Below are 138,946 nucleotides of genomic sequence, written 5' to 3'. Positions count from 1 at the left end.
GGAGACTTTGTCCTTCCTCGCTGTTGCAGATCGATCACTCCCACCATCACCTTCGCCATCTGAGCACCTTCTTGGGCTACCTATGGCAAAATGACCATCATTTTGTGATTCATCCTTTCCCATGAGGTCCCTACGTATTGATGTAAGCTTATCAGGATTCAATATTCTCATAGTTGAAGATGAGACAGATTCTATAGGTGGATTTGGTTTTCTCAGAGCCAGAGATTTTGGAGGAGCTTGAAGTTGCAGCCACACTGCGAGCAAAGCAACACAAAAGAACAAAGAGAGAGAGAGACTCAGAGATAGGCTTAAGAGTTAAGATGTTCACCGCTCTCCACCTCAAGGCTCTCGAAGCCCATAATCCTGCCGAAGCAAAACTTTTTTTTTTAATGAAATGTTACCAAAAAAACAAAAAAAAAGGGTTAACGGGTGAAACAGGTTGAAACGGGTGACCTGTTAGTTTAACGGGTTGGGTTCGAGTGTCCTGTTACCTTAACGGGTTGGGTTCGGGTGGCCCGTTAAATTAATGGGTCAAGTTGAACCCGACCCATTTATAGGTCTAATACAACCCTTAAGACGTGGTGTTTATCCTAAGTGAAATTACAATTATTAATCACAAAAAGCCAGCATCAATTTCAGAGAACCTTCCAACCAAAATTGCATCAATTTACTTTTCTAAATATCCTAATGGTGATTAGGCATTAAGACAATTAGATAGTTTAAAACAATAATCAATAATTCAAAGTATGCATGCAATCAATCATACAACAACAACAACAACAAAGCCTTTTCCCACTAAGTGGGGTCGGCTATATGAATCCTAGAACGCCATTGCGCTCGGTTTTGTGTCATGTCCTCCGTTAGATCCAAGTACTCTAAGTCTTTTCTTAGAGTCTCTTCCAAAGTTTTCCTAGGTCTTCCTCTACCCCTTTGGCCCTGAACCTCTGTCCCGTAGTCACATCTTCGAACCGGAGCGTCAGTCGGCCTTCTTTGCACATGTCCAAATCATCGGAGCCGATTTTCTCTCATCTTTCCTACAATTTCGGCTACTCCTACTTTACCTCGGATATCCTCATTCCCAATCTTATCATTTCTCGTGTGCCCACACATCCCACGAAGCATCCTCATCTCCGCTACACCCATTTTGTGTACGTGTTGATGCTTCACCGCCCAACATTCTGTGCCATACAACATCGCTGGCCTTATTGCCGTCCTATAAAATTTTCCCTTGAGCTTCAGTGGCCTACGACGGTCACACAACACGCCGGATGCACTCTTACACTTCATCCATCCAGCTCGTATTCTATGGTTGAGATCTCCATCTAATTCTCCGTTCTCTTGCAAGATAGATCCTAGGTAGCGAAAACGGTCGCTTTTTGTGATCTTCGCTAGATTGCTCCGGTCATTAGTGTGGATAAGTATATAAATGGATAGAGATAGGAAAGCAAACACAAGATGTACGTGGTTCACCCAGATTGGCTACGTCCACGGAATAGAAGAGTTCTCATTAATTGTGAAGGGTTTACACAAGTACATAGGTTCAAGCTCTCCTTTAGTGAGTACAAGTGAATGATTTAGTACAAATGACATTAGGAAATATTGTGGGAGAATGATCTCGTAATCACGAAACTTCTAAGTATCGGAGTGTGGTGTCGTCTTGACTTGCCTTATCTGTCTCATAGGTAGATGTGGCATCTTCTCTGGAAGTACTCTTCCTCCATCCAGGGGTGGTATCTTTAACTGGTGGAGATGCACAAGGTAATGTATCAATTTCACTTGAAGCTTACTTGTAGTCTCAGGCTTGGTCAAGCGCGATACAAACCATGTAGTAGGAGTCCCCCAAGTCGCCGAGCTAGGGGGTCTGCTGAAAGAGGTGACAGACAAGGTAAGCAATCAGAGCTCCGACTGATTGTTCACCTTCTCCCCATCTTGCAGCAGCATGAAGGATAAAGAGAAGAAAAATGAGAAGAGATGATATGAGATACTTTTGCTTTTGAAGAAGTAACTTTCCACAGGCTTATTCTTGAACTGAGCTGGAGGGTTTTCTGGTTTCCTCCAGAGTATAAGGCCGACTGAAGAATTTGAGGGTCAAAACAAGTCCATCAAATCTAGAGTACGTTCCACCCTGCTGATATGGGATACTTTTGCTTTTGACAGAGTAATGGGTGTATCGGCACGTGTGCTGTTACGCTTGTCTCCACATGCTTCCTTGTATCCTTCGCACTTGCCCTATCTGTTCCTCAAGCAGATGCGGAATCTTCCCTGGAAACATAAGATGTTGAAGATGAGTACTCGAGAGCAATGCCAGGTAAGTAATCAGGTAAGGGGTTCCAGGCAGTCAGTTCCTGGCTGGAAGCTTGATCCAAGTGCTGACTGATTGCTCTCTTTCTCCTTGTCTTGCAGGTAAAAACAAGGCCAAAGGAAAAGACATGGAAAAAGCATGATATGGGATACTCTTGCTTTTAACCCTGATGATATGAGATATTCTTGCTCTAGTATAGCTTGTTTGCAGAGGTATTATCGGGGGGAAAGAAAGCTGAATATTTCGAAAGGCTTCGTTGGGAGTGCCCTCTCAGATATGATGAAAGGTTGAGCATTTTTGCAGGTCTGCCTGTCCGTTGGGGATGGAGGTCGACATATATAGGAGTCTCCCTAACAACAAGTAGTAATGCTATTCCTTTACCCTGCTTGGTCATAGCACGGTAGTGGGAGCTGCCAGTTTCACATGTTTTAACTCTGTCAGAGCACTTTGAAAAAGTGGTCTGTGGTATCTGGCTCTCGAGATTCGGAGAACGATGCCTTTTCGATTTTTGAGAAAGCAATCATGCTGGGGGTCTGGCTCTCGAGATTCGTAGAGCAGTGTCTCTTCGATTTTTGAGGAAGTAATCATGTTGGGAGTCTGGCTCTCGAGATTCGGAGGGCGGTGCCTCTTCGATTTTGGAGCAAGCAATCCTGTTGGGAGTGTTGTCTCGAATGTGAGTAAAGGTTGGGCATGTTTGCTAGTCTACCTTGCCACGAAGCACAAAGGTTGACACACAGAGACTTTCCAATTATCCAGCAATGGTACTGTTCCTTTACCCTCTCTTCGCTTTTGAGAAAGTAGTCATGTTGGGAGTCTGGCTCTCGAGATTCGGAGGACGGTGCCTCTTCGATTTTGGAGCAAGCAATCTTGTTGGGAGTGTTTTCTCGAAAGTGAGCAAAGGTTGGGCATGTTTGCTAGTCTACCTTGCCACGAAGCACAGAGGTTGACACACAGGGACTTTCCAATTATCCAGCAGTGGTACTGTTCCTTTACCCTTGTGGGTAATAATATGGTAGCTAGACCTTCAAAATTTATGTGTCTAAACTTTGTTAGTGCTGTTTCTTTGCTATTCTTTTACCTTTCTTGGTCAGAGCGATGTAGTGGGAGCTGCAAGCTTCACGTGCTCAACTTTGGCAGAGAACTTTGGCAAAGTTATCTGTGGTACCCATGAGCTATTGTTGCGTGTGGGAAGTGGGTGATTGAACAGTAAGATTCATGTGCTTTCTACTTCACCAGAAGTCTTCGACAGAATGCCCATAATTTCTGCAAAGCTGAGTGTGCGTGTGACAGGTGCTGACAAGGCTAGAAAAGTAGGTGCCTCTTCGATTTCTGAGATCGGCCCTCGTGGTCTCTGAGCAGCCCAGCTTTTGAGAAAGCGAGCGCCTCTTCGATTGATTCGGAGAACGATGCCTCATCGATTTTTGAGAAAGCAATCATGCTGGGGGTCTGGCTCTCGAGGATTCGGGGAGCAGTGTCTCTTCGATTTTTGAGAAAGTAATCACGTTGGGAGTCTGGCTCTCGAGATTCGGAGGGCGGTGCCTCTTCGATTTTGGAGCAAGCAATCTTGTTGGAAGTGTTTTCTCGAATGTGAGTAAAGGTTGGGCATGTTTGCTAGTCTACCTTGCCACGAAGCACAGAGGTTGACACACAGGGACTTTCCAATTATCCAGCAATGGTACTGTTCCTTTACCCTCTCTTCGATTTTTAAGAAAGTAGTCATGTTGGGAGTCTGGCTCTCGAGATTCGGAGGACGGTGCCTCTTCGATTTTGGAGCAAGCAATCTTATTGGGAGTGTTTTCTCGAATGTGAGTAAAGGTTGGGCATGTTTGCTAGTCTACCTTGCCACGAAGCACAGAGGTTGACACACAGGGACTTTCCAATTATCCAGCAATAGTACTGTTCCTTTACCCTTGTGGGTAATAATATGGTAGCTAGACCTTCAAAATTTATGGGTCTAAACTTTGTTAGTGCTGTTTCTTTGCTATTCTTTTACCCTTCTTGGTCAGAGCGATGTAGTGGGAGCTGCAAGCTTCACGTGCTCAACTTTGGCAGAGAACTTTGGCAAAGTTATCTGTGGTACCCATGAGCTATTGTTGCGTGTGGGAAGTGGGTGATTGAACAGTAAGATTCATGTGTTTTCTACTTCCCCAGAAGTCTTCGACAGAATGCCCATAATTTCTGCAAAGCTGAGTGTGCGTGTGACGGGTGCTGACAAGGCTGGAAAAGTAGGTGCCTCTTCGATTTCTGAGATCGGCCCTCGTGGTCTCTGGGGAGCCCAGCTTTTGAGAAAGCGAGCGCCTCTTCGATTTCTGAGATCGGCCTTCGTGGTCTTTGAGAAGCCCAACTTTTGAGAAAGCAAACGCCTCTTCGATTTCTGAGATCAACCCTCGTGATCTCTAAGCAGCCCAGCTTTTGAGAAAGCAAACGCCTCTTCGATTTCTGAGCAGGCGCCTCTTCGATTTCCGAAGCTCCGTCGAGTGCAGATTTTTATAGAGGCTGACATTAAGTTCCAAAGCACACTTGAATCTCCACCAGTAGAAGCTTCATTCTTGCACTTCTAAGATCTTGATTTGTCCGACCTCTTCTCTCTTCAACACCTTTGAAAATGTCTGGCCCCTCCGACCGTCGTTTTGACTTGAACCTTGTTGAAGAGGCAGCCCCGCCTTCTCCAGACAACATATGGCGCCCATCCTTCGTCTCCCCTACTGGTCCTCTTACCGTTGGGGATTCCGTGATGAAGAATGATATGACCGCTGCGGTGGTGGCCAGGAACCTTCTCACTCCCAAAGATAACAGACTACTTTCCAAACGGTCTGATGAGTTAGCTGTTAAGGATTCGTTGGCTCTCAGTGTTCAGTGTGCAGGTTCTGTGTCTAATATGGCCCAACGCCTATTTGCTCGAACCCGCCAAGTTGAATCCTTGGCGGCTGAAGTGATGAGTCTCAAACAGGAGATTAGAGGGCTCAAGCATGAGAATAAACAGTTGCACCGGCTCGCACATGACTATGCTACAAACATGAAGAGGAAGCTTGACCAGATGAAGGAAACTGATGGTCAGGTTTTACTTGATCATCAGAGATTTGTGGGTTTGTTCCAAAGGCATTTATTGCCTTCGTCTTCTGGGGCTGTACCGCGTAATGAAGCTCCGAATGATCAACCTCTGATGCCTCCTCCTTCTAGGGTTCTGTCCAGTACTGAGGCTCCAAATGATCCCCTCCGGTGCCTTCTCTTTCTGGGGCTCTACCGACTGCTGAGACTTCTCCTAAGCAACCTTTGTGAAGGCTCCGTCTTGTGTGTTTATTTTGACTCATGTATATGTACATATTTGTAGCTGATCGGGGATATCAATAAATAAGCTTTCCTTCATTTCAACGTATTGTGTTAAATACACCAAAGCCTTCTTCGCTAAGTTCTTTGAATTTTCTTTTGTTGAAGCTTGTATGTTGAAGCTTTCTGAGTGGAGCATGTAGGTTGGGGTAGTGTTCCCTTAATTTCCCGAGTGAGGAAAACTTCTCGATTGGAGACTTGGAAAATCCAAGTCACTGAGTGGGATCGGCTATATGAATCTTAGAACGCCATTGTGCTCGATCCTGTGTCATGTCCTCCGTTAGATCCAAGTACTCTAAGTCTTTTCTTAGAGTCTCTTCCAAAGTTTTCCTAGGTCTTCCTCTACCCCTTCGGCCCTGAACCTCTGTCCCATAGTCGCATCTTCTAATCGGAGCGTCAGTAGGCCTTCTTTGCACATGTCCAAACCACCGTAACCGATTTTCTCTCATCTTTCCTTCAATTTCGGCTACTCCTACTTTACCCCGGATATCCTCATTCCTAATCTTATCCTTTCTCGTGTGCCCACACATCCAACGAAGCATCCTCATCTCCGCTACACCCATTTTGTGTACGTGTTGATGTTTCACCGCCCAACATTCTGTGCCATACAGGCTTCGCCCTAAAAATACAAATTAGTTACGCATATTCATAATTGAAATCATAGAGAATATTATTAGAATGAATAAGAATGAAAACACCTTGAAGTAGAAAATCTGAAAGCCTTTAAAACCCTAGCAATTACTCTATGTCTCCAAAGTTCATAAAAGAAAGTGTTCTATAAAACTGAGAACGGCAAAGCAATATATCCTGCTATGCCATTGCACAATCCCTAAAACCCAATCTTTTATTCCAACTAGGAAACTGAATAATAATAAAATATCTTAGAAAATAAAGTCCTAATTAAGCTAAAAGAATCTGCCAAGTAACTGTCTAGCCATGTTTTAGCCTCAAATATCCTCCAAATCCCATCCATATTAGCTTGTTTTGAAGATTGGGACGTTCTGAACACATCTCTAGAAGGCCATGAATTCATCCGATGTCATCTTGGGCTCCAAAAACACAATTCAAGCACAAAACATCAATATTCCAACACCTCGCACTACTCCTTTATTTTATTGCCATAAAATAACCGTTTAATGGAAAAATGTGATATTCTAACACGATCAAGCTAACTAACTCATGAATGTTCTTCAACTAGAATTACTCCAAAATTCGTCCATCATTAAATATACAATTCAAAGTATCAAAATTCTTTCAAAATATTAACCAAAATATACTAAGAATAAGGCTAAATATATAATATAAAATCTACTCATCAAGTGATACCGTAATATCTTGGAGGTCCACAAATACAACTTGGTTATGTCTTTACTATGCCACACATGAGAGATATGGTTAAGAGTTATTGTTGAGCTTATTCGAAGCACTTGCAGTTTTTCATCCATCATCAAGTCTTTGTGACGATCTGTGAAGACAGTATTGTTGTATCGACCTAGATCAAGACATGATACATCAACAAAGTCAACATCAAGTTTATTATGCCCTTCTCATTACCAAAGCATCAAAATATTCAAGTCAAGAAAATCTGATCCCAAAAGAACCTTGCTGACATTTTCATGAAGTCATTGCTGATGTCAACCTTCCATAAGCTTGTTCGAAGAATTGATATGTGTAACTATCTCATTTGCAACTCTAGTAGTTCTCAGAGGGAGTTTTGTCCAACTCAAGGGGTATCCTAAAGTATACTCACTTGACCTTAATGTATTATTTTTCACTTAGATCATGAGCATTTTTCCATTATGTTTTTGCTTACTTGGATGAAGTGTAAGAGTGCATCCGGCATGTTGTGTGACCGTCGTAGGCCACTGAAGCTCAAGGGAAAATTTTATAGGACGGCAATAAGGCCGCGATGTTGTATGGCACAGAATGTTGGGCGGTGAAGCATCAACACGTACACAAAATAGGTGTAGCGGAGATGAGGATGCTTCGTGGGATGTATGGGCACACGAGAAAGGATAAGATTGGGAATGAGGATATCCGAGGTAAAGTAGGAGTAGCCAAAATTGAAGGAAATATAAGAGAAAATCGGTTCCGATGGTTTGGACATGTGCAAAGAAGGCCTACTGACGCTCCGGTTCGAAAATGTGACTACGGGACAGAGGTTTAGGGCCGAAGGGGTAGAGGAAGACCTAGGAAAACTTTGGAAGAGACCCTAGGAAAAGACTTGAGTACTTGGATCTAACGGAGGACATGACACAAAACCGAGCGCAATGGCGTTCTAGGATTCATATAGCCGACCCCACTTAGTGGGAAAAGGCTTTGTTGTTGTTGTTGTTGTTGTTGTTGTTTTTGCTTACTTGACGAGGTGTTGACAAGGCACCCACATCAGAATGGTCATACCTTTGTGTGTGTGTTTTTACTACTTACATCTTAAAAATCTTAAGTATTGACATGTTGCATTAACTCATCTTTTCTCCTTATACTATGGGTTTATCACATTAGGTTTTACCATGGGCAGATTTTGATGAGACATACTCTTATATGCAATCCCCAATAGAGACTCGTGTTTACTACTTGTTCTTATTAGACGAGACGACTTCATCAACTGCTTCTACATCATCCATGAAGATCTGATGTGACAACTACTTAGGTATTTATACACTTAAGAGGAGTGTCGTGATATTAATTATATCAACACAAGGCAAGATGGTGGTCGTTTACGACCCATTTACTCGACGAGCGAACGTCAAAGTCCACAGCCTATTGGCTTACGACATTGGAGCCATCATATGCACAAATTGTCCCATGATTGCCTCTGCATGAAAGAAGCTCGCCCCTAAGGTGAAGGGTGATGATAGAGATAAGGTGAAGGGTGATGACAAAGATAACGATAAGTGTATTTTTTTTTAAATTTATTATTTATACTAATTTTACTTATTTAGTGTATTTTTTAAACTAACTTTTTTTTTTGTCTATTTCAAGTTAACTTCGAGATCGACATGGAAGAGTCGGCTATGCTTGGGTACATAAACCGGGTGAGGGCTGATCGGTTCAAGGAGTGGAGTTCAAAGCTGCATAAGTACTACAAGACTTATGCATCTCGTGTTGAAGCTTTGACAAATCCACTCCCAAAACTTGTGGAAATGATAGACGAGTGGCACTAGCTCTGCTGTTACTTTCATAGCCCGATATTTCAAGTAAGTTTTTTAAATTTCATTTCAATTTTCTATTTCTTCAATATAATTAATTAAATTTTTTTATTCACAACGTAGATACCGATGCTAAATAACACTCCTCATGCCCTTCTCCATCCCGCTCTGCCGCACACTCTCTCTCCTTTTAGTAAAATAGGCCACAACAATAATTAATTTTTTTAATTTTAATTTTTTATTATCCACATGGACAAATTTGGCCTCCATGTTGGTAAAAACGTGGGCTCAGAATTTGCCACATCAATTTAACAAATAATGGGTAAATTACATAAAACTACCTCAACTATTGAGTCATTAACAGTTTCGTACCTCGTCTTTAAAAAGTTTCAATTTCATACCTCATCTACGAATTTGTTGCAATGTCATACCTTCTATCAGTTTGTCTATTAATCCTCTGTTAAATGCTGACGTCGCTAAAGCGGGACTCACTCTTTATTAAAAAAATTAATTAAATATTAAAAAATTAATGAATTTTTTAATTCTCAAAAAAAATATTGGAGGACCCACCAGTCCACCCGTGTCCCCCCTTTTCTTTTTCTTCTTCTTCCCCATCCACCCGTATCCCCCTCCCACCCCCAACCTGCCTTCACCACCCATTCCCTCACCCTTTCTTCCCCTGCCCCCTTATCCCACCCAAAACCCAGATCCTTTCCCTGCAACCCCCAACCCCTTCCCCACCCACACCAACATCTTTCCCTCCCAGACCCACCACCTCCTTCTTTTCTTCTTCTTCTTCTTTTGTTCTTCCCCATCCACCCGTGTCCTCTATCCCTAACCCTCCTTCACTACCCCATCGTCGCCCTCTCTTCCTCCATCTTTACCTCCCTCCATCTTACCTATGGATCCCCTTTCCCTTCATCGATCTGGACCCAGACGCATGAAATGGCAACGTTGACCCGAACCCAGACCGGGTGTTTGTCGGGTTGGGCGTGTTCAAGAGCGGCGACTCGGCGAAGCGGGCAAGGTTTACTGTGCAGGCGGTCACGCACTCTCAGGACCCGGATATGCTAACAGAGGTGAGCTGCAGGTTGAAAGAGGCGATGGTGGGGTTTAAGGGAGTGTTTGGATGGATTAGTGGGTTTAAGGGACTTTTTGGGTGGATTGTTGATGTGGTGTTCCTCGTCGGCGTGGATATGGGGAAGAGAAGGCGGCGGTGGCGTGGTGAAGGAATGTTGGGGGTGGGAGGGGGGCACGGGTGGATGAGGAAGAAGAAGAAGAAGAAGGGGGGGACACCGGTGGACGGGTGGGTCCTTTTTTTTTTAGAATTAAAAAAATTAATTAATTTTTTAATAAAGAGTGGGTCCCGCTTCAAACCACGTCAGCATTTAACAAAGAATTAACAGACAAACTGACGGAATGTATGATATTACAATAAATTCGTAGATGAGGTATGACATTGAAACTTTTTTAAAACGAGGTACGAAACTGTTAATGACCTAATAGTTAAGGTAGTTTTGTGTAATTTACCCAATATTTTAATGTAAGTATAGAAACTAAATATTGTTTGAAAATGAGGTATGGCATTTTGCATCCGAACTTAAAAAGACAAAATTTTATTAGTGCACATAGTTAATTTCATCAATCATGATATACATTGACGTATACCAATATTTTATTAAGTTGAAACTAAATCTGATATGTTGTTACCCAGGAATTGTAATAAGATTGGTATTACTCCATTTCTTTATTATGTTCTGAGGATACCACTGCATGAGTGGATTTTTCACATTAAAATAGAAAATTGGAGGGTCAAAAGCTTAGTGACGCTGCCCAATGTCATTTCAGCCGCAATGACGGCTTTTGTCTACATTTTCCGGTTTTCCTCGACGGCTTTTGGCTTAAAAGTTTTAAATTCTTTTTTACTCCCTTTCTCAATTCTTCACTTTTAAATTTCATGTGAGTAGCATATAGTCTAATATCTTAAGTTTTCACACATGCGTTTAGAGCTGTTTGATTTTAAGCTAGTACTTATATGTTATGGATAATTACTTTTAATCATTTAAATTCAGAACAGAGTAGTTAAGGAGAAATATTATATTCATTAAAACTATTCAACACATCTCAAAATGTTTGACGAAAACACAAAAAGCTTGATGATACGATATATAATTATTTTCCGGTAAGGCTAATGGCAAATCATTTTTCTACGATTTATTCTACTACTCAGGACATACACAAACCTTCATCATTTTCCAGACTCCCAGTGATTTTTTCTCTCCATTTCGAGAGTAATAAACTAGAAAGTCCTCACTTGCATATGTTTTTACCGAATATCAAAGTAGTAGAAATTCTAGATGAAAAGTCAGTTGGATAAGGGGAAATTTTTTTCATGCATGTGGCATTAAATGCCACGAGCCTTGAATGATCTGGATTGAGCTGGATTATTTCATTTGGTTCCGTGAATTCAGGTCATCTAAACTCAAAACCTCTAATGGCTATGTAGCACCGAATTGACCTCTAAATGATCTTTGTCTTTCATTACTGTAACAACCCGTCCCTAATTTTACGATTTTATAAATCTAAAAATGTAAACTCACGAGAATACCCTAGAGGCAAGGGTATTGATTTTCGTTGATCGCTAGTTAATGACGCGTATGAACTATTACCTTACCGTATTTCAAAAGTACTTGGCGGTGTGAATGCGTAGACGCATGCAAAAATTTAATTCGGAACTACGACAGAGGTTTAACGGAACTTTAAATTTTAAAGTACGTTGGTAAGGGTTGTTATTTATTATTCTATTCATTTCTTATAGTTATTGTTATTTTTATTATTTGAGGTGGTTAGAAAAATGAAGAGGGAGGAGGAAAGGGAGAAGCTGCCTGATGGCAGCGAAGGAGAGGGGAAGAAGAGATCACAGAAGGGACCAAGAGAGAAATGGAGGAATGAGGAAATGAGAGAAAGAGAGAAAGAACCAATTAGACAGGAGGGAATGGAGGGAAAGGAGGGAGGAAAAGAGGAAGGGGATCGCCCAGACCCCTCGTGACACACCCCAACCCTGATATTCCCCGAATATTAGGATAGACACGTGGTGGCCAACACCCGAGGGTGACGAAAGACATTAATTGATACAAAAGCTAAGAATAAGAAGTAAATAAGGGTTATGAATTTAAATACAATGAGTTAATAATTTAAGAACGTGTTCAGAGCCTACAACTAACTAGAGCTCTAAAAGAATTAATATAAAATTGAATAAATAAGAGGATGTGGGTCCTACACCGAGAGGACTCGAATATGCCAATGCGAAAGCGTTGACATCGGGATCGTATGCCTCGATTCTAAATCCTGAAAGGGGGCGCAAAACAAGGGTGAGTGGACCAAGTTTATATACATACATAATACAAAAACAGTTATACACATACTAACCCCCAAGGTTTTAATAATGAAAACTACTAGTGTAATAAATGATAGGTTTCTCTAAAAACCCTAGCATGCCATAAACATCTCAAAAGACATATCGCGGAAACCAATGCATCAATAGTCTCACAGGTCGTCTCGTAATCGCGGTATGCTGCCAGTAAGATCACTGAATAATAATATTCCTAGCCCAATGCCTGCACCTAAGTCTTTGTGCCCGTAGCCAAAGATAACTCCCTCCTAGCCCAATGCATGTCTCCATGTCCCTCAGCCTTTCGCTAGGGATTATTTCTCCCAGCCTAACTGCTAATACCAGATCCTCGCCCTAGGCGGCATAGTGTTCACTAGGTATGCACAAATAGTTACGCCTCTAAAAAATAACCACTTCATAGTATAAAGTCATACATCGTCTATACTATAAAGAGGGGTTTCAAAAACATGTTCTAGCATCCTATCGTCATCCATTAGATAGTCTACCAGTTCATGGTTTTTATAGAAAATACTATATATTAAAATATAGCTCAAAATAGGCCAACAATTAATTCCTCACAAAAAACACGAGACGAAAATCAACATATTCAATAAACATGCTTAACATAAAATCAAATCATAAACTCGTAAGGCATGTTATTCATTTATGCAAGTTAAACTATAAAATCATGTAATTTTAGAAGGGGTCCACTCACAGTACTTAGCCGCCAAAACTGCGCCACTAGCGAAGACGGAAACGTCACAATAATTGCCCCTAAGCACATAAATAGCACATTTAGTCAAACTCTACTCAAACGATTTAATTTGGGAAAACGGACATCGGAAACAGATTCAGGACGTCAAAATTAGTCTAGGAGGGGTCTCAGACGAAAACTAAAGGTCAACCCGAAAGTCAAAGTCAATAGTCAACTATCAATGTTGACCAGGTCAAAGGTCAACTGGGTCAACGGGTCAGTCAATTGGGTCAGACTAGGTCAACGAGTTTAGGGCTTGGATCCGGATTAGGGCTTAGGTCCAAAAGCCCAAAAGGTTTAGCGATTAGGCTTAAAGCCCTTATCAGAAAATGGCCCATGGGGCCCTATTTGATTTAAAACAAATTAAATAAAAGAAAATGGGTTTTGGGTTGGGCCAACTGCCAGAGGCTCTAAAGAATATGGTCCGAAGGCCTTTTGAGCTTTAAATCAATTAAAATCAAAATAAAAAGGGAACGGGTTGGATTATTGGAATGGTTCACAACGGGCCTAAAGCCCGTAGGTTTTGAAAATGGCATGAAGGCCTGATCTCGTCGGGAATGAACATCGGAGCTTCTACAACTCCGATCGAATGAAAACGAGGATCCTAGACTCCGATCTAAGTACCAAACGAAAGCACAAGGTGAGATGAGAAGTTTACTACCTTTGGTTCGCCGTAGAATGGTCGGAGGTGAGCGAAAAATCCTTTGATACCCACAGTTTAGCCAGAAATGTGTGTTCCTTCCCCCAAGTCAATTTCGTTCTAAAAACTTGTAATTTAACGAGATAAACTTAATAAATCTCATCTAAACTTCACACTAGAACGAAAAGAAAGGTAAAATCAAACTTACCAAACCGGAAAATCGAAGGAATCTCGCTAGAGAGTTCTGGGGTTTGTTGCCCTTATAGCCAAGGGAAAGAGAGAGTGAGAGAGAGACAATGTTTTATGATGATGATGGGTTTCCTCGAGCAGGTATGCAGTTGGGTGTGTGTGTGTGGTCACGGGGATGAGATTTAAGAGATGAAGGATTCGAGAGAGAGGAAAATGAGTGTGCAGAGAAAGAAAAAAGAAAGAAGGGGTTACAGGGTAGGAGATAGAGAAAGAACATGAGGGTTGATAAGGTGCTGCCACGTGGAAACTCAATTGGGTAAAGAAATATGGACTAAATTGATAATTTCATAAACATTTTGGGGAACAACGAAATTATACATATATTTTGGGGTTGGGGTGTTACACCTCAACCTACACCAAACCTTTCAACCCGGTTATATTTCAGGCCAAATTATGTCATTTTTCAGGTGAAATTCACCCATCCAATACTTTTAAATTACTCCATAACCTTCCCTCTTCTTTTTCCACCTGAAATTATAATGAAATTGGTTGTATTTGGGGGGGGGGGAATCTCGATGGGAACCATTGGTGCCGTAAGGACTCTCGGCCGAAATCCATGGAACCTGAAATGATTCCCTACAATTGACACCACCAATAGACTTCCCTTGAGGTCTAGACAAAGCCCAAACAAGCTTGGGGGTGGCGGAGCACCGGAGGTGATGGATCGAAGTCACCCAAATCAAGGGTTTCTAGTGGGTTTTAGCAAAATTGGGGCTTTTCCAGGCCAAATTGGACTTGGTCGCAAGTATGAAAGTTGCTCTACTCACTGAGATCTTCATTTTTGTGAAGTTTGAGAATTTTTAGAAATGGTTGAATTTTCCGGCGAGTCAGGGCTGCCGACCGCCACCCACGGCGACGCGTGGCCAGCGGATTGAAGATGTCGTTCTAAGTCATTTTAGATGCCTAAGTTCATAGTTGATATCCATATGATGTGAATGGATTATTCTGAACCTAGTTTGATTAAGGTATATCACTTGATTATTATATGAATTGACGATCCGACCGTTGGATCGTTACTAAACTTTAATACGTGATAACACATAATATTTGAAGATTATAGGAATTGATGGATCGGGAATCCAACTTGCAGATTTTCCCGAATTGGATTTACAAGTTCATAAAATAAACGTTAACCGCCACCTTGTTTTGGCAATTAACGAAGATCTAACCGTTGGATCACAGTGAAATTTTAGGATAATGTTTTAGAAGTATAATGTGGATCTTTGGAAGTTTTTGATCGGAAAGCTGAAGAGCGGATCTTCTGGATCGAGTTACGTAGAGTTATGGACCCTACCTTCGATCTTTGACCGACGGTTGACTTTTGATCAATTGGTATTAAATCATTCTAAAACGTCTTTAGGGATGTGTTTTATGTAAGTTACATGATCTATGGATAAGGATTCTGAGATGTGGTTTGAAAATTGTCCTAGGCACCATTCGTCCGGGACGCCTCGATGTACATGCTAGGAAAATGGTAGGGCGGACTCTAGGTGAGTGGATCTTTTCCTTTTTATCGTGTGTATATATATATATATATATATATATATCCTATGGGATTTAATTTGTTCAGAAGAAAACAATTGACAAGTCTCATGTTCTTTACTAAGAGCATAAGTTTTTTCAACTGTTTTAACATGATGTTCACTCCTGAGAGGCTACTAACCATTTCTTTTTGTAAATATTTTTACTTGAGACTTTGGGGATATTCCATTCTCTAAAATCTATACTATCATCAGTTTGAAAATCAAGTTTTTGTTCTTCATTAATTATGTCTGGAATATTGCCTAAACTAGATCTAGAGCTAGTGCTGGCCATTGAATTAGATCTAAATAATCTACTCATAAAATCACAAATCAAACAAGCAAAATACAGAAAACTTAATCTGATTCACCTTCCTCTTGCGCTAGCTAAACCCTTTCCCCGCTCATGCGATCCGCTCATGCCTATCCTGGGTCTTATTGTTTGGAACACGTCTTACTGTTTGGTTGGGGATTTAAACAAACGACTATGAGGACTGACATATAAGATAAACCGTGAATTGAAAGCTTGAATTGGAACTTACTTTGCATATTATGAAGATGCTAATGCAATTACCACTCACTTGGCTCTGATACCAAATGACAGAAGCCAAATAAATATATGGATATGAGAAGCTCAAGATATTTGATGAGAATCAAGTCAGGATTTATAGGGAATCGGAACTCAAATGAATCACTTATAATTACATAAATAATTAAAATCAAATTGAAAATAGGTGTAATGTTCATTATAAAGTAATGAATTAAAACTAATGATGCAGATATTTATTTGCAAATAATTTTATTTAAATTGGAAACCAACTTACAATTTCATCTACTGACGATTGATAAAGAAAACGATGGAGCGCGCAGGCATCCTTGATTGAAAATTAAAATACAAGTGTTTGATAGTTTTGGTGAATGGAGAATGGAGATGAACTATGACTTCTGTTCTTTTTAGAATTCGCAGAGAGTCTCAGCTTGTTCGACGAATGTCCTCTCCTTCTGTGAATTCGCCCCTCTTTTGTAGAGAGAGGGATGATAATTGAGATCCGGGAATCCCGCTCTGCATGTGCTGTATGCTGGAAAGGTGCCAAAGGCTGATGAAATTGTTGGACCACTGTAGAATCACGTTTCTTCTTTTCTTAAATGAAATGATGGCTACTGCTGATGAATAGTGAAAAAGTGATTTTACTATTCATGAATAGTAAAATGTCTGGAATGATTGTTGATGACTGCTACTGCTTTTGATGTCTTATTCTGATAATTATTACATGGTAAAACTGTTTATTCACATGCTGATTACAAATCAAATGGGTCCTGGTAATCCTGAAAATCTGCCCATAGGGTCTTCTGGCTGGCTGGATTGGTATGATGTTGTGATGAAGCATCTGATGAATTTGAACTTGAATCTTCGTCTTCATATTCACTATCTAGTAAAGCTGCTTTTGCTATAAGTTTATCTGCCATTTTCAATAATTGTGAGGATTTCCCTTTCTTCTTCGAACTTGAAGTTTTTGATGATTTGGATTTTCCTTTGAGATATGATGAAGGACTAATGTTTGATAGTGATTGGGTATTTTCTAGGATTTCTGGCAATGCCTGTGTCGATGTTGTTGGTGGAGATATCTTTGGAACATGTGTAATTGGAAATTCTGATGAGACTAAACTGACAATTTTTCCATAGTCGAATTTATCCCACCACTTGACCCATCTGGCTCTATAAATTTCACCAATTTCATACTCATAATTCCATTTAAAAATCCAAAGGACTTTATATCTAGCCATAAATAATGAAAGAAGGGTAATTCTATCATTGAAACGGCTTTTGTCAAAATGCTTCTGGAAACCAGATGAAAGGAATTCCATGAGTTCTTTGGGTAGTAGGCTGGCAGTTGGGCCGTGAGCTAACCACCAGTTTGGAAACCAAGCTGGAAAGTTCATCCTGAAACTTTTATCAAATGTAACAAACCACGAATGACTAAAGTCAGATGTTTGGTGAAGAAATATGTTGTTCCAGGCTTGGATGTAGTCAAAATAAATGTATTTGTTGTTTGGGATGAGTTCATGTTTGGTGTGAAGTTGTTTGGTATGATAGAGGGGGAGTCCCCAATCTTGTTCGGTAAGAAATTTGCCAATATGGAGTGAGTGGTAAAGAAGTTTAATTGGATGGGTGGTGCTGTAAATGAGTTTAATGGAAACTCCTTCGGTCTCACTGAGAATGGCTTGGTAATATTGGAGGGTTTTGAAAGCTTCAGTTGGGACATAGTGGAAATTGGGGGGCAAGATGGCTTTAACTATTTTGTCTGGCGATTGCCTTTTGTTAATGTGATTTGGAATGCAGAAAAGTTGTTCCATAGGATGTTTCTTAACATATGGGAATGTTTTAGCAAAGCTCGGTGTTCTTGGGGTTGAATGTGATGGCATTGATGAATATGGGTCATATGGGCTGGCTAATGCCGTTTGGTAATTTGGTCGAAATTGGCCAACGGTTGATTTGAAGGAGATCCTAAGGGAACAAATCTGTTGGTAATGGCTAGTGCCGATGATGATGAATCAGGAATAGATTCCTGTTTTACTGGTGGTGGAGGTGGAAGAGTGGCTGGAAGCCTCCTCTGACTATTGCTGTTTTTCCCTGACATTCTTCCCCTACAGAAATTCTCTAGTTAAAAAAATCTGGAATGCAGTTATGGCTGCCTTTAATGTATTCAATGTCAAAATAAAAAATGCTTAATATGGCTTGCCATCGTGCAAAAATCTGTTTTGATGCAATGTTTTGAACATCTTTTTGTAAAACATGTTTTGCAGATTTGCAATCGACACGAACTAAAATTTTTTTATTTAATAAATTATCTTGAAATTTACTAATGCATAATACAATAGATAGTATCTCTTTCTTTATAGTACTATAATTAGTTTGTGCCAGATTCCAAACTCCTGAATGGAAACGAACAATTTGTTCAGAAGACTCAGAAGAAGTTTTTTGTTTAAGGATACCTCCATAACCTGCATCAGATGCATCAGTTTCAACTATTTTAAAAGAGTTGGGAGTTGGAATGCCAAGACAGGGCAATGTCTTAACATGAGTTTTAATCTGTTTAACAATGGAAGTATGAATGGTAGACCACGCTGGAGGATTATCTTTAAGATGATCAAACAATGGTTTACACTGTTGACGAAGATGAGGATAAAATTCTGAAACGTAATTTAATGATCCAAGGAATCTTTGAAGTTGGGTTTTATCAGTGATCTAATCTGGAAATTTATCAGCAAATTGAATAACTCGATCTATTGGTTGGATGGTAGACTGATGGATGTTATAACCTAAAAATCTAACATTAGTCTGAAACAGTTTAATCTTAGAGGCTGATACAACTAATCCATTGGACTTAATAATTCTAGCAAACAAATGCAAATGTTTCCAATGTTCGTCTATTGACTTTGAATATATAAGCACATCATCAATATAAACAATCGAAAAATGGCTACATTGATTAAAAATTTCATTCATAATATTTTGAAATTCACTTGGTGCATTCTTTAAACCGAAAGGCTTTACATTCCATTCATAATGTCCAAAATGAGTTACAAAAGTTGTTTTGTATTTATCATTTTCATGAATTTGAATTTGTCGAAAGCCTGATTTCATATCAAAGTTTGAAAAAATAACTGCTTGAGAAAGTCTCTTTATCAAATCTCTTTTGTTGGGAATTGGATACCAAATCCATTCCAAAACTTCATTCAATGGTTTATGGTTAATAACTAATCTGGGAGTTCCTCTTTCTAATTCTGCGTTTTTCTGAACATAAAATGCAGGACATGACCAAGGTGACTTGCTCTTACGGATAATTCCTTTATTAAGAAGTTCTTGGATTTCTGTTTTACAGAATTTCATGACTTCTTGACTCATTTGGATAGGTCTAGCCTTAGTAGATATCTTAGATTCATTAAACTCTTTTATATAAGGAAGTTTAACTATGTGTTGTTTACGGTGCCAAAAAGCATTGGGGATATCAGAACAGATTTCATTAATAAGTTTCTTTTGAAATTTGTCAATTGTTTCTAACAAAGTTTTATTTGTTAGCTGTTCTTTAATTCTTTTGTGATTGATTTCTTCTTTTAAGAAATTAATGTGTTGTGACTTATTAGTGATAATACTAATAGTTTTTTAAATACTATTTTTTTGTAAATGTCTTAATTTTTTGAGATCTGTTTCCAGACATAACTCAAATATGACCTTTTGTTCTAAGACTCTGGTGGTAATCCTATTGTGATGTACCTTAAAAGGATATATAAGTGTTAAAAATGGGAGACCTAAAATAACTGGGTCAAAAATATTTTTTATTAGAACAAATGGGGTTTTGAAACAAACATCATTTTGGCAAACATGTGCTTTTGGTATTTCATATTTCAAATGCATTAGTGACTGGTTTGCAGCACTAAGTATTTATGTAGACTTATGAAAATATTTAGTAGGTATTAACCATTTTTGAATACAATTCAAGTCTGCACCTGAATCGATTAAAGCTATGGTTTCTAAATGAAAATCTTCAATTATTATTTTAATTTTAGAATACCATTTTTGAATTCTTATTTTGTCTAAAAGACTTAAGACTAAATTCTCTATGAATTGAGAACATGTATCTGAACTGGAGGAAGAACTGGCAAGTTCTTCATCATGAGGATTTACAAACAAATGTGTTTGAACCTTACTAAGTTGTGTTCGAACTTCTATATTTTCGGATTTTATAAGCCTAATTTCTTCTTTGATTTTATTAATTTCCTGCTGGAGATCTTTGATAGTAATTTCTTTTTTAGTCTTATTAAATCTTTCTAAGGTTGTGCTAAGAGAGATTTTGGGAGTAGAATGAATTTGGCTAGTGCCTGGTTCGTCTGAGGAAACTAATTTCTTTAGTTTTTTGAGATAAAAAGATTTAAGTTCTGGGTCATCGACTTTACTTATTAGTTCAAGTAGAAAATCTTCTTGTTCTTCTTGTTTATTAAGGACTGAGATTTTGTTATTGCAACAAGAATCTACACATCCTACCTTGATATTTGGAGATGAGCTATTGCTCAATGAATTATTACTGGAAGAGGATAATTCCAAATCATCTTCTGATTGACTATGGTCTGTATCTTTTAATTCCAAAACTTGGATTAATTGAAGTTTTTCTTCCTCAGAGATCTTCAACTGGTTGATAGTTTTCTTTACTCTACATTTGTTGGCATAATGACCAAATTTGCCACACTTGTAACATTTGCCCTTTTAGGTTTGGTCTTTTGGAAATTTCTTGGAAGGTTTCTTCTCCCATTTTGAATGTTTAGGTTTTTCATAAAAATCATTTATTTGAAAATCCTTATTTTATTTCTGTTGTATTTAGAATATCTTTTGGAATATTTTGTTGGATACCTATTGTAGATATCTGTCCTTTTCTTTTTGTTGGAAGGAGAAATAGGGGGTAATCCGTATTGTTCACAGAACGTTCCTAATTCATACTTAGCGATGGATTTATCTTTATTAACTTGTTTTGAAATTTTCATATCGATACACATTTTCAAGCCTTCTTTCTGGATAATATTAATTATATTTTCATAAGTAAGGGTATGATATGGTATGATTCCTTCTTCGTTTACTAAAACATTTCGGATTTTATGTGCAAAAAGATTTGGTAATCCATTTATAAATTTTTCTTTCCAAAATGGTTGATTACTGTCTTCTCTGACCATGACTCTAGACATCAATACATCTTTGTACCATCTAAAGTCGCTTAGAGTTGGACATCTCAGATTGCTGAGTTGATCATGAATCCTAGAGGTGACATTACTAGGTGTTCCTATGAAGTGTTCTATGATTGTGAAAAGAAGTGTGTTAATTGCGTCAGGGACGCCTTGTCCAATATGTTCATAAAAAATTGGTATTCCTTCTTCATCTTTTTTAACAGCATTTAAAATTTCATTTCTGGATTGTTCAGTGAGATGTTTCTCCCACCATGAATGAAGCATTCCAGTGAATCCAGTGACCAAAAGGTCGACGATTTGGGAGTGGCTGAGATTATGATTGGTAATATAACTATTAGCAACCATGGACATATGTTAGAGCTTATTAAGAAGCTCTTGTTCTGACAAACCATCTATATTCCATTCATAGAGTTTATCAGAAGAGACTGAGAATTGGTTTTGAATGTTTCTTTCTTCAAATTGAATATCAGGAGGGGTTGGTCTGGGATACCAGTTTTTTGTAAGAGATGTAGGATTGATGCGTCGATTTTTAATTCTTTTGAGTTCAAGGTTCTGAAAAGCTTGTTCAACTTTTCGAATGGAATATATACCAGTGTCTGGTTCAGAGGATGGAAGTGATGATTCTGATTGAGATTCATCAGGATGATTTATGGTTTGGATAGTTTTTTCTTTCTTTAATTCAAGTAATAATTGATCAATTTTTTGACTTGTGGAGGTTGAGGATGATTTCAAGACCACTGCCTTTGAAGGGGATTCTGAGAAATGTACTAAAGGTTTTTCTTTGATTTTTGAGATAGAAAGGTTATCAATCTTTGTCTCAATTTTATCTAATTGTTTACCAATTGTATGAAGACTCTGGGAAATGTACTAAAGACGTTTTAGAATGATTTGATACCAATTGATCAAAAATCAACCGTCGGTTAAGGATCGAAGGCAGGGTTCATAACTCTACGTAACTTGATCCAGAAGATCCGCTTTTCAGCTTTCCGATCAGAAACTTCCAAAGATCCACATTATACTTCTAAAACATTATCCTAAAATTTCACTATTATCCTAATATATATATATATATGTATATATGTATATATTGGTAAATGCTATGACATGGTTGAGTATTAGATTGCATCATGGCATATCAATGTATACTACCTATAAGTAATTACTGTGAATGCTTTGAAGTGCAAAGAGGAACGCAAGATATATATATATATATATATATATATATATATGTATATATTGGTAAATGCTATGACATGGTTGAGTATTAGATTGCATCATGGCATATCAATATGTATACTACCTGTAAGTAATTACTATGAATGCTTTGAAGTGCGAAGAGGAACGCAGGACGCACAGGTAAATTCAGATGAGTTTATAGTGTTACTTGAAATGATCGAGTTATGGCATGACTATATTTATGCTTTAGGCAACTCCAACCTTGTCGTACAGGTTGTAATGATAGGCAACTTCGACCTTGTCGTACAGGTTGTAGTGATAGGCAACTCTGACACTATCGTACAAGTTGCCCATAAGTCGCACATGTTATAATTGATGCAGTTAAAGCTCATAAACCTGCACCCAGATGTTAGTGCTCCCGCCCGTGGCCAGGGCACAGTCCTTCATGTGATGTTCACCTTACGCTCACCTTGGATCCAAGGTAGATGCACAGTCCTATCATATAGACCATTACTGGTGGTTCCGACTCTAGGTGACCCGCGATTATTCGCACAGTCTTCACGTGATCGTAGCACTTAAGCGTGCTTATTTATACCCAGTCTTGTCGTACAAACCACTAGAAGTGGTTTCGACTCGTGTGCAGGGATATGTGATGAGCTATGGGTTCAACCGTACAGGCCACAATAGGTGGATTCAGCTGAGATATTACTTGGATATTAATTGATGAGATATGGATAAGTCGTATAGGTCACTATAGATGACTTCGACTTATGAGCTAGCATTGATTAATGAGATATGGATAAGTCGTACACGTCATTATAGGTAACTCTGACTTATGAGCTAGCATTGATTGATGAGATATGGATAAGTTGTATAGGTCACTATAGGTGACTTCAACTTAGGAGCTAGCATCGATTGATGAGATATGGATAAGTAGTACAGTTCACTATAGGTGACTCTGACGTATGTACTAACATTGATTGATGAAATATGGTTGCAGTCATACAAGTCACCATAGGTGACTCCTACTGGCGTGCTAGTATGGGGTATTAAGCACATGATTATTTATATTGCTAATGAGATGATGTGTCGTGGTATACTTCTGGATTTACTATTAGTATTCTTTTGATTTCATACTTATATGTAGTATGATTTTTTGGAAACTATACAGGTTTTACGGCGAGGGGTTACTACCTTTTATAATTGAAATGATTTTGGAAATCTTTGTGTTGCTCACTCACACTTTCTATTTTTGCACCCCCCAGGTTCTAGTAGCAAAGTTTCGTATCGACGAGGACTTGTGACACTCCCCAGTTCAGGTGGCTCCTTATGATGGTGTAATTATTATCTTACCTCACTATACTTTTCTTATGCTCTATATCATGTGTGAAATGGCTCCAAAACCGTTCACCATACACTCGTGTATATAGGCACTTTTAGGTTTAGATTTATTCACATTTTACACATTATCACACTTTATGGCTTTGTCACCTTCCAGGTGTCGGCCAACACAGCTCGATTTGGAGTCCTAGTGGACATTCCGGGTCGGGATGTGTCAGTTTGGTATCAGAGCATAAATTGGGCAGTATTGCATTCATCACACGCGTGATGCAAGTATTCTTAGTTCTCAAGTCTATCATTATTCTTTCGCCGTTAGTATTAATTCTTTTGAGATTGGAAATTTCATCTAGTTTTGATTTCTTGGTAGTATCTGGTAGAATATCACCTATTAGAATTCATGCGAAGTCTATTTTTGTCAAGACTCTAGAACTGTCTTGCGCGACGATTGTTCTAAAGTGGTAGCAATTGACAGAAGAACATTTTGGGGAAATTACTTTTGGTCCCTGGTAGTTTTAATAATTTGTGATGTTACTTTTCGATTATCAAGAAACCTTATTAGTTCATTCTTAAATTCGACCTTTCTACTTCTTGGTTTGAGGCAATAACGGAATTGTTTAGTATTCCAGCGTAATTCATCTTTTTATTTTTATTTTATTTTTGAAATTGTTCAACTCTTTGATATTTTAGTCTGTGTCAGTTATGGTTGTACTCTCAGTTTTACCTCATGCTGTTAAAAGTAATTGGGTTGATTTTGAATCACTAGTATATTCCTTATGTTATTTAGGATGTTGATTAACTGTCCAAGAGGACCGTTTAGACATTGACATTACATAATTAATCCAGATACCTTGTACTCTAGATCTCTTGATCTTATCTTGACGCTCAAATTCTTGGGTGTTCTGTTAGCCTTATCGACATGATTTCACTCTTGGTTAGTGAGGAATTCATAATATATCAATTTGGCGGGCGCGTGCGCTAGTGATCAAAACCCCATGAGAGAGCAGCAACCTTTCTAGACAAGTGCAACAGTTATTTATTGGTTTTATGAAAGAGAGATTTGGGCTTACGAATCTGTTGAGCCTTTTTGGGTATGTTGGTCATTTCAGTTTCCCGAAAGTAACACAATAGGGCCTATGAAAGCGGCGTTTTGTGTGTCAATTATTTTTGAGGACTTGTGGGCGGGGTGTCTTTTGGGGAGTAAAGGGTTCAACCACAAAACGTACCATCTATTATATAGCATTATTATACCTACAAAGAGAATGAAGGTTTGAGCTTGAAAGCATGAAAGAGGAATAATTACATTCCAACCGCGACGGAATGTCATTTTCTCCTTGGCACAAACGTTCTAACTTGATTTCTGCTTTATGTGTGTGTGTGTGTGTGTGTGTGTGTGTGTGTGTATCTTATACTCCTATCTTTGAGTGTAGTACAACAATGATTTTAAATTTTGGGGACGAAATTCTTTAAGGTGGGTGGATTGTGACAACCCATCCCTAATTTTACAATTTTATAAATCTAAAAATGTGAATTCGCGAGAATACCCTAGAGGCGAGGGTATTGATTTTCATTGATCGCTAGTTCATGACGCGTATGAACTATTACCTTCCTGTATTTCAAAAGTACTTGGCGGTGCGAATGTGTAGACGCATGCAAAAATTTAATTCAGAACTACGAACAGAGGTTTAACAGAACTTTAAATTTGAAAGTACGTTGGTAAGGGTTGTTATTTATTATTATATTCATTTCTTATAGTTATTGTTATTTGAGGTGGTTAGAAAAATGAAGAGGGAGGAAGAAATGGAAAGGATGCCTAATGGCAGTGAAAGAGAGGGGAAGAAGAGAGCATAGAAGGGACCGGGAGAGAAGTGGAGGAATGAGGAGAGGAGAGAGAGAGAAATAACCAATCAGACATGAGGGAAATGAGGGAAAGGAAAGAGGAAAAGAGGAAAGGGATCAGCCAGACCCCCTCAACCCACGCCAAACCTTTCGACCCGATACTATTTCTGGCCAAATTATGTCATTTTTCAGGTGAAATTCACCCATCCAATACCTATAAATTACTCCATAACCTTTCCTCTTTTTTTTTTCCACCTGAAATTATAATGAAATTGGTTGTATTTTTGGGGGGGGGGGAATCTCGACGGGAACCATGGGTGCCGTAAGGACTCTCGGCCGAAATCCACCAAACTTGAAACGATTCCCTCCAATTGACACCACCAATAGACTTCCCTTAAGGTCTAGAACAAAGCCTAAAAACCTTGGAGGCGGCGAAGCACTAGAGGTGACGAATTGAAGTCACCCAAATCTAAGGTTTTCAGCGGGTTTTAGCAAAATTGGGGCTTTTCCAGGCTAAATTGGACTTGGTCGCAGGTATGAAAGTTGCTCTACTAACTGAGATCTTCATTTTGTGAAGTTTGAGAATTTTTAGAAATAGTTGAATTTTCTGGGGAATCGGGGCGGCCGACTGCCACCCGCGGCGGCGCGTGGCCAGCGGATTGAAGATGTCGTTCTAAGTCATTTTAGATGCCTGAGTTCATAGTTGATATCAATATGATGTGAATGGATTATTCTGAACCTAGTTTGATTAAGGTATATCACTTGATTATTATATGAATCGACGATCCGACCGTTGGATCCTTACTAAACTTTAATATGTGATAACACATAATATTTGAAGAGTATAGGAATTGACAGATCGGGAATCCAACTTGCGGATTTTCCCGAATTGGATTTGTAAGTTCATAAAATAAACGTTAACCGCCACCTTGTTTTGGCAACTGACAGAGATCCAACTGTTGGATCATAGTGAAATTTTAGGATAATGTTTTAGAAGTATAATGCAGATCTTTGGAAGTTTCTGATCGAAAATCTGAAGAGCGGATCTTCCGGATCAAGTTATGTAGAGTTATGGACCTTACCGTCGATCCTTGACCGACGGTTGAGTTTTAATCAATTGGTATCAAATCATTCTAAAACGTCTTTAGGGATGTGTTTTACGTAAGTTACATGATCTATGGATAAGGATTCTGAGATGTGGTTTGAAAATTGTCCAAGGCACCGTTCGTCAGGGACGCCTCGATGTACATGCTAGGAAAATGGTAGGGCGGACTCCAGGTGAGTGGATCTTTTCTTTTTTATTGTATAGATAAATATATACATGATGGATAATTTCAAAGATACTCTTAAATTGAATTAAGTAATTTGTGCCATGTCATATATATGTATATGTTCTAAAGTACCACGAGATGGTTGAGTTTAGATTATGTCATGGTATATCCATATGCATGTTACCTACAAATAATTATTGTGAACTACGATTGGCTTGATCCTTGTTTAGGGTACGTAGGTAGTCTAACGAGACGTTAGATGCGACCATACAATAAATGAGATTAAATAATCAAGACAAAAGCCTTGTTTGGGGAATTGAGCAATGTGATGGAATTTGGTGAAAAAGTGAGATGTAACCTTATGACTTTGGTGGTTAAATGTTGGTCAAAAATCAATGTGTGAGGAATTGAGAGATTGAAGTAAAGAATCATCAGTAATGATAGTTAATTAAACTAATATTTAGTTGGACTTGTTCCTGATAATTATTCCCGAAATAAATAGTTCGGGAGTGGGGCGTTACAGATTATGCATATTTCGCCATGTTATATATATGTGTGTGTGTGTGTGTATATATATATACATATATATATATATGTAGTTGGTAAATGTTATTACATGGTTGAGTATTAGATTGCATCATGGCATATCAATATGTATACTACCTGTAAGTAATTACTGTGAATGCTTTGAAGTGCGAAGAGGAACGCAAGACGCACAGGTAAATTCAGGTGAGTTTATGGTGTTACTGGAAATGATCGAGTTATGGCATGACTATATTTATGCTTTAGGCAACTCCGACCTTGTCGTACAGGTTGCAATGATAGGCAACTCCGACACTATCGTACAGGTTGCCTATGAGTCGTACATGTTATAATAGATGCAGTTAGAGCTCATAAACCTACACCCCGGTGTTAGTGCTCCCGCTTATGGCCAGGGCACAGTCCTTCACGTGATGTTCACCTCTCGCACCTTACGCTCACCTTGGATCCATGGTAGGTGCACAGTCTTGTCGTACAGACCACTACAGGTGGTTCCGACTCATAGGTGACCCGCGATTATTCGCACAGTTTTCACGTGATCGTTGCACTTGAGCGTACTTATTTACACCCAGACTTATCGTACAAACCACTAGAAGTGGTTCCGACTCGTGTGCAGGGATATGTGATAAGCTATAGGTTCAGCCGTACAAGCCACAAAAGGCGGATCCGGTTGACATATTACTTGGATATTGATTGATGAGATATGTATAAGTCGTAAAGTCACTATAGGTGACTCTGACTTATGAGCTACCATTGATTGATGAGATATGGATAAGTCGTACAGGTCATTATAGGTGACTCCGACTTATGAGCTAGCATTGATTGATGAGCTAGCATTGATTGATGAGATATGGATAAGTCGTACAGGTCACTATAGGTGACTCCGAATTATGAGCTAGCATTGATTGATGAGATATGGATAAGTCATACAGGTCACTATAGGTGACTCTGACTTATGATCTAGCATTGATTGATAAGGAATGGATAAGTTGTACAGGTCACTATAGGTGACTCCGACTTATGAGCTAGCATTGATTGATAAGATATGGATAAGTCGTACAGGTCACTATAGGTGACTCCAACTTATGAGCTAGCATTGATTGATGAGATATGGATGAGTCGTACAGTTCACTATAGGTGACTCCGACTTATGTACTGGCATTGATTGATGAAATATGGTTGTAATCGTACAGGTCACCATAGGTGACTCCGACTGGCGTGCTAGTATGGGTTATTAAACACATGATTATTTATATTGCTAATGAGATGTTGTGTCGTGGTATACTTCTGGATTTACTATTAGTATACTTTTGATTTCATACTTATACGTAGTATGATTTTCTGGAAACTATACAGGTTTTATGGCGAGGGGTTACTACCTTTGATAATTGAAATGATTTTGGAAATCTTTATGTTGCTCACTCATACTTTCCATTTTTGCACCCTTCTAGGTTCTAGTAGCAAAGTTTCGTATTGACGAGGACTTGTGACACTCCCCCGTTTAGGTGGCTCCTTATGATGGTATAATTAATATCTTACCTCACTGTACTTTTCTTATGCTCTATATCACGTGTGAAATGGGTCCAAAACCGTTCACCACGCACTCGTGTATGTATGCACTTTTAGGTTTAAATTTATTCACATTTTACACGTTATCACACTTTATAGCTTCATCACCTTCTAGGTGTCAGCCAGCACAGCTCGATTCAGAGTCCTAGTGGACATTCCGAGTCGGGGTGTGTCAGTTACGCTCGTTTTGACTTCTAATATATATTATTATATATATATATATATATATGCAATTTAACTATATTGTCCCTTAAAGTGGGTTAATCAATTTCCAACTTCCTATACAAGAGGATTATCCACTCTTTGGTGTTTAGACTCTTTAACCAACCCATTCACCGAAAGAAAAAGACTCATTAACCAACCAATATATATAATATCTTAATATTGCAAATTATAGCGGTTTGGTCTGCTGGGAAAACTTGTACAAGCGAACAACTTTTGAAAGGCCCATTGTTTTGCTTGTCATTTGCAGGATGCTTGTAAGTGATGGAAATTCAAAGGTTTTCTCTCTTTACCACGTAATATCATTGTAAATTGTAATAGTTAGATCAGCAAGTTTGTAGCAGTTAAGCTTGACTAAGCTTTTTGGATAGTTTTTATAACGACTTGTCCCGGATTTTACGAAAGACGGAACATCAAGGGTAATTTTGTAATTTCATGTTTGGGAGATATTAGTATTTTTGCCTTTAATGGACCTTGTTTTGTGAGCCACTAAGGGCCCACATGCTCCCTTATCTCCTGGCAAGACTACGATACCCTAACCCCATCTTCCCCACCTATTTCCGTATCTAGAAACGAAGGGATGGACCTCAAGCTCGTTGGTCTCTCTCCCTCTGCACAGTGAGGCACTGTTTATCGTCTCCCCTGACGAGTCATGGTAAGATAGCGTCGCTCTTGACAAAGGGTAAGGTTTTAAACTATTCAAATTGTCTTTCCCTCGTCTTTTGTTGAAGACTAACTCATTCATGCGTGTTTTGGATGTCAAAGCATCGCAGAAACTGCTCAGGGAGACTTCCACAGATTTAAGTGAAAACCCAAGGCTTCCAAGCCATTTTTCGGCCACGGCTTGCCACGTGATAAGTATAATATTCTTCCTTGTTCCTTGGGCTTCAATTTGGTATATTGAATGACTAGTTTTAGTCGAGTTTTGGGGATGAATAGAGCTCTCCAAGCTCCGCCTTTCTTCTTCGTGGAAACCGGCCGACCCATGGCCTGAAATCTGGTCAACCCGACCTGACTACCCTGGACCCAGATTTGAACAAAATCTGACTCGAATCCGACCCAATGGAATATTCTTCAAAATATTCTTAGAATATTCTCTAAATATCTTCCTTGTGCTGACTTTTATGAAATTTGTCCGGGACCATTTTTAGGGTAATTCGATGCCCTGATTCCAAATCAGAACTCCGTTATCCCAAATTCAATTGTTTTAGTAGGGTTTTAATTATTTGGTCCCTTTATGTGCTTAGGTGCATTTATTAGTGGCGATTTTGTCCTCCCTTGTTCAAACAGCCCTTCGGCGACGAAGTATCTGCGACTGGACCCCTTCCAAAATGCATGATTTAATTATTAAAAATGTGTACATGAAAAGCATGATTTTATGACTATGTTTTATGAAACGTTTAATGAGTTACTGGATTTACGCTTTATGAAATATTGTGCTTTATTGAATTTACATTACTGAGATATTTATGAATATGATTTATTATATGATGTTTAAGCTATTGAGCTCCGATGAGATATATTTTGGAAAGATTATGTTTATGATTTTTTGTGCTTACTTAGTGGATATTCATTTATATATGCCTTCGAGCGGCGATGTAAGGCCTCGGGCAGAAGATTTATATATGCCTTCGGGTTGGCGATGTAGGGCCTTCGGGCGATTGTGATACCACTACTAAGCACACTATATACGATATATGTTTTATGAAGGTTTTATGGCATGCTAGAGTTTTCAAAAAACCTATTACTTATTAGCTATATGAGTTTTTTCTAAAATTGGGGGTTAGTACGTTTGAAGAGTAATTGTTTTAGTATTACTATATATATACTTGGTCGATTCATGCTTTGTTTTGCGCCCCCTTCAGGACTTAGTATCGAGGCATACAATCCCGGAGTTAGGGCATTCTCGCATTAGTATCTTCGAGTCCTCTCGGTGTAAGACCCATTCCTTTGTTCATACATTTTCATAATATTCCTTTTACAATATTCTTGATTAGTTATATGCTCTGAACACGTTCCCACATTTGCATATTTATTATAGTTAAGTTTACGTATTTTATTTTACATTCGTTCTTTCTTCATATTTTTTACATGCACGTTAATATGGCTTCATCACCCTCATGTGTCAACCAGCACGTGTCTACCCTAGTGTTTGGAAGATATTGGGGTCGTGCGTGTCAATTTGGTATCAGGGCCTAATTAATTCAGAGCATGCTTAAGATCTTCTTTTACTGTAGTAGTGTGTCGACCTTGGCATATTTGGATGTCATGACTTCTTGATTTGGTGCCTTTCGGCACAGTTGTGCAAATCGTTTTCTGTTTGAATTGTCACATTCTATTTAAAGTACAAAAATTTGTGTCGAGATTGTGCCTCATTGATGACGAAATTTAATGATGGACGACATTTAACAACGGACTGATACTTTACGACATGCATTCCCTAGGAATGGCAGGCAGAGTCGAATTTACATTGAAGTGACGTAAAATGGAAAAATCTCAGTGAAAGGAAGTCTGGTTAAGACCAGTTGAAGATCTGAAATGAGGATGATACTCTACAACTTGCATTCCCTAAGAATGGCAGGCAGAGTCATATGTTTATGGAGATTGCTCGAAACATCTGAAGTTCGTGTGGAGAAAGTGAGTAAGCACTAGTTGTATACGAAGTTTAGCAAGTGTCAGTTTGGTTGGACCAAATCAATGTCCTCGAGCTTGTTGTTTCCGCTGAGGGAATTTGTTGGGATCCTTAGAAGATTTCTCGATGATTGCATATCCTAACAAGTGGATGAATGCTCCATCGACTTTCATGAACCTAATTGATCGGTTATTCCAACCATATTCTGATGGGTTTGTGATTTTTTTATCAATAACCTTCTTGTCTATTCTAACAACGAGGTCAAGTTCACTAATCATCGACAGTCAGCTTTACACCAAATTCTTCAAACGTTGATTTTGTTTAGATTAGATATTTTTCTTGGGAGACTCTATTGTAGCAGACGTTATTCTTATCAATTTCCAAAAAGGTTGCGATTGTTGAAAATTGAAAATCCTTACAAGGTGTTGTGAAATACAAAATATATTTGGTCTTGTCAATTTCTACCAGCAGTTCTTAACCGGTTCTTTGAGCATAGCCTTATTTCCTTTTAGGCTAAGAGACAAGTCGATTTTGTTTGAGATGTTGAAAGTGAATGAAGTTTTTGACAACTGAAGTATTGTCTCACCTGATCATTGTTCTTACACTTTTCGATGACATCGATAAATTTCAAATTCTACAGTGATTTTTTATTAAATGTTTGGATGCACGCTGATGCAGCACGACTGAGTAATGCGTGTGCCTCTTGATGGTTGGAACCGCATGAAATGAACCATCCTATCTACGACCTTGAGCCAATGGTTACCATTTTACTTGAAAACCTAATGACATCTTTTCCTTGTAGAAATTTATGTGAGACGAAAGTTGGGAACATAACTTTTTGGAGTTTGGAACATTGTCTTACTCATGCTCCTGTCTATGCTTTTCTTGATGTTGGTGGTGAGTTTTAAGTCTCTTGTTTTGCATCCTTGTCACTTTTAGGGTTGTTTTCTGATGTAGCATAGGAATGTCATCGCCTATACTCCCAGACATCTCAAACCTCACGAAAAGAATTATACTGTTCATGACTTAGAGCTGGTAACAATTTCTCTTGCTATAAAATTTGGTTACGTTTTCTCTACAGCAATAAGTGTTTTACCTTTTATAACCAAAGAAATTGTAGTGTGTTTTTACACAGAAGGAGTTAAGTTTGAGACATAAGAGATGGATGGAACTCATCGATGATTTTGATTGCACTTTTGAGTATCATCTTGGTCAGGCAAATGTCGTAATTGATGCTCTTAGTCAGAAATCCCATGGATAGCTTACATGCATTCAAGCTATCCATGTCCCAATATTGTTTTCTCTTCAAGGAATTGGCCTTACGTTGGTGCCCGATCTACGATGAGTATTGGCGGCTCACTTCTAAGTCAAACTTGTGTCGGTAGATTTCGGGTAAGAATCTCTGCGAGTTTGATCAATAATGTGCGAGTTTGAAGGAGCAAGTGTCAGATGACATGAGATGGGATTTAAAAGTCTGACAAGTTGGAACTTTGTTGATAAGAAACAAATTGTTTTTGCCTAAGGGTAATGAAGTTGTGAAAAAGGAAAATTTTTTATCAAGCTCACATTTCAGCGTATGCCATACATGTTGGCAGTACGAAATTGTACCACTATTTTTGTCCATTTTATTACTGGTATTGTACAAATGGGATATCGCTGAATATGTGAGGAAACGTCTAATTTACTGGTAAATGGAAGTGGAGAGATGGAGGTCTCGAGCTTATCTCAATTTCTTTATATTCTGGTTTGGCGGTGGGAAGAAATTTCCATGGTTGTCTTTTTTAAGTTGTCGAAGACCCACTGAGGATGCGAATGGAAACGGGTGAATGCCACCATAGATTTATTGTACAAACCACCTTGTATACGTGTAAACTGATGATGTTTCAGTATTTTTTTTCGATCAACTCACTCAGCATATTATCTACCAATCCGTGAAGACTATACTTTTGACCGCTTGGCATAATTCTTCATTCTAGACTTCGTTCGACTGACGTCTTAATTAACATCGATTTCAACCGTAATCCCACATTCACCTCCTGGTATTAGAAGGCATTCTAGTCAACTTTGGGTTCATGTTTACCCTACAACACTTCATATCATTTCTAAAGCAGATAAACTGTTCATGAAAACCACTTAGGTTCGAAAGTTTTAGCTGAAACCATCAGTTATTCAATCACCCACTAACACCATATCGAGCGAATCATTACCACTGGTGATTGAATATCCCTAAGATTATCATTGTAACAAGTTGTTGTGAATATCGGAATGGGAAAAAATCTAAGTTTCCACTTATTAGATTACTTTAGACTACCAATCGAGTCGAGTCCGCGCTCAACCATCTCGACTTGCCACCACAGAATCAAGTTAGGTACTCACACGTGTTCTTGCATCAAGTTACGCATTCAATCCAGTTATTTTATACTCTAGATTTGATGGACTTGATTTGACCCTTAAATTCTTGGTTGTTCTTTTAGCCTTCTCGACATAGCCTTTTGCTAAATCCAAGAGAAATTTTCGATGAATCAGCTCACTTAGGCTTTGTGAATCACATTGTTAGGTTATACGGTGTGCCGTCACTATTGTACCTCATTAGGATGCACGTTTCACTTCCAAGTCTTATGAAGTGGCCATAGGTACTTAGTTGTTATTCAGTACCACATTTCATTTTCAGACTATTGGCCAGTCTGAACAAACTATCCAGACCTTGGAAGACGTGTTGTGTTCATCCATTCTGTGGTTTAAACATGATTAGAAATTGCACCGATCTCTATTGAGTTGTTTACAACTATAGTTATTATTTTCGGTTTGGGTATGGCATTATTTAAGACATGGTAAGAGAGATTTTACAGGCAACACTTGTTAGACAGAAGAATATTGCGAACTGGTATTCGAATGATCAAAATTTCAATATGGGAAACTATATGCTTTAGATGATGTCGCCTTGGAGTTTGGACAAAATGGTAATTTTGCACCTCGAGATTTACTACTTGTTTATCGAGACAACAATGAATTGTCGATATTGCGAGCTGCAAACTGTAATATCGATGGCTTATTCGTTGGGTTCGTTAAGCAAGTGAGTAGGTAGACTCATCTACGGTAGTAGTTACTAATTAATTATTGTTTGGGCTCGACCCAAAGACACACACACCTATTTTCAGAGTACGTGACATTACAAATGCTTGGGCGAGACCCATTTTCATTTTCAGTTTTAAATTCAATACAAGTTTTTGGCTTCTATGTTAATACATATCTATTTTGACGTTATCTTACTATACGTACATATTTTTGACCTTACGATATTATATATTTTCGACTGTATTTTGTTATATACAGATATGATACTACTATTATATTGTTCGGAAGAAAGTATGAGCTTGGAGGTATAAAAGAGGAATCATTGCAATCTGATCGCAATGGAGTGGCATTCTCTTTTATGCAACTGCTTTGACTTGTTTTCTTCTTTATATATATTCTTCTTCCTATCTTCTAGCATTTATGTATAGCAAGTTATTTCAAATTTCGAAGACGAAATTTTCTTAACGGGGGTAGATTGTAACGATCCGTCTCGGATTTTACGAAACAAGGAACGTCAAGGGTAATTTTGTAATTTCATGTTTGGGAGATATTTTTATTTTTGTCTTTAATGGACCTTGTTTGTGAACCATTAGGGGCACACATGCTCCCTTGTCTCCCGACCCTCTCTCTCATTTCCCTCTCTTTTCTTTCTTTCCCTGGACCCTTTCTTTTCTCTAACTCCCTCATCTCTCTCATCTTTCCTTCTCTGGTTACTCTCTAGCTACAAATTTCTCCATCTTGCTTTGAGTTCACTCATAGTCCCTCTTTCAAACTCTGTCACATCTCTCGTCCCTCTCATTCTTCTGAAAGTGGAGACACCAAGCTACCCTAACTACACCAACAAGACTATGATACCCCAACCCCATCTTCCCTACCTATTCCCGTATCCAGAAACGAAGGGACGAGCCTCGAGCCCGCTGGTCTCTCTCCCTCTGCACAGTGAGGCACTCTTCATCGTCTTCCTCGACGAATCACGGTGAGATATTGTTGTTCCCAATGAAGGGTAAGGTTCTAAACCATTCGAATCGTCTTTCCCTCGTCTTTTATTGAAGACTTACTCATTCGTGCATGTTTTGGGCATCAAAGCATCGTAGAAACTGCTCATGGAGGCTTCCTCAGATTCTAGGGATAACCCAAGCATTCTATGCCATTTTTCGGCCAACTCCGGCCATGGCTGGCCACATGATAGATATAATATTTTTCCTTGTACCTTAGGCTTCAATTTGGTATATTGAATGACTAGTTTTAGTCAAGTTTTGGGGATGAACGGAGCTCTCCAAGCTCTGGCTTTCTTCTTCATGGAAGTCGGCCGACCGATGGCTTGAAATCGGGTCGACCCGACTAGACTACCCTGGACCCAGATTCGAACCAGATCTGGCCTAGATCCAACCCGATCCGGACCTGATGGAATATTCTTCAAAATATTCTTAGAATATTCTCTGGATTATTCTTAGAATATTTCTGGAATATTCTCTGGAAAATTCATGGAATATTCCTTGCATTGACTTTTATAAAATTTGTCTAGGACCCATCTTAGGGTAATTCGACACCCTAATTCCAAATTCGTGCTCTGTTTTTCCAAATTCAATTGTTTTAGTAGGGTTTTACTTATTTGATCCCTTTATGTGCTTATGTGCGTTTATTAGTGGCGATTCCATCCTCCCTTGTTCGAACAGCTCTTTGGCGATGGAGTATCTGTGAGTGGACCCCTTCCAAAATACATGATTTAATTACTAGAAATGCATACATTAAAAGCATGATTTTATGACTATGTTTTATGAAACGTTTCACGAGTTATCGGATTTACACTTTATGAAATATCATGCTTTATCGAATTTACGTTACTGAGATATTTATGAATATGATTTATGATTTAATGTTTGAGCTATTGAGCTCCGATGAGATATATTTTGGAAAGATTATGTTTATGATTTTATGTGCTTACTTAGTGGATATTCATTTATATATGCCTTTGGGCGGGCGATGTGGGGCCTTCGGGTGGAAGATTGATATATGCCTTTGGGCGGGCGATGTAGGGCCTTCAGGCGAAAGATTTATATATGCCTTCAGGCGGGCGATGTAGGGCCTTCAGGCAGAAGATTTATATATGCCTTCGGGCGGGCGATGTAAGGCCTTCAAGCGATTGTTACACCACTACTAAGCACACTATATACGATATATGTTTTATGAAGGTTTTATGGCATGCTAGGGTTTTCGGAAAATCTATTACTTAATAGCTATATGAGTTTGTCTAAAATTGGGGGTTAGTACGTTTGAAGAGTAATTGTTTTAGTATTACTATATATAAACTTGGTCCACTCATGCTTTGTTTTGCGCCCCCTTTAGGACTTAGAATCGAGGCGTATAATCCCGACATCAGGGCACTCCCGCATTTGTATCTTCGAGTCCTCTCGGTGAAGGACCCATTCATTTGTTTGTACCTTTTCATAATATTCCTTCTACATTATTCTTGATTAGTTGTATGCTCTGAACACGTTCCCACATTTGCATATTCATTATAGTTAAGTTTACGTGTTTTATTTTACGTTCGTTCTTTCTTCATATTTTTTACATGCATGTTAATATGGATTCGTGACCCTTGGGTGTCGGCCAGCACATACCTACCCTGATGTTTAGAGGATATTGTAGTTGGGTGTGTCAATTTTTACCTTTCAACACCCTTTAGCTAGTTGTCACCATCTGATAATAGCATTTCATGTAACTTGGAGGTGTCAATCCTATTATTTGGAGGTGGCATCACCCTTATCTATAAACTTAGTTGGCAAGAGAGTTGAGCGCTCACAGGAGCTTGACGTAGACAGCATGCTCTCATAAGTTCACTATAATTATTTAATTATTTGTTGGCGGGTTTCTTTGTATGTGTTGTTCGGAAAAAATGAGGATTCAATGATTATTTGCTCCCCGGAACATATGCATGAATGGTGGCACAACCCATGCAAGCCATCCTTTTAGTCGCAATTCTTAGACAATATGTGGCAAATCCTCCTCCTAACCATTTAATTTACTTCAACCATGAGTTTTAACTGGGGTTTTGAGTGGCTCGTGGGAAAGAAAAAAAAATATGGGAGAGAGAGAGAGAGAGAGTGTGTGTTAGTTGAGATTGCATGCAAAGAAGTGCACATAGAGAGTGATAAAAATACAGGAAAGAGAGGAAAATATATGAGAGATTTTTAAGTGTGACCGGTATACAATATGGCACATCATGTGTCACTATACAAATGATGGAATATATGTGCTAAAAAGTTAATAACTTAAAAAATAAAATTTTCCACAACTTCTATTAAAACACGTGGTGTACCATTTGTGTTCCCGTCACAATGAAAATTTTCTTGAAATAAAGGATGTGATATCAATGTGTGGGACCAATGTGTGGGACCAATGAGTGGTTTATATAGTATGTTCTAAAACTTTTTATTTTTCGATGACTTGAAAATTTGGGATTTTTTTTCTTTTTACAAATATATCTCTATCTCAAGTCAAGCATGGTTGATTTCGTGTATTGTTTTGATGAGAACATATACATTATGTGTGTAACTTTTGTGCTTATTCACAGAACATGAGAACTTTCATTAGTGTTGTATTATTCTGAGGGATAAATGTAAACTGCACACAAGGAATATTAGCGGTCACGTGGGAAATTACATTTGTCACAGCCCGTCCCGAAATAAATTTTTCGATGGTGTGATTTGTCTAGAATACCCTTGGATGTTGAGTCTCCATGGCTAGTTGTATCCGAAAAGTAGCAAAAGAGGTATTAGGAGAGTCAAAGGGCTTTGCCCCACACCAAAAGGAATCTTGGTGGTGGAATGAGGAGGTACAAACAAAGGTGAAGGCTAAGAAGGAATGTTGTAAAGCCTTATACAAGGAGAGGACCGATGAAAATGGTGAAAGGTATAGAAAAGCGAAGCAAGAGGCGAAGAAAGCTGTCAGAGAAGCTAAGTTAGCGGCTTACGACGATATGTATAAACGACTAGATACCAAAGAAGGAGAGTTGGATATCTATAAACTAGCTAGAGCAAGGGAAAAGAAGACAAGGGACCTAAACCAAGTGAGGTGCATCAAGGATGAGGATGGAAAGGTTCTTGCTACAGAGAACGCGGTTAAAGACAGATGGAGAGGTTATTTTCATAATCTTTTCAATGAAGGACATGAAAGGAGTGCTTCTTTAGGGGAGTTGAGTAACTCAGAAGAGTGTAGAAACTACTCTTTTTATCGTCGAATCCGGAAGGAAGAAGTGGTTGTAGCTTTGAAGAAGATGAAGCATAGAAAAGCAGTAGGCCCAGACGATATACCAATCGAAGTGTGGAAAGTTTTGGGAGAGACAGGTATAACATGGCTCACTGACCTTTTCAATAGGATTTTGAAAACGAAGAAGATGCCAAATGAGTGGCGAACGAGCACTTTGGTGCCTATCTACAAGAATAAGGGCGACGTACAAAATTGCATGAACTATAGGGGTATTAAGCTAATGAGTCATACAATGAAGCTCTGGGAGAGAGTCATCGAGCATAGATTGAGGCAAGAGACACGGGTTTCGGACAACCAATTCGGGTTCATGCCAGGGCGCTCAACCATGGAGGCAATCTATCTCTTACGAAGATTGATAGAAAGATATAGAGATGGGAAAAAGGATTTACACATGGTCTTTATAGATTTGGAAAAAGCGTATGATAGGGTCCCAAGAGACATTCTTTGGAGGATTTTAGAGAAGAAAGGAGTACGAGTAGCATATATCCAAGCTATAAAGGATATGTATGAAGGAGCAAAGACTGCCGTAAGAACTCATGAAGGACAAACCGAAAGCTTTCCCATAACTGTAGGATTACATCAAGGCTCATCCTTAAGTCCTTACCTTTTTGCGTTGGTAATGGATGAGTTAACAGGACATATTCAAGATGATATTCCTTGGTGTATGCTTTTCGCAGACGATATAGTGTTGATAGATGAAACTCAGGAAGGGGTAAATGCAAAGCTTAACCTTTGGAGAGAAGTGTTGGAATCTAAAGGTCTTCGCCTAAGCCGATCAAAGACAGAATATATGGAGTGCAAGTTCAGTGCAAATGGAGGCCAAAACGAGTTAGGGGTGAGGATCGGAGATCAAGAAATACCAAAGAGCGACCGTTTTCGTTACCTAGGATCTATCTTGCAAAAGAACGGAGAATTAGATGGAGATCTCAACCATAGAATACAAGCTGGATGGATGAAGTGGAAGAGTGCATCTGGCGTGTTGTGTGACCGCCGTATGCCACTGAAGCTCAAGGGAAAATTTTATAGGACGGCAATAAGGCCGGCGATGCTGTATGGCACAGAATGTTGGGCGGTGAAGCATCAACACGTACACAAAATGGGTGTAGCGGAGATGAGGATGCTTCGTTGGATGTGTGGGCACACGAGAAAGGATAAGATTAGGAATGAGGATATCCGGGGTAAAGTAGGAGTAGCCGAAATTGAAGGAAAGATGAGAGAAAATCGGTTACGGTGGTTTGGACATGTGCAAAGAAGGCCTACTGACGCTCCGATTAGAAGATGCGACTATGGGACAGAGGTTCAGGGCCGAAGGGGTAGAGGAAGACCTAGGAAAACTTTGGAAGAAACTCTAAGAAAAGACTTAGAGTACTTGGATCTAACGAAGGACATGACACAGGACCGAGCACAATGGCGTTCTAAGATTCATATAGCCGATCCCACTCAGTGACTTGGATTTTCGAAGTCTCCAACCGAGAAGTTTTCCTCACTCGGAAAATTAAGGGAACACTACCCCAACCTACATGCTCCACTCAGAAAGCTTCAACATACAAGCTTCAACAAAAGAAAATTCAAAGAACTTAGCGAAGAAGGCTTTGGTGTATTTAACACAATACGTTGAAATGAAGAAAAGCTTATTTATTGATATCCCCGATAAGCTACAAATATGTACATATACATGAGTCAAAATAAACAAACAAGATGGAGCCTTCACAAAGGTTGCTTAGGAGAAGTCTCAGCAGTCGGTAGAGCCTCAGAAAGAGAAGGCATCGGAGGGGGATCATTCGGAGCCTCAGTACTGGACAGAACCCTAGAAGGAGGAGGCATCAGAGGTTGATCATTTGGAGCTTCATTACGCGTTACAGCCCCAGAAGACGAAGGCAATAAATGCCTTTGGAACAAACCCACAAATCTCTGATGATCAAGTAAAACCTGACCATCAGTTTCCTTCATCTGGTCAAGCTTCCTCTTCATGTTTGTAGCATAGTCATGTGCGAGCCGGTGCAACTGTTTATTCTCATGCTTGAGCCCTCTAATCTCCTGTTTGAGACTCATCACTTCGGCCGCCAATGATTCAACTTGGCGGGTTCGAGCAAATAGGCGTTGGGCCATATTAGACACAGAACCTGCACACTGAACACTGAGAGCCAGCGAATCCTTAACAGCTAACTCATCAGACCGTTTGGAAAGTAGTCTGTTATCTTTGGGAGTGAGAAGGTTCCTGGCCACCACCGCAGCGGTCATATCATTCTTCATCACGGAATCCCCAACGGTAAGAGGACCAGTAGGGGAGACGAAGGATGGGCGCCATATGTTGTCGGGAGAAGGCGGGGCTGCCTCTTCAACAAGGTTCAAGTCAAAACGACGGTCGGAGGGGCCAGACATTTTCAAAGGTGTTGAAGAGAGAAGAGGTCGGACAAATCAAAATCTTAGAAGTGCAAGAATGGAGCTTCTACTGGTGGAGATTCAAGTGTGCTTTGGAACTTAATGCTAGCCCCTATAAAAAGCTGCACTCGACGGAGCTTCAGACATCGAAGAGGCGCCTGCTCAGAAATCGAAGAGGCGTTTGCTTTCTCAAAAGCTGGGCTGCTTAGAGACCACGAGGGTTGATCGCATAAATCGAAGAGGTGTTTGCTTTCTCAAAAGTTGGGCTGCTCAAAGACCACGAAAGTCGATCTCAGAAATCGAAGAGGCGCTCGCTTTCTCAAAAGCTGGGCTCCTCAGAGACCACGAGGGCTGATCTCAGAAATCGAAGAGGCACCTACTTTTCCAGCCTTGTCAGCACCTGTCACACGCACACTCAGCTTTGCGGAAATTATGGGTATTCTGTCGAAGACTTCTGGGGAAGTAGAAAACACATGAATCTTACTGTCCAATCACCCACTTCCCACACGCAACAATAGCTCATGGGTACCACAGATAACTTTGCCAAAGTTCTCTGCCAAAGTTGAGCACGTGAAGCTTGCAGCTCCCACTACATCGCTCTGACCAAGAAGGATAAAAGAATAGCAAAGAAACAGCACTAACAAAGTTTAGACCCATAAATTTTGAAGGTCTAGCTACCATATTATTACCCACAAGGGTAAAGGAACAGTACCACTGCTGGATAATTGGAAAGTCCCTGTGTGTCAACCTCTGTGCCTCGTGGCAAGGTAGACTAGCAAACATGCCCAACCTTTACTCACATTCGAGAAAACACTCCCAATAAGATTGCTTGCTCCAAAATCGATGAGGCACCGTCCTCCGAATCTCGAGACCCAGACTCCCAACATGACTACTTTCTCAAAAATCGAAGAGAGGGTAAAGGAACAGTACCATTGCTGGATAATTGGAAAGTCCCTGTGTGTCAACCTCTGTGCTTCGTGGCAAGGTAGACTAGCAAACATGCCCAACCTTTACTCACATTCGAGAAAACACTCCCAACAAGATTGCTTGCTCCAAAATCGAAGAGGCACCGCCCTCCGAATCTCGAGAGCCAGACTCCCAACATGATTACTTTCTAAAAAATCGAAGAGACACTGCTCCCCGAATCTCAAGAGCCAGACCCCCAACATGATTGCTTTCTCAAAAATCGAAGAGGCATCGTTCTCCGAATCAATCGAAGAGGCGCTCGCTTTCTCAAAAGCTGGGCTGCTCAGAGACCACGAGGGCCGATCTCAGAAATCGAAGAGGCACCTACTTTTCTAGCCTTGTCAGCACCTGTCACACGCACACTCAGCTTTGCGGAAATTATGGGCATTCTGTCGAAGACTTCTGGTGAAGTAGAAAGCACATGAATCTTACTGTTCAATCACCCACTTCCCACACGCAACAATAGCTCATGGGTACCACAGATAACTTTGCCAAAGTCTCTGCCAAAGTTGAGCACGTGAAGCTTGCAGCTCCCACTACATCGCTCTGACCAAGAAAGGTAAAAGAATAGCAAAGAAACAGCATTAACAAAGTTTAGACACATAAATTTTGAAGGTCTAGCTACCATATTATTACCCACAAGGGTAAAGGCACAGTACCACTGCTGGATAATTGGAAAGTCCCTGTGTGTCAACCTCCGTGCTTCGTGGCAAGGTAGACTAGCAAACATGCCCAACCTTTACTCACATCCGAGAAAATACTCCCAACAAGATTGCTTACTCCAAAATCGAAGAGGCACCGCCCTCCGAATCTCGAGAGCCAGACTCCCAACATGATTACTTTCTCAAAAATCGAAGAGACACTGCTCCCCGAATCTCGAGAGCCAGACCCCCAGCATGATTGCTTTCTCAAAAATCGAAGAAGCATCGTTCTCCGAATCTCGAGAGCCAGATACCACATACCACTTTTCAAAGTGCTCTGACAGAGTTAAAACATGTGAAGCTGGCAGCCCCCACTACCGTGCTATGACCAAGCAGGGTAAAGGAATAACATTACTACTTGTTGTTAGGGAGACTCCTATATATGTCGACCTCCATCCCCAACGGACAGGCAGACCTGCAAAAATGCTCAACCCTTCCTCATATCTGAGAGGGCACTCCCAACGAAGCCTTTCGAAATATTCTGCTTTCTTTCCCCCCGATAATACCTCTGCAAACAAGCTATACTAGAGCAAGAATATCTCATATCATCAGGGTTAAAAGCAAGAGTATCTCATATCATGCTTTTTCCCTGTCTTTTCCTTTGGCCTTGTTTTTACCTGCAAGACAAGGAGAAAGAGAGCAATCAGTCAGCACTTGAAATCAAGCTCCCAGCCAGGAACTGACTGCCTGGAACCCCTTACCTGATTACTTACCTGGCATTGCTCTCGAGTACTCATCTTCAATAGCTTATGTTTCCAGGGAAGATACCGCATCTGCTTGAGGAACAGATAGGGCAAGTGCGAAGGATACAAGGAAGCATGTGGAGACAAGCGGAACAGCACACGTGCCGATACTTCCATTACTCTGTCAAAAGCAAAAGTATCCCATATCAGCAGGGTCGAACGTACTCTAGATTTGATGGACTTGTTTTGACCCTCAAATTCTTCAGTCGGCCTTATACTCTGGAGGAAACCAGAAAACCCTCCAGCTCAGTTCAAGAATAAGCCTGTGGAAAGTTACTTCTTCAAAAGCAAAAGTATCCCATATCATCTCTTCTCATTTTTCTTCTCTTTATCCTTCATGCTGCTGCAAGATGGGGAGAAGGTGAACAATCAGCCGGAGCTCTGATTGCTTACCTTGTCTGTCACCTCTTTCAGCAGATTCCCTAGCTCGGCGACTTGGGGGACTCCTACTACATGGTTTGTATCGCGCTTGACCAAGCCTGAAACTACAAGTAAGCTTCAAGTGAAATTGATACATTACCTTGTGCATCTCCACCAGTTAAAGATACCACCCCTGGATGGAGGAAGAGTACTTCCAGAGAAGCTGCCACATCTACCTATGAGACAGATAAGGCAAGTCAAGATGATACCACACTCCGATACTTAGAAGTTTCGTGATTACGAGATCATTCTCCCACAATATTTCCTAATGTCATTTGTACTCTAATGTCATTTGTACTAAATCATTCACTTGTACTCACTAAAGGAGAGCTTGAACCTATGTACTTGTGTAAACCCTTCACAATTAATGAGAACTCTTCTATTCCGTGGACGTAGCCAATCTGGGTGAACCACGTACATCTTGTGTTTGCTTTCCTATCTCTATCCATTTATATACTTATCCACACTAATGATCGGAGCAATCTAGCGAAGATCACAAAAAGCGACCGTTTTCGCTACCTAGGATCTATCTTGCAAGAGAACGGAGAATTAGATGGAGATCTCAACCATAGAATACGAGCTGGAGGGATGAAGTGTAAGAGTGCATCCGGCATGTTGTGTGACCGTCGTAGGCCACTGAAGCTCAAGGGAAAACTTTATAGGACGGCAATAAGGCCAGCGATGTTGTATGACACAGAATGTTGGGCGGTGAAACATCAACACGTACACAAAATGGGTGTAGCGGAGATGAGGATGCTTCGTGGGATGTGTGGGCACACGAGAAAGGATAAGATTGAGAATGAGGATATCCGAGGTAAAGTAGGAGTAGCCGAAATTGAAGGAAAGATGAGAGAAAATCGGTTCCGGTGATTTGGACATGTGCAAAGAAGGCCGACTGACGCTCTGGTTCGAAGATGTGACTACGGGACAGAGGTTCAGGGCCGAAGGAGTAGAGGAAGACCTAGGAAAACTTTGGAAGAGACTCTAAGAAAAGGCTTAGAGTACTTGGATCTAACGGAGGACATGACACAAAACCGAGCGCAATGGCGTTCTAGGATTCATATAGCCGACCCCACTTAGTGGGAAAAGGCTTTGTTGTTGTTGTTGTTGTTGTACCCTTGGATGTTGAGTACGTTGTGTGATGTTGTGGTTTGAGTTTGGGTTTTAGACTAATCTAAGTTTTTGGAACTTAAAATTTGTGGTTGTTATTTGTTGTGATTGGCTGCAAACTGGACCACACATACACACATCAACCCATCCCGTTGACTCTCTCTCCTTCCTCTCTCTCGGATTTCTTCCATTCTCCGTACAAGCGTACAGACAAACTTCAAACCCTTTCTTCCAATCACGGATCAAGGTTGTGAAGGTAGTCTTTATGATCCTTGTGAGCTTAGGAGCTCACTTATACCCTTGGTTAGACGTGAAGACCTCATTTTCCCGAGAACCCGATAACCTAGTTTTAGGTTACTATTCATGCAATCATAAATGTGAAGTTTTTAGGAGATTTTAAGCTGCCATGAAGCTTTAGGACATCTTCGCAAAGCTCGGAGAAGAAAAACGAAGTGTTTTAGACGTCGAGAAGTTGAGTTTGGCAAGTTTCAAGTTTGGCCGGATTATCAAGGTTTCTCTGGCAAAATCCTATAGATTTCAGGGCTTTAAATTGGTAAGGTTTTGTTCTACTCGTTGTAAGCTTCATTTTGTACAAATTTCATAAATTTTGGTTGAGAAATGAAGAAGATATTGAATTTCTAAAATTTTCCAATTTTCGGCGATCGCATCAGCACCGATGTCGAACTCCGGCAAACTAAGGAAGAAGGAGGAGAATATTTCATCAAAGTTGACAGAATATTCTAACGCCGTCAGGTATAATTAACGGCATATTCTAGTTTTTAACAGAATATTCCCTAACAGCGTTAACTATTATGTCCCCTGTGCCAGGCACGTGCCTGCGCGTGGGCCACGCGTCTGGTGGTGCTTTGGCTGGCGCGTGGGGTCATGAAATTTTTTTCTAAAAATATGGGGATGTTCCTGAGGTTAAGGAGCTCATGGTGGTATATTAAAATACCTCATTTGAGCTTTGTATGAGAAGTTATTTCCTAGTTTTGTATATATGCCTTAAATAATGTTTATTCAGTTATTTCGCATATAGGTGAGACTTATCCTGAGAACGAGCGCCATCAATCGAGGCTCAGGGGCTACGACCCTTCGACATATCAGTGAGTGGGCTTTTGCTTTTCCATATATACCTATATACTTGAGATTTTTCCCAAAAAATGAATTTGAATGATTATACATTTTGAAATGCCATGCAAAGTATCTGCCTATTTTATTTATGAATTAGTAGTTGTATATATTTATGATTGGTGTTGCGGACGCACAGGTAAGTGCCAGGTAAGTTCATAAATTAAAGATATGAGGTTACTTCAATTATGTGAGATATGATGTGATGTATTGAGAGCTCATAAACCTACACCCCGGTGTTAGTGCTCCTGCCCAAAGTTAGGGCATAGTCCTTCATGTGATGTTCACCTCCCGCATCATATGCTCACCTTGGATCCAAGTTAGGTGCACAGGCTTGTCGTACAGACCACTATAGGTGGTTCCGACTCGTACGTGACCTGCAATCATTTGCATAGCCTTCACGTGATCGTAGCACTAGAGCATATTTATTTTACACCTAGTCTTGTCATACATACCACTTTAGGTGGTTCCGACTCGTGTGCAGGATTTGATATGATATGATTAAGATTGGTTATGAGCTATAAACTCAGTTGTGCAGATTAAGTTAGAGGGATTTGGCTGATGTGATATCTGACATTAATATATTTTGTCTGGATTACTTATGGCATTGTATTGAGATACTTTGGCATGGTATACTTCTATGGATTTTCATCTTGAGTATGATTTCTAATACAGCTTATTATTATTATTATTATTTTCTGGGAAATTATACAGGTTTTACGGCGAGGGGTTAGAACTTTTGAGAAATAAAATGATTTTGAAAAGCTTTGTGTTTGCCCACTCACACTTTCTGTTTTGCACCCCTCCAGGTTTTAGGTAGAAATGCTTTGGTGGCTCACGGGGATTTCGACGGTGGTTCTGACAGAACATTATAAATGTGGGATCACCCTTGGACGTTGTATCATTAGTACTTGTCCTGTTTGACTACACTTAGGCTATTTATACTCTGGTTGTGTATTTCACACGTAATCTCGCATTAGCACCTTATCTTATCTAGTACTCTAGTTGATTTGGTTCTTATTTATTCGTATTTCCTCTGCTTCCGCATTGTGCACATGGCTACGTCACCCTCACGTGACGGATGAGTTATTTGGCAAGATAGGGACTAGATGAGCTGAGTTTGTGGTAGACTACAGACTTTTAAAAATAAAAGAAAATATTTTTTGTACACTTATAAGGATTTCGGTTATTTGTATAAAAGAAATTTATTTTTAATTCCGTATTCTATATATTTTTATTTTTATTTTTACTGTTATTTGTGCATCGGATGTGGGATTTATTATTTTTTTTACCATCCATGAGTCCAAGGCGTGAAAGAAATCGAATTGTATAAAACAGATGAAAGAAATTGGTAAACGTATTATGGACCGCCTATTTATTTGCTCAACTTGATTTACTAAACGACCTTAGTTTTATTTTATTTTTTGCAGAGATGATTGTGAACACGGAAAATTCCTGAAACGAAAGAGACAAGAACAACGTGCACAAAATAATATTTGTGTTTGATGATTTTGGGTTACAATCTCTCTCAAATTTGATCCTCTGATTCAATCTCCGTAAGGTGTTGATTTGTGGATGTTTCGTTGATCCAAGGGCCGTCGAGGCTTGATCTTGGATGAACTGTTGGATTCTTCAAGGGGCCGTGGGCTTGATCTTTGAAGGTGGATTTGAGCAGATCTTCAAGGAGCCGTTGGGGCTTGATCTTGAGGATGAGTGTTTCTTCAAGGGCCGTTAAGGTTTGATCTTGAATAACGGTGATGAACGGATCTTCAAGGACTTTTGGGCTTGATCTTGAAGAACGGTTGGATGTGTGGATTTGTTGATGTTTGTTGATCCAAGGGTCGTCGGGGCTTGATCTTGGATGAACGGATGATGAACGATGGTGCTTTCTTCAAGGGTCGTCGGGGCTTGATCTTGAATTGGTGGAAGTTCTTCAAGGGCCTTTGGGGCTTGATCTTGAATTGGTGGATGGTTGATCCAAGGGCCGTCGGGGCTTGATCTTGGAAGAACGAAGAACACTTTCTTCGAGGGTCGTCGAGGCTTGATCTTGAAGAATAATGATGAACGGATCTTCAAGGGCTTTTGGGCTTGATCTTGAAGATAGATGATTGTTGATCCAAGGGCCGTCAGGGCTTGATCTTGGGATGAACAGTTGTGTGGATTTATTGATGTTGTTGATCCAAAGGGCCGTTGGGGCTTGATCTTAGAATGAACAATTGTGTGGATTTGTTGATGTTGTTGATCCAAAGGGCCGTTGGGGCTTGATCTTAGGATGAACAGTTATGTGGATTTGGTGATGTTGTTGATCCAAAAGGGTCGTCGGGGCTTGATCTTAGGATGAACAGTTGTATGGATTTGTTGAACACTTTCTTCAAAGGCCGTCGATGCTTAATCTTGAATTGGTGGAAGTTCTTCAAGGGCCGTTGGGGCTTGATCTTGAAGGAGGAATTTCTTCAAGGGCCGGTGGGGCTTGATCTTGAAGGAGGATTTGACGAAGAACGAAGAGGGTTTTCTTGATCCTTCGGGATTTGCTTGAATTTGGGAGGTTGGATGCTTGAAAGCTTTAGAGTTTCAAAGCTTCAAGGATTTTGGATGTGTGGGGAGTATTCTCTTCCATTTTGGGAGTAGAGAAATGTATTTGTGAATTGGTTTATGATACCTTGATGTAGAAGCCTATTTATAGGCTTTGAGAATGAATCACCACCACAAAATATTTTTTTCTTTTCCAAGCACCATTGCCTAATTTCCCACTTAATACAATTTTAAACTTGAAGTGGTAATTTTATGGCCTAATTTTCCACTTAATATCATTTTAAACTTGATATGTGCATGCTTTGTCATTGCCCAAAATGAGAAGAAAACCTTGTTTTGATCTTCAATGGATTGAAATGTGCTTGCCTTGTCATTGCCCAAAATGAGAAGAAAAACTTGTGTAATCCTCCAAGGGTATTTCTTTTTATTTTGTTGAGTCACACACCATGTGTACAATTTGTATGACACGTGGCATATGCCATGTATGCCTTGACACGTCAAAATTTTAATGCGTTGGTGAACATTTATTTCACTGCAATTTCGATGTCTACAAATGCCCCCACTTCAAGGCGCGTCGTATACATGTGCTTGTCGCGTGTAGGAGATGCGTTTTGAAGTCCCTTAATGTAGATGTCGATACAAGGGCCATCGAGGCTTGATCTTGAATTGGGTTAAAGATTTCTTCAAGGGCCGTTGAGGCTTGTTCTTGGACTTTGTTTGAAATTTCTTCAAAGGCCGTCGAGGCTTGATCTTGAAGGTTGAAATTGGACCACAAGGAGCTTCATGTGGTAGATGATCTTTGGCTTTGGTAGTGGATGAATCGGCACGTATTTGTTTTTGCGCTTTGTTGACTTTCCACAGCTTTGATCTTGAACTGGGTTGGAGGATTTTTTGGATTCCTCTAATTGTTGATTTTCCACAGCTTATTCTTGAACTGGATTTGATTCAAATATGGTGGACGCTTGATCTTGAATCAGACTTGTGATTTCCTCAAGGGCCATCGAGGCTTGATCTTGAATTTGGCCGGAAACTTCTTCAAGGGCCGTTGAGGCTTGATTCTTGAAGGTTGACTCGAACACATGGCAAGCAGGCACGAGGTGAAGGTGACGACTTGTTGCTTTGTTCAATCTTTCTAATTCACACCTGAGCAGTTTGGTCAACGGTATGATCTTCAAGATTGATGGGCTCTACTTCCAATTGGTGACTTGATCTTTAAGGGTTTGATTCAAGGGTGGTGAAACGGCACATGCAGCCCACAACGCCTAGCAAGTCGACCCAAGAATTTGAAGGTCAAAACGAGTCCTCCACCCAGAGTGATTGCAAACCTGATGATATAAGATACTTTTGATTTTGAAGAAGTAGCGGATGAATCGGCACGTGCTTTGTTGTGCTTGTCTCCACATGCTTCAATGTATCATTTTCCCTTGTCTTATCTATTTTTCTAAGAGAATGTAGCATCTTCTCGAGTTCTTCAGCTCAGACTCCTTCTGCTGAGCTGACTATGCAAGCTGCATTATTCTCTGCTTGTTTCTTTAGGCAGATGTGGCAGCTTCTTGAATTCCTCAGCTTGGACTCCTTCTGCTGAGCTGACTGTGAAGACTGCATTCTTCTCTGCTTGTTTCTTCTGCACGTTGTCTCCACATGCTGCAAGGTATCATTTTCACTTGCCTTATCTGTTCTCCAGGCAAATGTGGCATCCGAGTTTGAGTGGAGGTTCCGGCATATTGTTTTCTTTATCCTTGTCTTTGTAGGTAAGAACAAGGACAAAGGAAAGGACAGGGAGAACGCATGATATGAGATACTCTTGCTTTCTACCATGGTGATATAAGATACTTTTGCTTTGGTGTCATTTGTTTGCAGAGGTACCCCAAGGAATAAGAAACACTGAGTGACTCGAGAGGCTTCGTTGGGAAGGCATTCTCGGAGATGAAGAAAGGTTATGTATGTCTGCCTTGCTATGGAGGGTGAAGGTGGACAGTTATAGGAAATTCTTTAGTACCTGTAGAGGTACTATTCTTTTACTCGTGTCAGCAACCAATGCATGATTGATCAGTATGGCTTCACGTGCTTTCTTCTTTATCAGAAATCTTCGACAAATTGTCCATAATTTTCGTCAAGCTGAGTGTGCATGTGACAGGTGTTGACGAGGATGAAAAAGACTGGCGCCTCTTCGATATCTGGGATCGGCGCTTCGACAAATTACCCGTGATTTCCGCAAAGCTGAGTTTGCGCATGACGGGTGCTGACGAGGCTGAAAAAGACTGGCGCCTCTTCGATATCTGGGATTGGCGCTTTAACAAATTGCCCGTGATTTCCGCAAAGCTGAGTTTGCACGTGACGGGTGCTAACGCGTCTGGAAAAGCAAGATGCTTCTCCGATTTCTGAGCTTGCCTCTTTGATTTTTGAATTGGCCTCTTCGAATTCTGAGCTCGCCTCTTCGATCTTTGAAATCCCGTCGAGTGTTGATCTTTATAGAGGCACGCAATTTGTTTCAAAGCACACTTGAATTTTCACTTGTAGAAACTCCCTTCTTGCACTTCTAAGATCTTGATTTGTCCGACCTCTTCTTTCTTCAACACCTTTGAAAATGTCTGGACCCTCCGACCGTCGTTTTGATTTGAACCTTGGTGAAGAGGTAGTCCCGTCTTCTCCAGATAACATATGGCGCCCATCCTTCATATCCCCTACTGGTCCTCTTACCGTTGGGGATTCGGTGGTGAAGAATGATATGACCGCTGCGGTGGTGGCCCGAAACCTTGTCACTCCCAGAGATAACAGACTACTTTCCAAACGGTCTGATAAGTTGGCTGTTAAGGATTCTCTGGCTCTCAGTGTGCAGTGTGCAGGTTCTGTGTCTAATATGGTCCAACGCCTATTTGCTCGAACCCGTCAAGTTGAATCATTGGCGGCTGAAGTGATGAGTCTCAAACAGGAGATTAGAGGGCTCAAGCAGGAGAATAAACAGTTGCATAAGCTCGCACATAGCTATGCAACAAACATGAAGAGGAAGATTAACCAGATGCAGGAATCTGATGGTCAGATTTTACTTGATCATCAGAGGTTTGTGGGTTTGTTCCAGCAACATTTACCTTCGTCTTCTGGGGTTGTACCGCGTAATGAAGCTCCAAATGATCAACCTTTGGCTCCTCTTCTTCCTGGAGTTCCGCCGAGTGGTGTGGCTTCAAACAGTCAACCTCCGGCGCCTCTCATTTCTGGAGCTCTGCCGAGTGATGAGGCAGCACCTGATCGTCCTTGAAGATCCCCTCTTGTAAATTTGATTTGATTTGATTTTTTTTTTTTTTGTAAATACATAATAACATATGTATTTATTTATTTATTCTTTTGTAATAAAATTGACTTTCTTTAATAAAACTTTTATATTTTTTTTTATTTTGATATGACTTAACTCGAAATTGAATGTTCGAGCCGCCTACGTACCCTTCCAAAGAAGAGATCAAGCCATAACGTAGTTCAAATGAGTGATGAATTTAACAGTGATTTTGATGATGATTTTACCGTACACAGTTTATGCTCTTGCGGGCCAGGAGCTTTGGTGTTGCCATTTATGCTCGTGCAGACCAGGAGCGTTAATGTCGCCTTTTATGCTCGTGCGGGTCAGGAGCGTTGATGTTGTCTTTTATGCTCGTGCAGACCAGGAGCTTTGTGCCATGCAGTTTAGACTCGTGCGGGCAAGGAGCTTTCGTTCGTGCAGTTTAGGCTCGTGCGAACAAGGAGCATTGGTTCGTGCAGTTTAGGCTCGTGCGAATAAGGAGCATTGGTGTTGCCTTTTATGCTCGTGCAGACCAGGAGCTTTGTGCCATGCAGTTTAGACTCGTGCGGGCGAGGAGAATTTGTGAATTTTGTCAAGCAATTTTGGAGAGGCGTTCCTCACAATCTTCATAGCAAGGAGCCTTGATCGAGTGATTGAAGAAGTCTTTGGGAAAGAAATCGCGCATCGTGATGGGGATGGACGATCTATGTGTCGAAATTTCATCATCTTCAACACGTTCACGTTGCTTTGAAGGTTGACAATAGCTGCTTTGCCCCCTTTCCGATTGACGGACTTGTGGAGGAGACGTATGCTTCTTGTGCAATTTCTTAGGAGTGACTTGAGTCCATCCTTCAACTTTGCTTGTCTTGGAGGATGCCCCATGAGGTTGAGGTAAAAATTTTGAGTCGGAAGAGCCAGAAGTGATGGTGGTATAGTTTGACTTCACCACATCGTCAAGATCTAGCTCGATGATTCCTTTCTGAGCCAGCTTCATGATGAGATCTTTCAGCACGAAGCACTTTTCTGTCAGATGACTGATGAAGCGGTGGAATTTACAGTACCTTGGACTGTCGGTGCGATTCATCTCTTCTGGCCGTCTGCACTCAGGCAAGCCGATCACCTTCTTTTCCAGCAATTCTTCTAACATGGCAACCACATCAGAGTCGGGGAATGGATAAGTTTTCTCCTCAAGCTCCTTCAAAGTGCGTCTACGCATCTCTTGATCACGAAAGGCTTTGGCTTGAATCGCCTTGCCTCGTGTAAGGATTTTGACGGGAGCTGTGTTGATTGTCATTGTTTCCTTGGTGGATTTCCACGTAGCCTTCTCCACCTTTGTCTCAAGAACTTTGTCGTTCTTGTAGTCGGCGATCGGTTTCTTCTTCCCATGATGGGCGATGCTCAACTCCATGTCATGGGCGCGGGTGGCCAATTCCTTGAAGGTCCGTGGTTTAATGCCTTGAAGGATGTATTGCAAACCCCATTGCATGCCTTGGATGCACATCTCGATTGAAGAGGTTTCCGAGAGCCTGTCTTTACAGTCGAGGCTTAGAGTGCGCCATCTGTTGATGTAGTCAATGACTGGCTCGTCCTTCCATTGCTTTGTGCTCGTCAGTTCTAGCATGCTCACAGTGCGGCGGGTGCTGTAGAAACGGTTGAGGAATTCCCTTTCCAACTGTTCCCAACTGTTGATGGACTCAGGCTCTAGGTCCGTGTACCACTCAAAGGCGTTTCCTTTCAGCGAGCACACAAACTGCTTGGCGAGGTAGTCTCCCTCCGTCCCCGCGTTGTTGCAAGTTTCGACGAAATGTGCAACGTGCTACTTTGGGTTTCCTTTTCCATCAAACTGCATGAACTTTGGTGGTTGATATCCCCTCGGCATCTTTAGGGCATCAATCTTCTTTGAATAAGGCTTTGAGTACAACCCGGAGGTATTTGAGCTCCCTTCGTACTGTGCCTTGACGGTGCTGGCAATCATCTCTTGCAACTGCTGGATAGAAAGAGATCCCATGAGTGCCGCTTCTTGGTCTGGCTCCGGCTTCACATCGATTCTCTCCACCGTAGGCTCATCTTCTGGGTTAGGGTTCTCGCCGTCCTGTGGCTCCAGTCGACTGACGAATGCAGCGATTTGCAAGTCTTTTTCTTCCACGGTTCGGGTTAGCCTTGCAATTGCTTCATTCATTTGAGCCAGTTGTTCTTCGATTAAGGTAACACCGATGGTCATGACTTGTGCAACTAATAGACGTGACTTTCCTTTAGACATCCAAGATGCTGACGAAGAACGTCGTTGGTTGTTTTGGGATGTCATCTTGTGTGCCTCAGCAGCATGCTTCGGTGCCCCCAACGAGGTCAGGTTGATGACAGACTCACACCTTTGATGCTCCCTTTGCTCTTTTAGGGGGACCAACTTTGAAGTGGCGTGTTGAGGAGCGATTGTGGCGCCAATGGATTGTCCATTTGCGGCAGAAGTGCTTAGGATCCTTCCCTCAGTGATTGCGAGAACGGCTTGTCCCTTGCTTGATGCCATTGACTTTGAGGTGTGTTTGGATTCCTTGAACGGAGAAAGAGATGAGAGGTAGAGATTGCCCCACTGGGTGTGCCAATTTGTGAACACGGAAAATTCCTCAAACTAAAGAGACAAGAACAACGTGCACAAAATAATATTTGTGTTTGATGATTTTGGGTTACAATCTCTCTCAAATTTGATCCTCTGATTCAATCTCGTAAGGTGTTGATTTGCGGATGTTTCGTTGATCCAAGGGCCGTCGAGGCTTGATCTTGGATGAACTGTTGGAAGTTTCTTCAAGGTGTCGTGGGCTTGATCTTTGAAGGTGGATTTGAGCGGATCTTCAGGGAGCCGTTGGGGCTTGATCTTGAGGATGAGTGTTTCTTCAAGGGCCGTTAAGGTTTGATCTTGAATAACGGTGATGAACGGATCTTCAAGGGCTTTTGGGCTTGATCTTGAAGAACGGTTGGATGTGTGGATTTGTTGATGTTTGTTGATCCAAGGGCCGTCGGGGCTTGATCTTGGATGAACGGATGATGAACGATGGTGCTTTCTTCAAGGGCCGTCGGGGCTTGATCTTGAATTGGTGGATGGTTGATCCAAGGGCCGTCGGGGCTTGATCTTGGAAGAACGATGAACGAAGAACGAAGAACACTTTCTTCGAGGGTCGTCGGGGCTTGATCTTGAAGAATAATGATGAACGGATCTTCAAGGGCTTTTAGGCTTGATCTTGAAGATGGATGATTGTTGATCCAAGGGCCGTCGGGGCTTGATCTTGGGATGAACAGTTGTGTGGATTTATTGATGTTGCTGATCCAAAGGGTCGTTGGGGCTTGATCTTAGAATGAACAATTGTGTGGATTTGTTGATGTTGTTGATCCAAAGGGCCGTTGGGGCTTGATCTTAGGATGAACAGTTATGTGGATTTGGTGATGTTGTTGATCCAAAAGGGTCGTCGGGGCTTGATCTTAGGATGAACAGTTGTATGGATTTGTTGAACACTTTCTTCAAAGGCCGTCGAGGCTTGATCTTGAATTGGTGGAAGTTCTTCAAGGGCCGTTGGGGCTTGATCTTGAAGGAGGAATTTCTTCAAGGGCCGTTGGGGCTTGATCTTGAAGGAGGATTTGACGAAGAACGAAGAGGGCTTTCTTGATCCTTCGGGATTTGCTTGAATTTGGGAGGTTGGATGCTTGAAAGCTTTAGAGTTTCAAAGCTTCAAGGGTTTTGGATGTGTGGGGAGTATTCTCTTCCATTTTGGGAGTAGAGAAATGTATTTGTGAATTGGTTTATGATACCTTGATGTAGAAGCCTATTTATAGGCTTTGAGAATGAATCACCACCACAAAATATTTTTTTCTTTTCCAAGCACCATTGCCTAATTTCCCACTTAATACAATTTTAAACTTGAAGTGGTAATTTTATGGCCTAATTTTCCACTTAATATCATTTTAAACTTGATATGTGCATGCTTTGTCATTGCCCAAAATGAGAAGAAAACCTTGTTTTGATCTTCAATGGATTGAAATGTGCTTGCCTTGTCATTGCCCAAAATGAGAAGAAAAACTTGTGTAATCCTCCAAGGGTATTTCTTTTTATTTTGTTGAGTCACACACCATGTGTACAATTTGTATGACACGTGGCATATGCCATGTATGCCTTGACACGTCAAAATTTTAATGCGTTGGTGAACATTTATTTCACCGCAATTTCGATGTCTACAATGATCTTTACAAAGTGTTTTATAATATGAAAAATTATGATCATAAACACAAAATTGTATTAATTGGACAAACAGAATTTATTTGAGTAAAAATATCTACTCAACCTTGAGTAGTCGAGCATCTTTCTTTAATTATAGATGATTTGACCCAGCACCTCATACACAAGTCGATGCAGCATGACAAAAAAGCTGGTAAATCAAAATTGAGAATGAGGATACAATACCACAAACATTATCCCTTGTAATTCAGTTCTCACCATTTTTCCCCTATAGTTTTTTTTATTCTTTTAGAAGCTCTTGTAGTGTATTAGTTGTAGCAAATTAAGGACAAGAACGATTTCTGTTTTTGTTTTTTTGAACTTTGCGAGTGATGTGTATGGTTTTAGAGTAATGCTATTCTTAAGTTGATGTGGGCATATCCAACTCATATGCTACCTAACGTGGTATTAAATTGTGGTATAAAATTCTGTGGAAACTAGACATCCAAAACTTCCCAACATACGTGGCAACGATGCACAAAATCCAGTTAGTCCTGATGAATTTCTAACAGCCCAACAAATATGACAATTTGCACAAGAAGTTCCAGCTCCAGTTGCAATTTCCAAACAGCAACCTTTAATTTGCACATTGAACGTCCAATTAGACACTGATGATTTGGTTGAAATACTTCTTAGACTTCATTTCTTCCCAGCTTTGACCCTTTTAGCCTTAAAATCACCATATTAGCTCCAAAGTCATCTCTAAGGTCGATTATCTACTAAACACTCATTCGACAAATTAAACAACCAATTTCACAAGAAAAGCATAGCAGCATAAAATGTAGGAAATAAGGGAATAGTACATGTATAAAGATGATGTCATCAAGTTTCAATGTGATGAGTTTTTGTATCCAGATGATAACTCGGGGTGGAGTTCTTTCAAAGTGAAGGAGACTGATGTACAATAGCTAGCCGAGATGTTCATGGAGCAACTTGACAAGCAGACAACAAAGTAAACTCGATTTTGGCAAATTTATGGTTTTAAGTCTCAAGACTTGTTTTCCAGAAATTTAGATGCTAATTTTTGGATTATCGACCTCGGGACCATTTTGCCAGAAATATGTATTCCCAAGTTTCTTGTATTTCCAAAGTTTCTTATATTTTAGGAGCTAATTAAGATTTCCTAAGACTATATAAACAACTTTTAGGGTTGTAATTCAAGCGTCTTTGAACTATTATCAATACACGTGAGTTTCTCTCTATTTCTTCCTAGTGGATTCTAGGATTTGCTAGTGGATTGTAGCCTAAGGGTTATCGTTCGATTTCATCATATATTGTGTTCCGTCAATTTGTCATTCCTTGTTTCTTATTAATTGTTGCAAATTAAGGACAATAGTTGTCATCTGTTTTACTTAAAGCATATGTAAAAGTAAATTAGACTTTTCGGAGGTAGAAAAAATCATGTGACTTTCACATGCTAAATTCGTTGAGACATACCAAAATTAAGTTGTTATATGATGGATACAATCAAAGAAAGAGAGAGATATAGGGAGAGCGACAAGGGAAAAAAAAATTCAAATCTAATAATTGGCTAGGAAAAAGGAAAAGCAAGAAACTCGTGATGATAAGCAATATACAAATTAACTCCCTTGCAATACAACTTTTCTTCTGCTCATCCATAGACTCTAAACTACAATTAAATCCTAAACAAATTAATCGTACGTAGTTAAGAAAAATCCAGTTGCACAAGTTAACATGCATCCTCATAGGGCCGGCCGTGACTTAGGGCGAGCAGGGCGACCTTCCAGGGCCCAAAAAAGTCAGGGGCACAAGTTAGTTAACATTGTTCTTAGCAAAGATCTCCCCATGCATGCATATAATTAGCTAGCAGTGGCAGAGCCGTCGCAAGGTGGAGATCTGAAGATGAATACTAGTTAGAGGGAACATGGTAATACTTCCCTTTACACATGCACCTGTAGACTATTGGGCATGACTCTGAAGTGGAGCACTTGAAGCTCACCATCACTCTTTTACATGGAAAGCACGGTCCGCACGCATGTGAACAGTCCGGCAACCTCGATCCGCTTTGGTATAGGTCCTTCCTCTCTTCTTCCTTTCCTCTTTCCTCGTCTCCTTCCTCGCTTCGGTACAGGCTCTCTCTGTTACCGGCTGCAACTTCTCTTTGAAGGTTTACTGAAGCATCAAGGGAGACAAATTAATTACAAAAATACGAAATTTGGTTTAGACCTAACACGTATAGGATAATGATAATACATGAGTGATTATACATACGAGGGACGTGAGGAGGCCAAACACGTAGGCTTCTGCCTATCGTAATTAGCATGAAGAAAACCACAAGTAGGAAACTTGTGTGGGCTGCAACTCCAACAGACAATCTCTTCTTCATACTTTCTTTGTAACTTGTAATTCTTATAGTGACTGAAATTAACTACACAAATACGAGGAACTACTCAGTAGCCTGAGAAATAATAAACGGTGAATATATGATTTTAAGAAATCGAAATGGTAAAAGATTGTTTAAAAAGTCAAACCACTTGATAGTTTGGACTACTGAAGGCAAATCCTGAAAAGAGATTTCCTTACGAAGGAGGAAGACTTAAAGAAAAGCTAAACACAGAGAGATAATAAGAGGAAGAAGTAGAAGGTGCACGATGAGGGATATCCAAGGGGGTAAATATATACAAAATTATATAGGGAGAAAAATATTAAATGGAAAATAGGAGGGAGAGGGAGGGAATGGTTTTAAATGTGGCAGGAGAGAGGAGGGGACATCTGTTGCACTTCACATGATCCACGGCCATCTTTTCAATTTCAAGGTATCACATGTTTTGGCAAGTTACCCAATTTTAACATAAAGTCTCAGATTTTGTAGTGTCCATAATTGATGATTTCAAAAGGACAAAATTTGAAACTTGTACTGTTACTTTACATATATTGGATACTGAGAAGTGAGAAGTGCATGTCTAAAATTACACTATTGGGTCACAGAGTAGCCTGTACACAAACTCAACAGCTATGCAGCTCTCTTGGTAGACACAACTTTAAACAAAAGGTAAATTCAGATTAGTATCAAGACTTAGGTTTTAAGGAAAAATACCGTGTTTAAGGAAAAATACAGGTTCCTGATTGACATAACTTTTATCACAAATGATTCCTGAAATTGACCCACCCCATCAAGATGATCCCTAAAATTAAAAATCAATCAATGTGGTCCATAAAATTGAGTGTCACAAATCAATGTAGTCCTTCCGTCATAATTCCGTTAAAAATTCTGTTATATGCTGATGTGGCAAATGACATGGCACACTTTATATTAAAAAAACTAAAAAAATATTATTAAAAAAATCATTTAATATATATATTTTTTCTTCTTCTTCTCTTCTTCTTCTTCTTTCTTTCTTTCTTTGTGGGTTGCAGGGGGTGGGGGGAAGACGAAATTGGGGGTTTTTTTTTTCCTTTCTTCTTCTTCTTCTGGGTTGCAGAAGGGGGCCCGGGGGGGGATGACGAACATGGGTTCTTCTTCTTCTTCTTCGGGTTGCAGGGGGTGGGGGAGAAGGGGACTGGGGGGTTTGACAAACATGGGTTTTTTTTTTTAATAATTAATTATTATTTTAACATTTAAAAAATATTAAATGATTTTTTTTTAGTTTTTAATAATATTTTATTAGTTTTTTAATATAAAGTGTGCCACGTCACTTGACACATTAGCACATAACAGAATTTTTAACGGAGTTATGACGGAAGGGCTACATTGATTTGCGACACCCAATTTCAAGGACTACATTGATTGATTTTCAATTTCAGGAACCATCTTGATGGGTGGGTCAATTTTAGGGACCATTTGTGATAAAACCAAGTAGGACTTAGGTTTTAAGGAAAAATACAAGTCTAACTAAATATGGGGTGTGCCATCCACACACCCGTATTACTTCTCACACATCCCTTGTTAATTTATATCATTTGATCTTTTTCAATTCATCTGATCTGACGACTGAAAACTTGAAGGGTGTGTGGATATCACACCCCACTAAATATTAAAGGATAGTCGCAAACTTTATTGCAAGGTGACCAGTTATTAAATAAAAGATGGGGGAGATTTCCATCTTGTTTCAAGCTTATTTCTTTTATATTTCAAAAAAGTCTGTTAGAGCGTGGGTGAAATGGTTTATGGTTTTAGAAGGTTCGTCAAGGACTGGTGTTGATAATTTTGGGTTAGAGTTTTAGCATGTCTTTGGTAGGAGCATAGGGCTTAGGGCTTAGGGCTTACTTTAAAAAGAAAAAGCATTACGTATGCATGTTAGCCGCAATTCAATGGGGAAGTTAATGGCATATATGGCCTTTTGATGGTTGGTTGGAGAATTTGCCATTTTAGCTAACAAAGTAGATTGATTTTTTAATTAGTAACTAAATTAAAAATATGGTATTTTAACTAAAAGCTCGCTTGAACAAAATACATATAATTTATACTAGCAATCTCACGTAATGGTGGTTTGGAGAAAAATATGGAAGAGAAGTGTATTGGAGGAAAATATGGAAGAGAAATGTATTCATTTTAATATGTCAAAAATACTAATTTATGATATCCAAAGACAAACAATTGAGGTCGGTAGTATTTGTGTATGCTCTTCGGGATTGTAACCGGACGGTGCATCTTGTGACTTTTTTTGTGTCATGTAATTGTGGTTTTCATAGATGAGATCGGTTTGAGCCTATCTAATTATTCAATACGTTAGCATCTGATGTAAAAGATTGTCATTCAAATTTAATAAAGTTCACAAGTTATCGTTTGAACAGAGTGGTAACCTAGCTACGCGACGGTGATGGCTTGCGGTTTCGGGTTTATAGGCTTGTGGTATCATTACCCACGATGATCAATTTAGTTTTGGGGCTTTCCCGTTTGGAGTTCAATTAAAACCTGAAACCACAAGCCATCACCAGTTTTACAGCCTACTTCCAACCACTATTGGCAACCAAAAAGCCTGATTCCTTAAACGAGTAAAATATTATGAATAATTTAAGAAAAATATTATCAACAAATTACACAGCGTAATCGTAGAGAGAGAGGTGTTCGTCGGCGCCTTATGGCAGGCTCTCCTAGTAGGACACTCAACAAAACAAGTTTTTTCAGGAGAGAGCCACCTTAATTCGGATAACACCGAATAATGTACAAGCAAGATCCACCAAGCCGGCTACATATGATACACTGCATTTGGAAAGTCCGGTTTTCTGCATTTCCGAGATGCAAAACTCAAGAACCTGCATCTTGTGCAGCTTCACTAACTTGATTGCCCATTGGTGGATCTGAATTAACTTTGTCTTCTGCTACCGGAGCAGAATTTTCTTCATCTGTTGCTAGCTCGGAAGAGTCCTTTTGGTCAGTTGAAGCAGGAACAGACTTCGTTTTCTCTGGTGCTGCAGGTACAATGTCCATTTCATTTGTCCTAGAAGGAGCAGAGTCCATTTCATCAGCTGCCGGTTGACGTGCTGTCAGCGAAGTTTGAATCTTTTTCTCTATATTTGTTTCAGCGCTTTCATATTCGGAAATGAGATCCATGAATTCATTAAGCAATCTCTGTACTTTTCTATTTGAAGCCATTGCCGGAAGGATATCTTCTCGTAAAAGTTTATGTTTCCTCATTCCCTGCAAAAGCAAAAACACAAGTGAAAAACATGTATAAACAACCTTCCAAAGGCTTAATAAAAAAGCTAAAGCCTAGTAACAATCGGGTCGCAAAGATTGGATGGCAATTGTTAAGAGTATGTGTCATGTTATATACACCATTGAAATTTCACCCTGCAATCAACCAAACTGCATGTGATAGTACCCTAGATTTACAAATTGTTCACACATACTGCTTAACCCTCACCATGCAACCAGACTGAGTAAAAGCAGCAGAAATTTAGACTCAAGAAGAGTATCATTAACGCCATATAACAGAACAAATGGGGGGAAAAAAACACTAGGGGAAAAATGGGTTGAAAAATAGCAAAAGACACCTAAAGAACTGTACGGAAAGCCTTACAAGCACACAAGGATCCCATGCCGAGTTGTTTAAATCTAAAGCTGTATCGTCCACCATCCCAGTTGGAGGTCCAAGAAAACTCTCACACACTTCTCGTAAACGAGACTCATCTGCTTCCCTGAAATCAGCGAAAACAAAAAGTCATAATATATATATATATATATATATGCACACACATTGCTGCAGAAACTAAAGTTATTATGCATCAAAAGTTTTAAAATTGTTAAACATCCCACACACACATATACATATATAATGTTGGCATCACATCTTAAGAGCAGACATTCAGAGCCCCCATGCAACAACATCCACTGCATGGACATAAAATATACCTCATGTTTCAAGATACCAAATTAGCGTTAAATTTAAAAAACCAAATTCACACCTCATGTTTTCTGCCGTATAAAGGGTAAAAGATGATGCCAACAACAAAAGAAAAAGCAGAAGCATAGCATACGAGTATTAGTTAAGAGAAGAACCACCAAGGAACATTATAATAATAAGAGTACTCAACATTAGTCGAAATATATGCACATATAGCACAAAAGAGGAGCAGCAGGAGTGCAAGGACATATAGGTCTTCCTATATTTAATAATACATGCACAATAGAAAATAAATACCTTGCAAGGAAGCGTATATATGATAGAAGGCATTGGCGATAATCTTTAGCTGACTTTAATGCTAGCGAGGAAGCTAACTGAGCCTCCAAGTGAGCACGTGTCTGCACTCCATCGTCTGTTACCCTACAGGAAAGTAAAACAGATCAATTCCAAAAGCAGGATACTAGACTGTAGTATGCACGTCAGCAAATATTATAATCTTAACAATTCCATGTTTATCAGTACAAACCTGCTCCAACCTGGCTTTCTGGCCACATATTTCCTAACATCAACTTGCAAAGCAGCCAGCTCACCACCCTGAGCTGAACCCGAATGCCAAGAGCTTGCAAAATTTGACCCAGGAAAGCAGTCATCTGCAACCCTAAGCCAACACATCAGGCTAATATCAAAGAGGAAGGCATGGCGAGTGGCAAGAACAACAAGAGGTGAACCAGATCTTGATAGCTTTGCTGATATAACTTTGATCACACCTGGAAAGCATGGATAAAAAGATCAGAAATAAAAGGAGAAAACAATACCAACAGCCACAGTGGCAAGGATGTTAAGCACATCTAGACTGCATGCTGACAAGACATAGGTTATGACTATCCGCCAACTAGAGATCCAAAGAGACACTTCAAGGGTTGAAAAGACGAGTGCAAAGTGGTACCTGCGTCTTTTGCAGATGGGTTTGGGTTTGAAGCGACCAGAGATGCCAATGAGTCATGGAGGAGGCAATTCCGCTTTAATAGATCCCATACATAAAAGGATCCTTTTCTTGTGACCAAAAATAATTTCCAGCACTCGTCACAATCTATAAATATTGCTGCAGATCCTACCATCATAGTTGGCATAGCACGCCTCCCACACTTTGTGTACACCTACTCAAGGGAACCAAAAATGTCGATGTCGATAAGTTAAATAAATTCAACCACTTATAACAAGCTTGGTGGTAGTATATTTGTATCTAAAAATCTATAATGAACATAAATGGCATGATGCTTGTCAGAATAGTTAAGGAGATTGAACTCGCATGTGAGAATTAGGACCTTTGGGTATTCCGGCCCCTTGAATGAACCATACGCCCAACCAAGAGCTTAAGCCAACCACTTGTTCAAAACCCTTTTTTTTTAATGGATTTTCTTAACTACCTTGAAAGAAAAAGAATGCTAAGTTCTGACCTATGGTACATTAGCATCTTTGTCAGTTACAATCACTTAAAAATCAAATGCTGCAAAGGAAATAAAATGCTATAGCTTCAAGGGTAATTCAATATAAAAGATTGATTAGAAAGAACAAGTTGGCATCAGAATCCTAGTACCAAGGTGTTTGTCATAATGTATGACCAAGTCACTGTGCAAAGAAACATTTTAGTAATAAGTACGCTAAACTTTAAATGGGATATGTGGAGTGCAACCGCCTAGAAAACAAATCGAATTATATTATGCAGAGTTTTGAACTTAATGAGAAATAAATCTACTAATAACACTTGGTGGAAAAAAAAACGAAGAAAAAGGAGAAAACTTGTATGTATACAAGTGTAAAACATATAGATTTTCACCTGTATGCATCCATCTTCACACCCAACAGCCCAGAAGTTTGCGTTTCCAGCTAAAACAGTGACTTTCCCCGATATCCTATCTGACCAAAGAGTTTGCAACCCTCTTGTGCAAGTAATTTCTGTTTCTTTCATGATAAATGTATTTCCCATGCCAACAATGTCGTTTGCAGCGTGTTCCCGAGGTCGAGCTTCCAAGCAAATTGGTACATTGCCTTCTCCTTCTTTCCTATCTAGCACCCTAATTGAAAGAGTGGAACATGAAGAACCTGCCGAACTAGAAGCCTTCAAATTCCCCGACTGTTCCACAGCTATGCTTTCATCTCCACCTGTGGAGGCAGGAACCTTCTCAATAACAAGGCTTTTGGTAATCATAGCTCTAGCAGTTACCCCATGTCCCTCCTTTATTTCAGCGCTTCTGCCAATTGCTCCCCTAATAGATGTTTCTTTGATGCCACCATCAGCTGCAATTAACCCATTCTCATCATTTTTTTTATCAGAAGGCATAGAAGGGAAGTCAAGTGCCTGGGTCTGAACCCCAGCAGAAATATTTTCCTGCTGCAGAGGTACCCCAACTGCTTCTGGAATAATCCTCTTTCTACCATCAGGGCGTCTATATTCCCTCTGCTTCACAGGACTGGAAATTCTGGCAGGCATCGAAACCTTATTTAAGCCATCTGCAGAAGTTTTTGTTGCAACCGTTGCATCAACAGAAGGTTTTACAACTGTCTGGTTTTGCTGAACATCCAGAACCACTTTTTTGCTTGGGGCTTGCTTAGCAGATGCTGCTTCGAGCAATAATTGAGCTGGGCTTTCAGCTAAATTTGCTTGCCGACCCCTAACATCGCCATAACGGTTTCTCTTCAATTCATCCAGTTCAGCATCACTTAAACGGTTGCCAAGTTCTTTAACATCAAAATGGAAAGTTGCCACTGAACCATCCAAAGAACACGCAAAAAGTGAATAACCATCAGGGCTCCTGTTTCAACGAGAAAAGAAAAACACATTATATAAAGGAATAAACATAAAATGAATAAAAAAGGTCGTACCCAGTGCACAAGGCTCCCGCTTTACGCAGGGTCTGGAAGAAAATGAATAAAAAAGCTAAATTAAAATGATACAGAATATGAAAAAGTACTAACTGGTAGATATTTATAGGAAAACAGAAACCATACCAGGATAAATCCACAACACTTTGAGTAAAGAAATGCTTTGCTACGAAGAGGGGTCGGGGACTTGCAGTAGTCCACACTGTTATAGTCCGGTCCTGACTCCCAATAGCAATGACATTATAAGGTTGTGGTTCTTTCTCTTTTCCTCCTGTCTTTGAAGCACCATTAGTCCACCCAACGGGTGCAGCTTTTTCCTGAGCATTGGAAACGTTCCTCCTAAACATTGAATGGTTAAACTTCACTACAATCACAGGGGCATTATGTCCTAAGAAGTCAAATGTAGCAGACCATTCCCCTCTCTCTAGAACAGGGGCAGAATGCCTTGGTTTCTGGAATCCGTGAGTGGTAGTAATGAAGTGGCCACAAGGGGACCATCCCAACCGCCTGAAAAAGGTAGATCCAAGCTGAAGAAACACAAGCATGTTAGAAAATGATATCTGAACTTGTATAAAGAAACCACAGTGATACAATTGACATACTGATTTTTGCCAATGGCCGTCTGTCCTGTGCACAAGACTCCAGTCACTTGTTCGCCAAATAATTACAGTCTTATCATCTGACTGACTTGCTATGAAGGAGCCAATAGGATCCCAAGTAACTCCTTTAACCAGGCTAGAGTGACCCCTCAGAACAGCAGTGCAAATACCATTGCTCATGTTCCAGATGTGTACAGTGTTATCTAAACTTCCACTGGCCAACATCGAGTCATCTGGAGACCAATTAAGATCCACCTACTTTAAGCATGGAAAAACAGCACCTCAGTAAGACAATACCCACCAGGAACTATAAAAGGATTCCATAGCATTCATTTAGGAAAATTTATATAGAACACAACTAAATTATCCATGATTTTTTCTTTGGTAGGGCAGCTGTATTCATACAATCCCAATTCACTGTAGCTCAAGATAATCCCTGGAAAGCAAGATGACTTTATTTTTTGAAAACAAAAGGTGGATCATATTCATGAAGCAAACCATACTCGATTTCAACAAACTATAAGATGAAAGAATTTATTTAGGTGGTCTGACTCCCAAATAGTAAAAGCAATGTCATTACCACATCTGCAGTATGCCCTCTCAAAGTCATTGCAACTTTCCAATTTTCAAGGTCAGGTGGCTCTCCACTGCCAAACTCAGTGGTTCCTGAACCAGGCTTTCTTTCATGAATTAGAATCACTTGGTCATCTGATCCTGATGCAACAAACCGACCATGCTTAGCCCACCTAACACAATTCACAGAACCAAAGTGATCACGGAGAGTTGCGAGTAGCCTCTGGGCTGATGATTCTTCATTATCCAAATCCCTGCCAAGGGATTTCATGTTCCATACCCGCACCTAATTGGTAAAGTGGGGAGGAATAAATCACTTCCGTGGTATAACAAATGATATCATGTAAATTATTGCAACAAATGTTAACATAAAATAAATATAAACGTGACTATGACCAAACTTGTCTAAAACAAGATATCTGTCAATGACATTATGTTGGTGTTCAAACACCATGTGCAATAAAGAATTATAAAACATAGTTTTATGAAAAATTTGAATGTATGCACACAATGCCATCAATATTATTGACGCCACACTTTCAAGTATTTGGAGTGAGTTATTTTTCTAATTTTTCATGGAAAAGTATTTTCAATGAATTCTAGTACTAGAATATGATAGCACAAATACAATGACTGTTAGGTTTTTCCAACCCATGATAAGTTGTCCTATAAGGAATTATAGTCTTAGAGGATTAAATTGTTTTTCCAATTGGAGTTGTTTACCCAATTGGAGTTAGTTTCTCAATTGGAGTAGGATTCATAACTAGATTCCAATTAGGATTAATAATCCTTATTGAAGAAGACCTTTATTATGTCTATATAAAGGGGCTATTGTACTTGTTTTGAATTGAAGGGAGCAAAACAACCACTCAAGGGATTAGAGTGAGAGAATATTGTAAAGTGTGTGCGAGAGAAAAAAAAAGAGATAGTGTATTTCTTGTTCTTGTTCTTTCAGGTTTTTCGTCAAGTCCTAGTTCTAGAGATTTGGCAAGATTATTGGTTGTACTCATTATTGATATAGTGAAAGATTGTTGTTGTTGTCCCGTGGATGTGGGCACAAATTGCCGAACCACGTAAATTCTTGGTGTTATTTATCTTGGTTATTTGTTTTCGATTTCCGGAGTTTGTTCTATTTTTCCCATTCTTAAATGCGATATTCTCAACAAGTGGTATCAAAGCCAGGTTTGGCTGATATCCATTTAGAATGGAGGGTGAAACCTGCTTTAATTGGGTTACGTGGAAATTAAGAGGAGGACATGCTTTACTGAAGGTGTTAAGATCAAGCCAACAAGTATGTCTGATGCTGATTGGACCAAGATGAAGATAAGCAATGTTTTCTGGCAAAGAAGTCTATAATTGCCTTTGCCAATGACGATGGTAGTTCTGATCAGGGGGAGCCTGGTCAAGAGAAGTTTGGTCAAGTAATTTTGGTCAAGAGATGTTCGATCACATGGAGTTTGGTCATGGGTATTGCGATCAGAGGGAGCTTGGTCAAGAGAAGTCTAATCAAGAGGGTCTTGGTTAATGAGTAGTTCGATCAAGGGGAGTCTGGTCATGAGTAGTTCAATTAGGGGGAGCGTGGTTATGCGAAGTTCGATCAATGGAGTTTGGTCAAGAGGAGCAATCCTATTTTTTGGTATACCTTCCTCATGGATTGTTAGGTTTTTCCAGCCCATGATAAGTTGTCCTAAGTCTATAAGGAACTATAGTCTTAGATTAAATTGTTTTCCCAATTGAAGTTGTTTTCCCAATTGGGGTTAGTTTCTCAATTGGAGTAGGATTCATAACTAGATTCCAATTAGGATTAATAATCCTTATTGAAGAAGACCTTTATTATGTCTATATAAAGGGGCTATGGTAATAGTTTTGAATTGAAGGGAGCAAAACAATAAATTGTATACCAGTCAAGGGATTAGAGTGAGAGAATATTGTAAAGTGTGTGTGAGAGAAAAGAAAAGAGATAGTGTATTTCTTGTTCTTGTTCTTTCAGGTTTTTCATCAAGTCCTAGTTCTAGAGATTTGGCAAGATTATTGGTTGTACTCATTATTGATATAGTGAAAGATTGTTGTTGCTGTCCCGTGGACGTAGGCACATATTGCCAAACCACGTAAATTCTTGGTGTTATTTATGTTGGTTATTTGTTTTCGATTTCCGGAGTTTGTTCTATTTTTCCCATTCTTAAACACGATATTCTCAACAATGACATGATTTACTTTAGGTCCAGAACACTATAAATAATTAAGGAAATAAAAAACACGAAGTTTATTTTATATTTGTTTAACTTTAAGAAAGAAAAACATATATTGTCAGAAATAGCTTCATGGTCTTAAAGAATGCACTTAGCATGGACTACAACTAAAGTGGAGAGACTTTGAGTAGATGAGTTATGCCATACATGAGATTCTACCTCGAACTATTAATGTTTTTCATCTATTGCATTTTAATTTCAATAGCGAATAAATAAAAACTAGTAATGTACAGACAGCTCAAGAAGGACGTCAATAACCATTTTTGAAATACGAAAAACTTAGTTTAAAATAATTAAAATTAAAAAAAAAAACAAAAGGGTATCATACTAGTAGACAAGAAACATAAATGAAAAATAAAAAATAAAAAATATTCAATAAGTTATGCTCTAAACCGTTAAAATGATGCAGCCCTACAAACAAGTTATGCTCTAAACCGTTAAAAATTATATATTATCCTTAGTTTATGGATTTAAAAGTTAGTCTGCATCCTGCTGCGTAGATTTAGAATGGTGGATTTATATTTGACTACATAGTTTAATTTGTTTTCATCAAACGTTACGTAACATAAAAAAATAGTTTTATCTATCACCGATTCGGATGAAACCACAGTGTGATTTAAACAATAAAATTAACCACCGTTTTCCTGTGTATTTGAGCTCTGCCAATTTCAGTTTCTATTTTTTACTAACACAACACAATTCCTAATAAGAACTCAGACCCCTTCTAAAAAAACAATCCAAACACATCATTAGATATACATTACAACCTATTTCCTACATTTCCTAAGCAAGAGTAAAAGGAGGTGAGGAATTGAACCTTGTGATCACCCCCACCAGTGGCAAGCCTAAGTCCACCAGGTTGAACGTCAATGGAGAAAATTTGCATTCCCTCATGTCTGATCCAGCTGGGCTTCTCTGCAATCATCTCTGCTACTTATTTCCAGAACCTGACAAAACAATACCACCTGATGATCCCAAAATTTCAGACTATCGGAGAAAAAAAATGACACATTTGAGTTAACAAACCAAAAATATAAGCCAATAAAACAAAAAAACCACCTCCTTACTTGACATCATATAAAATAGGTATGCAAATTCATGGTTTTTAAACCAACATAAGCCCTATAAAGTGCCTCACAAAGGGCCAGCTAAGACAAAGAAACAAGATCTCGCTCAAGAAAGGATTTTAACTTGTTGCCTTGGCATAGCACCAAGCAAGAAGGTTATGCAAGATTCAGTGGTTTGGAGCTGGAAAACCCTACATTAATGACGTATAATAAGCCAAACATTAGTGTTTGGGCTAGAGGAGTAAGGATGAGAAAATCAAGGGATAACTGCTCTTGGAAAATTGCAAACCACGATGAATTTTTTGCATCATAGGAAATATTTTTTGGCTCAATACTTTTTATTTGCGTAGGAATAGAAAGGATAGAGTTGTTAACATCATAGTTATTTACTCATATGCTTTCTGATTACAAGAAGATTAAAGAGCACAAAAACACACATCATGCAGGATTCAAAATTTGATATACAAAAGAGTATGTTTGTGAAAGGAAGCAACCCTAGAAGATCCCTTCTTACCAAGAAGCTTAACACGAATTCAATTGAAAACAAACTTGAGGAAACCATAGAGAAGCTTATTCATAACAAGGAAATCCTCAGATTTCAATTCCACAGTAAAAACAAAAAAACAAAAAAAAAACAAAACTCCCTGTGCTGCAACGTTGAATCTAAATTCAAAGCTGACAGATCGAAGAACGCCACAAAAGGTCGATCACAGGCCAATAAGTAAAAAATACCCATGAAGCATTGTACCTAGAATCCGCAAGAACCCTAAAAATTAATATTTCAAACCCGTTTGGAAACCCTAGCGTGGGAATTAGAGTCTGGCATCAAAACAAACGAAATGACGAGCACCATTGAGCACAAATCGATCAAATTACAAAACCATTGAACCTAAGTTTACAGAACTGAACAAATCGCCCAACAAAATGGAAACGAAAAAACACAGAAAAAACAAAGGCGTATAAAAATCAATAAAATAAGGAAGATTGAGAGCATTTGAAACCCTAGAATCGAAAGTTTTGAAGAGATTGCTTGCTTACCTTTGTGTGGCAGAAGAGGCTGGAGATTTGAGACAGATTGGGAGGCTGGAGATTTGAGACAGATTGGGAGATTCGAGAGATTCTGAGAGAGTGTTGTGAGAGTGAGGTCCTTTCTTTCTTTCTCTTATGCGAGAGTGGACGTTTTAGTGTTGAAGGCTCTTTTGCAGGCGAGGGAGTAGACGTTCATTACAGAGACGCGAGGGTGGACGAGGTCAATTTCAAAAAACATTAAGGGTATTTCTGGTATTTAAACAACGTTTTCAATTTCCATCCAAAATTTCGGGAACGGGATACTCTACCATTTTGAAATTCAGAATTTTCAGAATCGAAAAAATATTGGAAGTTGCGAACATAATTCAAAAGTTTATATATGTTACAAGTATTTTAGGGCCTATTTGGTATCCTATTTGAAAATTTTTATCATTTTTCAAAACATTTTTTATAAACAATTTTCTTTAAAACTCAAAAACTTGATTGGTTTGCTATTTAAAAATTTTAAATCTTACGACTTAAACTAGACAAATAGATCTAAAAAGAGTGGGTCACAGGAGAGAGAAAGAGAAGAGAGGAGGAAAGAAAATAAGAGATGATTGAATGAAAGAGAAAGAAGAGAGAGGATTGGACGGGATAGAGAGGAATAGGAGTGAGAGAAAGAACCGAGAAAATGAAAAAAGAGGATTGGAGGATAGACGAAAAAGGTAATAACAAAAGGAGGAAGAAAGAAGAAAATAGAGAGAGAGAGAGAGAGAGAGAGAGAGAGAGAGAGAGAGAGAGAAGTGAGGAGGGAGAAAAAAGAAAGGAAATATTTTAAGTTTAAAACCTCTAAAAATTAACTTTTTATGTTTTTAAAAAATAAACTATATTTTTGAGTTAATTTTGAATTCAGTTTTTTAAAATAATCCTACCAAACAAGTTTTTAAGGCCTAAAACTTGAAATTTGTTTTTGAGTTTAAAAAGTTTGAATTCAAATAAAGTACCAAACAAACCCTTAGAGCATGTTTGGTATTCTACTTGAATCCAACTTTTTAAACTCAAAAACAATTTTCAAGTTTTAGGCCTGAAAAACTTGTTTGGTAGGATTATTTTCAAAAACTGAACTCAAGTCTAACTCAAAAATATAGTCTATTATCTAAAAACATAAAAAGTGAGCTTTTAGAGTTTTTAAACTTAAACTCACTCATTTCTTTTCTCTCCCTCCTCCCCTTTCACTCCAAATATATCTCTCTTTTCTTCTTTCTCTCTTACCCTTCTCTTTTTTTTTAAACTTTTTTCGTCTCTCCTCCAATCCGTTCTCTTCATTCTCTCGATTCTTTCTCTCACTCCTCTTCCTCTCTATCTCCTCCGATCTTCTCACTTCTTTCTCTTTCCTCCGATCATCTCTTACTTTCTTTCATCATCTCTCCTCTTTCTCTCTCAACCTCCTTTTTATGGATATTTTTGTCCAGTTTTAGTCGTAAGATTTAAAAATTTTAAATCACATACCAAACAAGTTTTTGAGTCTTAAAGAAAATTGTTTTCAAGAAAAATTCTTAAGAAATGTTTTGAGAAATTATAAAAATTTTCAAATAGGATACCAAACAAGCCCTTAATATTCTTGAACTTTTTGGCACATGTGATTTTCTACTCTTATTGATAATTAGTATAGGATAAAGTGTCGATTTAGTCATTGAACTATCACCTCAACGAAAATAAGATTGCTGAATTATTTTTTAGGGTCAAATAAGTCCCTAAATTCATTAAAAATTGCTAATTTCATCTTGACTATTCAAAGCTATTTTATCTAATTTTTTGTCAACCTAAGTTACTAGACACAATTTGGAGTGTAATACCGCACTTTTCTCGCCTATAAGCCCTTAACATTTCATATAGGTTGCGAATCTAACATTCAATTTACTCTCCAAAGTTAACTCCACACACTATTTTTTAATGTAAAATCACCAATCTACTCTTTGATGTGTATCACATGCAAGTAACGTGACTCAAACTCGCGGAAAATTGAGTATAGTAGCTTTGAATATAATATTATAGCTGTAATTGGCAGATTTTTATAATTCAATGACTGATTTTTCTGAAGAAAAAAAAATAGTTTAAGGATCTAATTTTCACTTAGATGATAATTCAGGGACTAAATTAGCAGTTCACTCCTTAGTATATGTTATGCAAATTGATTTTGAGGCATATTAGTGTGCATTTTACTAATGTATGTTAAAATCGTAATTTGCTATATTTACATTTTTTCATCTCACTTTTATACGTTAACTTAACCATTAACTTTTCTCTGTTAACTGATGGCTTGTAAAACTTCAACCCATTAATTCATGTTAGGTGAGCTCACAAGCATGTATGATTCTATCACACAATATGCATGTTGTATATAATAAAGGGAGTTTTAACGAAAAACCCGCGATACTGTTCACTTTAATGAAAAACCAGATTTTTACACTAAAAAGTCAAACCTGGTACTATTCACTTTACCCTTTATTTTGTACTTATCGTTAAAACTCAAAGTTTTCAAGTCTTTTTCATTAGTTTTCATATAATAAAATGGCCATGTGGATACTAACAATATTGACTATGAGCATTGCCCATGATGGTTTAGTATATTTATAACGTGCAACTTTAATCGTGATCATTCACTATTATTTTACAACAGCGAAATTTATTTGTGGTAAAAAAAATTAATTTGTACTTTTTATAATGTGCTCGTAAGGGCCGTGGTAAAATTATCTTGGTAGATGAGTTGTTGTCTTGTAGTGCATTCTCAAGTGTTGGTAATACTCACCACTTTATTTATCATCATTAAATGAGTTTGAATTTTGAGATTTATATTTATTCACTACACAGATCTCGAAGTTTAAACTCAAACAACTATGATAAATAAAGTAATGAGTATCACATTTACTTAAGAATGGTGAGCAAAAATATTTGTGCCTTATCTTAAGGATTAAGGGTATGCATTAATTTGAGCTTAAAATTTCTGCACTTATTACAATATGAAAACCAGAAGGTGATTTTTTTTTCTTTTTTCTTTTATCACGAAGATAACTTTCATTACATTAAAAACTAGTACAGGCCCAAAAAGAATTGGGTAGACAACCTCAGAACAATAAAAATCCTACTCTCAAGCAGCAAAGCCAAACTCAGAACCGAGAAAATAGACACCAGATCCAAGTTCCCTTCACGAACTTCTGCAAATATATACAAACAAAGTAACATATGGATAGAGAGTGGGGTTAAGGGGTATGTAAAATAACCAACACTTTGCCTCGATGGGGATCCAACATAACAATTGAAGGAGGGGGAAATAAGGGAGGGAAATGGATCTAGTATCCAATATCTGATCGGAGCCCGTCAATCCGGGGACATGGTGGGATGAGGATGAAGTATCACAACTAGGGAGAGGGGAGGACAGAAAAATAAAAGACATAAAGCAATAAAAGCAGGTGAGGGGCATAAAACTAAGGATAGTTGAGACTTGGCTAAAGAAAAACTGAGATTAAACTCAAAGGAGAACCAAGAATAAAAAAATGAAGGGAGAAAACTGGAAAAGGTGAAGGAAGATGAGGAAGGAAGCTGAAAGGGGAAAAGAAACAAATGAGATGAAAGGGGAGGAAAGGAGAAAGGGCAAAGGAGAGAAAAACTCAGGAGAAAATAGGGAAGAGAGAGGATAGAAGAAAATAAGGAAGGAATGAAGGAATGAGGGGTGGATGACGGCGGCAAAAGTTATTGAGATTGTGGTTCACGAAGAGAGTTATAGAGAGAAAATGGGAGACATTTTAGAAAGGTGGATTTTTTTTTTCATGTTGGCTGTATAAGGTCGTGGTTACCTTGTGTCACAATGTTATGTGGTTATTAAGTGCAAGCTTTAGGGCTTTGTTGTGAAAATAAGTGCAAGCTTTAGGGCTTTCTTGCATTATGAGGTCACCAATATGAGGCTTGTTTGAACTTCTTAAAGAAAAGAAATAAGAATCGGTGCCACATTGTACTACAGTGTAGTGATATTTCTCTCTATTTGTAAGTGTGAGGTCTTAGGTTCGATTTTCGACAAATGTGAATTTTAACCAAATTATTGTTAGTCATTGTGAGGCTTTGGCCCATTCCTCCACCCCATTGGTGTAGGTAATACCGTCTATCAAAAAAAAAAAATTGGTGACTCAGAAACAATTAATTATGATATTTTTAAATTTTTTTTATGGAATATACATATCAATATTTTTGGATTTTCAAAGTCCGTTCAGATGCTTCAATCCTTCATCTCATATTCCGTCCAAGCTCTCATTGTATTCGTCTTTCTTCTTTCTTTGTTGTACATATGTTTGAGGCTTTTTTGCATTATGAGGCCACTGGTTTGAGGCTTGTTGGAACTCTTTTTTTTTTTTTTATAATTTTTATCTTTCCTGATGTGTTTTTTATCATACGTTAAGATTGAAGGTGAGTATCTTAATATTTTGGGTAATGTTAGGTAGACTAAATTTGCAAACTAAATGATGTGTTATCACTAAGAAATAAGCACATTAGTCAACATTTAAGTAATAATCGAATCATCAACTTATATGTCATTTAGTTTACAAAATTTAGTTTACAAGTGTAATCTCTATAACATTACCCTGTTATTTTATTTTCCAATAAAGCAATGAATTTACTTCATTTATAGTCGTGGTCTAATCTCATCTATTTAAAAATAATTCACTTCTAATAAAAGCGCTTTCAACCGAAATCATTCACGAGTGTCTGACCATGTTTAACATTTTAGCTATTTTAAAAGGAATTTCAAAGAAGCTACTTAGTACTGGTTTAGTGGTATTCTAATAAAAGCGCTTTCAACCGAGTGTTTGACCATGTTTAACATTTTAGCTGTTTTAAAAGAAATTTCAAACAAGCTACTTAGTACTAGTTTAGTGGTATTCATGTTCAATTGTAAATGAGGAGTCTTAGGTTCAATTCTCACTAAAGACGAATTTAAACTATACTATTGCTACTCATTGTTGTTAGAAGGAAATTCATAATCAACTAAAAACACTTATCTGGAATAGAACCTCCATTGAGCAATCTTCTGAATGTTTGCATCTCTCCTTGTATCGTTACAACTCTATAGCGTAAACAAATGATCATCCACTCTCTTTCACTCACCTTATCACAACTCTATTCAATGGGGCTAGAAAGATTATTTCTGTGTGTAGAGTGTGAGAGCAGGGACCTTTGTTATATAGTAAAAGAGGTGGAATCCGAGTAGGAAACTTCCCATCATGTAATTCTACTCGAATAAGACTTTTATCACCTAAACTTTAGTATTCATATCTGAATAGGTTTACTAATTGTATCAGGATTACTTTAGCTATAAAATCCTAATAATACACTCTCTTTATTAGCATACAAGTATTATTGAAATCAATCTCTGCAATCCTTAATCTATATGAGATGTTACATACAAGTGTGTAACTCTAATATAGCCTTACATTCTCCCACTAGAGTCAAGACTTGTATACAAAAGACTCAAAATCGAATATTAAAAATTGCTCTTAATGGCCATGAGATCAAAACAATAAAATCCATGATAAACAAACTTCCGTTATGAGCTAATATCCATAAAGAACAAGAGGGAATGACATTTTACAAATTAAACACTAACCCCAATATTACTGTCATGAAATTAACAAACACATGAAGCTACAACAAGATGTGAATGAATCAATGCATATTATTAGTCTTATAAGTGCAATATGTGTATCACTAAGCATTTGGTCACCTTAGGGTTGGTTTGGTATTGCTGTGCTTTGAAAAAAAGCTGTTGTGAGAATAAGCGGTTGTGCTGTGAGAATAAGCGGCTGTGAAATAAATCAGCAGAGTGTTTGGTAAACTTTTTTGTAAAAGTGCTTTTGAAAAAAAAAGCAGTCTGATAGTGGATCTTTTCATTAAAGGAGCACTGTAGTTCTGTGTGCTTTGAAAAAAAAGCCAGTTTTCCAAAGCTACAAATTGCAGCTTCAACTTTTTCCTTTGATTTCAGCTTATTCTCACAGCAGCTTCCAAAATAAGCTTTTTTTTTAAGTTTACCAAACACTAAAAACACTCCCAACTTTTTTTCATAGGAGCTTTTTTTAAAATCACCTCAACCCCAAACTGGGGCTTAATGACTGAAACCACAGTCAAACTGCAATACTTCTAAAGAAGCCTTTATAATTGCATATCTGCTACAACACTCAAAAACACGTACCACTCACAAAATACCAATGGTCTGGTCCATTCTTTAATTTTCAATTTTGTATGTATGTCAGTCAAGATAACTCTCAGTTCTGCTTCTTCCTCCTTTAGTTATCACCACAAGACAGACTAAGAAACTCAAAGATCCCATGCTATAAAGAAAACAGTTCGTCCTCTTGTAAAAATCAAATTCTCATTTTTTATTTTCTCTTGGCTTTTACAATGGAAGCATTCATCTTTTATTTTATTTAGAAAACTTCATTTTAATCCCTAAAAAAGATGAGTTTTAGATTATAACCATATGTAAGATTAAAATCCAATTTTAGTCCCTAGCACATTTAATCATATCATTTATTAGTTGTATTTTGATGTTTTATTTTATCTTTTTATTTTTATTTTAATGTATTAATTACATTTAAATTTAATTTTTATTTCATTCATCATAATATATTTTAATGTCTACATTTAGGTAACTAAATTTTTTATAATATATATTCCGATAACAATTTTGTATGTTCTTCATTTAGATACATTAATACATTTGAATATTTTGGTATATCTATCGGTACAAACATGTAGTTACATTGATTCAATATAATGCATTTCGTTACGTACACTTTGATACACACATTTGAGTATTGACTTTTAGGTACATTAATTCAATTATTATTTCGGTAAATACATTTAGGTACATACATTTTGGTATTGATATTTAGGTACATACATTTTCGGTATTGACATTTAGGTTCGTACATTTTGGTACATACATTTCGGTATTGACATTTAGGTACATTAATTCAATATAATACATTTCAGTACATACATTTAGGTTCATTATAATATATTTCGGTACAATCATGTAGGTACAAATATTTTGGTACAAAAAAGTCAATTTTATATATTTTGGCACAATCATTTCTGTATACTTATGTATCTACATATTTTTGTATCACAATTTTTTTTTAATATTTTCTCATTTACGTTCGTTTCTAATTAAAAAATTAAATATGTGCATATTAATAAAATTAAAATTTAATATGGAGAGATAAAATAAAAATACACATTAAATAAGAAAAATTGAATGTAAATTTTGATAAAAGTACACTCAAGGGATTAAATTGAATATTTAATCTAGCATCAGGTTTTTTTTTTAAATTTTAATCTTTTGCAAGGACTAATGTTCAAAAACCCCAATTTTATTTTATTTTTAATTTTCTGCTAGCAATTGAAAAGTATCAGGCTTTTATTATTGTTGGGGAACCTGGATGTGTAAAAACTACAGAATCCCTCGATACCTTTATGAGGCCGGATAACAAAAAACAGAATCTCAACAATGCATATTAGTTTTTTTTGTTGGTTTTCCTATCCCACCTAGATATGAACACAATTTTTAAATAAGAGCTAAAGTGTCGATTTCAGCATGGCAAGTTGTATCCACTATATGTTTGAAAGCACAAAATTTATTTCTTGATTGAAATCTAAAACATGTCGTGGACTCTGTTTATAAATTTAAGGGTTTACCGAATAGGTTTTAGTCATATTATAAGCAAGGTTCTAAAACACGTTAGGCATTAGTTTGGTGGCAGGCAGGAGCCTAGCGCTTAGGCGGATTTATGTAAATTTATTATATATCTTGTAAATAAAAGAATGATAAAATGCAAAAATAGAAGTAGAAGAATACACAAAGTACATCCATCCAACAAGTTCAATATTAAAAAAACAGTAAACATATAATCATAATGAGGAGTATTCTTAGATGATAGACTAAATTATTCTTGTTCATAATCCTTGCATTGGATTAGACATAATATCTAGTTTATTTCGTTTCTTTGTATGTATCCCCTCAATAATGCTTCAATTCATTTCACAATTGGATGAACTTGTAGTCAATCCATAATTTGCAAATTAGGTATACCATTTCCATAAGTATACCACCATAAAACTAAAAAAAAAACAAAAACACACACACACACACAATTAATTAAAAAAAAAAAAACCACCTAACTTGCCTAGGTGCTACCTAGGACCGCCTAGCTCCAGATTGATATTTCGAAACGATTTTCCCTAAATCGAGGCTGGCCTTCACCGCCTAGGCCGATTTTTAGAACACTGATTATGAGTGTCTTTGATACCATATGTTAGAAGGAAATTTATAATCAACTAAAAACACTTATTTGGATTAGAAACTCCATTGAGCAATGTTCTGAATATATGCATCTCTCCTTATATCGTGACAACTCTATAGCGTAAACAAATGATCTTCTACTTTCTTTCACTTGCCTTATAACTACTCTATTCAATGGAGCTAGAAGAGTTATTTCTGGGTGTAAAGTGTGAGGGCAGAGACCCTTGTTATATAGTAAAAGAGGTGGAATCCGAGTGGGAAACTTCTCATCATGTAATTCTACTCAAACAAGATTTTATCACCTAAACTTTAGTATATATATCTGATTAGGTTTACTAATCGTATCAGGATTACTTTAGCTATAAAATCCTAATAATACACTCTTTATTAACATACAAGTATTATTGAAATCAATCTCTGCAATCCTTAATCTATATGAGATGTTACATATAAGTGTGGAACTCTAATATATTCTTACAATTGTTAGTTAGGGAGTGTTCGGACACAAAGCACAGATCGCCCGCGCAAACATAGAGAGGTAAGCGGTACACGCAGGAAGGAAGGGAGTCCTTGTCCATTGGGCAAACTTGTACTTAGCAGGTAGTCGTCTCCTCCTCAGGTACTGATCATAATTCTCAATCATATCCTCATCATCCAATTCCTTCAGCTTCTGCAACATCAAAATCCAATACGTGAGAAAAGATTGAATCTTTTGTTTGGGAACCAGGGATCTGGATTTTCATCGGCCATGTCGATGCTCGATTCCTTCTTCAACAAGGGCTTCAAAGCCGCCAAATGGTACCCCGTCACTCATCTCTCTCTCTCTCTCTCTCTCTCTCTCTCTCTCTCTCTCTCAGTTTGTCTCTTTTTTGTTTTTTTTTTCCGTTTTAGTTTCGTCTCAATTTTTATTGAGATCGAAATCTTGGATCGATTTGGTACTTCTGTTTGTCTGTTGAGGAAGTGTGAGATTTTACAAAATTTTATTTTCTTGGAAAACCCATTTGAGTATGATATACTGAAGATTTTAAGGTCGCGGGTTTTGAATTATTTGCGTTCTGTGGATGTGCAATGCAACTTTGAATTTTGTGATTTTGTGATTTTATGCAAGTGTGTATTTCTATGTGCAGCAAAACCATGCTGAAATTGACAATTCCGCGGATAAAATTGCTGAGGAACAGGAGAGAAATTCAGATTAAACAGATGCGCCGCGACATTGCCAAGCTTCTTGAGACTGGCCAAGAGGCTACTGCGAGGATTCGGGTAATACATCTCTTTTCCTTATATTATCTATACTAAGAGATTCTGCTACTTATGGAGTATATGAGTTGGGTACCCTTATTAGAAAGTATGAAGAGAAAGTTTAGTTTGGGTATTTCTAACGATCATTTCGTAATGTTGTTATTGATATTTACATTTCAGGTAGAGCATATTATTAGAGAAGAGAACATGATGGCAGCTCAGGAGATCCTTGAGCTATTTTCTGAGCTTATTGCTGTCCGCCTTCCAATTATTGAATCACAAAGGTTATTCTCTAAACTGATGATTTGCTTGTAACATGTTCCTGTTCAGTTTCTATTTCTGATTGTTTTTCATAAAAAATAATAATTTTAACCCAACCTTTTGGTTTAGCATTTCTGTGGTCAGAACCCTAATCTGAAATTGTGTCAATATCTCATATTTCTCTCTAGGGAGGGAACATTTTGAGAACTGTATATATTGTAAGTCTAAAAACTGAGATGATTTGGGGAGAATGGGTTATAGTGCATGCTGCTATGCCTGCTATCTTTTTTAATGGCTAACTATAGGATGGTTAACTTGGTTTCACCAAATCAAATTTAAGTCAATGTTTGAAAATTTGGAAAATATCTATACATATCTTTTAGTATGGTGAAAGAATGACTGTCAGTGGATTGTATAAAGAAGGAAGATTTAGTTTTAGATTGATGTTTGCTTCCACTTTCTGTGTAGAATCTCATTCTTAAAAAGCAATTGATACGTTGTAATCCCTTATAAACTTGCAAGCAATTCAGCAATGTGTTAGTGAAAAATCTGGGCTGATCTAGGGTGCATCTCTTGGATTTAGTAACAGGCATGTCATTACAGAAATTATGAACCAGTATGATTTAGAAAAAGAAAAAAATAGAAATTTATTGTTAATAATCCTCAGTCCATAGTCTACTCATTGTTTCTTTTCCTTGGGGGAGAGGGATGACTTTAAAAAAAGACCATTGTTGCTAGAATAAAGAATAAAATTTCTCTTAATCAATTAATTAAATGAAAGGATTTTTTATTTTTTTTAATACTTGAGGGATTGAGCACATGACCTCTAAAATCCCTTTGCTCCCCCCACGATACATGTTTCCCCACCCATATTTTATCAAAAAGTTTTATTGGACTTTTATCACTATATGTTATTACTTTAGGATAATCTAAATTAGAAAATAATGCCCATGTTTTTTATTTTGACACCTAACTATATTTTCTGAATAACTTCTTTTCTTTCTTCTTTTCAAGTTTCCTTACAAGACCAAATAAGGCTCTGTTAGTTGTTAGTTGTTAGTTGCAACTTTGCGATAGATTGATGTGACTATTTTTTCTTCACGGAACACCTGACAAACTTAAATCTTCTTGGAGAAGAGCCTTATAAACCACATGTTATTAGCAAAAAGGGCAAATGGCCCCTGCATTCCAAGTGGGTGTTAACAGAAGCAACCTCTTCAGACTAAGACAAAAGCACACATTCACAAACACACCCATCATTTTGAGATGTACATGGGTGCAGAGGTAAACTCGTTAAGAGAAAATTATAGATGAGAAGAAGAGTCTGCAATGGCATAGCTACATAAATTCTTACATACGAGGCGTGGGACTTTGGATATGATGATATGGTTTCTCATAGCATTTTTTAAGTCAAGAATACATCATTTTGTTACTTAATTTTTAGTTTTTAGTGTCTGACTAAGCTTGTAAACTAGCCTATGTTTCTCATGGTAGGCAGAAATTTGGCTGCTGCATTTTGGGTTAGATCAAAAAAGCTTTTTGAAATAATTTGAAAGTGCAATGATCATATTTTCTTTTTCGTCTAATCAATAATATTACATGTTTGATTGGTTAAAGGTCTGAAGTCAAACATTTTTGAGTTTTTGGGAAACCCAAACTTAGTCCTTTAATTCACTTGTTTGTTGCCCTGTAAAATAGATATGCATGAAATAGATTCACTTATTTGCAGTTCCATAGAAAACATGCTGCTAACAGGCTTTCTCTCTGTCAGCTTGTTCTGGGTTTCTAGTTTCATATATACTTAATTTGTCTTCTAGAAATAGTTGGGGAGAGAAGAGAGAGGAAAAGAAAATTTGAGAACTAGTGATTGGTTTTTCTTCTTGTGGAATACAAGCACTTTAGCTCTGGACAGATGTATAGGTTTGTACTTTTCTTCCCAAATTGTTACAAATAAATTATGAATACCATCTCTTACCAATATATTCGAGTAACCGAACAGAGTTTGTCATTCAAGGATTGCAATTCAGTCACTAAACCCATCAAATGCTAGCGGGGAGCACTGTCTGCTCTCTAACCGGTGGTTTATTGTTGTGCTTCTGGAATATGGAGTTCAATAGTATCAGTTATAGGAAGTTTTGTTTGAGTTTCATATTTACTCTGTCCTTGTTCCTTGATGGAGGATCAGATGAACCTATTATGAAATTTCTGACTGTACTAAGACTTTACGAACTGTTGTGGCGATCCAGATGGCATACCATGCATTATACAACCCCAACCCTCATGTATCCCGGGGAATTCGATTAACTCACATTGCACTTCCACATAACCCACCATGTTATTTTACTGAGGTAGCTTGCGACACGTGCACTTCTAGCATCACATAGCTTATTATCTCGGTTAGTCTGTGTACCTTGGTCCTTTACTAGATTCATATGGTTGATTATTCTCAAACATTTGTCGCATTAAGTGTTGTCTGTGATACTTCATTTACCTTTTTGGCATTAAAGTTTGTTGAAGTCGACACAAAAAAGTTGGTTAAGTTTTGTAATTACATACATTTTAAAATTCACATACTTTATTTATAACTTTTCGTTTGGTACAGGGAATGCCCTATAGACTTGAAAGAAGCAATATCCAGTGTGTGTTTTGCTGCGCCAAGATGTGCTGATCTGCCGGAGTTGCTGCAAGTTCAAATGCTATTTGCTTCAAAATATGGGAAAGAATTTGTAGCAGCTGCAACAGAGCTCATACCGGATTGTGGTGTCAATCGCCAGGTTTTTATGAACTTTCTTTTTGTAGTGTACTCCCTTTTTCTCCCATGATCTTTTGGTCAACTAAACTTGCAAGGGTGTTGTTCATTATATTTAGTTTCCTACTATGTGTTTGTGACATTCGGTTTTGGTACAGTTGATAGAACTGCTATCTGTTCGTGCACCCTCACCTGAGAAAAAACTGAAGCTTCTGAAAGAAATTGCTGAAGAGCATGACCTGGATTGGGATCCTGCTGCATCCGAAGCTGAAATTTACAAACCGCATGAAGATTTGTTGGTAAGCATATATGCCCCTGCTTGGTCTCATTTTTCGCTTGTCCTTTTTCCCTATTTCCTTTTCACCTATGTCTGCTTAAATCTGTCCTCTCATTGTCAGAGTGGTCCGACACAGTTTGTTAGTGGGTCTAAATTGCCCCTTCCTAAAGAAAAACATGATGAAACATTGCAATACAGCCCAGATCAAGACCAGAAGGAACTGTCTGATTCTGATGACGGTTTGGACTCATTAGACTTACCTGAAGTACCCAAGCAATCACTACGACCAAGTGCAAATCCAGCCTCAGCACCAGCAATGTCTCCTCCTTTACCAACCCATCCACACCCTGAAATTGATCATGACTTGTCAAAGAAATTTGGGTCCGTTGAAAGTCAATCTAAAGAGCCATCCTTTGAGTCTGGAGAAGTGATGGAAGAAAGATCAGTAGCTAACAATCAGGAACAGTCTCATGTCTTGGTTGGTGCTGTGGAAGATAAGCAGTTTTTGCCATTTATTTCTTCCCCCTCACTTTCTTCTGCGTCATTTTCGACAAGACAAAGCAATCCACCACCAAATCTTTCAAGAACAAGAAGTGAGGTCAACGTCGATTTGCAGGATGTGTTAGCTGCTGCTCAGGCTGCTGCGGACTCTGCAGAACGTGCAGCCACAGCGGCTCGCTCGGCAGCTAGTCTTGCACAGGTCAGAATCAACGAGATTACCAAGAAAAAAAGTGAAGTCGTCCCAGAAACTAGCTGTGAAAACCCATTTCATGTGGACGTTCCTAATCAGTCAGATACAAGAGAAAAACCAGACTCCAATCATCTTATCCCTGATGGTGGATCTGATGGTGTAATAGATTCTCCGGTACCCCATCCAATCCATTTATATGGCCAGGGATCAGAGATATCAAATGCTTCGTCTATCACTATGGAACCACTTAATGTTGATTTTGATTCCGCACATTCCAATGACCATGCTTCTGAGCATGAACCTGTTCGTCATCAGCCTCAGAGATTGGCTTCAATGGGGGATGACTCGTACTTCTCATACCCAAACTTATTTACATCGCAAAATTCAAATGTCGGATCTGATGCTCAGTCTTCTACAGATAATCCTTTCCCATCCCAAGGACACTGAGGTATGAGTATTTATCGTTTTATTCCACGGCTCAATTTCGCTTTCTTAGATCTTGCTGAGCAGGGGATATGTTTGTACTATCACACAACTTTTGTTATATGGTGTATTCAATTATTTGTAATTTTGTATAGTAGTGCAGTGTACTTGTTTATGTAAGTTGAATGGGTGTGAGTTTGTGCCTTTGATTCTGTTGAGGTGTTCATGGTCGAGAATTCATGGTATGTAGTCTTGGTTACATTTGGGATAGCAATGTACCAATTGTATTGCTGCTCGAAATAATTAGATATATGCAATAAAAAAAAAAGTTTCTTGATATCTTATTTACTGTGTAAACAGAAATTTGAACTTGAGTGCAAAAGAGTGGCAAACCACGTACATAGAAATAATTATGATATGAACTTATGACGGCAGAAGTCTGGTCCTTTTTCTCTGATAATACCCTGTATTATGCCAACTATATAGCAGTGGTACAAGACAATATTTTAAATGGAAAACTAACCAAAAACTCCAAAAAAACTTTCCTTTTAATCATCAGGATAGAAGTTTTCAAAAATGACAATCATGCCCTTCAAGCATTTGTACAAGATGGCTTAGTATTCAACAAAATTCACGTGGTTTCACCAAAAGAAGACAAGGACTGATAATTGCAGAAAATGTTGATGCACAAAATTCGGAAGATCATGGACCAAAGTAAATCCAGCCGTGAATCACACAAACGCACAAAAACACAAAGATGTATCGTGGTTCACCCCAATGTTTGTGTTACGTCCACACTGATGTTGATTATGTATGTATGTATGGATTACAATGGATCGGCAAGGGAGCTCTCTGTGGATGCAGCCCTTGCCATTTTGCTCTCTGTTTGGATGAGAGGGTATTGCCCTCTATATTGTGAGGCATGTGAGATGAGAGTCTTTGTCTGGTTGTCAGGCTTTGAATGTTGAGTCCTTAATGAGGGTGAGGGATAGTCCCTTTTATAAAATAAGGGCTCCCTCCCCTTTTACATTTGTCATAGACCTAGGGATGAGGCCCAAAGACGAGGCCCAATATATGGTACCAACAGAAAACATTGGGATAAAAGGAAAAGGTGGCAAATATTTCAGCAGCCAAGATAACATAGATTCACATGACCTCCTTTAAAGTAAAGACAAGTCCGTTAGTTTTCAGAAACAGTGCTAACAGCTTTCAGAAACAGTTTGCTATCATTACTCAAAAAAGTTGTAAATAGTTGAAATGTTATTTTGTCTTTCAAGAATTAGATCTTGTATATAAGGGAGTTTTTCCTCCCATGCAGAACACACCTCAACCACTCAGTACCTGAACACCCTACTCTCATACTCACATCATCTTCATACTCTCAAGCATCTGTAGTCTTCATAGCATCATTGTAAACACTTCCTTATAAACACTTTCTAGTAAACAACTATCTTTGTAAACATTCCATATATCAATAAAAGTTCACGTGTACATATTCAAGCAATCTCCAAGTCTTAAGTAAGCTTTATTTTCTTTCTTTAGTATGCTTGTTTAATTAGACTTTTAGTCCAAAACAGGGAAATACTATTGTAGTTATATTATTAACCAACTAAATTGACGATTGTTCGAGCACTCTGTTATAGTTAAATGCTTGCCATACAAATAACTGGACATTAATCATGGTACCTCCGAGTTATTCGTACCTCTGAGTTCAGCCGTTAAGGCCTTATACTTGTACTGTGAGTGGCCGTCATGCTGAAACATGTTGAGTTCCATGTGCAAGGTCTTATGTCTAGTTGTTATAATGGCCATCCAACTATTTAACCGAGTCTGCATTGCGAATTTGGTATCAGAGCCAAGTTTAGCATTTTAATAGTATAATTATAATAGTAAAGTACCTTGAGGACGGAAGTCATTAACACAACTCACAACTGATATCACACTTGTTTATTTTGCATGAACAACATATATTATTGTCCTTGTAGACCTTGTCAGCCATAACCACCAGGTATTTATTGTTTCAAACACCTAACTATAAATAGCATAAAGAGAAGATTAGCATATATATCCAAAAGAATAAGCAGGACTTTGAAGAAGCAAAAGTTTTATCTTGGTTATCTTGAACATCTTTCATTTATTTGTAAATATAATAACACAGAAGTACAACATAAAGTTTTAGAAGCAAAAAGAGCAACATATCAAGCTTTAGAGACCTTGAGAAAAGAAAAAGAGTTTCTAAGAAACCAGTTAGCAATAACTTTATAGAAAGGTAGACTGTAGTTTATGATAGATTATCTTAATTTAGAAATTAGTGAACCTCAAAAAAGAAAAATAACATTAGACCAAAATAGTTTAGTTTGTTATTTTCCATTGAGAAAGCATAATCATATTTTGCATAGTGAAGAAAATCCACAAGTCAATAGTATTGTAGATCTTATTATTAGTCAAGCAGAAAACATAAAATTAGAAAATAATTTGTTAAACCAGTTGTTAGAGCATTTTCAGAAAAATTCCATAAAAATAATTAGAAAAAATTTAGATTATATTACATCTCAGTTAGAAGATAATAATAAAAATATTCAAAGGTTTCCTAGCAAAAGAGAGATAAAAGAGCTTGTTGATCTCTTAGATAGTAAGCCAAAACAAGTAGAATTTAGATCATAGAAATAGTTGAGCAGTTAAAATTAGAAGTTTAAAAAATTCAATTATTACAAAAGGAGTTGAGTGAACAAGTAGATAAGTTGCATAATAAAATAGATAAATTATTAGTTTAATGACAAATTCTATAACTAGCAAAAAATATATCCAAGCTTTGAAAGAAATTAGTAAGTTAGATAAAGAACCAGTAGGTTTAACAGATTTTTCAACACAAGTATCCAGTAGTAATATTCCCGTTAGGCAAAATAATTTAATTATTCAATTAGTTTTAAGTTTGGCTGAAAAATTAGATCAAGTTGAAGAACAAATTGCAGAAATAAACCAAGTTTTACATAACGCATCTTCATCACTTCCACCATCTTTGCTAGATAAATTAGAAAATTTAACTTTAAGTGCAAATAATAATAGAGGACCTAAGCTAAATCCTTTTGATAATAGAAAATGGAACTCTTTAGGAAAAAAGGAAAAGAAGTAGTTAGAGCTACAGATATTTATCCAAATGAAGAAGAAGCACAAGAATTTATTCGAAGAGGTTTTGAGAGAACACAGAAAAATAAATATAACTTGTATCAATTAGGTTTATTTGAAAACAGAAGTAGAATTGTAAGTAGCATCAGTCAACATGAAGTTAGCTGTACTGATAAAGATGTGACGACCCGTCCCTAATTTTCATATGTAATTTCTCCCCGAATATGTAATTTAACTATTATGCCCTTATTGGCAAGTGACGTGGACTTATTCTTATCCATTTCCCTTTTTATTTCTCGCTATCGCATTTAATTGTACACGTTGTTGCGGGTGTACGAAAATACTATTATGAATAGATTTTCGATACTCTTTTCTATACAAAAGTCTAAAGTCTATCCCTAACTTCTACCTAGTCCATCCCGTGCACCCTTATCCATTATTGACTCCCTCACTTATCCCATCTCTCCCTCATTTCTGTCCCCCAATCAGAAAAGCAACCTCACATCACTCTCTTTCTCTTCTCTTTCTCCCTCGCCGAGCTCCCTCTTCCTCTCTGCAACCTTTACAAAAACACACCAAAACTCATAAACGTGACAAACCATCTACACCATTGTGTTCATCTCAGTCCCACGATCACAACCATGTCCCTGAAATCTGGTGTAGACGAGTTTTGACTCACCAACTCGGAAGGTCGACTTGGCGAGTTTGACATAACGATTTTTAGGCCATTCATGACTTAGGTAAGCCTCGAGAAACCCTTAGAACCTTCATTTCACTTCTATGGGTTGATATTGATCTCTTGTTTGTGTTTTGAATGTATGGTTTTACCCAGAAAATTCAAGAAGAAGAAGAACTTGCACGTTTTTCAGTCAAGGACCATGACCGTTTGGTCACTTTCAACCCATTTTTGCGGTCAACCTCGACCACATTTGGGCTCCTACTAGGTACAAACTTGTTCTTTATATTCCTAACTTCATAATGGCTTTTGAATCACTGAGTTTGGTTAAGTAACGAGTTAGAAATCAACTCTGGAAGTTGGGAAGAAAATTTCAGTTTCTGGAAAATTTGCAACTGTGGTCATTTGGCCACTTTCAGGCCAAATTTCTAAATAACATGGACCGTATTCAAACTTTCTGTGAATTGGGATCGATACATCACATTCCTAGCTTTAATTTGGCTTTTGTAGAAGTGAATTTGGTTGAGAATCGAGCTCGTTAGAGCTCTGGAAGTTGGCTAAAAATCTGCAAAAACTGCAGAAAATCGCGAGGAAGGTGAGTACGCCTGTACTCACGGGCGCGTGGACGCGCGTGACCATTTTGTGCAGCCACTTTGGGCGGGGTGTCCGACCTCCAGTCGACGTGTGGTCGCCACGTGTGTGTTCGTGTCGTTAAGTAGATCGATTTCATATATTTAAACCCTAGGTTTGAGCAAACTATGGGAGTTTTATTTAGGTTTCCGTTATGTGCTTTAATTAATGTTATTTTAGTTATTTCACATATAGGGGAAACTTATCCCGAGGATTTACAAGGCCAAGTTAGGTTCGGGGGCTACGACCCAACAATGTACTTGTGAGTGCGCAGTTGTTTTATACCTATACATATTTATAGTTTCCATAAATGCGTATTTACTTCACTTTTACGCTTATATTGCCAAGTATCGTTATTGTGATATATATTGTGATAAATGCTGCTATATGGCTGAGATATTACTGTCATGTCATTCATACATACTTATATACATGCTCATCTTGCTGCATCCTGGTGTTAGTACTCGCCCCAGGGCCAGGGCCAGTCTTTCACGTATATGTTCACATCCGTACCATTCGCTTGCCTTGGATCCAAGTTAGGTGCTAGTCTTGTCGGGTAGATTGCATTAGGCAATCCGACTTGTATATGATGTGCTTCTGCACCAGTCTTCACGTGATCGTAGTACTAGAGAATATTGATTACACCCAGTCCTGTTCGTGACAGAAACTATATGTTCGAACTTGTGTGTCAGCTTAGATGGATGAACACTTAATTATACTTGATTATCACATGATTATTATTGTGGTATTTGATACATCATTACTTGGCATATTCCTGGTTATATTACTGCCATAATATTATCAAATTACTATACTTGAGTAGTATGTTTTAAGGAAACTATATTTGTTTTACGGCGAGGGGTTAATATTTTCAAAGTTAAAGGTTTTCTTATAAGCATTGTTTTGCTGACCCACTCAACTTTGTTTTTCGCCCCTCTAGAACCTAGATAGCTGTACTCTTGGCAGCACTCGAGGAATCTCGGCAGTTCTGATATTTTATTCTGTTTAGACGTATGAACTTATCACTATTATGTAATAAGTGTACTTTGGTTGTTTTGACTACTCTTCTGTAGTCTCACTGTCTATTACGCTTTGAATAATTGTAGTGGGTTCAACTCACGATTGCGCACTCTTTCACTGTTTAGTTCTAATTAGTTTTAATTTTATTCACTTTTTGCATCACTTACCCTTATGGTTACGTCACCTCACGGTGATGGCCAGCATGCTTCGACCTTTCCAGGTCGAGGTGTGTCAAAAGAAGTCACACTTAATTTAATTTGTAAAGAAGCAGTTACTTATTTGAGAAAATCACGTTTTAGTCAGATTCATATAGGAACAATATTAATTGGAATAGCAGGATTAACCAGAGCACAAGTAGGCACAAAAGCATTAGTATACATATATGATGATAGATGGGATAATCACCAATAAGCAGCAATAGCAACAGCTAAAGTAGACTTAAGTTCAAACTTAGCAGTCATAGGTTGTATTCTAAATTATGTTAAGACGATTAATGAATTTAGTAAATATATTAAAGTGAGCATAAGAACGAAAAATTATAATATGAAAGGAGAGTATAAAAATTTGTGTATTAGCTTAATGTATATAGGTAAAGTGTCTGATAGATATAATCATAAGTTTAATTTAGAGTTTCAAAATTTAGTTCAAACATTTGGTAGTAAACATGTAAATATGATAGAAGCAAAACCTGTAGATAATAGCTTTTTAGAAGGAACTCAGTGGACATTACCTAATTTACAAGTAGCAACAAATAGACAATCAGATAAAGTACCAATATATGAAACTAGTACAAGTCAAGCAACAATTAGGTTTAGTAACTATAAGCAACTAGAAAAAATAGAAGAAGATGAAAGTGAAATCGAAAATGAGAGTATACATATGGCTTTTGATAATTTAGATATTAATTTAGTTGAGCAAAACTTTGATCATATTGTAGATAAGCTTATATAAGATATTGATCATTTAGATGAAGAACAATATTTGGAAAAATATAAGACATATGATTTAGGACTACATAGAATTTCAGACGAAGAGATGAAAAATTTAATCTTAGAAATAGGAGTGGAACATATTTTAGGATCAAAAGAATATAATAATTTATTAGAATTGAAAGCATAATGTAATGCAGCATAAGAAAGTAGTACATTAAGAGTAGAAAATCCAGGACACGCAAGTAGAACTGATCAACAATTTTTTAGACCAACAAAAGAACAATATAATGAAAAAGCAAAAGTAGATTATATAGAAGAAAATATGATAAAACCTAGAAAAAATAGGATTCCATATTTGAGAGGGTTAGAACAAATTAATATAGCTGATAATATATTAAATTTAGATAATGTAGATCCATAAGATTGGGAAAGAACGATTGAGAGATGGGAAAAATGTTGCGTACATGCAGCATTAATGTTAGATTTTAGTAATTCACAAAATATGTTAGATTACTTTGAGCATACTTTGGATGGTTTAGTTTTTTATTATTTCTAGTCATGGAAAGTCCAAAATCCAGAACAACATCAGGTAGCTAAAACACATTTTTATATTGATGATGGTTTTGTTACTTTGATTAAACAAGAGTTTTTAGATCATAATAGGTTAGATGACAGAAGCAAACAAGAACAAATAAGAGCAATTAGAAATTTAGAACAATTACAAATTTGTGATTTACAGTATATAGCAGAGTATACCACAGATTTCTTTAAATATTTAGGAAGAACAGGTAGAATTAGTGATATTAATTTATTAGATACTTATATGACAAAAATAAAATGACCAATATGTGAAAAGATTTGGAATAAATGGCAAAAGCATCCAAAGAAGAATGATATTGCAATAGGACCTAGAATTCAACATGTATATGATATACTTAGACAAGAGTGTAGTCAAATAAAAGCTAAGAGATAAATTAGGAAACAATTTTACATGAGTTGTAAAAATATAGATGTACCACAACAATATAGTTGCCATAAGAAAAATAAGCATAAGAAAATATACAAAAGGAAATATAAGTCATATAAACCTTACAAACAGCATACGAATTTCAGTATAAGACTTTCAAGAACATATAGGAAGAGAAAATATATTCCAAAACAATTTAGAAAAAGAAGTGGCAGACCTTGGATTAGAAAATATAAAGCGCCAAAAAATAAGAGTAGCTGTAAATGGTATTCATGTGGAGAAGCTGGACATATTAGACCTAAATGTCCAAAATTAGGTAAACAGTTGAAAGAAAAAATTACATTTGATGGAGTTGTTTAAGTTAGAAGAAGATGAGGATATTCAGTTAATATACAGTTTAGATGATTTAAGTGATAATGAGAGTATTTATAGTATAGAGAGTATTAGCATGATAGATTCAGACTCAGAATATTCAAGTAGCACAAATAGTGATCTAGATGAGTATATGTGTGCATTCATAGAAGAACAATATGAAGAAGAATATAAATACATTAATTTAGGTTGGCCAGAAAAATGTCATAAGTGTAGTAAATTAGTTGCAAATAAATACTATAATACATATTCAATATTATGTGAAAAGTGTTATAATAATAGGTTATTAGAAGTTAATTCAGCATAAAATACTAAAATATTAGAAAATATTGTTCATAGTATAGAAAAACCAAAAAAATAGTTCTTTAATTACCATAAATTGTGAAATAGAATTAGTAAAAGAACATAAGATACAAACAACGGCTATGATAGATACAGGGAGTACAAAGAGTGTCATAAGAGAAGAGTTTGACACACCCCGACCCGGAATGTCCATTAGGACTCCGAATCGAGTTGTGCTGGCTGACACCTGGAATGTGACGAAGCCATAAAGTGTGATGATGTGGAAATATTGTGAATAAATTTAAACCTAAGAGTGCCTAAATACCAGAGTGCACAGGTGAGCGGGAATGAACCCACTTCACACGTGACATTAGAGCATAAGCAAGTACAGAAAAGTGAATTAAGAATCGTACCCTCGAATAATCTCCAATACTAAGAATCGCCACGTGAAGGGAAATTTATGAGATTTCTAGAATGGGATTTCATAATGACTATCATGCATATTCAAATCAAATTTAATATACGAAAGCAGCGGAAGCATTTAAAACATATTATCAAATCTATAGTCATGCAAATCCCCTTCAAGGTTCATAGGTTTATATATAATGCATCAAAACATTTTAAAGAATCAAGAACAAAGTGAAGGTTAGTCTTATACCTCTTGATCTAGACTTGAGACCAAGGATGGACCACCTCCAAGCCCTTCGCTCCTTGAAATCCTTGAGCCTAGCTTCCCTCCTTGCCTCCTCCACTTTGTTACAATGAGTGCTCCTAGGTTCTCTTCAAGTTCCCAAAGTAGGAAACCTCTAAAGATCCTCACCCACTAGTGTAGTGAGAAGGATGAAGGAATAACCAAAAGGGTGTAAGAGATGTTAGTAAAAACCCCCTTTGGTGGCCGGCCTTTGTGTAGTTAAGAGAGCTATTTTTCTTTTGCCTCTTTGTTGTTTTAACACACAAAAACCCTAATGAACAATATCTTATAAAGTTGCTTATATAGACAAAAAGAAAACCTAGTCAACACTTGACTAAATATCTCTCCAAAACCCACATAATATGGCCGGCCCTCTTGTGTTGTTTTTGGGCTTTGGGCTTTTATTATTTCAAGTCATCCAATGCTTGAATAAAAGCCCAATGGGTTTAGGCCCAATGGGTTTAGGCCCAATGGGCCTAATTAAACCCGAACGTTTCTTTAAGCCCAAAACGATCTTTATCGCTTTTATGATTTCTCTAGACTTTTCTAAATTAATCACAACACATAATTAATCCAATTAATTGTTTCCATCATCCATTAGTTACTCACTACAATAGTGTTGTGGTGAACAATCTTTTAGGTTCTAATTAGCAAGGCAGTGAGGTGATTGGGATCAATCCAATTGCTTATATTTAATTCAATCACTTAGTGAATTAAAACATCATTTTAATTCACCTTTCTTCTTTGACGACTACATTTAATCATCTAGAAGAACTCACAAGCTATGAGTGACATCTAACCATATGTCATAGCTACCCAAGCTAATGTAGAAGTTTATTCGAAGAACCTAGTCAGTTGGAATTACAATGTAATTCAATCATTCTCTAATACAATACTCTCAATCACATCATTAGGGTATGGATATATCATGTCAAACCCCTAATGTGATTATTCCTTCTTATATGATCCAATTGAGTCGTATAGGAACGCTTTCCTTTATTACGCTCGATACTTCGGCCGAAGATTCCCGAATCATATCTTAGAGTATTCTTCCTCTCTTATCGAGGATTAGAGATTCCTTGTTGCGCATACACTTGCCTTCATGACTAAGTGGCTTAACCCCAACTATGCCGTTGACATTCTATTAGAGTGACGTTGACATAATCAAAGATTAAGTACTTAACCACAAGACAACGACGATGCCTCAGGTCAAAGGATTACTTACATTATTCCAACCATTTGAGTTACTTGCTTGACATGTGAGTAGACCTCCATGCAAGTACTCTGATTCGATTGTGTTCAGTGAACTCATTCCCTTAATGAGCACCTACATACTTGTCTTAGTGTCACAACACGAATGGGATGAGACTTTCCATCCTTCCAATTGAAGCGGACACAGTATGTACCGGTCTAAGCATTGTCAGTATCCCTCCGACAATCCAACGACCAGGAACCTTTTGGACATAATGGTTATGTGAAGAAGGTCTCTGTAGTCTAACATCATTAGATTACTTCTTCAATCGATCCATTGTCCATGGATTCACTATTCAGGACATATATCGTTTATTGAGATAGTCCTAATTAGTATCTTTGCCATTTGATGTATAAGAATCATCCATACATCGATTCATTTGTCCTGAAAGATTTCTTCCAAAGATTGTCTTTCAGGGCATATTTCCAACACCACGATTCCTCGACGATAAGAAAGCTCAGCTAAGAAGACCTAGAGGATGAAGACAAGATAAATGTGAGTGGCCCAATAAATAAAATTTTAATAGAAACCATATAAATTTCTATAACCTTTTGCTATAACATCTGTATAATTTCCAGACTTAGAATAAAAAAAAAAAAAAATATATATATATATATATATCAATTTAAGTCACGCTTCACATATTTATAATCATATGCTAACTTATAGCATATTCATCACGTCTGCTAGCTCATCACGTATTCACCACATATGCTAGCTCAACACGTATTCACCACATATGCTAGCTCATCACATATATTCATTATATATATGCTAGCATTTCATCACATATCCCATCATAAATATATGCTAGCAATTCATCACATATCCCATCATAAATATATACTAGCATTTCATCACATATCTCATCAATCATGGCTGGCATGTAAGTCGGAGTCACCTCTAGTGACCTGTACGACATATTCATATCTCATCACATATCTCATCAATCATGGCTAGCAAATAAGTCGGAGTCACTTCTAGTGACCTATATGACATATTCATCAATCATGGCTAGCATATAAGTCGGAGTCACCTTTAGTGACCTATACGACATATTCATATCTCATCACATATCTCATCAATCATGGCTAGCATGTAAGTCGGAGTCACTTCTAGTGACCTATACGACATATTCATATCTCATCACATATCTTATTAATCATGGCTAGCATGTAAGTCGGAGTCACTTCTAGTGACCTATTTGACCGTGTCGGAGTTACTTGAAACATAAATGTAGTCATACCATAACCACATCAGTTGAACTAATACCGTAAACTTACCTGAACTTACCTGAGTGTCATGCGTTAACCTTTGCACTTCAGAGCGTTCACAATAATTATGTGCAAGGAATATACTTATGGATATGCCATGATGAAATCTAAACTTAAAACATTTCATAATATTTCTAGATATATAAACATACAAACAAATGGTCTAGGATGCATAAACTGTAATGCCCCATTCCCAAACTATTTACTTTTGGGAGTAATCATCGACGATAAGTCTAATTAAACACTAGTTAAATTAACCATCAATTAATTCCCTTTCCTTACTTCAATTTCTTGATTATTCATGCAATGATTTATGATCTACATTTAACCACTAAAACATAGGGTCAAATCTTATAATCTTTCCACCAATGTCCCTCAAACTACTCAATTTCCCAAACTAGACTATTGTCACGATTATTCGTTCTCATTTATTATATGGTTGCATCTAACGTTTTGTTAGATTGTCTACGTACCCTAAACAGGGATCAAGTCATTCATAGTTCACGATAATTATTTATTGTAATACGCATATGGATATATCACGATGAAATCTAAACTCAACTATCTCATAGTATTTTATAACATATATATATATATATATATATATATATTTGTCATGGCATAACTTTCTTAGTTTTTATTTAAAAGCATTTATAGAATTGGCACATAATTATATTTTTGCTTTGTTTTTGGAAAGGCACATAATTAAAACTAAACAACACTTGATTAAAAATGTAAAACAGGTTAGCCCGGTTCAACTCGACCCATTTTAAAAAGAGTGGTGATATTTCCACCCGTTGTCTTATTTCCCCACCCATCATTTAATGAAAATATTAATAACATATTTATCCTTTTAAAAGAAGACTCTTAAACCCCTATTTATTTCAGTACTAAAATTTTGAAAAGACAAAAAATAATTTAAAATAATAAATAAATAATGGTGGGTGGGGTGTGATATCTTTGGGGGAAAGAGGTTGGGAAAGATTTGGGTTAGAATTGGCCGAAAGGTTGGTGGAAGGAATGAGCATGTCCTGGACGAAGGCGAGAAACTTCAATGGAGAAAAAAGAGAATTGAGTGTGAGATCTGCGGTTTTGACAAAAAATGAGGAAGAAGAGTGGTTTGGGGATCCGGGGTCTTTGTAGGGCGACGATAGGTGTGAAGGAGATGATAAATGTCTAGCTCTTAGGTCTTGCATTTTCTTTCATTTTTTCTATTTTTATTTATTTAATTATAATATTATTTAAAGATATATTAGTGTTATTTAAAAAAAATATTATGGTTATTTTGGGAATAATGATGGTTGGGGAAATAACATTTTACTTTTTTAATTTTTTACGGTGGGTGAAATTATCATGTGTGTGGGAAAATAGGACACTGGGTGGGCCTAGTAGCACTCTTTAAAAATTAAAAAAATTAAAAACCTAAAAGCCCCTTCCTTTATTCCGCTTTCTCTTTTTCCCCATCAGATCCTCTCTCTCGCTTCAAAGCTCCTAACTTCTAAACCACCAACCACCCAAACTCCAGATCAAAATCAACCCTACCTTACCCGAGCATCATGCACCCGCCTCTCAAAACTATCTCCCTGATTTCCAACCCGTCCCGATTCACACCCAGACCCGTATCTGGATTCACCACATCCGCCTGCACTATCCCGATCATCATCACTCCCTGCCTCGCTTTCAGCCTCGCCTGCTCTATCGCCGGGAGTTTGTTCCACTCCGGCTTCCATGCGCACGACAGCATGATCCCTGCTGTCTCGGTCATCCCGTACTCGTGACCCACCACTGACCCGGGGTCTTATCTCTGCAAAATATATACCTTTTTCTCTACAAACGAATTTTTTTCTATCTGTTTTGGGAATAGAAATCGAAAAAAATAAATTTAATTGTTTTAACTTAAAGAAATCGTATTGGGGTTTTGGTTTAGAGGGAGCAGAATGGGGCGGATGTGTGGTTGCCTCTGATGAGGGCTGATGGTTTTAAACTTTTAAAAGGGAGTTGCAGATCTTGGAGTTGTGAGGAGGAAGAAGCCATGGCTGAGTTTGGGGTGTGTTCGTCGCAGGAATCTCCTGGCGGACGAGCACACAGCTCCCCTGGGAGAATGGCGTCGGTTGAGGGTATCTGTCGTACTTCTGCTTTCTTCTCGGACTCGCTCGGGCAAGCCTTTGTCGGGCAGATCTTGGTCGGGCAAGACACACTTCGGGCAAGGCTCGTCGGGCAGTTCTGAAAGAGAATGACAGAGTTAATTTGAAAGGGTGCCTTTGTGGGGCCTTAGGTGTAGGCCTTAAGGCTCGCAATCAAGATTAACTTTGTCGTGCTCAGGCGTGCCACTGCCATCTTTAGCATGGCAGATGTTGAATGGGTGTTAAGCTTTAATTGAATATGTATACGCCCGAGAAACCAAGTTAGATATAACAGGTGCCTTTGTGGGGCCTTAGGTATAGGCCTTGAGGCTTCCTGTCAACCTAAACCAGCGCTTGGATGTATCATATTTGGTCTTTTATGGTTGCCAGAGTCTTATCACTATTATACCTTTGATTATCTGAATCCAAGAGGTAGGACGAACCCAAATGAGTGCCTTTGTAGGGCCTTAGGTATAGGCCTTGAGGCTTCCCATCAGAGTTAATCCTTATACTCGGACCAACTAGACCGCAACATGAAATGAAGCTAAATAGATGCCTTCGTGGGGCCTTAGGTGTAGGCCTTGAGGCTTTCTATCAGAATTCACTCCGTGCTTAAGCCTTTTCTACGAATCAAGATATAATAGCAACAAAACGGAGAAATAGATTGATTACTTGCGCCCCAAGTAACTTCGGACTTCTCGCTTATCAAGGATTGTCGTGGATGGGTTGAGTCCACATAGAGTTCTTTTTTATGCCTTGAGGCCAAGGACTTTATTGATCTTTAAATTACATGCCCGCGGGCTTAAGACTTAGATCTGATTTGAACTCTGACGCGATTTAGATCGGATTCAAGTGCTGAAGACTCATTTTCATTATGACTTTGCTAGAAATAACTTGTATATAACTGGGAATATATAACATGTTATTGTGCTTTTAAAAGAAAGAAAAGACAAAGACAGAGCAAAGATAGTCGGGTAAGTTTGAACCTTATCGGCCAAGGCTGAACTTCTTACAAAATCTATCTTTGTGGCTCTGTCAGAGGTCTGAAAGATTTTAGAGGGGTTGACGGGGGAGAAGAGGATACAAAATGAATCGATACCACCATGAACAAGGTAGCAGAGCTATTACAGGGGTTTGGGAAGGTTTATCCCGAATGGGATGAAGGCTTGTGCTGACTACAGCTTCGTTGAAGGCAAATCTGGCTTGAGCAGAGTTTTGGCTTTTGTTTGTTTGTTTGAGTGTCCTTAATTCTGTCTTCTCTTCCTCCTTTTATAGACGACTTCAGCTTGGGTTCCTGTAGCAATAGCGGTGCCCGAATGCGGTTTGGTGATGACTCACTAGCTTTTTTACATGAATGCCACCAATAAAGTACTTTATTGGGCTATGTAGTGACTGAATAGCCTATCCCCTGTGGTCTTTGAGCAGGTAAGCAGGTGGCCTTTGTAACTTGTGCCCAGCCGAAAGCCTCTTTCCTGCTTCCTAAGTTTTCCTCTGGGCCTTGGGTTTGGGCCGACTTTCTCTCTGGCCCAAAGTTCAGATTTTATCCTAAACAGGGTGTGGTTAATTTTGATCCGGAATTTGGGTGGCTGGTGGTTCAGTGGTTCGGAGCTTCGAAGTGAGGGAAAGAGAAGAGCTGAGGGGAATAGAGGAAGGAGTTTACGTTTTTAATTTTTTTAATATTCACGTGGGCTTATATTGGCATGTGGATCTCATTGTCCATGTGGAAACGAAGATCCTAATGAAAAACTTAACGGAGCTATGAAAGAAACGAAAAAAACTTAAGTGTATGAAATGTTCAAAACCAAAAAACATTAGGTACTAAACTGAGACTCATTCTTAAGACTATAACGAGGAATCTAGCGGAGACTATCCTGGATAGCCTCCAAGAGCATTTCCCCGTCCAAGTTTGAGGGGAGTCATTTGCCCTTTCTCGTTGAGATCCAGCCCATCCGCCCCTTCTCGTTGCGATCCTGTCAGATTGAAGGTGCATATAAATTGTGATACATATAAAATAATAATACAAAAGAAATACATAGAGGTTGACACAGGGATGGAGAGTGCGTGCCTGTCAGATTGTTTGATTATTTGACACATTAAGGCTAGCCCAACCTAACATTAATTAAGGAAAACTAATGAAAAGGGTTTGAAAACTTTGAGTTTTAATGATAAGGACAAAATAAAGAGTAAAGTGAATAGTACCAGGATTGACTTTTTAGTGTAAAAATGTGGTTTTTCGTTAAAGTGAACAGTACCGGAAGCTTTTCATTAAAATTCCCTAAAAATTAGTGTAGAATAACGTATAAGAAAATGCACACAAAATGAAGCCGAAACACCAAAAACCTAAAAACTATTTTAAAGTTATTTTCAATTTTACGATTTTGTTTTCATTCATTCTTTTTTTTTTGTTTCTTCCCTTCACTCGTACCGTCCTTTTTCATTTCTCTTCAGTTGCAAAAAGTTAATACTAAAAAATAAAAACAATATAGTGATCAAGTGGATCTTAAAATTCAAAGAAAATTGAATAAAAATGAGAATATCTAACGCATGCTGCACTAATAATTTGTGATAGGGCCATTCGAAAATGCTTGTCTAACACACACTTATGCTGAAATTGTGCTTTAGCGGTTGTATTAAAGCACATCAATATTTTGATAAAAATACAAGTGATACTTTGATAAACATTAGAAATAACTCGTGAAAAAAAAAGAGAGTATATAACAGAAAGTAGTCCAAATACATTTTAAAGAGTAATGTTATTCATACCATGTTTTTATACCATATTTCTATACCACTTTAGGTGAAATCTGATGTGGACAGTCACATCATTTGAAAATTTTGCAAAACCCAAGGAAATGAATGAGAAAGATTCATCGTATATCACAATCATCATTTAATTAACGAGTTTTTTTTAATTATTAGTTTATTAAATAATGAACTAAATTTAAAAATCTAATTAATTTAAATGATGTGGCTATCCACATCAAATACCACCTTAAATGATGTGGCTATCCACATCAAATACCTTCTAAGGTGGTATGAAAATATGATACAAAACATAGTATGAATACCATTCCTCAATTTTAAAATCTAAATGCACTTCTAATTTTATCCAAAAGCGCGTTCAAGCACATAAAAAAAAAGCAAACACTTTAGTAATCTAAAAACGCATTATATTATTTTAAAAACACTTACGAACAAATTTAGGGAACTTTAACGAAAAACTTTCGGTACTGTTCACTTTAACGAAAAATCACATTTTTACACAAAAAAAATTAATACTGGTACTATTCATTTTACCATTTATTTTATCCTTATCGTTAAAATTCAAAATTTTCAAACATTTTTCATTAGTTTTCATTAAATTTAACACGTGTAAACTCTAATAAGAAAAAGTTTCTCCTATAAAACATAGAAAATAAAGGCTATCCTTTAAAAGTTATCCACGCGTCAAATCCATTATCTCGGTATCTCCTCCTCAAGATATAAGTGGCTATGAACTTCAAATTCCGGATAAAAGCTCATCGCATCTCAACCGTCAATCCCTCTCCTTCTCCCCCATCCCAACCGTCCGTCCATCCTCATTTAAATCCCCAAAAGGTCCAAGCCACTTCTTTCCAACAAATCATCAGAAAAGAAAAAAGAGAGAAGAGAGCCACCCAATTCCACCTATGGCTGCCCTCCAACACACCGCAATCTCTCTCCAATCCAAAACCACCGCATCCCCACCACTCTCCTCCGCCCTCACCCCGCGAACCACCACTCTCGCCTTCTCCTTCTCCTCCACCTTCTCCCCCATCCACCTCAAACTCTCCGCCTCCACCCTCACCGCCCGCCGCACCGGCTCCGGATCCCTCGGCGCCCGCATGAACGCCTCCGCCGCCGCCAGCTACGCCTCCGCGCTAGCCGACGTGGCGAAGTTGAACAATACCCTCGAAACTACCAGCGGCGACGTGGAAAAGATCGAGAAGTTCTTTGGCGAGCCGTCGGTGTTCGACTTCTTCATCAACCCGACCATCGACCTGGAGAAGAAGCGGCAGGTGCTGGACGACATCGCCAAGTCGTCGGCGCTGCAGCCGCACACGATCAACTTCCTGAACATCCTGGTGGACGCCAAGCGCATCGACCTGATAAAGGAGATCGTGAAGGAGTTCGAGGTGGTGTACAACAAGATAACGGACACTGAGTTGGCGATCGTGAGCTCGGTGGTGAAGCTGGAGTCGCAGCACTTGGCGCAGATAGCGAAGCAGGTGCAGAAGCTGACGGGGGCGAAGAATGTGAGGATTAAAACGGAGATTGATCCGAGTTTGGTGGCGGGGTTCACAGTGAGGTATGGGCAGTCCGGGTCCAAGCTTATTGACTTGAGCGTGAAGAAGCAGCTGGAGGAGATTGCGGCGGAGCTTGATTTGGGTGACATTAAGCTCAATTTATAACTCCACATTTGCTCTTAATATTTTATTTTTTTAATTTTAATTTTTTTGGGTTAATGTGTAAAACCATATTTTTGAGTATATATACATGTCATATGTATGTATGCTTTCTTCTTGGGGAGTTTGACATGGATTCAGGCAAATTTTGAAGGTTGTTTTTGGTGGTTTAGTTAGTTTGAACCTTTTAACTCAATGGACATCTTTAACGAAAAGCTTTTAGTACTCTTCACTTTAACGAAAATCATATTTTTACACTAAAAGTCAATCTTAGTACTAATTATTTTACCTTTGTTTTAAAACTCAAAGTTTTGAAATTTTTTTCATTAATTTTCCTTTAAATCATTGTATTTGGTGATTTTGCCCTTAACATAGTCTCTTGGTTCAATTTGATTATTCAATTTACCGGCAAAAATAAAGAGTGTGCGGGTCCCAAACTTTTACGTCTTAGCTCAGTTCTTAAAAATGACTCAAACCTAACAAGACTCTCTGCTTAAAGAATAGAGAAAAGAATGCGCAACCTTACTTTTACTTTATAAAAAAATTATTTCTACGATTCAAACTTATGATATTCAATCACAAAAGAGCAATTTTCAGTACACGGCCTTGAATATTAAAAACCCACATGTTTGTGCATATCATCAAACTACCAAAAATTTGGATGAAAATTCGTGAACCTCGGTTACCGAATTAATCGTAAATTAGGGTGAAAGTTCATGCATCAATTGGTCCAATACCTACTTTCCCTCCTAAACTTCTGGTCGTCGCATCGGATGATCTGAAGAGAATCAAATGACAAAAATTCACAAGAAGTTTGCGAACAACATTCTAAATTAATCCAAAGCAAATTTCAGCTCCAACTACGGGACTTGAACGTATAAACGGACAGTGGACCGCACGTAAGTACGGAGAGCATAAAGATAAAAAGTGCCACAGCTTCTTATATGTATATATAAATGAAGGGCTTTGTCACACTGCAGCAGATGATACAAATTGCACCTAACTAAAGCAACTCATATGCACAAGTGTAATGAATAAAATGCAGAATGGACTTATAAGATACATTAATCGGGATAGCTATCGTCGTTCGGAAAGAAAGAAAAATGTAGGTTAAAAAATTAAGTAGAAAATAATTCCTCCCTTCCTCCTTTTACCAGCGTCTACAGCACGAAGGTCACCTTGGACCAGATAACTCGACTGCATGCAAATTTTCGGTTGAGTCAACAATCCAGTCAGAATTTGGGTGAGGAGCTAACTCCACTTCTTGGCGGAGCACTTCGACCTTTTGCCACTCATCCCATCTTTCTGCCAACCCATCACCTTCAAGCATCCTTACAACTTCCGACATCTTAGGCCGGTCCATTGGGGAGCCTTGTGTGCAGAGCAGTGCAACTTGAATTAGCTGCTCTACCTCAGCCTCCACATAATTACTCTGGAGATCAGGATCAACCAGCATTTCTAGCTTTTTCTCCTTCAGCAATCCTTTCACCTGGAAAAGCACTCATCTCTGTTAGAAGTTGTAGAAATTTCGTATTCGTCTCTCTTGGCAATGCGGAGAAGCCCCACAAAGATTGTTGATAATTCCTCAATTAAATCAAAAGAGAAGAGAGGAGTTACGCAAGGCATGCGCATGAATGGGGAAAATATATGAAACCACAAAGCAAATACAAATTTTTTGTCATCTGACTCAACATATACCAAATATGACACTGGATTGAACTTAGACGACACAAACATACGGAAACTAGTCAGACTGCAATTCTCAAGACTTTCTTTAAAGTTCATTAAGCATTCCTACCCTACCTTAGGCTGATACTCTCTCAATAGCTCTTACTTCCATTCTAAGATTGGATATCATTATCAAGAAATCAGCTTGTTGGTTTCTACAGGTTTACACAAGGGATAAAAAGCTACAATGCAACTTCACAGCTACAGTCCAAGAGAATGTTCAACTGCGGCAGCAGATCACAGCAACAGCGGCAGAAGCAAATTGAAATCAGAAAAATGAGTAATAATGGAACAGATACATACCCAATCAAGCAACATGACATCATCATCATTTGCAAGGCGAGCAAGATCAAAAGCCCTTTGACCAGTAATAAGCTCCAGAAGCATGATACCATATCCAAAAACATCAGTTTTCTCAGATGACTTCCCAGTAGACAGGTACTCTGGAGCTATATGTCCAATTGTGCCACGTACAGCAGTAGTGACATGGGTGTCTTTGTAGTCCATAAGTTTAGCCAACCCAAAGTCTCCAACAACAGCCTCAAACTCCTCATCCAGCAGAATGTTCGCAGCTTTCACATCACGATGAATAATCTTCGGATCACAGTGATCATGCAAATAAGAAAGACCCCTTGCAGATCCCAGTGCAATTCGCTTCCGACTTGGCCAATCAAGAGGTGGTTGGTTTGGAGGGCGTTCTAGAATAATGCACAAATAAAGCATGAATATGACAAGGACATAGAATGGGACAATATACATTAAGAAAATAATAAGAAAGTGGAAACCAGGGTTAAGAATTTAATTTTTTTTTTCAGGTTATAATTAAATAAACAGCACATTGATGTGTCAAAGAAAATTTCCAAAGTAGAGTATCATCCTAAAAGTTTTCTAAAATGCAATGAAGCTATACCTCTTAAACATGAGGCAACACTCCCATTAGCCATGTAAGGATAAACAAGTAACCGCTCGGTTGGTGTCATACAGAACCCACGTAACCGAAGAAGATTTCGATGCACAGCCATGCTGATCATCTCTACTTCAGTTTGAAACTGCAACTCCCCACCAGGGGTGCGCTCTTCTTTCAGTCTTTTCACAGCGACTAGAGAACCATCTGCTAGGCGCCCCTTGTAGACCTTACCAAATCCACCTCTCCCCAGAATGTTTTTGTTACTAAAACTATCTGTCGCAACTTGTAATTCTCGCAAAGAAAACCTCTTGAGCTGCCCAAGATGTACTTCAGGATCCTCCTCAGCTGCAAGAGATGAAGGTAAGTTTTTAAACAAACTATTGAACTGAAAGTGATTCATATTTCAGTTTAATTACTAACCAGGTACATCAAAGAAAAATTCTTGTGGCTTCCTCCGGCGCCACCATGCAAATGCAATTGCAGGGGCAGCAAATAGTAAAGCAGCACCAGCAGCAACTCCACCAGCTATAGCCCCAGTGGCACTATTACCTCCTGATGTAAGATGAAATAAAGATTAGATACCAGCCACTCGCAATTTTATAAGCCAATAAAAAGGTTACATGCAAACACTTCACCATATTTATAATTTAGAAAGATAGTGCAGTTCATTCAATCTCTGGAAGCCTCGAATGACAAGAACACAAGTAAAATGATGAAATCTAACAACTAAATATGCAATGACCGCCTTTGCAGAGAATGAATGCAATAAAGCCTCCCATAGGTCAGCATTCGCATTCTTAACCAGGGAAAAATATCGAGAAAAAAAAATAGTACAACAAAAAGAAAAGAAAAAATACTGTCCAAGTAATGTATAAAATTGCAACCACTATAAACAAAACTAGTAACTCCTTGCAAGAGAACTTAACAATAATAACCAAGCTACATATAGATGTTAAAACTTAAAACATTCTAGTCCAAGACTAGGTAGCGCCATGCTGTCGCTTCAGGAAGAAACATGCTACATGGATCACCTGAACCCCTGAAATCTAATAGTCAACAACAGGAAGAATTACCTGGTATTGAAATTGGCGGGGGTGGGACAAATGGTGGGGGAGGTGAAAATGGAGGAGATCCTGGGCAGGGGCGACCAGTTACTGGGCCACATAGATTCATGTTGTTAGCAAAACTGCAAATGGGAGAGAACATTCATTCAGAAATCGTCAACAATAGAGTCAGAAAATGCAAGAAAAGTTTGTACATTAACAAGAAACCTTATGGGAGTGAATAAAGAAAAGGAGCCATTGTCTGGAACTACTCCTGAAAGACCATTATTTGATAGATCCCTGCATTTTGAAAGCAATATCAGAGCATAGAATCTTGCAATGAACAATACTAAACATGAGATGTGACGTGTGTGAGAGACTGGGGTCAGATTGGCACTCACAGTACTTGAAGTGAAGAGATATTAGTCAATGACATGGGAATCGGACCTGCCAAGCTGTTGTTGTTAAGCCGCCTATCCTTGCACAAAGGATTTCAAGAAAATACATGGTAAGATCAACAATCAATCAACGAATATTCCTCATTTGAATCAATAATAGACAACAAAATAAATAATTTATGCTAGTCTAACAGAACAGCACAAGCACAATGTTTTATATATGTTTGGACTGAAATGTTTGTACACTTGTTTGTATAATATAATTATGATGATTTTATAACACCACCTGATTTGATATATGTTTGTGTTCGTGAAGGCCCACAAAGATTGAACTTAGGCTCGTTTATACAATCAACATCCCAGGGATTTTCTATGCTCACGGAACCCTAAACCTTTATTTTGCTTCATCTACAAATGAAGTGCATGGATTTGTTATTTTATCACTGAATGTACCTTTTCAAATCCAAATTTAGAATCTTAAATGTGAAGCAGCTCATTTCAAAGTATCATGGCATATATTATTTTCCTTTCTTCCATTTACCAAGATGAAATAATATGGCAATAAATATTTACAAAATATAATTGTATTTTTCCAGGCAAATAAATATTTCTTTCAATCATTGTTAGGTCATGAGGCTTCAGAATACAAGCCAAACATGCATGACATGGTACTTATGTCTACAATATGGGCATTAAAGAAATAAGGTAAAAGATAAGTATACCCACAGGAATCGTAGTTTTGACAGCTTGCCCAAGGTGTCTGGGATTGGACCTGAAAAACTATTCAAATAAAGATCCAAGCTCACCAAGCTGGTTAGGTTCCCCAGTTCCCTAGGAATTGGTCCACTTATGTTATTACTGTAGAGTTCCCTATCATAAAGGAAAGAAAAAGATAAGTTTAAAAGATAGTTTAGGAAAACTGTGCAATACTATCAGATGGTTCAGGCAAACAAATGATATGAAAAATCTAGATTGTGATCTTAAAGCGTGTACGCCAAGAAAAAAATAACAATGTTAGATAGTATTAATAAGTTATTTCCAGATAATCTGCCAAAAGAACCCAAACATTTCCTTCGGGTCTGGGTCTGGGCATACAAAGATGTTATTACAATATGGCTTTCCCCCAAGGATCAGCTGCAACAAACATCTCAAAGAATGGGCAGAAGATAATCCCAAAATCAAATATAAAGTTGTACATAAATAATAGCATGCAAATTTTATCCACTGTAACAAGTAAGCTATCACTGAAACTAGTCTAATATCATAGTACACAGCTACTGACAAACAATATTTTTGATCGGGATGAGAAGCAACCAAAAACAAAAAACCAGTTAACAATTTCGCAAACACTGAACGAATGTTCGATGACAAATTTGAGAACATTCCCACAAATACATAGGGGACTTAAATACTGTGAACTAAATAAAACTTGACTACCAATAGGGGAAAGATCTCTACATGGAGCCACATCTCATTGTTCAGAAATGGCGAGCTACCAGAACTGTGACAAAGAACTTTCAAAGTTTCTGATAGAAGCTTGCTACAAAAGTCTAAATCAATAAATATATTACAATTTTGGGTTGATCTAAACTGGTCTCAACTTGATTACAAAAGGTTGTATATTTTGCAGCTCATGTCAATATCTGGTTTGGTTTACTTTTCATCCAGGTATAAAATATACAAGTTCTAGTAGTCATAGAAAAACCTCCTTTAAAATAGACAACACAAGTGCTCATAAGGACAATAAGTGTGATTCTGCAAATGATGAATGCAACCACATATGTTATCCTGCTAACTGGGCAAGAACAGGTTGGCTGATCAAAAAGCTTGCACTTGCTTCCCCCGCCCATGTCTATACTCTGAAATGATTAGCTATTTACATTATCCTATGCAGTATGCAATCATGAGGCTTGCTTTATATTATCAACAAGCTGTGCTCCATAAGTTCGTCTAACTATCAAGCATCATATGGTTGAATTGATTCAACTGTGAAATAAAAAAAAGGTACATTATGACATGTGTGTCTAGGGAATAGTTGCTTCAAAGTGAATTTTCCATATAGATTCATCTATTAAATTAAATTTTGGACCTATCAGAATATATGGATTGTGCTAAAGATTCAAGATTCAAAACGAATTTTTATCTGAAGCTAAGTTAGCGGCTTACGACGATATGTATAAACGACTAGATACCAAAGAAGGAGAGTTGGATATCTATAAACTATCTAGAGCAAGGGAAAAGAAGACAAGGGACCTAAACCAAGTGAGGTGCATCAAGGATGAGGATGGAAAGGTTCTTGCTACAGAGAACGCGGTTAAAGACAGATGGAGAGGTTATTTTCATAATCTTTTCAATAAAGGACATGAAATGAGTGCTTCTTTAGGGGAGTTGAGTAACTCAGAAGAGTGTAGAAACTACTCTTTTTATCGTCGAATCCGGAAGGAAGAAGTGGTTGTAGCTTTGAAGAAGATGAAGCATAAAAAAGCAATAGGCCCAGACGATATACCAATCGAAGTGTGGAAACTTTTGGGAGAGACATGTATAACATGGCTCACTGACCTTTTCAATAGGATTTTGAAAACGAAGAAGATGCCAAATGAGTGGCGAACGAGCACTTTGGTGCCTATCTACAAGAATAAGGGCGACGTACAAAATTGCATGAACTATAGGGGTATTAAGCTAATGAGTCATACAATGAAGCTCTGGGAGAGAGTCATTGAGCATAGATTGAGGCAAGAGACACGGGTTTCGGACAACCAATTCGGGTTCATGCCAGGGCGCTCAACCATGGAGGCAATCTATCTCTTACGAAGATTGATGGAAAGATATAGAGATAGGAAAAAGGATTTACACATGGTCTTTATAGATTTGGAAAAAGCGTATGATAGGGTCCCAAGAGACATTCTTTGGAGGATTTTAGAGAAGAAAGGAGTACGAGTAGCATATATCCAAGCTATAAAGGATATGTATGAAGGAGCAAAGACTGCCGTAAGAACTCATGAAGGACAAACCGAAAGCTTTCCCATAACTGTAGGATTACATCAAGGCTCATCCTTAAGTCCTTACCTTTTTGCGTTGGTAATGGATGAGTTAACAGGACATATTCAAGATGATATTCCTTGGTGTATGCTTTTCGCAGACGATATAGTGTTGATAGATGAAACTCAGGAAGGGGTAAATGCAAAGCTTAACCTTTGGAGAGAAGTGTTGGAATCTAAAGGTCTTCGCCTAAGCCGATCAAAGACAGAATATATGGAGTGCAAGTTCAGTGCAAATGGAGGCCAAAACGAGTTAGGGGTGAGGATCGGAGATCAAGAAATACCAAAGAGCGACCGTTTTCGTTACCTAGGATCTATCTTGCAAAAGAACGGAGAATTGGATGGAGATCTCAACCATAGAATACAAGCTGGATGGATGAAGTGGAAGAGTGCATCCGGCGTGTTGTGTGACCGCCGTATGCCACTGAAGCTCAAGGGAAAATTTTATAGGACGGCAATAAGGCCGGCGATGCTGTATGGCACAGAATGTTGGGCGGTGAAACATCAACACGTACACAAAATGGGTGTAGCGGAGATGAGGATGCTTCGTTGGATGTGTGGGCACACGAGAAAGGATAAGATTAGGAATGAGGATATCCGGGGTAAAGTAGGAGTAGCCGAAATTGAAGGAAAGATGAGAGAAAATCGGTTACGGTGGTTTGGACATGTGTAAAGAAGGCCTACTGACGCTCCGATTAGAAGATGCGACTATGGGACAGAGGTTCAGGGCCGAAGGGATAGAGGAAGACCTAGGAAAACTTTGGAAGAGACTCTAAGAAAAGACTTAGAGTACTTGGATCTAACGAAGGACATGACACAGGATCGAACACAATGGCGTTCTAAGATTCATATAGCCGATCCCACTCAGTGACTTGGATTTTCCAAGTCTCCAACTGAGAAGTTTTCCTCACTCGGGAAATTAAGGGAACACTACCCCAACCTACATGCTCCACTCAGAAAGCTTCAACATACAAGCTTCAACAAAAGAAAATTCAAAGAACTTAGCGAAGAAGGCTTTTTGGTGTATTTAACACAATACGTTGAAATGAAGGAAAGCTTATTTATTGATATCCCCGATAAGCTACAAATATGTACATATACATGAGTCAAAATAAACACACAAGAGGGAGCCTTCACAAAGGTTGCTTAGGAGAAGTCTCAGCAGTCGGTAGAGCCCCAGAAAGAGAAGGCACCGGAGGGGGATCATTTGGAGCCTCAGTACTGGACAGAACCCTAGAAGGAGGAGGCATCAGAGGTTGATCATTTGGAGCTTCATTACGCGGTACAGCCCCAGAAGACGAAGGCAATAAATGCCTTTGGAACAAACCCACAAATCTCTGATGATCAAGTAAAACCTGACCATCAGTTTCCTTCATCTGGTCAAGCTTCCTCTTCATGTTTGTAGCATAGTCATGTGCGAGCCGGTGCAACTGTTTATTCTCATGCTTGAGCCCTCTAATCTCCTGTTTGAGACTCATCACTTCAGCCGCCAATGATTCAACTTGACGGGTTCGAGCAAATAGGCGTTGGGCCATATTAGACACAGAACCTGCACACTGAACACTGAGAGCCAGCGAATCCTTAACAGCTAACTCATCTGACCGTTTGGAAAGTAGTCTGTTATCTTTGGGAGTGAGAAGGTTCCTGGCCACCACCGCAACGGTCATATCATTCTTCATCACGGAATCCCCAACGGTAAGAGGACCAGTAGGGGAGACGAAGGATGGGCGCCATATGTTGTCTGGAGAAGGCGGGGCTGCCTCTTCAACAAGGTTCAAGTCAAAACGACGGTCGGAGGGGCCAGACATTTTCAAAGGTGTTGAAGAGAGAAGAGGTCGGACAAATCAAGATCTTAGAAGTGCAAGAATGAAGCTTCTACTGGTGGAGATTCAAGTGTGCTTTGGAACTTAATGCCAGCCCTTATAAAAATCTGCACTCGACGGAGCTTCAGAAATCGAAGAGACGCCTGCTCAGAAATCGAAGAGGCGTTTGCTTTCTCAAAAGCTGAGCTGCTTAGAGATCACGAGGGTTGATCTCAGAAATCGAAGAGGCGTTTGCTTTCTCAAAAGTTGGGCTGCTCAAAGACCACGAAGGCCGATCTCAGAAATCGAAGAGGCGCTCGCTTTCTCAAAAGCTGGGCTCCCCAGAGATCACGAGGGCCGATCTCAAAAATCGAAGAGGCACCTACTTTTCCAGCCTTGTCAGCACCTGTCACACGCACACTCAGCTTTGCGGAAATTATGGGCATTCTGTCGAAGACTTCTGGGGAAGTAGAAAACACATGAATCTTACTGTTCAATCACCCACTTCCCACACGCAACAATAGCTCATGGGTACCACAGATAACTTTGCCAAAGTTCTCTGCCAAGGTTGAGCACGTGAAGCTTGCAGCTCCCACTACATCGCTCTGACCAAGAAGGGTAAAAGAATAGCAAAGAAACAGCACTAACAAAGTTTAGACCCATAAATTTTGAAGGTCTAGCTACCATATTATTACCCACAAGGGTAAAGGAACAGTACCACTGCTGGATAATTGGAAAGTCCCTGTGTGTCAACCTCTGTGCTTCGTGGCAAGGTAGACTAGCAAACATGCCCAACCTTTACTCACATTCGAGAAAACACTCCCAATAAGATTGCTTGCTCCAAAATCGAAGAGGCACCGTCCTCCGAATCTCGAGAGCCAGACTCCCAACATGACTACTTTATTAAAAATCGAAGAGAGGGTAAAGGAACAGTACCATTGCTGGATAATTGGAAAGTCCCTGTGTGTCAACCTCTGTGCTTCGTGGCAAGGTAGACTAGCAAACATGCCCAACCTTTACTCACATTCGAGAAAACACTCCCAACAAGATTGCTTGCTCCAAAATCGAAGAGGCACCGCCTTCCGAATCTCGAGAGCCAGACTCCCAACATGATTACTTTCTCAAAAATCGAAGAGACACTGCTCCCCGAATCTTCGAGAGCCAGACCCCCAGCCTGATTGCTTTCTCAAAAATCGATGAGGCATCGTTCTCCGAATCAATCGAAGAGGCGCTCGCTTTCTCAAAAGCTGGGCTGCTCAGAGACCACGAGGGCCGATCTCAGAAATCGAATAGGCACCTACTTTTCTAGCCTTGTCAGCACCTGTCACACGCACACTCAGCTTTGCAGAAATTATGGGCATTCTATCGAAGATTTCTGGTGAAGTAGAAAGCACATGAATCTTACTGTTCAATTACCCACTTCCCACACGCAACAATAGCTCATGGGTACCACAGATAACTTTGCCAAAGTTCTCTGCCAAAGTTGAGCACGTGAAGCTTGCAGCTCCCACTAAATCGCTCTGACCAAGAAAGGTAAAAGAATAGCAAAGAAACAGCACTAACAAAGTTTAGACACATAAATTTTGAAGGTCTAGCTACCATATTATTACCCACAAGGGTAAAGGAACAGTACCACTGCTGGATAATTGGAAAGTCCCTGTGTGTCAACCTCTCTGCTTCGTGGCAAGGTAGACTAGCAAACATGCCCAACCTTTACTCACGTTCGAGAAAACACTCCCAACAAGATTGCTTGCTCCAAAATCGAAGAGGCACCGTCCTCCGAATCTCGAGAGCCAGACTCCCAACATGACTACTTTCTCAAAATCGAAGAGAGGGTAAAGGAACAGTACCATTGCTGGATAATTGGAAAGTCCCTGTGTGTCAACCTTTGTGCTTCGTGGCAAGGTAGACTAGCAAACATGCCCAACCTTTACTCACATTCGAGACAACACTCCCAACAAGATTGCTTGCTCCAAAATCGAAGAGGCACCGCCCTCCGAATCTCGAGAGCCAGACTCCCAACATGATTACTTCCTCAAAAATCGAAGAGACACTGCTCTCCGAATCTCGAGAGCCAGACCCCCAGCATGATTGTTTTCTCAAAAATCGAAGAGGCATCGTTCTCCGAATCTCGAGAGCCAGATACCACAGACCACTTTTTCAAAGTGCTCTGACAGAGTTAAAACATGTGAAACTGACAGCTCCCACTACCGTGCTATGACCAAGCAGGGTAAAGGAATAGCATTACTACTTGTTGTTAGGGAGACTCCTATATATGTCGACCTCCATCCCCAACGGACAGGCAGACCTGCAAAAATGCTCAACCCTTCATCATATCTGAGAGGGCACTCCCAACGAAGCATTTCAAAATATTCAGCTTTCTTTCCCCCCGATAATACCTCTGCAAACAAGCTATACTAGAGCAAGAATATCTCATATCATCAGGGTTAAAAGCAAGAGTATCCCATATCATGCTTTTTCCCTGTCTTTTCCTTTGGCCTTGTTTTTACCTGTAAGACAAGGAGAAAGAGAGCAATCAGTGAGCACTTGGAATCAAGCTTCCAGCCAGGAACTGACTTCCTGGAACCCCTTACCTGATTACTTACCTGGCATTGCTCTCGAGTACTCATCTTCAACATCTTATGTTTCCAGGGAAGATTCCGCATCTGCTTGAGGAACAGATAGGGCAAGTGCGAAGGATACAAGGAAGCATGTGGAGACAAGCGTAACAGCACACGTGCCGATACATCCATTACTCTGTCAAAAGCAAAAGTATCCCATATCAGCAGGGTGGAACGTACTCTAGATTTGATGGACTTGTTTTGACCCTCAAATTCTTCAGTCGGCCTTATACTCTGGAGGAAACCAGAAAACCCTCCAGCTCAGTTCAAGAATAAGCCTGTGGAAAGTTACTTCTTCAAAAGCAAAAGTATCTCATATCATCTCTCCTCATTTTTCTTCTCTTTATCCTTCATGCTGTTGCAAGACGGGGAGAAGGTGAACAATCAGTCGGAGCTCTGATTGCTTACCTTGTCTGTCACCTCTTTCAGCAGACCCCCTAGCTCGGCGACTTGGGGGACTCCTACTACATGATTTGTATCGCGCTTGACCAAGCCTGAAACTACAAGTAAGCTTCAAGTGAAATTGATACATTACCTTGTGCATCTCCACCAGTTAAAGATACCACCCCTGGATGGAGGAAAAGTACTTCCAGAGAAGATGCCACATCTACCTATGAGACTATTAAGGCAAGTCAAGACGACACCACACTCCGATACTTAGAAGTTTCGTGATTACGAGATCATTCTCCCACAATATTTCCTAATGTCATTTGTACTAAATCATTCACTTGTACTCACTAAAGGAGAGCTTGAACCTATGTACTTGTGTAAACCCTTCACAATTAATGAGAACTCTTCTATTCCGTGGACGTAGCCAATCTGGGTGAACCACGTACATCTTGTGTTTGCTTTCCTATCTCTATCCATTTATATACTTATCCACACTAATGACCGGAGCAATCTAGCGAAGATCACAAAAAGCGACCGTTTTCGCTACCTAGGATCTATCTTGTAAGAGAACGGAGAATTAGATGGAGATCTCAACCATAGAATACGAGCTGGATGGATGAAGTGTAAGAGCGCATCCGGCGTGTTGTGTGACCGTCGTAGGCCACTGAAGCTCAAGGGAAAATTTTATAGGACGGCAATAAGGCCAGCGATGTTGTATGGCACAGAATGTTGGGCGGTGAAGCATCAACACGTACACAAAATGGGTGTAGCGGAGATGAGGATGCTTCGTGGGATGTGTGGGCACACGAGAAAGGATAAGATTGGGAATGAGGATATCCGAGGTAAAGTAGGAGTAGCCGAAATTGTAGGAAAGATGAGAGAAAATCGGCTCCGGTGATTTGGACATGTGCAAAGAAGGCCGACTGACGCTCCGGTTCGAAGATGTGACTACGGGACAGAGGTTCAGGGCCGAAGGGGTAGAGGAAGACCTAGGAAAACTTTGGAAGAGACTCTAAGAGACTCTAAGAAAATACTTAGAGTACTTGGATCTAACGGAGGACATGACACAAAACCGAGCGCAATGGCGTTCTAGGATTCATATAGCCGACCCCACTTAGTGGGAAAAGGCTTTGTTGTTGTTGTTGTTGTAGACAAAACTTTAGAAAAAAAGAAGTAAATAACTCGTAAAAATTTATTCGAAATGCTTTTATATTTCTAGAATTTTCAATACATGTTTGACATCTTCTATGCGAAAATGTTTAATTTTCAATCGTAAGCCTTTTCTACATCCATATGATCTATTAAAGTAGATCGGTTTTGCCCATATAATGAAAGCATTTCTAGGTCCATGTCATTTTAAAGATACTTTTGAGATTGAGTAGAATAATTTGCAATAACTTAACTGTACTCATCAACTTGGGAAACCTCATTTTGTTTACCTTTACTTTTATAACAAAATCTAAATGAAGGCCTATCCCAACACAATGCCACCTTTTTCTTTAAAGTAAGCCCCAACCCATCACCAACCTTCGTAGTCAAGGTTTAAGGGCCTACTACTTACTGTTAATACTTCTCAAACTCTCATAACTTTAAGTCCTTCTGTTAAATAGATACCAGTACATCTAACTGAACTAGAAAAAATTCAAAGAGCAGGCTAAGTTCTTCACCATCATAGTGCTTGATTTACGTTTATTTGACGTAACTGTATTTGCACATCAAGTTTGCTAACCAATCTGACAACCATGACCCTAATTCAATGTATTAGTATTGCCAGTGAAGTAGCTCAACGAAAGGTCTTCCAAATGGAGAGAATATAGTGCCCCCAACAACCTGATAGCCCATGGCCTAGGCTCCACCATGGCGCTAAGCTGATAACTACATTCTTTCATATGCATTACAATCAAATAACTATGTATTAAAGCAAATGGAATGAGTATAACTACACTAGGACAAACAATACTTAGGAAAAGAATGAAAGCAACAGCGCAGAATTAAACTACAAAGTAACTTACAAATACTGTAAATTCTTGAGAAGGCCAAGCTGTGGAACAAGTTGACCAGACAAGGCTGCGTTTCCAAGATCACTGAGATTACACATATAACAAATCATGAAGAGTATTCTTCTGAAAGGGAGTGATGCAAAAGCAAGTTCTTTAAAGATGTCAGGACTGAGAAAACATACACTCTTATGACACTATTTTCATTGTTGCATGTAACATGAAACCACGTACAAGGGTTCACAAGAGTAGGATCCCAACTTTGCAGGACATTGTTGGGGTCCTCCAAGTTGGTCCTTAGATTATGCAAGGCATCGCCTGTTTGTAAAAACAAGAAAAGCAATTAGTTGCGGACCACAAGCCATAAACACACTAGAAAGTGGTAACCTATCAGACCATAAAGTTTGAATTTTGAAGAGCACGCCATTCTAGAATATCAAGAACGAAATATAAAACCATCATGCAGAAAAAACATATAATCCATAGAGATACAAATTTGTGGGACTCGATGTGCAAGGCAAAACTCAAGCCTCACAATTGATCACAAGCAGAAACATATGATTGAATTCAGGTTTACAATCATAAAGTTCTGTGGGTACAACACTTCATTAACTACGAAAGGCAACTACTACCCTCAAAGTCTTATTGACTCATATGACTTACAAAATAGATAGAGGTTTTACACAGAAATCACACATCAAAAGGCCATAACTGGGAAATCAAATAATGGCACTTAATATCAATTGTAGCAACTGAAACACCAATACAAGCCGTAAAATAGTACGATTCTTCAAGGCTTTATCACATTAAAGTTCAACTTCCACTTCATTATATTTAATAGTTTTCAAAGCAAATTGAAAGCTTAAGAAAACACTCTAGTATTCAAGATTCATAAATGGCTTTCAAGTCCCAGTACAAGGTAAGCGACTAAGTTTAAATAAGCATACCAAATTCTACCACGCATTAAATTTTACAGCAACCTATTTCCAGAAATTCATAATATGAAGAAAATAAATAAATTTATTAAATTTTTTGTACTAAAAAGATAACAAATTATAAAGGAAAAAGAATGAGAAAAAGGAAAATCAGCAAAAGTAAAGCTAGCTGAAGAAAGCAAACAAGCACAGACCTTCCATATTAGCAAGCACCATTGTCATCCATAGTGGATGAGCTACCAAGATCAACCAGAGACAAACTGAATTCCCAACCCTTCTCTCCATTTCTCTCACTTGCTTTTTACAAGTCTCAGATCCAAATGGTATCTCAGCCCCAAACACACCATCCCAGAAACCCCCCAAACCCACCCCAACTCACTCAGATTACCAAATCCCAGCTCACAAATCTCACCCTAACAACAAACCCACCATTACCCACTTCCCCAAATCACAAAAATCACCCACTCTACCAAGATCAAAACCCTAAGATCTCACCAACAAAAACAACCCACCAATTAAAAAAAAAAAATCACAGATTTGCAACCATTCCATTCGCTTTCTCTGCTACCCTTTTCGCCAAACCTCCCCTTTTGCTCCCTCTCCCTCTCCTCTCAGCATTTGCGTGGGATTCTTATTTCTTAATAGTTATCTCTCTCTTGGTTTTTTAATTTTTTTTTTCTTTTTCTAATTCCGCTTTTTTTGAGTGAGGCGTGCGGACACACAGAGAGCGATGAGTGAGAGAGAGAGTGTGGAGTGAGAGTGCAAAAGGCAGGTAGAGGAGAGCTGCCCGAACAGTGCTGACCGGTGCCCGGTGGCAGACTCAAAACGCCTTCGCGCTCGTATCGTGGAAAGGGACGTGACCGTGGGCAGGGCAACCCCGTTTCTCAGTCAAATCCTGGGCTTGAGTACGTGGGGGCCCACATCATTAGCCACCTCAGATTCGGTCCAACACGTAATTTTATTTGATCATCAAGGAAGTGAAGTGAAGCCGAGCAGTCGTATTACAACACAATTTTATTTGATTACGACATTACTATTATTTTTTTATTTTCTTCTGGATTCTGAGTTGTTGTACACTTTTGTATTGTGTCACAATATTTATGCACGTTGGAATTATTAGGCTCTATGTATCCCTGACAGTGTTTTCCTCTTTGTGGCAACCAGGTCTTGATTTAACCTACCTAGGTAAAAAATGAAAAGAAAGGAAACATGCTAAGATAAAACTAAATATGGGCTTTGAAAAGTTTACGATAAAGTAGTGTTTGTCAGTAGTCGGATAAATAACTTGGAGTAAAGAGAATTACTTCGAGAGTAATAAGATTACACTAAATGATAAGTTTGTTCTATATAAGGTAGCTGAAAGATAAAACATAAGGACGCTCAACTCACAGCACAAAAAGACTTTAAAATTTTGTAGCCTACCTTTTTTAAGTTCCTTTTGTAGTTCAGCACATCTGCAATTGTATTTATGTTTTAAGTATTGATTTCTTTTAAGAATACTTCATTCCAAAGCACTTCAGCAACTAGCAAAACTTGCTTGACTAGCAAGAGAGTTTGCAAGGAATAGGTGTAAACGTTCCTTATCTCTTGTGCTTAGCATTTCTTCAGGTTATTACTTTGTTGTTGGATATTTAATTTCCTTTATGTTCTTACATTTTCAAGAATCATGAAGAAGAGTGCACTTTGAATGGTTGCTCAATCATGATCAATGCTTGGAGTGACCCAAAAAAAGAACCGTAATAAATTTGTATGTCAATTGCAAGGAAGGCACACCATATTTGTTTGTTATAAGGAATGCTCTAGTGAAGCACACACCGGGGAATACATCTTTGAATATGTTGACAAGTGTGTTGAAAATTGGGCTTGAAAATGTAGTTCAAGTAGTGACCGATAATGCTCTAACAATATGGCGATGGGCAACGTGATGAAGAAAAAGAGGCCAAACATATTTTGGACATCATGTGCCACTCACTCTTTGAATCTCATGCTTCAAAGGATTGGTAATCTCCCTAGGTTCAAAGGAGTTATTGACAAAGTAAAGACTTTCACTATCTTCATTTATGCACATCATAAAACTGTGGCATTGATGAAGAAGCATACAAAGAAAAGAGACATAGTGAGACATAGTGAGGCCTGGAGTCACTAGATTTGCAATTTTTTTTCCTCACAATGCAAAGCTTAAGTGATAAGAAAAAAGACTTGAAGATTGTGGTTGCTAGTGATAAATGGGAACAATGCAAACATTCCAAGAGTACAAAGGGGAAAACAACATATGCTACCATAGAGAGTGCATAATTTTGGAATGGGGTCTCATTTTGCTTCAAAGTGTGTGAACCTTTATTTAAGGTACTTCAAATTCTGGATGGGGATAAAAAGTCATCAATGAGGTTATTGTATAGAGAGCTACAAAAAGCAAAGAAGGAGATTAAAGAGGCAATCACGAACAATGAGGCCAACTACCAACCAATTCATATTGATGGAAAAAATTAGTGAGCGGCTTGATAGTCCATTAGATTTGGTGGGCTACCTCTTGAACCCTTATTACTTCTTTAAAGATCAAAGCATACAACATGATCCAATGTCATGGATGAGATTTTTGCTTGTGTTGAGAAGTTCTTCCCCGATAACTATGAGGTCCAAAACCAAGTGATAAATGTCGAGATGCACAAGTATAGAGGAAAAGAAAGTGGATTTGGAAGACATTTGCCTAAGATTGGATCTGTTGAGAATGATGACAACTATTATCCAGATATGAATATTCATTATTCACATATGCTTATTTTTTATCTATTAAATTTAGCTTTACTACTTATTTTTCTTTACTAATTGTGTGCTTTTTTTTCTTCTTTAGTTGCATGGTGATATAATTATGAAAAATTGTGTACCTAATTTGCAAAAGATGACTATAAAGATTCTCTCATTGATTACAAGCTCATCAAGTTGTGAGAGAAATTGGAGCACTCTTTAAGGGATACATACAAACAAAATGAATAGACTAGATACAATAAGGTCAAATAATTTAGTCGATGTCTAATTCAATGCAAGGATCATGAACAAGAAGAAAAGAGAGAAGGAGACGAAAGTGGACATACTACTTGCATGATAAATAGTATGGCGCAAGGATGGATTGTGGATGATGGTGATGAAGAACTTGAGCTTGGTTTGGAAATTGATGGAGAGACATCAGAGGTGGGTATTTCCCTAGAGCCTTGGAGGAGTTTTAGAAATGTTGAAGTAAGAGAACCTCATGAAGAAGATTTTGTATCAAATGAGGACACGAAAGAAGAAGAAAAAGATGATGAGAAGCTGAATTTGAGTCCGACACGGAGATAGTCTTGGGGGGATATGGACAAGAAGACATTGATGCCTAGCTTTGCAACTTTGTAAGTATCTTATATTATTATATTTTCTTATTCCTCCTATTTTGCATTTTATGTGTTTTCAAATTGTGAACTTGTTGGATACATGTATGTTTTTAAATTTTGGACTTGTTGGATACATGTACTTTATTGTATTCTTCTACTTCTATTTTTTCATTTCATCATTCTTTTATTATCTTATCCATACTAGTATAGCTGGAATCTTATAAGTAATTCTCTTCATCATCTTTTTTTGTTGTTGTATTGATTATAACCAACCGATATATAATTGAGATAACATATTGTATGTTATTTATTATTTTCTGTTGCGTATTTAAGCATTCAAATTAAATTTATCTCAATGATATGTTTGAATCCCAACAAACAAACCGTGCGAACTTAAATTTAAAAGAAAGTTATAGAGCATTTAATGTTTCCAGCATAGAATATTACCCATGCATGCTTATAAGGAGAAAAATGGGAGAAAGAAAGGATGAACATTGCCAAAAATATAAGCCCCTCCAAAAGCCAGATGCATGAAATTTTAGGGCAGAGTGCTATTTTTTTATTAGCACCTATCACCAATATAGGCGTAATGGGAAACAGTAAGGTGGAAGCAAAAAGAATGATTTGCTAAATAAACACAATTAAAAAAGAAACACTTTGTGGAGCTTAAAGACCCTAGAATCCATAGCTCTAGCATAACTATTCTGCAGTGAGCATGCCATTCTCAAGTTGCCAAAAATAAGCCTTTACATCACCTCAAGCAATCCTCTTCCATATTCTATTTTTTGAACCACCAAAGCCAAATCTCTTAAACATCAATCTCAAGCTATTACACATCACTAATCAATTAGAAAACGCTCTTCTTGATATCTCATATTGATGGGAAGAAAGACCTTGAATGAGCTTACAAGTAAGTTAAGCTACTCTCCATATTGACAATTGCTTTTATGATGAAACCTCAACTTTCTTCAATAAAAATGCACGCTTTTTACTCTGCAACCAATCTTTTTACACCGGAAACTACTACCTTCCCTCTCTTAACTCTTATAGCACTTTCATTTTGAAAACTATATATTAAACTCATCTAAGAAGGGGGTGTTGAAGATCTTAGAGAGAGAAAGATAATGCATCCAAGCTTCCACCCAAGGGTGTCCGAAGTTGGTCGAAAAAAGGCAAAAATACCATTAGACTTGAAAAAACTATGGAGGCTCAATTCACCTCGTACCGAGGCTTTCAAGGTTAATTATATACTCAATGTCAGGTTGTATATGAAGGCGAGATGAAGTGAATAGGGTTGTCTTCATTGGAGCTTTGTTGGATTTTGGCTGGATTAGTCAGAATATGTATTCAAGAACTTAATGTTTTCAACGTGAAGAGAGAGTGGTGGCAGAAGTAGTTGTTGGCTATATATAGTTGTTGGGTCTAGACCTATCATTTTTATACTTAACCCGTTAACCCAATCCGACTCACCCGTTAAAATTAGTATTTGGGTTAATGCTTAGCTAGTCGGGTTGTTGCTCAGTAAACTTGTTAAATAAGAGTCACTTTGGGTTAACCCACGAAACACATCAGCACCCGTTATTGAGGGTGTCTTGTGTAATTTCAATGAAGACTTTACAAAAAGAGAAAAAAAAAAAAACCCTTGCTGACTCTTTGTCTCACACTCTTGTTTTACTCTCTAGTCTCTATCTACTCTTCATCCACTTCGTTATTTGGCAAAGGTCACTCACCTCTTCAACCTCTCTCTCTCTTGTGAAGCTCTGTTAATATTTTCCTGTTTCTGGTGCTTTTGAGAGGCAGCTGGCTGTCCTATTCTCTGTTTTGCGTGCTATCAGTATCAATTGAAAGTTTAAAACCTTCGGATTCTGTGTTTCGGTTTCTTTTCAGCTTGGCTTGTTTTCTTTTGTCTTGTATTGGCTTGTTCTTTGCTTCATTTGAATTCAATTCACCATGATTTTAATCATCCATTTGAATTAAAATGAAATTGGTAAGTTTTTCAATTAATTGAGTAGTTCTTTCAATTAATTGAATATAGATGAATTGGGCTAGGAGGATGGTAGAACATGGTACTAAGTCCAGGTTGTGAAAGCTTTGATGAATTAGAAATTTTGAGCACATAAGAAAGTTTTTGCAGGATCTAACATTTACTTACTCATCTGGGTAAATTTTCCAGGCAGGATGAATATCTTGTACCTGAACTCAAAAATTGTAGTTGATCCTTCGATCTGTACTACTATAGATGTTAGACTGATAGTTACTAAGGAAAACTAATGAAAAGGGTTTGAAAACTTTGAGTTTTAATGATAAGGACAAAATAAAGGGTAAAGTGAATAGTACCATGTTTGACTTTTTAATGTAAAAATGTGGTTTTTCGTTAAAGTGAACAGTACTGTGGGCTTTTCGTTAAAACTCCCTAGTTACTATGATTTTGATTAGTGTTGGGTTGTAACTTGATTACAAGGTTTTATCATACAACTATTGCCAACTGTAACTTGTAAAACATACCAACTTTGCATTTGGGTACTTTTAAACGTGTTGGACCTCCATACTTGAAATCTTGATTAAAATATGTGTAATATGAATGGAAATGTAAAAATCAAAAAGAAATTGTTAGTGGGTGTTAACGGGTGACTCACTAGTTTAACGAGTTGGATTTGGATGACTTATTAGTTTAAGGGATGGGTGTGGGTGACCCGTTAACTTAACAGATCGAGTGAAATTCGGCCCAAACCCAATAAATTCAACCTGTTTATAGGTCTATTTGGAGCCATTGGGAAAAGAGTAATGCTATTCATACCATATTTTTGTATCATATTTTTGTATCACATTTTCATATCCCCTTAGGTGACATTTGATATGGACAGCCACATTATTTGAATTAATTAGATTTTTAAATTTAGTTCATTATTTAATAAATTAATAATTAAGAAAAATTAGTTAATTAAATTATGATTGTGGTATACGAGGAGTCTTTCTCCTTCATTTCCTTGAATTTTGCAAATTTTTCAAATGATGTGGTTGTCCATATTAGATGCCACCTAAGATGGTATAGAAATATGGTATAAAAACATAGTATGAATAACATTACTCTTGAGAAAAAGAAAAAGAAAACTGTGCAGCTTTAACTTATATATATAATTTTGGAAAATAGATCACGACTCATGGAACGATCCATATTAGAGCCAATAATCAAAGATCGACTTAAGATCAAACTTCTTATATGGTTGTTCACCCTAAAAACTACCAAGCCTACGTGGCGCGCATGCCGAGTAATCTATGAGCTAACTACATCCTTCGGTTGTGTGCGGGGCGTGCCAACTCGTCGGCCAAGCTCAACCGAGGAGTAAAATATGTTGATGTCGCGTTGGGTGCGCTGCTGACTTCTTGATCTTGTGACTGCGGCCGAGGAAAGAACTTGTCTCAGCCTTCGGGTTCTAAAGCCTGAAGACAAGGCTGCTAACTTAGAGAAGTTCAATATCAAATTCGGCTTCCAATGTGCCGAATGTAGTAACTCATAACATCTCACTTCGCCGAGAAGGCTGATGAGATGACCTCGACAACAAGGATTTGGAAATCCTTCTCGACCGAGACTTGGATAGGTAACCAATCGGCCTCGACGCAGTGCTGTTTATGCCAACTGAAGATGCTGCGAGATCGGCTGATTCTAAGGCGACAGTGCTGTTTATGCCAACAGTGCTGTTTATGCCAACTGAAGATATCACCAGTTGCCTCCACAGTGCTGTTTATGCCAACTGAAGATGTGTCGGCGAAAAAGAAAATAAAAAAAATCTCAAAGTTGTTGAGAGAGTTTGCGCATGACAGTTTTGTGTGTTGAATTGGAGGTCCTCTTCCGTTGCACCGAGTCTTGTATTTATAGGAATGAGTATGCGGTTGGTAATTTTGTGGACTCCAATTCCACCTCTACCACCTCCTCCCCGTGTTAATACACGATATCACCGCCACTTTTTAACTCTTGATAAGCCAATCCCTTTGCTAACAATTATCACAACCTGAATCGGTGATAGCCAGGCTCAAAATTTCAAATACCTGACCACGTGCATACATGGTGATGACTTTGGGAAACAATTCCAATAATTCATGGTATGCCATCCTTATCTCCTGCTCATCCCATGCATGATATAACTCACGTGGCATATCCCTATTTGACCGACCAAGTGAAAATATTACAGATGCCTCCTCAAGTTGAACCCCATCGAGTATATCATTGGTGAAATTAGACTTCTAACTGCCGTAGACTACATGATAAGATGAAATATAACTATAATCATGTTGGAGAAAAAGTCTATTTGTTGATGTAAAAATACTTTAACATAAACTCCAAGATAATCACTCTGATGGATAATATCTTGATAATAATTAACGTGAAATAGATTAAAAATATTTGTAATTCATTTTTCATCCGATGGTTGGGAGCTATGCCCACCTAACGGCCGATGATGTAATTTTGGGTCCAAACAATAGTACACCAATGTGTTTTAAAATATAATCTTCTTTTTAAAAAAAAAACATCTTAACATTACTCTTTAACAAATGTCTTAATGTTCCTACGTACATACTCTCAAAGCACTCAATTTGGCCTAATGATGATCTCTATATTTACCCCTCTAATTTGGCGATCGAGTCTCTCTATCTTTGCATGTGTGCGCGTATTTTATTATTAGCAGCAACTTGTCCCACATAGAATATGTCAGTTTGTTAAAAACACATTAATTAAGTTATCGTGATCTAATTAGCCGCAATGATAGATTAGAGAAAATATAATATGAGATTAGGTGGTGACAATTAGTTGAATACAATTCATCCGACATTCATATATATTCTTTGATAGAGTATGTTGACATAGCTGTTAAGTAGAAGTCGTTACATACATATGTTAGCCCGATTTGAGTTCCCACTTCCCACTGGTCATACTTTTGCTTTGAATGGATAAAAAAAATGAACCATCTGCACTAGTAAATTCCAAAGTCTAACTAGAATAAAACATGAACCCTCCTCCCACCTCATTGTTTGTGAAGGCCGTTCCCACAGAAAGACCAAACACACAATTTGTTTTTTAATCTTTATTTTTCTATGAGGCCTCTTTATCCATTTATTTTAAGTTATAGTGGAACTTAACTCAAGACTTTGAATTCAAAAGTGAACGTTCTTGATCAATTAAATTATAGATTTGTCATTGTTTTTTAAAGGTATTTGTTTTATTTTAAAATGACAAAATTTTAAATTACTTTAATTCACAGGGAGAGGAAATCGAACATACGAATGCCACGTGACATGATAGGCATGTTGATTCTTTGCCAATAATATTAAGATTTAATAGTATTCCTCTTCATTTATAAGGAGAAAGTAACTGACGTAGCGAGATATATGATAAGAGAAAATAGAAAGAAATTCCATCCAGAATCCACTAGGAAAATAGAGGGAAAACTCTAGTTTATTGAATAATAGTTGAAAGATAAAAATTCCAACACCCAAGAGGTTTAAATATTACGTGTCCTAAACATAAATTCAAACTGTAGAAGGACATAACGTTCAAATAGGAAATAAAATGAACAGTTAAAAAAGTACTGAAAGTATTCCTAAAACTTTCGTGTTGTTTGGGATGGTAAACGAAGGATTTGGCCAAAATTGCCCCTATATCACAAGCAAAGTTGCTAAGTATTGTTTCTCGGGTCATTCTCATTCAAAACGACATATTTTATGTCCAGGACGGTTTTTGAGATTTCGGAGGTCATGTGTGAAATTTATCAAAATAGCCTCTCCTTAAGATAATTTTTCAAAAAAAAAAAAAAAGGACAATGTAATGATGCTAAAAAGTAATAACTTAAATCAGTAGGACTGACTCTTGTAAGTTTGAATCAATAGGACTGAATCAGATTCAACACTTACATATTGCCAGTTTGATAATTAATTATTGCTAACGAATTATTTATCACATTGTATAGTATGAAACCTGATTATTTATTGGATAAATTGTTTTGGGTCAATGAGAACCGCAGATTAATTTATTGTGAAGGAAGTGACAAAGTCCATGCATGAACGATCTATTTAATGGGAGGGGAGGGAAGAAGAAACTAAAGTAAATCAAGGAAGAGATCATAAACACAAAACTGGAAAAATCATCGACGATAGTGTCAACACAGGAGGAGATGATGAGCACTACTACTGATGATGTGGAAGTAGTTGTATTCGATGCTTATTACAAGCCCAAGCTTCGTAGTTCATTCCTTGAAGCAACAATAAGAGCTCTTTTCAAGTGTTTCGGTGCTGAGAAGATAGAACAAGTTGCGGAGTGCCCAGGTAAGACTGCAGAAACTTCCGTTGCAGATACGCCAGTTTCCAATGATCCACCCGCAAATCCAGAAGCTGCTCCTACTCCTGTTGAAACAGACCCGGAGAGTTCGGTACGGTTCTCTCTCTCTCTCTCTCTCTCTCTGCTGTTGAAATAATGTTCTAATTAATTAATTATGTATTACACAGAAAGCTCCTATCCTTAAAAGTAGGCCAGGCCTATCTGACGGGTCTGGTGGTAAGATTAACTAGAGTCCCCAGGACCTAACGCAAATGAATTGACGAGCTGCAGAGCCTGCTACATGCAAATTAATCGTCCGCGCACGTATTGTAATACTGGAGAAATTATGTAGACAGTAGACACTGTTTATCTTTATTTCTATCAATTATAAATTTTCTTTCTGCATTAGGTTTGTTGGATTATGTAGTCCTTCTTTTCCTGTACTCTGACAAGGAGTGCATTAATAAGTTTGTACAAGGCATGATCATGCGATGTAGTACATATATAATGTAATGTGTTGATTTGTTTAGTTACAAAATAAAAGAATTTAAGGGAGGTTTGAGATTAAATTATCATTTTTTTATTTTAAATAGTAATTAAGGGTATTAATCAATTAGTATTTTGGATTAGATACCCATTTAATGAAATGTTGCACAAGAACTAATATAAACGCAACTAAATCTCAATGTTAGTTATTTCGTTATCTTGTCACCCATACAATGGCAAAAATATCCTCATCTAGTTTTTAGTTAGCACCTCCTCCAATTTGTATGTTGCCCATTTTCATTCATATTTATATATTTGGGAGTTTGGATAAAAGCAGAAGAGGAGGGTGTTAGGTAGTTAACATCCAACACTCCGTTTCAATATCGATCCCTATAATTTATAGATTCAAATGTATAACTCCAATGCAGAGTCATAAATGTTTATAAACCTCCAAACTCAAATAAGTTGTAAAATTTTCGTATGTGCACAACATAATGTGCAATTAAAATTTTTTTTTTTGTTTTTATTACATGTGAGGAAAACATATACATATCATGTTGAAAATTAACCGTGCATGGCACAGTCCAACAATACGTAAATCACAACTAAAATCTCAACTCTCAAGTTGCCCTATGTACTACCCCTTATAGTAAAGTAACACACCCACACCCACACCTTCTCCCCTCTTTCTGCCTCCCTCTTTTAAAGTATAAATTTTTTTTATATATGCAAGCATATATTTATATTGTGAAATTGAAAAAAAAATCTATTTACACACTTGCGTTCACATATAATAACAAAACATAAATAACCTCTATGTAGTTCTAAAAAATTATGGCGCCTCTTTTTCCAACGCTACATCTTGACATGCTCTCTAGTAGGATAACTAAAATTTGAATTGATATTAACTACGACTATATACAAGTTTTATTCTATAAATGATATTTAACGACTATTAACGATAGCTATTCTTTTTGGACCATATAGATAAATCTCACAAATTAGTCTAGCGCGTAGAATCTGATGCTTTGGCTTACACCCAAGTACTAGGTTTCTTTTAGTACATAGAACGATATTAAAAAATACTTGGATTAATTTAGAGGGATGAGAACTTGCCTGTAAGAGAGCTTGCTCTCACCAACTAACCTAAACCACATATATATTATATATTATATAAATGCACAATAATAGTGGAAAACATGGACATTTAAGCAGAGAGTTCAAACGGCAAGCCAAACGAAATTAGTGAAAACTTGGCAAATATATAACAATTTCTCTCTAGAGGCTAACTTTCAAATTTGAATTGAAGATTTTCTGTGATTGGAGATCAATATCCAAAAATAGTCCTGCACAACGCTTCTCTACTTAATGAACTGTAGTTGGTGCTAAAGGCCTCGTTCTCCAGCACTGGTTTTATATATCTCAATTCCAGTCAATGAATGCTCGAGAACCAGTCCCCTCTTTTCTCATGTTTACATATTCAAAACCCTCGTTGAAGTTTGATCCTCAATAATCCTTTAATATATGGAACAATCTATAGGCTGAAATGCATGTATTATGCAGTTGACAACTGCGCAGAAGACAAAATGAGAAAGTCGCCAGTTAATGTCATTCTTCTCCGGTCGACTTATTCCGAATTTTTAATTTTTTTTATTATGTATTAACTACGTACCCACATGCACTTTTATATCCGAAAAAGAATACGCTGATTAATTTGGATTCGCACTGCCATTGGTCGTATACTTTGTTCTTCCAGAGGAATGGATTCCAATCAACATTACCCCACATGCATCATGCATGCATACACTTACCATTATATATGACCAGAAACCACAATTTTATTGGAAAATCATAAAACCAATCATCTGGTGCCAATGGTATACAACATTTAATAGGATATTGTACCCAACTACTTCTGCAAGGTTTGTATGTATGTATTTGGCCTTTTGTTCTATGTGCTGGTTGGTTAATAGTATTTGCACTTGCAAAAACTGAAGTCATGCTGCCTGTGGAGCAAAAAATAATTAAGAAAAATATGGAGGTGATACGTGGATTTTTAGGTAAAAAAAACAAGATTTCTATGCACAAGCAGTGGATGATCATCCCTCAATCAAGTCAAAAGTGCCCAAAATAGGTATTTATTCAAAACTTAATTCATCCATCCTCATCAAATATTCTCCACAAGATAACCCCCAAATCATTCATTTCTAAATTATATGCTAATTAATTGATTAATTACCCAATTAATCTATTAATTAGCTAACAAATCATGAATCTCACCCAAAAAACCATCCAAGTGGCCGGTCCATCTCCTCCCAAAGGGGCCGGCCACACCCCTATATAAACACCCTCATTCTCTCCAAAACCTAAGTTCTACACTCTTACTAAATTCTCCAAACACTTTTCCCTTAAAATTCTAACTTTGGCATCGGAGGTTCTTCAGCCAAAGCCCTCCCCCCCTTTCATCGTGGGCACGTGAGGCTCTTGGCCTTAACCTAAGGTGTTGTTTGTTTTGTACGTGCAATTATGTCCAAGAATAAGGAGGAAGAAATTTGCATCCACAAATTGGTGCTTTCATTGAGAGTTGAGTCACACACTTGTAGAAGACTCTCGCATCTAAGGTTTTTTGTTTCCCTGCTTATTTGTAGATTTTTCGTACGTTCTTATTCTTGGAATTTTTATTTCTAAACATTCTTCGATAAAACGTAAAAGAAAAGTACAATGACAAGAGATTCAGAAACTTAGATGAACGGAAATTCCAACGTTCAAGGATTAGGATCGCGGCGATCTACGAGGCTCAACACAACAATGAGTGGAGCGGCACCACCCCCACGGGGCACCACCGTGGCAACCACCACAACAACCACTGTCACGCCCCGATCCCGACATACGTCCAGGATCGACACGTGACGTTACCAAATACTCGTATTACTCACATACCCCGCCTCTGGGATATGGACAATGCACAACTCAAGATTCGAATTTCATGATAATTTTTCTTATACTTTATGGCTGCATCTAACCTCCTCATTAGACTGCTTACGTACTCTCAAAAGGGATCAAACCATTCGTAGTTCACCAATCGTCAACTCTAATCTTTTCGTAAAATACTTCTAACAGAAAATCATAATGCACCATATTACACATCAACCTTACGTCAAACAACAATTATCATCTTTCATACACGCATGAAACCCATTCTCACACAGATACTTTCCAATTCATCCATCATATAAATCACTATGTTTCACAGAATACCGCAAATCATAGTATGTAACATATCAAAGAACCAACGAAGCACAATGTTATTCTCAAGTCACATTAATCAATTACTCTAATCATAATAATCTCAATCATACCCAACGTCATTCCACAATCACATCAATTAATTAATCATGAATCAAAGATACATGATCTTAGCATTTAATTGTTTAATCAATGAATGCAGTAACATATCATTTCACAAATTTAACCAAGGAACTCTAACAACTCCGAATGAGTCACCCAGACATCCAACGGTTCATTTGAAACAAATCACAATAGCTCATAATCATAATCTCATACAACACCATGAAAAGTAGGGTTAGAGCGACACAGTTCGGCCGAAGCCTACATCTCTGAAGCTGAAAACAAATCCAAGGGACTAAGACACCAAAGGGATTCCGGACCACTCAACGGAATCTCGGAGTACCATGCATATAGAACCGAACCATTCGATGAAATACAAGCTGGATACGATTCCGGACCATCACTTAACGGAATTACAGAATAGAAGGGATTCCAAACCATCACTCAACGGAATCCAAACAAGCATATGATTCCTCCATCAAATGTATCAAGTACAACTAATCCTCCTTACTTCTAGAATGCATATGGTCCCCCTATGGGGATATACCAAGCAGGACCATTAGTGACCCCCCAGCGCGGATTAACCAAGCAGGGTCAAGATAACCAAGTAGGTAGTGAGTCCCCAACGCTGATTAACCAAGCAGAGTCATACCTACAGAACTGTTAGGCAGTGATCACTCAATGCGGATTAACCAAGCATGATCACCCCTAAGTATAAATGGCCATAAGGATCGCCTAATGCAGATTAACCAAGCGCGATCCATAATTAGTATGGTCCCCCAATGCGGATAAACCAAGCCGGACCAGCCATACACCACTTCTACATGATGTAGTCTCATCATCACACCTTATACATAATTATACGCATACATGCTATCGATTTTGCATATCAACTAGCATCTAGTCATATGGAGCACAACACAAGGAATTCCCTCTATTACTAATTCTACTAAAAATCTAATAAAGTACCTAACTCATCTCCTGACTTTCATCTCCATCTCATGCTAGGTAATAGTGCCAAGTTCAAATAAGTATTTAGTTGGCAATCATATCCAAATAATTATCAAACAATATTTAGATCCCATAATTGTCATAACATTCTTCATAATTATCATTCACATTATTAAAAGTTAATTAAACACATATATAACACAAACATCATCAATACACAAGCCAAATCATATTTAATTAGCATAGGTCTATGGCTAAATATATAAAATTCACATTTCAATAGAAATCATATTTATAAGATCAATTCATATTAACAAATGATACTAATATAAGAAATTAAGATAATAATCATATTTCATATATTCAAGTCGCTATCTAACCAATGTAGGCCCACTAGACTTCACTTAGTCCCCCGTAGTACTAATTTTAGTAATTAGGACGTTTCAAGACATGTTGATCAAAAGTCAACTTTTGATCAAAGGTAGGGTCCACAATTCTACACAATTCAATCCGGAAGATCCACGCGTTGAATTTAGGATCCGTAACTTTCCAAAGTCCATATTATACTCAAATAACAATATACTAAAATCTCAACACAATCCGACGGTCGGATCTCCGCCAATTTCAAAATTCAAGTGGCGGTCAACATTTAATTTTACAAACTTAGAAATCCAATTAGGGAAGATCCATACATTGGATTCTCAATCTGTAAGTTTCTATGATCCAAATATATTATGTTCTATCACGCATTACGGTTTGGTGACGATCCAACGGTCGGATCGTCGAATCATATTTTTGACCTAACCACGTATCGTAATGAAATTAGGTTCAAACAATCAAACCATATCATAAGGATATCAATTATGAAATCAAGGCATCTAATTGAACTTAAAAGGACATCGTCGGCTCACTGGCCAGGCTGCCGCCGCACGCGCCGCCGCGGGTGGCGGTCGGTCGCCTCGACTTGCTGGAAAATTCAACTATTTTTAAAAATTACCAAAAATTACAAAAGTGAAGATCTCAAAGAGTAGAGCAAAATTTATACCTGTGGCCAAGTCCAATTTGGCCGAGAAACACTTCAAACCTGCCGAAACCCTAGAAAAGGGTGTGCTTTGATTCGACTTCCAATCGAACTTCGACACCTCCAACATTGCTTGGGCTTTGTTCCTAGGGTTGAGGGAAGTATTTTGGTGGTGGTCATGGATGGTGAAACTTGCCGGAGCCACCAAGAAAAGGGATAAAGCCGTCGGAACACCCGTGGGTTTGTGGCTTTGAACTGAAAAAATGGGAAAGAAGTTAGGAAATATAATACTACCAGGATGTAGGGCTCATCAAGGGCTTTCCATGGACACCAAGATCACCCAAAACGGAGTTCGTATGAAAGAGAAATGGCCGGGTAAAAAATGGTGGTTCGCGGGTCAAAAATGACCCATTTCGGGTCCCTCATTTCCCCTCATTCTTCTTCTCCTGATTGGGCAGCTCCTAACCTTTTATAAATCTGATTAGTTCCCTCCCTCTTTTAACTTATTGGTCCCTTAACCCAAATATCTGATTGGGCCTCTTTCCCACAAAGTGGGAGTCTAAATAATTCCTAAAATCTATAGTATCACAACTTTAAACTCCCGTAACTATACCGTTATAACCCGAATTCGCAAACGGCTTTTGCCTATGTGTTCATGATCTCGAAATCTAATCAACAATATAAATTGTGACCTCGAATAGTCTACGGATTTTAAATAATTAATTTCTCAAAAAATAATATAAAAACTCAATAATACCAATACTTATTATAATAATGAAATCTAGGAACGGGATTTCACAACCACCCTCGACAAGGCCCACGACGACACAACCATGGCCCAAGCCGTGCCATTCAATCCCACATAGGCCCAAGCCCAAGGAGAGACGGTCGGCCACTTAAGCCCGACGTGAACCCAACGCGTTGCCAAGCCGAGCCCTAGCCTGCCTTTCATCCACATGGGCCACACGCCGAGCAGCCCATTCCCGTGGCTCAGCCTACTCTTGCGGCCCAGCCTGAGCCTCCTCATGTGGCCTTCCAAGTGGCCTAAATCGGTCCAAGATTAGTTCAGCCATCCCGGTTTCAAATTTTAGAACCTACGATTCAACCGGGGGCATTTTCACCATATTTCTCCGTAGATTTGACATTTCCCAACTCATCTCGTGCCCGGAGTCTACCACACTTCCACTGCCCAGGGAGACACATTCCTTCCAAGCTTTTCCAACCCAAATGGAGAACAACACTTGTATTGACAAGTCACAAAATTGACGAGCACCCTTGCACAGCAGACGACCTTGGTGAATCAGCTCTTGCAATGCACTGAGATGCAACGTGCCCCAAATGAGGTGTCCCGAAGTAGGACAAGGGCAGACAAAGAACCTCTCTAGCAGTGTCCTGGCAAGCAGCCACTCGACCAGCCACGAACCGAGCGTTTGGGCAGTGTACACTATTGATTGGGCCCCTAAGATAGCGTATGCTCCTGTTTTAGCGCAGAGAAGGGTGTGCACTTTTAACTAGGCCCATGGATGAGCATATATTCACGGATGAGCATACTATATGTGGAACAACATTCTTACCCGAAGATCCTACACTGGACCACATCTCTGCTGCCTAACGCCTCCCGATGACCTAAAAGCTTAATCCACGAAGGCGTTGATGGAAATCACTCTGGAGGCCGATCCTTAGCGTAAAAGGTTCTTAACGCAGGCTACTATTGGCCTACCATGCATCAAGACACTAAGAAGTTAATGCAAAAGTGCGATCGTTGCCAATGCTACAAGCTGGTACCAACATTGCCTGCCAACGAACTACACCCACAGACGAGTCATTGACCATTCATATAGTGGGCAATCGACTTGGTAAGGCTAATGCCATCCACTACCGGGGGCAAAGGCATAATGATCATGGTAATCGATTACTTCACGAAATGGGTAGAAGCAGAGCCCATGACAACCACGGCTCAGACGGACATAGAGCGCTTCATATGGAGGAACATCATTTGCCTATTTGGCATCCCTCATTCCATCGTCACCGACAATGGCTAACAATTCGTGGGCAAAAATTTGGCGAAGTTCTTAAAAAAATATGGCATCAAGCAGCACATGTCCATGCCAAGATATCCTCAAGGCAATGGGCAGGTCGAAGCATTCAACAAGATGATTCTTAATTACCTCAAGAAATCCCTCACCAACAAGAAGGGAAAATGGCCAGACGAACTCCCCGGATGTTTATGGGCATATCGCACCACCAAAAGATGAGCAACCGAAGAGACTCATTTCTATTTGGCATTTGGCTTAGAAGCAATCATTCATCCCAATGTCATCGAGCCAAGTATCAGCACTCTATTGCTAAGTATTGAGCAGAACAGTAACGAGATGGCCACAAGCTTAGATCCGGTAGAGGAGAAGCGTAAGAAGACCATCACCTGCATCGCAGCCTATAAGTAGCAGGTCATTTCCAGCTACAACAAAAGGGCCAAGATCCGGCAGTTCTAGCCCAGAGATCTAATCCTAAGAAAAGCCTTCTTCACTGTTTGTAGATAAGGCTCCAAAAAGATGGATCTTATCTGGGAAGGTCTGGACAAGATCAGCAGAGTAGGCAACAATAATAGCTACACCCCTGCCACCATGAACGACAAAGAGATCGAAAAGCAGTGGAACGCCTACAATATGAGGAAATACCATACGTGACCTCCCACTACATCAAAGTAGGGATGGGCACGGGTCGGGCCGGGCCCAAATTTAGAGGGACCGGACCGGACCTGCTTAAATAGGAAACTGGCTGGGTTGGGCCGGATATTGCAAATCTGATCACTGGAACCGGACCTAACCCAGCCTGTTTGAAACGGGCCGGTTCGGGATGGGTCCACGGGTCATTCTTATTTTTTTTTCTATTTTTTGGCAATTTTTTATCGCCTCCCAGAGTCCACTCACTCATCTCATCCTCCCGATCTTCAACTCGCTTATCGTCTCGGCCAAGTGCAGCCCAACCCAGATCCATACCCGCTCCACCATCATCGTCAGATTTACCATCACTACAACCTTCCTCTTGCACTTGTCGAGCACCTCGAAGCTCTCCACCCTCACATCTGCCGCATAAAACCTAACAATCATTTCATAAATACCACTACCAAACTCATAAATTTAATTGAAGTATTTTAAAAACTCTAGAAAATAAATACTAAATCTCAAATAGAAACGTAAAAAAAAACCATAGGTTAAACGAAGAACCCTCAAAAGCTCAGAAATTTAAACGGATTTTTCACAAATTTGAATAAGATGTTCACATGCAATAGGCCTAGAAGGTACTCAGGTGTTGATGAGTCATTTGAGACCAACATTGAGGCCAGACATCACCGAAATCATCATTTGCAGCAGCATGCTTGATTTAGATTAAAGAAGTCAGCGACAATGGTAGTGGTTTGTGAAATTGCGAGAATCCAGTGGTGCTTTGTGAAAATTGGGGAAGACGAGAGGAAGAAATGGGTTTAGCTGGGTTTAGGGAAGGTGAGATGGGGGGAGAGAGAGAGACTATGGGAAAGAGAGAGAGATGGAGGAGATCGATATAGATGAGATCGAGATGGAGGAGATCGGGAAGGATGAGATCGACATAGAGGAGATCGAGATGGAGGAGATCGAGAGAGATTGAGAGATGAGGGAGGAGATTCAGACTAGACTGGGGATAAGACTTGAACTGGACTCGGGAGAGAGAAAGGGTGAGGTGAGGGTGAGGCTTGAGTGAAAATGCCTGGGCCTGAGAAGGGTAATAAACAATAGTAATGAATGGTCCGTGCCAGGGGCCCGTTTTCTCTAACTTTTAGAACTGGCCCGCCCTGTTATTTACCAGGAATCGGCCCGGCCTGCCCCTTTTTGCATTTATAATTTTTGGACCTGCCCCGTACCCACCCCGAACCTCAAGGATCTGCCCCGACTCGCAGGTCTAGGACCCGTTTGCCCACCCCTACATCAAAGCCCCGAAGACTCAAGCAGCTCGATGGGCACCACTTCGTAAGCTGTGGACTATCCAATTGTTATGCAGTTCCTACCTTACAGCTAAGTTATCATTCGTTTCACTCATTTTTCAATGAGGAATTCAGAAGTAATCTACAATTTGGCTTGGCTGCAAGCTTACAACAACTGATCACTCCTACAGTTCAAAAGAAGACTGCGCCCTTCTTAGGGACTCATTGTAGGAATTGTACCCCCCGATAGACCATTCATACTCTTCAGTGTGAGAGGATAAACTAATTTCTCTCAAGTGTGAGAGGGTAAACCGATTCCCCGACACCCACATAGGTCTGCTCTCCAAGGCGGAAGGATAAACTTACACTCCGAATATCCAAACGTGGATGAGTCGGGCTACTCTAGTATAACTAGATGCACGATAGCTTGCACCAGGATTCCTAGAAGTAGCCACAATGGCCTTTTTCAAGGCTTAGCTAACTGAAGGATTTTGGGTCTCTTGGCCTAATCGGCAGGGAACCGAGCCTTAGAGACGGATGTGGCACATTACATAATACGCCCTAGGGACGGCTACCTTGGAACTCTAGAGCTGCTACCGAATGCACTAAGGTAGTCTACAGTTTCCAGAAGACTGCCTACGGTTTGCCCTTTGAGCAGTAAAGCCGCGCTAGACTTATACAACCGCACATTCTTATGAAAGGTTAAACAAGCTAGCGTGCATATATGAAGCTTTATCCACTGTTGACATGCTACGTAGTCGATAAGCTTCACCTTTGCCAAGCACTGAATGACTTACACCAAGTCCTAAAGTGTTGTGATACTTCTGAATGACTTACACCAAGTCCTAAAGTGTTGTGATACTTGCTACGTGTTGATGCACAAAATCAGTGAGGACTTTGGTACAACAGAAAGTGTTAAGTTTGTGACCTTCGCTAGATTGCTTCGGTCACTAGTGTGGATAAATATGTAAATGGATAGAGACATGGAAGCAAACACAACATGTACGTGGTTCACCCAGATTGGCTACGTCCACGGAGTAGAGGAGTTCTCATTAATTGTGAAGGGTTTATACAAGTACATAGGTTCAAGCTATCCTTTTGTGAGTACTAGTGAATGATTTAGTACAAATGACATTAAGAAATATTGTGGGAGAATGATCTCTATTTATATAAAAGAGTTTCTAGTTTCATTTTGACATTGACACGTGTCGTGTTGTGATTGGCTTCTGATGTTGACATATGTCGCGCTATGATTAGCTTTTGATGTCGACACGTGTCGCGCTGTGATTAGCCTTCTGGTTGGAGGGAAACTCTTCTGGGTCCTTGACGGTATAACGTTGACCGGTGCTCAGTAGTTTTGGGATTGGTCAAGTATGGTACAAACAGTGTTCCCCTAAGTTCTCGAGCGAGGGAAGATCCTCGGTTGGGGACTTGCAAGATCCAAGCCATTGAGTAATCACGAAACTTCTAAGTACCAAAGTGTGGTATCATTTTCACTTGCCTTATCTGTCTCATATGTAGATGTGGTATCTTCTCTGGAAGTACTTTTCCTCCATCCCGGGGTGGTATCTTTAATCGATGAAGATGCACAAGGTAATGTATCAATTTCACTTGAAGCTTACTTGTAGTTTCGGGCTTGGTCCAAGCCATTGAGTAATCATGAAACTTCTAAGTACCAAAGTG

General features: G+C 38.5%; 6 protein-coding genes across 13 annotated transcripts; 3 read left to right on the top strand and 3 right to left on the bottom strand.

Annotated features, from left to right (window-relative positions):
* Positions 1-40,706: 40,706 nt before the first annotated feature.
* LOC126624313 (uncharacterized) lies at positions 40,707-112,676 on the bottom strand. Of its 2 annotated transcripts, none has more exons than XM_050293359.1 (2): positions 112,636-112,676; positions 40,707-43,042 (listed from the first exon to the last, which is right to left on the bottom strand). In XM_050293359.1, exon 2 carries the CDS (start codon positions 41,379-41,381, stop codon positions 40,707-40,709), a length of 675 nt encoding a protein of 224 aa, XP_050149316.1. In that variant the 5' UTR covers positions 41,382-43,042; positions 112,636-112,676. The 2 variants fall into 2 exon arrangements, with proteins under 2 accessions (XP_050149316.1, XP_050149315.1); XM_050293358.1 differs by lacking the exon at positions 112,636-112,676 and adding an exon at positions 43,043-45,332 and having other exon boundaries at positions 40,707-42,129.
* On the bottom strand, positions 61,465-71,404 carry LOC126624308 (protein HIRA-like). Of its 3 annotated transcripts, none has more exons than XM_050293348.1 (11): positions 71,234-71,404; positions 69,946-70,093; positions 66,887-67,165; positions 66,310-66,561; positions 65,834-66,234; positions 64,662-65,637; positions 63,771-63,981; positions 63,351-63,591; positions 63,122-63,244; positions 62,501-62,618; positions 61,465-62,118 (listed from the first exon to the last, which is right to left on the bottom strand). In XM_050293348.1, the coding sequence occupies exons 2-11, from the start codon at positions 70,051-70,053 to the stop codon at positions 61,726-61,728; spliced, it is 3,102 nt and encodes a 1,033-aa protein (XP_050149305.1). In that variant the 5' UTR covers positions 70,054-70,093; positions 71,234-71,404; the 3' UTR covers positions 61,465-61,725. The 3 variants fall into 3 exon arrangements, with proteins under 3 accessions (XP_050149305.1, XP_050149304.1, XP_050149306.1); XM_050293347.1 differs by having other exon boundaries at positions 69,946-70,075; XM_050293349.1 differs by lacking the exons at positions 69,946-70,093; positions 71,234-71,404 and having other exon boundaries at positions 66,310-66,564; positions 66,887-67,034.
* Positions 76,679-85,540, top strand: LOC126624310 (uncharacterized). 5 transcript variants are annotated; one of them, XM_050293352.1, is made up of 7 exons: positions 76,679-76,703; positions 80,067-80,354; positions 80,684-80,816; positions 80,976-81,079; positions 83,659-83,830; positions 83,964-84,104; positions 84,204-85,540. In XM_050293352.1, the coding sequence occupies exons 2-7, from the start codon at positions 80,305-80,307 to the stop codon at positions 85,218-85,220; spliced, it is 1,617 nt and encodes a 538-aa protein (XP_050149309.1). In that variant the 5' UTR covers positions 76,679-76,703; positions 80,067-80,304; the 3' UTR covers positions 85,221-85,540. The 5 variants fall into 5 exon arrangements, with proteins under 5 accessions (XP_050149309.1, XP_050149312.1, XP_050149308.1 ...); XM_050293355.1 differs by lacking the exon at positions 76,679-76,703 and having other exon boundaries at positions 79,893-80,156; positions 80,284-80,354; XM_050293351.1 differs by lacking the exon at positions 76,679-76,703 and having other exon boundaries at positions 79,894-80,175; positions 80,284-80,354.
* On the top strand, positions 102,147-103,122 carry LOC126624312 (ATP synthase subunit delta, chloroplastic-like). The gene has a single exon (XM_050293356.1). It carries the CDS (start codon positions 102,210-102,212, stop codon positions 102,969-102,971), a length of 762 nt encoding a protein of 253 aa, XP_050149313.1. The 5' UTR covers positions 102,147-102,209; the 3' UTR covers positions 102,972-103,122.
* LOC126624309 (somatic embryogenesis receptor kinase 2-like) lies at positions 103,881-118,600 on the bottom strand. Its single transcript, XM_050293350.1, has 11 exons — positions 118,019-118,600; positions 117,075-117,207; positions 116,905-116,976; positions 107,768-107,911; positions 107,045-107,116; positions 106,872-106,943; positions 106,674-106,786; positions 106,021-106,152; positions 105,604-105,945; positions 104,997-105,391; positions 103,881-104,454 (listed from the first exon to the last, which is right to left on the bottom strand). The coding sequence occupies exons 1-11, from the start codon at positions 118,107-118,109 to the stop codon at positions 104,140-104,142; spliced, it is 1,881 nt and encodes a 626-aa protein (XP_050149307.1). The 5' UTR covers positions 118,110-118,600; the 3' UTR covers positions 103,881-104,139.
* An 8,756-nt stretch (positions 118,601-127,356) lies between these two features.
* Positions 127,357-127,750, top strand: LOC126621831 (uncharacterized). Its single transcript, XM_050290419.1, has 2 exons — positions 127,357-127,611; positions 127,688-127,750. Exons 1-2 carry the CDS (start codon positions 127,357-127,359, stop codon positions 127,748-127,750), a joined length of 318 nt encoding a protein of 105 aa, XP_050146376.1.
* The last annotated feature ends 11,196 nt before the right edge of the window (positions 127,751-138,946 follow it).

Source organism: Malus sylvestris, chromosome 5 (assembly GCF_916048215.2).
Source record: "Malus sylvestris chromosome 5, drMalSylv7.2, whole genome shotgun sequence".
Taxonomy (NCBI): domain Eukaryota; kingdom Viridiplantae; phylum Streptophyta; class Magnoliopsida; order Rosales; family Rosaceae; genus Malus; species Malus sylvestris.
The sequence above is the reverse complement of the archived record's forward strand: the minus strand, read 5'-3'. Positions and strand labels throughout refer to the sequence as shown.

What these genes read in the sequence shown, in the direction of transcription:
- LOC126624313 (XM_050293359.1), bottom strand. Translation starts at nt 41,381, where the DNA reads ATGTCTGGCCCCTCCGACCGTCGTTTTGACTTGAACCTTGTTGAAGAG.
- LOC126624309 (XM_050293350.1), bottom strand. Translation starts at nt 118,109, where the DNA reads ATGGAGAGAAGGGTTGGGAATTCAGTTTGTCTCTGGTTGATCTTGGTA. An exon ending in CTCAAGAATTTACAGTATTT is followed by an intron (nt 107,912 to 116,904) that starts GTAAGTTACTTT and finishes CCTTTATGATAG; the next exon opens with GGAACTCTACAGTAATAACA. An exon ending in CCCGCCAATTTCAATACCAG is followed by an intron (nt 106,153 to 106,673) that starts GTAATTCTTCCT and finishes ATCTTACATCAG; the next exon opens with GAGGTAATAGTGCCACTGGG.
- LOC126621831 (XM_050290419.1), top strand. Translation starts at nt 127,357, where the DNA reads ATGATGAGCACTACTACTGATGATGTGGAAGTAGTTGTATTCGATGCT. An exon ending in AAACAGACCCGGAGAGTTCG is followed by an intron (nt 127,612 to 127,687) that starts GTACGGTTCTCT and finishes TGTATTACACAG; the next exon opens with AAAGCTCCTATCCTTAAAAG.
- LOC126624312 (XM_050293356.1), top strand. Translation starts at nt 102,210, where the DNA reads ATGGCTGCCCTCCAACACACCGCAATCTCTCTCCAATCCAAAACCACC.
- LOC126624308 (XM_050293348.1), bottom strand. Translation starts at nt 70,053, where the DNA reads ATGATTGCAGAGAAGCCCAGCTGGATCAGACATGAGGGAATGCAAATT. An exon ending in TATATACGCTTCCTTGCAAG is followed by an intron (nt 62,619 to 63,121) that starts GTATTTATTTTC and finishes CGCTGATTTCAG; the next exon opens with GGAAGCAGATGAGTCTCGTT. An exon ending in CATGGGATCCTTGTGTGCTT is followed by an intron (nt 62,119 to 62,500) that starts GTAAGGCTTTCC and finishes TTGCTTTTGCAG; the next exon opens with GGAATGAGGAAACATAAACT.
- LOC126624310 (XM_050293352.1), top strand. Translation starts at nt 80,305, where the DNA reads ATGTCGATGCTCGATTCCTTCTTCAACAAGGGCTTCAAAGCCGCCAAA. An exon ending in AGGCTACTGCGAGGATTCGG is followed by an intron (nt 80,817 to 80,975) that starts GTAATACATCTC and finishes TTTACATTTCAG; the next exon opens with GTAGAGCATATTATTAGAGA. An exon ending in ATTGTGGTGTCAATCGCCAG is followed by an intron (nt 83,831 to 83,963) that starts GTTTTTATGAAC and finishes GTTTTGGTACAG; the next exon opens with TTGATAGAACTGCTATCTGT.